This window comes from Emydura macquarii, unplaced genomic scaffold (assembly GCF_026122565.2).
Source record: "Emydura macquarii macquarii isolate MOO-44397 ecotype Brisbane River unplaced genomic scaffold, CSIRO-AGI_Emac_v2 contig_201, whole genome shotgun sequence".
Taxonomy (NCBI): Eukaryota; Metazoa; Chordata; order Testudines; family Chelidae; genus Emydura; species Emydura macquarii.
This window is the reverse complement of record NW_027130338.1, coordinates 104,430-237,144: the sequence shown is the minus strand read 5'-3', so window position 1 is coordinate 237,144 and position 132,715 is coordinate 104,430. Positions and strand designations below refer to the sequence as shown.

Genomic DNA, 132,715 nt, shown 5'->3' with positions numbered 1-132,715 from the left:
TGGGTGACCTCCCGTTGTTCTCCTGCCCTGTCACGTTCCTGCCCAAGCAGTGCGATTTCACCACTTCCACTGCCTCTCTCAGAGCTGCATGAACTCTGGCATCTATTTATCAACCTTGACGCCCCTCTTCAATCCCTTGCTGACTTTTGCAGAGAGAAGATGGGTGATCTGCTGCGACCGTCCCTCTCTGGGCTCCTCTCGACCAGGAAATCAGGTCACGTTCAAACACACTCTGCCATCTAGCTAGTTTCTTAGGTGGCCACAGCACTGTAACCGCTGAGCGTCTCATGGCCATTAACGGATTTTAGCCTCACAATAGCTCTGTCAGGCAGAGTATACTAGAGCTGATGGAAATGGGGATTTTCTCAAGTCCCAGCCAGATGTCCTGTTCGCTTGACCATCCTTCCTCTTGTAGGAAGAAGGCGTCACGTTAAGTGATAGTGTGACAGTCACGTAAGCACGATGGTTAGGGGAGGGAAAGACACAGTCACTCCACTGACTTCTCTGGGAGCAGAGGGCACTCTTGCAGGTTTGGGTGTACATGGGTGAGCTGTGGAAAAACCCCAGCTGCTGAGGTTGAGTTCGGTGCTCCCTGCCGTCCTGCTCCATAGCCAGCCCTCCTGAAGCCACTGGGATTGGCTGGAGGAACTGGGCCTAGTGTTTGTACACTGGCTGCGAAGTTGCTAGCAGCCCCACCCCTGAATCCAGACTCAATTCCAGCTCCAGGGGGCCCAAACCTCTCCTGTGATACTAGTTTAAATTCCAGCTGCTTTGATAATCCATCTGATTCTGTTGTTGAGATTTCACTGTCTCTTGCTTCTCGTTCTCCTGTGAGGACGAATACTGTGCCAGCCCTGACTCACTCTGTCTTACCACAGCCGTTTGGATTTAGAGCTGACCCCGCTGCCTTGAGAAATTGTTCAACGCTTGAGAAATGCTTTTCAGCTGTTGAGAGTCTTGAGGTGATAAAACCTAGAAAAACTGTCTTAAAATGGGGCCTGCGCTTCAAAAGTGCCTGCGCCACCTGCAGGGCCTGAACGCCTGCCATTCCCATCTGGCCACCTGCGGACTTGGTGTCGTCGGGTTCAGCGCAGCATTGCTGAGTCATGAGTCACCCGCCGCATCAGCTGGAACCACACGGGCGAAAGTGCAGAGCTGGAAAATTCCACGAGCTTTCTCCAGATCAAAAGCTGAGCTTCCCCCTCCTCCAGCTTCAAGCGGCTGAAACTCGAGAAGGCACTTGCACACGGAGCCCGGGACAGAGAGCTGGGGTGGGTGGAGAGAGTAAGGCAGCTGGGCTCAGAGGAGACATGCCTTTGGGGGTAGGGGCGGCGGAGAGCTGGCGAAAGAAGTGAGCCTGACCGCCCCAGAGACTGGAGTTCTGGCAGTCTGGGTAGTTAGGACTGGGCTCGGCAGAGGTTGGCCTCCCTACGCTATCATACTTGGTTGACTAGGTCTCCACCACAAGCTCCTTGGGCGGGGCCCATCATGCAAATACTTGTCCATAAATTGCCTAGCAAACCATTGGTGCTGAACAAATAACAGCGTGTCTCCATCTCGCCTAACAGTATCCAGGGTACAGGGACCCTGGAGGATACAGGGACGGAGGATGCAGGGTACAGGGATGGAGGAGAGTGTGAAGCATCTTTATTTAGCAACGTTTGTCTCAAATTGTCACATGAATCACAGTTTAATTTTTAAAATTGCTGGCCCTGGCTATGGAAGAGACTCCACTGTCCTTACCCACCTGGCTGCCTTGGAGGAGGTTTTAAGATCCTTTCCCTCAAACCAGTGACTCACTAAAGCTAAGCCCACTGCACCCTCCTAGGGCTGGAAAGAAGAGGCCAATTTCATGGCTAATCCTGTCCTTTCAGCAGCATATGTCCAGTGTGGGTCTGCAAAAGGAGTTTTGGAAGATCCATTTTTCCCCCTTGGTGAGTGGGCTGCAGTCCTGCAGCCCAGCTGATCACAGGCGATAAGAGTTGTTACAGGACACAGTGGTAGAGACTTGGCTTTTTCGCTCCAGCAGTAGCACCTCATGCGTTTCGCTCTGGAAGGCCGTGGTTCAATCCTTGGTGTGTTGGCCAAGATGGGGCTGTTGCATGCTCAGGCCCCCAGAAGAGACCGGATGACCTGCCTGAGATGGCTGCCTGCCACTAGAAAACTTTCACGCCAAACCTTCAAGGCTGGAGTCCAGCAAGGGCTCTAGACGGCGAATTTGGCCTGAGCGGGAGGCGGTGCGTAATCTAAGCACAGTGCACGCGTGCAAGGGCTATGGGCAGAGCGCCGTAAGCGCTTTCTGCAGCGCAGCTTTGTGCTGCCAGCTGAGCAAACCTAGGAACATGTACGTTGAAACGAATCCTGCTGCTGCTCTGAACTCTGGTGCTGCTCCACGCCGATGGTTTTACCTTCTGGCCAAGGACCCTGCTTATCAGCTTGAGTCGTCCGTTCTATGACGCCCAAGGGGTTAGCCCCTTTATCGGGTGCGATCCAGTGGGCGTCGGAGCAGCTTTCATGGAACTTTTCCTGGCCTGCTTCAAGCTTTCAGTCTCTCCCCTTTTCAAGCCCACTCTGTTTTCTTTGGGATTCGCTAGCCCTTTTAAAATCATCCGCTAGTTGCTGTTTCCTTGCGTAAATTAAATTGATTGGCTCGACCCTTCCCCCTTTACATTAGTTAGAGCTTTTAATCAAGTGATTTATGTCTGGCTCACAACACTAGATTAAACCGTACAGTTCCAAGAGCTGCAGGGGACGGGGCAGAGGGGCGGGGATGTGCATAAATCATCATTCTCCATGGGAGCTGCTAGGCCGGGCGATTTGGAGATGTAACTCGTGTTTACATCATCACAACCTGCTGCTAGCACAATCTTCTGATCATTCACCAGAGGTTACCAAGAGGGCAATTAAATATGTTAATACAGGACTGACTTCAGCAGCGCCGCTCGCTAAAAGCTCACCGGGGGGAATAACCACCTCATTACAGGCGCTGGATAGCTTCTTCGATCCCTGCCCCATAAATCGGAGAGGGCTGAAAAATGGTGTTTTCGCTACGAACTCAGCTTTAGCAAATATCAATATAAAGGGAGAGCAGCACGGACCCCTCCCTTTGTCTGGCAGGTGCCACTTCCCCGGTAGGCTAAGGACTAGGAGCTCAGGCACAGCGGTGACTTGCCCGAGGTCACCCAAGAAGCTGGGCGGCTCAGGTCTCTGCCTTACCCCCCAGACCATCCTGCCCCTCTTTGCCAAAGGGTCCCTGTTCTAGACCCCGTCAGCTCCAGCGGCACCACTGAGCCCCTGTGGGAGAAAGGGGACGAGGCCCCACATGTCTAACCTTGAGGCAGGGGTGCTGTGCCCTGCTCCCGTGAACAGCGTAACCCTTGTAGGGGCCAGAGAGTTTCCTCAGGGAGCCAGAGACCCATCTTCGCCTGTATTTACACAATTAACAGTGTCTGTCCCGCTCAGTGTATCCCCAGGCTGTACCTAATGCAGCCTGCTTCTGAATGCAGGAACCTTACCCGCACGGCCCCCATGTTTCTCCAAACCCAAGGGGCCTTTAATGGCTGCAGACAACCTTCCGCGCCTCCTGGCAGGCTTCAGCACCCGCTTTGGCTCGCTGGCACCCTCAGTTCTGAGCAATGGGTGCTCCCTGCAAAACGCTGGGCCTGCGAACAGAGGATGGGGTGGGCAGCAACTGGGATTCATCAGCTCAGCTGGAAGGAGCCAGCTGTGCCTCCGGGAACTCCTCGCCCCAGGACAGGATTGTCCCTCCAGCCTGTTCTCCAGGTCTTTGTCCTATCTAGTTTTAAATGTCTCTGGCACCAGGGGTGCAGAACCCCAGAGAGCTGCTGCCTGGGGTACCCTGCTGCTCCTGCGGCTCTGAGCAGGGAGAGAAACTTATGCTAGATGCCCAGGGACTGGCTAGTAGCAGTTTGCCATGCCATGGCTGACAATGGGCTCACTTTTGTCCTGCCCTCCCTTAGTTTCAGGCGAGGTCCTTTCAGCCCATCCTTCTCCCCTCAGCATTGCTAACTGGAAGCCAGTGTGGCTGACCTGCCTTTATCATTGCAATTGAGTTTAGTCATTGAGTTTGGTCATATATAATTGACTTTAAAAATGACTGCAGCAAAAGATCACAGTGAATTGGAGTTGCTGTCTGTGGATTATCCCAAGTGGGTGGCAGGACGTGCTTTTCACTGGGGGGAGAGGGGTTTCTTTGCCCAGGACTGTACGTTCTGCTTTCCTAGCATCCCTGGTTTCCTTCTTTCATTCTCACGCAAGTTTTCTCTCTCTCTCTCTCTCTCCTTTTAAAGCCCTCTGTCTGCACTGTCCCCAGACAATCTCTTGGCCCAGGCCCAGGGTCTTGCTGGTTTCTGCAGCACTGACTTGCACGTTGTCTCACTGCCAATTACGTTAGAAAACCTTGCTTGTAATTTTACCTTGACACCGAGGATCCAGAATCTAATTCTGGGAGAACAATTTAACTGGCGAGACAGGAGCAAAGCCCTTGCTATTCATCCCTTGAGGCTTTCCAAACCTGTGCACCCCCGCAGCCCACTAGAGAACTGAACTCTTGTCACTCTGCCTTTTGTGTGATGCTGTTAAAGCCAGCTAAATCATTTAAGCTTCCCATCCCAGCCGTCTGAGCTAGGGTAGTCTAACTAGATCAGAAGGCAAGGGAGCCGGGCCCAGATGGCAATCCATCTCCACAGCAGCCCCGGCCACCCACACTCCAGTTTGTTTAGGTAACCCTACAGTTTGCAGTAACTCAAACAAATAGAGAGCTTGCTCTTAGCAGCTCTTCTGGTGGCCATGCTGGGAGTGGGGAAGTGACTAGGAATTGTTTGGTATCTCTGACCGCTCCAAGGCCCTGTATTAGAGCTCAGGATTTAGGCCAGGTCACCAACTACATGCGCTGCTCATAAAAGCGGCGGTTTGGCTTTGCAACCGAGAGGGGGCAGTCCAGGTATTTGTGAGAGCCTCCGAGACCCTCACCACCCGAACCCACCCAGGGACGCGTGCCCTGGTCTGGCTACGGGCCCACACTGGCACTCCGCATGCACCCCGAGCACTCATCCCCGGCAGTGCGGGGTGGGCCCATGCGTACTGGGTCTGTGCACAGGCAGTTTTTGGCGTATTTCAGCCCCTCCTCCAGCCGGCATTAGTGGCACCCAGCACTGATCCAGCCCGAGATGAAGTAAACTCTGCTACCAAGGTGCACTTCTCCCTGTAGACTGACCCCCGCGGGCCTGGCCAACCACTTTGCTCAGTCTGTTAGGGCATGCGCCAGCCTCCCTGTGCTCCCCCTTAGTCACACACAGCAACTCTCAGGGTGGGGAATGTCGATGTGTCCGGGAAGAGGCTATTCCCCGTCAAGTTGGAGGGGCCAGGCGTGTTAATCCGAGATCAGGGTGGGGTTGCTTCCCAGAGACCAGGCTGGAGGGGGTTAAACCAGATAATCTGGGAGCCGTGTTTGATTAGGAGAATCTGCCTCCAGGGTCTGGGAATTGCAGCAAGTGTGGGATGGGAAGCCTTTTCCTGTGTTAGCGGAGACACCCCAGAAACCACGTGGGTAAGGATGGCTCCCCCGACAGAAGAGTCTGGGACTGATCCTTGACCGGGGCACTGGGGAGCGACTGCGTTGTGTTAACAGACAGTGAATGCCAGGTGTGTTCAGATAAACGTCTGCCTTTCACAACAGGGCCTAAGACTTCTCTGGGGATTATAAGGGAAGAGCTGCCACAGGGCCAGCGTGGGAGTTGTGACCACAACTCGGGTGTGTTTCTCTAAGTCAGTGAAACGTGTGCGTGATTGCGGGCTCGCTCCTCTCAGTAGAGCCCTCACGACAACCCCCAGCCTTGGGCCATCTCCTGCCACTGCACCTCTGCCTCCCAGCAGCCCTGATGCCCCCGTGGAAAACGCTCCAGGGCTCCTGCACCCGGGTCTGGAGTGAGATCACAGAGGCCGAGCCAGGGCAACGTTCCAGCCCTAAATTACTTCCTCGGAGGAAATCATTCTGCCACCGGAGAGCCCGGGGGCTGCTGATACGGATAATGCAGGAAGCTGGGCCAGAGTGCGGCTGCTGCTCCAGTCCAGTGCTAACGGATGGCAGTCAGCCCATAGGAGCTGAGAGCTGCCTGCACTGGACAGGGAAGACTTTACCAACAAGCCTCCAGGGTGAAACTGACCCTAGGCTGGTGCATAATGAAAGGGGAGAGATTAGATTCCTGCTTAGGGTGGTGCAAGCTCCTTTATTGTGGCCTTCACCTTCTGCAACTGGCATTGCTAAAGATTATAACCTGGGCAAAGTGTGCACTCTGTGTGTGTGTGTGTGTGTGTGTGTGCTAGTGCATCTGTATTCAGTGCATGTTAGTGTGCCAGCATGTCCCCAGTGTACGATGCCTGTTAGTGTGCACCAGCGTGCGCAGTGCACATGTAGGCAATGCATGTGTGCCCCTGCATGTACATGTGCCTGTGTATGCAGTCTTTGTCTCAGTGCATGCACAGCGCAGGACAGCGTGACTTGCTGGAGAGGTGTTGCCATGCATGTGACGGCAGTGCCAGTGGAACCAGCCCAGCTGCTGCAGGACCCCTGGCCGGGCGGACCAGCGTGTGGACTCCTTGGTTCTACACCCAATTCAAAGAGCAATCAAGGCCTTTTGAAGCAGGAGCTTGTCAGAGCCAGGGCTGCAATTGTTATTCATGAGGCTTTCCCACTGTACATCACTCACACTGACAGCTCCAGCACCAGACTCCATCAGATGCAAACTATCAGCTCAATTTCATCCAGACAAAACATCAGCTATGAAACATGACAGCTGCAGGTAATTCCAGCTCCTGCCAAAGCCCAGCTGCTTCCCAGACTGATCCGAACGGAGCCTGAGCCTCTGCTGGGTACGCTGCACTTGGGCAGCCCCATCACACACGCTGGCATGAGGCTTGCGCAGGTAAGAATATATCACCCAAAAGCGAATCGAGCCCTGGAAAGCTAAATGAGGGCAAGCAGGGCCATGCTGCTCACACAGGGGTCTGAGTTCGAGTGCAGACTTTGCTCTCTGGGATGAGAGAGGGGAGTTCAGTCTCATGGTCCATGCAGTCCTTAGCCTCTATGCTCAGGACACCCAACAGCTGTCTGCGGGCCCTAGCCTCCTTCTCAGGCCCCCCGGATATCAGAGCTTTGCAGTGAATGCAGAACTTGCAATGGGCGGTGTTTATTGTCCCAGGCCTGTGTGCTGCTCTCCAGGACCCCAAACTCTGATGCTAGCCAGTCCTCAGCAATGCTATTTTAACCCACATCCCTTCCCCCTTCGCGAAGCGCCCCTGTGCCACTCGCGTTAGGACCTCAGCCTGAATTGCAGCTGCGGAACAGTCACAGCCCAAGGCTCCTGGCACCGAGGACGCCAATGATGGAAAGCTTTCGGAAATTCCTAGCACCACCTCATCAGAAGCCACGGGCGCTTAGCAGCTCCAGGGTGCATTTGAGCTCTGGGCATGGCCCTAGACAGCGGCAGACACTCCGCCTGCCATGTGCAATTGCTGCTCTGCGCCCTGGAATGCCAGGTTGTTTAGCAATGCATGCATTGATACAAAAGCTGCTAACAATGTCTTAAAGGTGCTGGGATAACGGATCAGACTCCAATACGTGTTGATATTTCTAATAATTGCCCACGGGGTGCTCTGCCCCCCCCAGAGCTGTGCTCTTAAAGCATTTTCACTAGCCAGTAATTAGCCAGTCACTTGGTAAATGAAGGCGATTGTGGATGCCATGTGCCCTTGCACAGGCTCTTGCCCTGACCTTCAGACAACTGGCACTGCTCCCTGGACCCATTCCCAGGAGCCTGGAGTGCTGCGCAGATGGCTACGAAAGGCTGTGAGCCAAGAGCCTTTCCGGACACAAGGAGTGAACTGGGGGGAGAGAATTGCAAGGCCCAGAACGTCCAAGCCCCTGACTCCAAGGCCTGTGCTCTGACCATTAGGTGAGGCTGTCTGCCACACCTGCCACTGCCTCTCTTGTGAGGTTTCCCCCCCACATCTTTTGCAAAGCCAGAGGGATTCAAGGGTTCTTTTTATGTCCCCTCTCTCTGGTTCTGCCCCAGGAGAACAACAGGCTACCACTCCCTTGACAGTGCTGTGCATATGGCTGTGATAGCACAGGCTGGAGGCACAGAAGGACTTAGGTGTTTTTTTCTTGATTGCAGTTTCCTCAGGCTCAGAGACAACTTGCTGTGTGCTGGGATTCCCAAGGACTCTGGTCAACTCCAGACTCATCGCTCAGGTGATATTTTATGGCATACAATCACACTGCACTTGAGTTGATCAGGCTCAAGTGTACGGGGTGGGTCCAGGGTTATACCCCAAATCTAAAGAATATGAGTATCAGTTACTTAATATACGTAATTAACTGTATCCTGGTGCATGCATCTTTCCATTCTACATTGTGTCTCACACGCTGTGATTGCTAAGGCTATTTTCAGAAACAGTCTCTGTACATATCAGACTTCGTTCTCATGCTACTTATATGCAACATACTTTGCTCATTTCTTCCCTGTCTGCCTATTGTCTTTCGACACATCTTTGATTGTTACGACTGCAACACTTTAGTTATTTTTACAGCTTATTTTCACCCTTGTCTTTAGTAACCGAGGCCTACTTTACGCTGTGTTCCCGACAAAGGTCTGGGAGACTAGCATGTGGCAGATAACGAAGTGCTTTCCTGACGTCCCTATGACAGGGACAGATTGGGGGCCTGAGCAGCTCATTCGTTTTGGAGAAAATTGCTTGGTCACTTCTCACTGGCAGCACACACATGCTGGGTGCCTGCCAGAGGTGATTAGGGGGCTAGAGGCCTTTCCCTCTGGCTTCTATTGCCTATTCTGGTGAGGTAACAAGGATGATTGCTGCTGGTACCTACCAGCCTGTGATTTGGGTAAGTCCCACTTACAAACAGCGAGCAGCAGCACCCAAACTCCTGGGGAAGAGGCCGAAAAGGCGTGAGCTGAGGCTAGTCTGGGTGCCAGCCTGTAGCTAGAAATGTCTGTCTGTCAGAGCTCTTGGGAAGGGCTGGGCTGTTGTTAGAAGCCATCCTGTGTCTGAATGAATGGAGAGATGGGGCTCCTGGATGAGTATTTTGAGTATTGGGATGACAAATGGCCTATGCTGACTCTTAACAGTTTCTTCTGTCTCTAACCTGAGCCCAAAATCTTCTGTCTAGTCCAAAGGGCACAGACTAGCCCCCCGTCTTTCTGTGCAACGGGCTTAAACCCGGAGCCAGACTGTGACCTCATTTGTATCCATGGCTACGCACTATGTCATGCTGAGGAAGAGAGTGAAGTCAGCTGGGGAAATGAGTAATAAAGGATCCTGGTTGCCATGGAAATCTCCCCATCATACAGTGTTGGGGGGGAAAGGCAGCCAGGGCAGGATGACAGATCCCTCCCCAGAGGGATCAGCAGCACTTCAAGAAACAAATGGCTATTCAGATAAAGTCTCCCCCCAATTCAGGGGTTCAGCAGGGCCGTGGATCATGCCCTTTGGTAGTGCTGCCAGCTGACCGAGTCTGCTCACCAAGCACGTCTCATCTAAGACCGCTGCTGTCAATCCAAGGGGGTTTGGGTGCCAGGCGGTGCCAGGGAGCTGCCCTGGAGCACAGCGGAGCCTGTTAGTCAGGATTCCCCTACCCAGCAGAGCAGGGAACTTGACACCATGACAAGTCGGGGAGGAAACATTTTGGAATGTATGGCTCTGGCATTTTTAAGGACGCCGCAGCCAAACGCTTGCCTGCCTATGATGCTTGCTGCTCATCCTCCTCCCCGGGGAGCTGGTGACGCAAAATTGCCCCTTCCCGGGTCCTTGCCAGAGAGTCTAACGGCTCATGTAGCGCTAAGGGAGAAGAACCGGCAGCCCTCTCGTGGCCTGGGGCCCGGTGGCCAGACAGCATAGAATCCTGGTGAGTGCAATCTCAGGGATGATGAAGAGCCACCTACACCACCTGAGAAACTCTGGGGAAAGTTTTATTTAAAGCCCTTCTGCTGCTATTCAGCCTCCCACCGATTGCTCTCCCTGGAGGATGGAGCTAAAGGTTGAGCGGGGACCTTGGGATCCTAATGGGGAGTTCCCCCACATTTGAGAGGCGGTCACAGGTCAGGCCCAGCTCACCTAGGGATATTTGCCTGGAAACGAGATTGGTTCAGAGCTCCACAGCTAATACCACTCCCTCTCCACCCCACCCACCTCGGAGGCCATGTTTGTGGCCTTGCAACTGCTCACTGAAGAATGTGTTGTTCTCACTCATGCCCGTAGATGGCTGGCTCTTGAGGACAAAGATTTGTTTGGCACAGATCACCCAGTATGCTGGGCTGAGCACACACGGCGCCGTATGAAAATCCCTCAGGCTCCAATCCAGAAGGTACAGAACGAAATGCTTAACGTCAAGCATGTGTGCCGTCCCATTGAAAACACTGGGTCTACCACTGCATGCGCCAAAGTGCTCTGCTGCGCCAGGGCCACAGAGAGGAACAACAAATAGCGACTTACCAGAAGGTGCACATGGCTTTTGGTGAGTGCCGGAGCTACATTTGGCTCTATGACATCCGCTCCTTTCCTCGGTTGGGAAGAGAATATTCCACCGAATGTTTCATAGCTTTCCGTAGAAAGCTAAGCAAATTCTCTTGTGTTTCCCCCCGTTCCTCACTCTGGGATTCTTTTGCTCTGAACTTTTTGGCTACAGAGCCTCGTTCTGAATTTATTTAAAGCTGCTGTAAACCCCAGACCCTCTTTCATCATGTCATTATGAATTCATAACAGAAACAAAAGCCTGCTAGGAACGTACTGCTTTATTAATACAAAGAGCTATAAATCCCAGCCTCGGCTGCCTTGTGTGAGCTCGCTAACTCAATTCCTTTCTCTCAGAATGCTAATCAATTACAAAAATGCTGATCCAGGGAAGGCAAGGAGCAAGTACGGGTGATGGATAAAACACATTTTCCTACATTGCCAAGGGTCTAGAAAACTGGCAGAAACTCCAATGCAGATACTCGCAGATCTAATAGTCGAGGTGATCACTCCCTTGTAACACATCCCGTGTGCTGTCATGAGGAAAGAATGGAGAATACCAGCTTAGGAAAGATGGATAGGAAGAGACAAACCTCTCCGTTGTATGGGGTGGAGCTTGAGCGCCAAGGCACTAGTGATATAAAATGCAAAAGGCTAGAAACCAGCTCAAGGGACAGTATGGGCAGGGCTCCTTGGTAGGTCGATACCTGTGCAATTCACTCTCCCCACGACAGGCCCCAGGCATCTGCCAGAGTGTGTATCCATCCCCCTCAGGCCACTCTGTTGCTTATAAAACATGTCGAACATCACCCACCTTTAAAACATCTAGAGCTCGGACATCCCCCAAAACTGGCACTGCAGGCAAAGGGCCCACGTCTGATCCCTACCAGGGATGCAACCCCATGCTCAGGGTGTCCCTAGCCTCTGACTGCCAGATGATGGGAGTGGATAATGGGGGATGGATCACTCGATGATGACCTGTTCTGTTCATTCCCTCTGAAGCACCTGGCATTGGTCATTGTCGGAAGACAGGGCACTGGGCTAGATGGACCATTGGTCTGACCAGCATGGCCATTCTTATGTTCTTATGGCCCTAAACAAACGTCCCCTTCTCAGCCTCCCTGACCCCCAAACTAGAAGTTGGGCTTACGAATTGATCTGACCGGAGCTTGCCAGCTGAGCAGCCAGCCACACATCCCCGATGCTGATGTTTGCATTGGCAGCACCAGCCCATTGTCCCCTCCCTCTGTTCTGCCTGCTGCTTCCACGGCTGTGAGTAGGCAGGGGCTGTGCGACGTCACAACCCCCATTCTCCAGGGATAGGTGCAGTGCACTCATGGGCGCGTGGGAGCTGAAGCACAGCTGGCAGCCTGGTACAGTACAAGCGGATGCACAGTGCATGCACCCTGCATACTCCCCTGGCACAGACGCAAGTTGAGGCCCTCATGGGCCATATGCACCACCTCTCAGGGGAGTGCCAAGGAGCCTGTGTGAGCTGATGCCAGCGGGAAGCTGCTCTGACATGGCCACTACCTAATAATAATTAATGAACACACTGGGAATTATGATGAAGTCGCTAAGAGACTGAGTTAATCATGTGCAACCTTGTAGCAAGAACATCGATAAAATCAATCTTCTCCCCGGCCCGCCCAGCAGCCAGAACGGGCGGGCTAGGGCCATTGACACAGGCAAGTCGTGGCTTTATAAAGAGCTGCCAAAGCAGGGTTTGCACCTGCAAAGTGGCCAGCCATAAATAACTCCCGTGCATGACACTGACCATCCAGGAGGGGACGGATTCTTGAGGCAAACTGCTGGGGCTGCCTGATTGAGAGTGACTTTTACTGGCTAACAAACAGGCATTGCATCATTGCTGGTAATGGCTAGCGGCATCATAGAGCAGCCCTGTCGCTGGGGATGCAACTGAGCAAAAGCAGGGCTGCCGTGGTGGATTTGCTACCTTGAGGGAGGCAGTCCTCTAAGGATGAGGCCTGTGCATGCAGATAGGCAATTGCCTGAGTCTCTCTAGCTAGTGAGAGCAAGCAAACTACCTGGGGCGGGAGGTCCCCCAAGGGCTTGCAGACATACAAAGCCACCCAAACTTCCCACGTTGATGTTTGAATTTGGGAACAGCGAAGGGCCGGCTTGGCTGCCGGGGGGACAGAACAGCGATGGCACAGGTAGCAGCAGCAGCTTCATTAATAGACGCTGCTTCCATTGCTAGAGCCGATGGGGGAGCTCAGTCTCCCAGCATGGTCAGTGCTTTGCCATCCTCTGCAGAGCCTGTGGAGGTCAGGGAACAGGACTGAGACCCAGCCAAGGGGCCGACCAGGCACCAGCAGGTAACTCCCTCTGGTCACTGAACTCGGGTGGGTTGTAACCAGTGGCCAAGAAGGAGCACTCCATTGCCATCTCCTTGGAGCAGCCCCTTGTCTGAGTCCCCTCTTCTCCCGGGGCTGGCGTTTCAGTCGCTGCCATTTCTCCTGCCCAAAACATCTCCTTCCTTACAGGCATACCCCAGACAGGATCACTTGCTGGTTACCTCTTCTGTTCACTCCCTCGGAAGCACCTGGCATTGGCCCCTGTGGGAAGACAGGTTACTGGGCTAGACGGACCATCGGTCTCACCCCGTATGGCCGTTCTTATGTTCTTCAGAGCAGGATTCTGCCTGCCTTCTCCCATCCCCGCCTCTCCCTGGCAGCTCATACTTTCTCCACACAGCTACCCAGCAAGCAGGGAGGAAGGAGATGAGGGGGGGAGAAGGCAAAGCAGCTACTGCCAGAACACTGGGGCTCTCTGCGCATGCATCTGCCATTACAGTGGCGCCTTGTCTCCGGCCGGTGTTGAGAAGAGGCCACGTTTAAGCACTTTGGGGCCAGCTTCTGCTCTTGGTTGCACTGATGTAAAGCTAGGTAACTCCTCTGACTGCTATGGAGTCACTCCAGATTTACACTGAGGCTTTATCTTGACTAGGAAAAAGCTGAGTAACAATAGAGATTGGTCCATAATGGTTTCCCTCTGCCTTCCAAAGAAGAGGTCAGTAAATTTGTTCAAGTTCCTGTAGAAACCAGCTTGGCTTCCCTGCCTGCAGCTTGGATTGAAGGACAGGTTTGCAGGGAATATCACACTGAGCCCCACCTGCTGCCAGTTCTGATTCCTCCTCCCTCCCCAGGTCCCCCCATGCACTGAAAAGCAAAGGCGAACCAAACGAGAACTGATTACCTGAGGGATACCCTTAGAGAAGGATAACCCTGAAAGGAGCAGGATCTCTGAAAATAAGAGCAGGCAGGAAGGTGTTTGGCACCCGCGTGACTGGAAAAGTTATCTTGAAGCCAAAGCACACACTGGCTTGGTGCTCTGAACAGTTTAATTTGCCGTTACTGCAGAACGAAATCTTATAATTTATGGGGCTCCGTTGAACTAGTCTTTCTCGCCAGAATGCTGACACTCTCTTTTCTTGTGTCTGTCCAATAACGGGATCCCATCAAGCTGCTTAAACTCAACTTGGGCATGAGCCAAGGGAGAAGCCGGGACTGGCAGAACCAGGAAGTTCTGGGCCCAGCACTGAACTTCATGATCACATCACACACATGCCTGAATACCTCGCACCTCAGATTGCTAACATCATGCTGGCTGCTCAGCCTCTACTCGAAGGTCTTAGAACAGGGGTGGCCCACAGCTAGGACGTGCTCTGCAAAAGGGAAACAAGGGCTTGTGCTCTACTTTGTAACAAGTAAATAAACCCAGAAAAGACTTTGCCCCTCCAAAGGAAGAGGAGGGCCTCATGTGTTGTCACATTAGAAAGCCAGCTCTTGTCTAGCCTGGAAAACACTGTGGTGTCTAGAGAACTAGTGAGATTATGACATCACAAGAGTCCAAGATAAGCAATCATAAGGGAATGGATTTCCAGCCAGAAAATGTAGAAGTCCCTAGACAGTTACACTGTGTAAGACTCTGTTTTGTTCTTGTGAACCCCTGTTTTACCTCAGTGCCCGATGACCTCTTGGGAGAAAGGAATTCTTTGCTAATGATTCAGCATTTGCCCGCCCCATCAGCTAAGCTGTCAGGGCTTGCAATACACATCCCTGTGACCTCCCAGAACGGGAAAGAGTGCTTTGACTCTGACCTGGATGAGCAGGAGGTGGAAGCAAGACTCTGCCTCTGAGTCCCTGAGCAAACTGGAAGGTCTGGGAACTTCCAGCAGGACCAGCCTGAGAGTTATTTTCCCAACAATCTAGCAACTGTGTGCCACGGTGACTCAAGAGCCCATGTGGCAGGCGAGGAGTTAAAAGGGCTGGCCAAGGGCCAGTGGCTGGAGGGGGAAACAGTCGCCTCTGCAAGAAACTGCAAGAAAACTGAGAAGCGCCTGGCAGCCACAAATGGGGATTTTGGAACCGTCTCCTCAGGAGCATGAATGTAACTGAAGAGCCATGATTTTCTCCTGTTGACTGAGGATAAGGGAGATCATGAGAATGAATCCCGGTCTTTCCACAGGCAGCAGCAAAGTGGGAAGGAAAGGATGTGGGGGAGAGGGAGGACCAAAGCGGTGGGGTCCTTAGCAGCAATGGGAGGGATGCGGAGCTGTTCACCCCCAGTTACAGAGGTGCTGCGTCATGCCACGTGCCACCGGTACTCAGCAAAAGGAAAGGAAATTTACGCATAGGCAGCAACGCTGGGAAGTGCTGGGCCCTCAATAAATGGTGCCCTCTCCTAGCTGAAGGTTTTTGGCGCAGTCTCTTCCTCAGTGAATGAGAGACACTTTAAAGGCTGTGTCCCCCTGTTACAGAGGAACTGAGAGCTATCTGTAAAACATGGGTCTTGATAGTGACCTCCTTTGTACAGCGCTTTGAGCTCTGCTGATGACAAGCGCTAGGCATTATTCTTATTCAACAAACAAACCTGTTCGAATCTATGTGTGTTTCCTTAATGGGGCGGGGTCTTAAAGGATCACTGGCAGATGAAAACTGATCTCCTTTAAAAGCAGGTTTCCTTGCTTGTGTGGCTAACAACTGAATATTAAAACTGACTGGCTGCCTCAAACCTGGCATTTCTTTTTCACCCTTCCCACTCTGTTTACTCTCTACCTTTCAGACTGGACAGTGGGAATAGCTTGGCAGATCACTTCTCGTCTGCAGCCTTGCACCAGCTTCTCTTTCTGGTCACGCAGAAGTTGCCTGGATGCTGCCGTGGCTGGGTGGCAAGCCCAGCAGGGGAATGTTATTTCTTTCTTTAATTCCCATGGCAACATTTCTCTTGGTGTTGGGTTTCTACGAAAACCTTAATTCTGGGCTTATAATGTCAGTAGTTATTAACTAATGCATTCTGCAACTACAGCTGTCTGCTGCTGTCCCATCTTTTATCCAGGACCACACTATGCTCCTGCTTGGCTTTTTTGCCCCTCTCTGTTCTTGTCTCTTCTCAGTTTCTGTGGGATCCCTCTTCCCATACGTCCTCCACCCAAAACAAGACTCACCCAAAAGCTCCTGGAAGGGTTCACCCACAGCTTTTGTCTTTGATGGGAACTGATGCTTACAATTATGTTAATTGAAGGGTGAGTTCACACCTATCAACCCAGTGGGGTTTTAACTCAACCCATAACAAGGTTGGCTCATAATAATACCTTATCCGTTCACTATTAACGTATATTCAGATGTGCAACACTCTCATAACATGCTCAATGACTCTGAAAAAACAGGCCCCTTAAGTGCAGTCTGAAGAGTGATTCTATCAGAATGATATGTGGGAGTCCGAGGTTATTGGACCTCCATGTCCAGAACAAATCTGCTCAATTTAAAAGTAAGCAAAAATCTTTTCTCCTAACTGCCAGCCTTGCAAGCTCCCCCAGGGATCTGAGAGTCAAGCTGGGTACTTTTCTCACGTCTCACGCTAGAGGCTCCTCGGGCAATGGGAAGCAGAGTTAACCCCAGTTTTTGGAAGTTAGCTAGCAATTCTGCTGCTGATACACAAGCCAGAATAGAACCCAGCTCCCTCTCCCATAGCTGTGTTGGTTCTGCAAGGCTGACAGGAACAAAGTCTTGTTTTGGTCTCTAGTCCCTAGATAGCGCTCAGAGGTATCGATTAAATAGCTTCCATCACTGTTCACCGTATCTTCAGCTAAGAAGTAGCACATTTTAGCACAATAAAAATAGGAAATTATTTTACAACTGCCTTCCAAACCAGTAGAATTTTCTGGGGCTTTTTGGACTCTCTGTCTCCACAGTGAATTGTCCAATCCGTGCCGCATAGCCAGGAACAAGGAAGACGTTATTCTGACAGGCCGTAATATTTTAAGAATGTTGAAGAGCGTGGAGTTCAGTTTCAGATGGATGGGTGCTTTTCTAGTTTCACTGCAAGAAGTAGGCAGAAAATTACTCAGATAATACCCTTAATTTCCTGCAAATGGATAATGTTCCCTTGAAAGCTGTTTTCTCTGATAGTCTTTAAATGTGTTTTAAGAGAATATCTTATACAATCTAATATTGGATAATGGGAGAAGGCAGGTTCCCCAGACTAGTATTCAAGATCTGTGTCTGCTCCAGCTTCTGAACTCAATTCTTTGCTAAGTGCACTTAGTGATTGGCTACGAAAGTTTAAGGTAATTTGACCAGATAATTGCCCTTTCAGCACTCTCTTTGCAGGCTTAGGTTGACTGATTTAAACAAGCGGCAGATCTGGCCAGAAAGGTCTAACAGCAGTAGGAACACACCAAGCCCTGTTTCTCTTTAGATAAAGTGCTGCCCAAATAAGTGTCTGGTGGATTTTTATTTAAGGAAGAAAATTAAAGACTTTTACTAACTACGCATGTCAGTGTGGCAAAAGGACTCCCAGGCCATGGTCTGCTGAAGTCAAACTGTATCAGATTCTGATCTCAGTCACATACGTCTTAATCCAGAGCCATTACCTCCACTGGCTTGCACCAGAGTAGCTGAGATGAGGATCTGTCCCAGATGATGAGGATAATAACTGAGCAGCCATCATGCAAAAGGCCAGCCCTCCACCCGCAGCTGTGTGCAGAGCTCGCGACCCCTCGAACTGCATGCTGAAATGTTCTGGTGTTTTTGAAACATGGGGTCGGCTGGCTGAGCAGGGCGCTGGGATCCATCTAGGTGGATGTTGCATATCTGCCAGTTTGTTTGCCACTCACGTTTTCCTAAAGAAGGGGCCTGAGCAGAATATAGTTCTTCTCTCCACAGAACATGTCAGTCAGGTCTAGCCTGCTTCTCCCCCCGCTGCTGTGCTGCAGGCCGGGGGGATGTACTGCAGATGGACAGTAATACCTTCTGAAGAGTGTTCAGTTCCATTAGTTTCAGCGGCTTTATTGGGTATTGTCACAAGAGCCATAAGTAACCTGCCGTCTGTGCAGAGCATATGTCTGCAGGATGCTTTGCTGTAGAGGAGCCGCTTGCCTCGTCCTGCTCATTGAGGGGATTTCTTGGACATACATGCCCAAAATAAGGCATTCCTGCTTCGACCCTGGCAGTGGCGTTTGCTAGTTGGGGCAGGACGTCCTGCCTTACTGTATGGAGCTGGCTGTGGCCATGGGCCTGGTTCATCCCTCCTGCCACTCCAGTGGAGGAAGGGAGACACTCCAAGGATTCCTCTGGCCCGCTGTTAAGGAAATCAGCCTCAATGACAGGCAGCCCCCGGGCCAATCTGGCAGCAGCTCTGGAGAGAGCTTTAGGGGCAGGTGTTGGCTAACCAGGCTTGGGGGCTGTAAGCTGAGAAGCTGCCTCTTTTGCTCTGGCTCCTTCTGCGTTCGGGGGCAGGGGACTCGGTGCATTCCTTGTAAATGAACTAGACTGCACCAAAGAAAACACCGAGCTCCTTCAATCTCTACTTCCTACTAGCTGCCCAGGGCAATGGTACCAACATTCGGAGCTCAGGAGCTCAGCTTAGTTCCTTGGTTCCATAGGACCAGCAAAATTTGGCAGTGGTGTGCATGGCAAGTAGCTTCCTGGGTGCAGCTCTTAACAGCATCGCTAGAGTGGCGAGTGGCCAGCGGTGCAACAGAGCCCCAGGACTAATGCGGGTTGGTCAGGAGTGCACAGAGAGCTGGCTATCTGGCTGCTGGAACAGAGCATCTAGGAAACCAGGGGAGATGGCCAAGCCCCACACTTAGTTTGCTTACTCTGTTTTCACATTTTAAATGATTACTTCTCAGTCGTTTCTCTTGTCTCCGCTCCTAGATCTGTCCAGTCTCTCTGGGGAAGGGGCTCCCTGCACTTCTAGATCAGCCGTCTTATTGCATTACGTCATTTGTTAATTGCTCTCTTATAGGAACGTCTTCCCCAGCATGCCTTTCTGGGGACTGTCCCTTTACATTTGGCACAGACAAGCAGCTGTCGCCCTAACATGGCTGTTTTACGAACAGCTGCTTCTTGCTGTATCTGCTGATCTTCCAGCTGGTGAGTCTATCTTTGCGTCATTGCTTATTCCATGGGAGATGGCCCTTTCTCCTACACAATGCTCCTCTTCTACCCCACTAAATGCCTGGCCTAAAACTTACAGCGTCCCTTTTCACGGGCTAAGCAATGCCTGCTCTGTTTGGCTCCTGTAACTCCTGTGCATGCCGAAGGAATTTGGCTGTTGTGTGCGGCGGTTTTCCCCAGTCTACCTGGCTGCAGCCAGGGAAAGGATGGAAATATTCTGGGCTAACAGCTAGCCAGTGCTGATCTCAGCCCCTCTTCTGAAGTGTTGGAAAATACTCCCTCTCCTACCTTGGAAACAAACCCTGGAGCAGGAACCAGAGGCAGCGTACATGAGCAGGGTCCCTTCTCCCGCAGTATTCACGGAAGGTTTCTTTAAAGCCCCTTCTCCTGGAGTCATGCTATCACGTGAACCTCTCAGCTTTAGTTTTTTTGGTAAAGTAACTTTCTAGCTTCTCTGTGGGCATGGCGGAAAGCCTGACAAAGTGAGCCCTCAGGTTCAAAACCCAGAAGACAAATACGAAGACATTTATTACATGACATTTATTATTTCTGTAAACTCTCATTGATTTTTAAGCCAATCACGGCTCAGCTGGACGGCACTCAGATGGGATTGCAAAATGGGGGTTTGAAAGGAGCCAGCCGCAGAGTTCGGAAGTTCAAGTAATTTTGTTGTTCATTTCTACTTGGCTGGAACCGGTCTGGATGCAGCACCAGGGTCTGGGCTTTGAAGCTTCAGCTGCTGCTTCTGGCATGGAGCAAACAGAACCCTTTGAAGTCTTGTTGGTGCAGACAACTCTTCATTATGACACACACTAATGATCGGCTGATTCTGTGAATTTGAATTTCTTAGGGCAGCTCTTTAAACAGGACGGCTGCCTTCAAAAGAGCCCTGTCAAGAGAATGTTCATTTCTGAGTAACATTCCCTCTTGTTGGCTTTTAATTACCCCTGGAAAATTATTTCTCAACCAAACTCTTCCCCTTCCTGGCACACAAACATGGGTTTGTTATTGTAGGGTTGCTTGCAAGGGCCAAGCTGTTTGTGTGCTGGGTTGTAGGGCGGCTGCCAGCTCTTAAAATGAGAAAAGTCCTGCAGTTCTAGTGTGCATGTGGCTTTCCTCTCTGAGGAGAGGTGCAGCTGGACCCCTACAAATGCTCAGAAGAATAGCATGGACTGTGACTTTTCTCCCCTCCATCTGTCTCTTTTTCTGCAAATTGCTCTTGAACAGTGTCTTTGCTTTTCAGCTAGCAACTCCCTGTGACCAGTCAGGTGACCAGAGATGGGAAAAAGTCCGGACAACCTCTTCAGCACTTTGCCCACCCCCAGGGCAGTCCCAGAGGCAAACCTATGCCACAGGGGTGCCATAGTATAGATACTTCTTGTATCTTATATCAGCAGAAGGGGTTTTTCTGTCAACATAGCTAATCCACCCCCCAGAGCAGTGGTACTAGAGCAACAGAGAATTGTTCTAGGTGTGTCTACACCAGGGATTAGCACTCAGGGACTGAATTTTTCACACCCCATAGCAACCTAGCTAGATTGAGCTACATTTTCTGTGCAGACCAGGCCTCAGTAAAGCCCCTAAGCCATGAAAGTTCTAGTTTGTGTCTTTCTGTAGCCACCCCCATGTTCACACTAATGGCCCCCACCCTTTACACAACGTGCGCATGCTTCTACCATCCGTCTTGGAACCATCCTCTGCAGCAGACGGAGTGAGCTTCCCCAAGCAGATGTTAACGATGATCATTGCACTGCTTCTCTAGCGCCATAAATGTGCCTCGTGCAAGGTCCCTGCCCTGAGGAGCTCACAGCCAAACTTCAATCAGGCAGCTGGTTCCCATTGCAAATGTCCTGCTATTCAGAAACCCCCCTAAAAGTGATCGTTTTGGGGTTCTGAAGGGAGACAGCAAACCAGGCTGTAGTGGTGGGGTGGGAGAGAACTGGCTATGTAGTAATGGGGTGCAGCAATGTCCCTGCACAACCAGCTGCCTTATAGCTACACCCAGTAAACCACCCCCACACCATGCAATTCTAGTGAACCAGAAAACACCCTCCTCCGCTCCACCCATATTCCTGCTGCCCAGGAACTTTTGCAAATGTCCAGGGCAGCTCCCATAGCCTGAGCACAGACATGTTTAGGGATTTGAGTCATTTTTAACATTTACTAGAGATTGGCCCGAAACAACCTGGCCCCAGCTTCAAATGGGGGGAGAACCAAAAATCAAAACCCGGCTCTTGATCTGGCTCCCAATTTCTCACTTGGGGGCTGGGACAATTTATCACGGTCTGTGCTGCACCTCATACAGACCCTCGCACATTTCTGGGAGAGGAGGAGGGTAAAACTCATAGCCGACTTTTGTGCCCTGAGCCCAGCTATAATATTTAGGCTCCTTTCACACTCACGCTGGAATTGCATTGCACATGCAAACTGCACACGCCCAGGCACACCCAGGACCTGTGGAGTGCTACAGGCACTCTGCAACCTTGGGCCAGTTAGTAGGCTGAGATCTTCAATGGTATTGGAGCGGGGGGTCCCACCATACCTGAAAATCACCTTGGGATCCAGACCTTAGCCTGTCTGCCGCATTGTGAGGGCACTGGCTACTAGGGCTGCAGGGGGCTCGTAAGTGCGCTAGAGAGATGGGCCTTCCAAAAACAAACCAGGGGCTGAATGTAAGAAACCAGCTGGGGGTGGGGGCTGGAGGGAGCAGGGAAGCCAGTTGTACAAAAGTTGTGTTTTGCTGCTCCCTGATGGAGGAAAGTGGTAGAGGCTGTGAAACACCATCCGTCCGTCCAGCTGGCACCTTGCATTGCTGCAGAGAATGTGGGATCTTGCTCATAATGCAGAATGTCCCTTGTAGTCTCCCTCTGGTGAATAACTGGGGCCTTATTTTTACTCTCAGAAAAGATACTACCAAAGACTTGCTAGCGCAGTCGGCATTATCATATCACAGGGTGGTTTGTCTGTCACAGAGAGAGCTCCCCGCTCACAATAATTAAACCACCCCCAAGGAACTCATCTCACTTGGCGGTGTGCTTTTTTTCCCCCCCACACCCTTGAGCGACATGTTATACTGACTAAAGTGGGCATGTAGATGTAGCCTAATTAGTCTCTACTGCCCAAACTCTACTTTGCACCTTCGTTCGGTATGTCTCTGCTGCTGGGAAATGAACCTTGTTCTCACCCCACCTCCTTCCTTCTCTTTAGCTGGAACTTCCACCTTTGCTCCCCTCCCAGGAAATGTTTGTTCTGACAAGTGCAAGCCCCATGTGGATTGCATAGTACCTTTGTACCTTGAGCCTTTGTATAGTGAGTTATTAAGCAGCAAGAAACAGGTTTGCAGGTCTTGTTAATGAAGAATTCCTCCCATTTATATACTTAACCCCACAGGCTCAAGTCTTGTTTTGGGTTGAAGAGGGATGGTCTATTAAAGATTAAAATAAAACAAAGACTTCTAAGGGGAAGCATATTCCCCTTTAATTAATTAGGAAGTTAATTAGCATGGTGCTCAATTTGGTTAGATGTCTGGAATAGTTTCCAACCCTGAGACTTTGCAGAAACATTGATCAAGATTGCTTTGTATGACTTATGTATGGCCTAATTGCTACATGGCCCCTCAGCATCATGCTAGAGGACATGTCCCTTGGTAATAGTAATAGAAGCTACTGATAGTGGGCAGAGCAGAGCTGGAAGAGATCATCAATAGCAATAGAATTGTGTTGTGTATTCACATGGAGTGCAGCTCACTGAAATCATAGTAGCTACACTACACAGCTCCCGCAGTTCACGATTGGACTGCTGCTACTGCAAAATGCCATTTGTGAGCAAAACCAAGATCTGTAACTTGAGCTGAGCTCGAGTGAACCTTTGGTAATGTCATCTACCTCCCCCTCCATCGTCCCACCTTGTGATTGCACCCTCCGGTAACAGCGAGCAGTCATGCAAGTCAGGTATCTCCATGTTCTCTCATCTGTGAAAAGCAGCTTCTCTGAGAAAACTGAGTTCCACCAAAACAAGTGTTATATATTAAATTCAGTCTTTACCGTCCAACACCTAGAGTGCATTGCCGTGCACAGGTCACGCAGCATTAACTTGCTAGAGCAGGGTCTCACACAAATGCTTGAGCTATCAAAGACACAAAAGCTGCAAAGTGAACAAGCAAGCAGCTAAAGGTTCCTCTGCCCTCATCTAGCAAAGTGTAATGATGACTATCGGCCAGATAGCCTCACTAAAATAACCAAAGGAGAGTGTGATGCTGGAGCAGCAGGGCATTTATTGGAATCACACTGGTCTTCTATTAACCACTAGCAAGACACCACAGCTGTTCATCTTCATACAATACTTGCATTAGCAAAGCAGAGATTTGTATCTCCAGGTACATGGTGTTTACTAACTAAGAATACAGTACAAGCAAAACATCCCTGCCGCCTGAGCCGGTTCTGCTGTACAAACAAGAGCCTGGTGTAACAAATTGAAATAATGCCCAAACAGACTGCTCTAGCCAGGGGTGGTTCTGGTGATTCAGTCTGACTTACATTCTACTACAGTCATCAGAAACATCCAGTTCACTATGTCCATAAAATGAGCAAGTTTGAACACTTACAGGCACAGGCGGCCAAAATGAGTAAGTGATAGAACCCACACATTTTTTGGTCTCTTCCGATACAATCTACCAGAGAGAGCGTTACCACTGAAAAAGAAAACATTGTTTTAAAACAGTATTAAAAGAGTACTCATTGCTGGGTAGTTTTAAGAATACAATGATTAGATTTAAAGAGGCAAGTCTGATCTCACTTTATTTTAAAACAAGCAGGCAGTTTAATTTGAAAGCCCCGGTCACTGCCATTCAGCAAGCTGTTGCCATAGAAAAGGCCTACTGCAAGTTTGTACTAGAACGGTATTTGGGACCCTGGCATACTCCATATCGCAGCCAACTGTGGGCAGGAAGCAGATGCAACATGCAACGGAGGATGCCCTCTTTAAACTGGGAAAACACGAGTAGAGTAGCAAAGCCTTTCTAAATCCTTATGGTCTTGATCTCTCCACTAAAGATACTGCAGGCCCTTCCTCTGTCTCTTCCAGCGCACTGTTCGTTCTCCTCAGTGAAAACTTGATAGCCACTGACGTGAACTGCTAGATTAACACAGAATAATAGCTAACAAATGGAGGTTTCCGTAATAATCAAGGGCTTGTGGCCTATATCAATTGCTTCAGCAGTCCAGTCAAGCCCTGACTGGGTGGCAAAGATCTCGCACAGGAGTCCCACAATGTGGATGAGGGATATTTGTACTGAAGCACCAAACGCAGCCCACTTCTGCTCTCCAACTCTTCATACAAATCAAATGCTGCCTTACAAAAGTTTAAGAGCACAAATCCTAACGCAGCCATCAGGCAAGTTACAGCTAAGAGCAGTTTAATAGAAGTATTTACATATTTACAATATAACTTAATTGATAGGGGGTATTTTAAATGACAGGTTGGCACTGAATGGGATGTGTCCTTTGTGTGGCCTAGCGGCTAGTAAAACAATCTACAATTGATTGAGGAGGTCCCCTGGACAGCTGAAAGCCTTGGTGTGGGAGGGAGCCTGCCAACACACTGCTAATCCAGTTGTTTGGTTCAATGAGGTACAGAGGTGTGGAGTCTTCCTCCTCCGGTGCCCTTGATCCATGGTCCTGGCTGGCGCAGGGCTAGACTCCATTGGCACTGGCCTTGCTGCTCTGAGATGCTTCCATTTTGGTCTAGGGGGAAGAGAAAGTTGTAGACTTAAAAAAAAAAAAAAAAAAAAAAAAAGCAGGCTCAGTCCAAATGTGTTTATTAAAATTCAATAAATACTGAGACTTTTAAATCAATGTAGGGTGTTGAGATACATCTTCCATTAAATGAACTAATGTCCATTAGTAATTATTAGTGTGGGAAAGAGTGGTTTTGGCAGACAGACAGCTTGTGTTTACCTATTAAAATACCAAGTGTTTGTAAACCAGACCAGCAGATTTCTCCAGTTAAGGTAAAGAACATGATTTTCCATTAATGAAACAACTCAGACCAAAATTGCCAAACTTGGGTGCCTCAAGTGAGGCTCCTAATCCCACATCCAGCCAACTAAATAGATTTCCCATTACAGAAAGAATGGGCAGGAAAAAGAGCAAGCTCTTTGCTGGTTTTCAGCTCTTTTAAATGGCTCAGTTTAGAACGTCCCTTGTTAACGAACACCACAAAACAACCCACAAAACCTGCCCAGGTGCTTACCTCTCCTGGAGGAGGCTTGACTGATACTTCAGGGACTGGTAACTTTTCCGATGGCTGTGATAGAAATTCTTCCCCCTTCAAGAGAAAAATATTTTAAAAAGCATTTTAACAATCGGGGAACTCTATGAGAACATAGACGAGATCTACCTGGGCCCCAGACACGCCACTTCCCTGCTAGAGCACAGGAACTCCCCATGATGCACTTCTAATTTTCATGTTAGATGCTTGGGCTGTCATCGCTTCGCTTGGGAGACTATTCCACAGTCAGTATCTATTAAGAAATCTTTCTAGCTGAATTTAAAGCTTTCCTTTTCTGAACTTCAACTATTACCGTTCATTTGACCCCGGTGGCTCACACTAACTCACCCCATCTTTGGTGATCTGGCTTTTCTGGCTGCATGCAGTGTGTCACATGCTAATCTACCCCCAACTCCTCCAATGCTTGTAGCTAACTCCCTCAGGAAAGTCATCTGGGGAGGAGCGTGGAATGTGTTCAGAATGTAAACACTCTCTTTCAGCTGAGATGTGAACAGAAGAAAGTAGCACGTGACTCTCTAGTTTAAGGAAAATTGGTTTGAATAACTAAGGATCTCACAAGTGCTCTCCTGTCGGACCTTGGTGGTGACATTGTTTTGAACAGTCAGCAGCATTTCCAGCACTAGTGAAGGAAGTGATGCCACTGCCGCTTCCTCTACCTTTTCAACATCCCCTCTTTCCTTGGCAAAGGCAGTGCTGCTGCAAGAGTCTGACAGACAGAGAAACTTGCCGGACCCAATGATTTCTGTTCCTTCCAGTGCTCTATTCAAAGATACTAGCTAAGGACGCCAGACCAAAAGGTCATCTCCTTCCAAATTCAGATAAGGTATGCTCATTCATACTTCCCAAACCTGTAGCATTTCATACCAATCTAACTGATGACTCTTTGCAAATGAATCATTTTCTAACCTTCCTTCCTTGCACAATGGGTGCGGAATCCACCAAAGTTTCTTTAGCTTCAAGAACTGAGGTTTCTGCAGAAGCCTCACTAACCCGAACCTAAGGAAAAAAAGAAAAAAAGAGCTCAATATGGCTGCTTGTATTTTATGCAGACTAGGAGGAGACTCCAGGTTAAGAAACACGTAGGCAAAGTTTAGTTTTTTAGCACAATGTTTCTTGCACTGTTCAGGTTCAGTCTCGATCCCAGTCTGCTTTTCAGAAACAATTAGAACATTAGGAAGAAAAATGCAAGCAAAAAAGCACTGAATTAGGCATTTGTCACATCTGTCTGGGCAGAAGTCTGAAGCATATATCCATTATGGAAATTGGACAGACAGTTATTTATCCTGCAGGAGCGTAAACCATGCCAGGGACTGTATGGATATGGGAAGACCAAGTCCCTAGAATTACATGCTAAGGGATAGCTTTTTCAGGGATGCTAAGCACCCTTCAACTCCACCTGAAGTCAACTGAAACTGAGTGTGCTCAGTACCTCTGCAAATCAGGCCCCAAATCATTTATTTAGATATTTCCAGTACACCATGCAGGTATTGTCATCTCAACCATCAACACTCGAGTTTGGCAGCTGTTTTACCACAACCAGAATTTGTTAATCTGTTAGCTTCTAGCACAGTGACTAGTTTAAGACGAACAAAAATTCAGATAAACAATATGAAACCCCGTCCATTACTACCTCTCTAAGAGGCCAAGTGGGATGTTTCCCAGCTGTCTGAGGACGCCAAGTCGGCACAGGTCCCTACGGACCAACTAGTCATTATGGTGCACACACCGTTTTAGAGCAGGTGTCTAGTGGACTATACAGCAGGACATGTGCTGTGTGACTGAGGCTTGGTTTGTAACTAAAGCCTTCATTTGTGATCCTTCTGAAAGTTCTTGTTTTGTTAAATGGGACCCAGGCCACAGGCTAACTACTCTTCAGCCCACTCACCTCATTCTGTGACACCTGAATAGGTTTCGGCTTCACATCTATCAAGTACAAAGCACGAGAAAGCAGCAGCAGAGAAGGAGGAACGTTTTCCTTCAGATGTAGATCTAGCCACTACAGAACATGGGGGGAGAGAGGAGGGAAAGAGGGTTATTTAGAATTGATTCAGGAGTCAGCTGTTTAAACACCAGTTCACTGAGGAGAATACTGGAGCATTGCACAGCACCTTTCATCGTGAAGGACTCCAGAGCATGTGACCAATTAAGCTAATAGAGGTTCAAGTTGCCTACCTCCCAAGGTGGAAGGCAACAGCTATTTACCAGCTCACAGTAGCACTAAAGAGTTTCAGAGGGGAGTGAAGAATATTGCATCCAGCTGAAGCTGGAGAGGAAGTATAGGAAGGTAGATTACTTCCTTACATAGAAGTTGACTGCAAGACTGGAGTTAACATTCCTACTCTTGAAAGATTACCATTGGAGAATTAAGTGTTCGAGCTTCCACTCTACGTTTTATCCAAAAATAGAGCACCTGTGGCAATGGTGGCCCTAACCCCAGGCGGAATAAAGCCCCAATACAGAGGCCAAGGGCAGTGCCACCTGTGAATAACTGCCACCATCACCGGTGATTTTTAAATCAAGCTCAGATATTTTCTAAAAAAAAAAAAGAGATATGCTCTAGGAATTATTTTGAGGACATTCTATGGCCTTGTGTTCTGCAGGAGGTCAGACTAGATGATCTCAAAAGGTCCCTTCTGACCTTGGAATCTACGAATCACTATACAGACAAGTTACAATGTCTTATCTGCCCCACTCCAGCACTGCCCACTTTTCATTATGCAAGGCCTTTGTTGCTCTCGTGGTTTAAGTAATCCCCTGGGTACTATGTCCTGTTCCTGATAGGCACATGCACTTGGTGCTCATGAGTCGCTATCCCTTTAAATTAAACCTTAATGGAAGTTGTATGTTTCGTGCTTTACAGTTCAGCTATGCAAATGCGGATCAACAACAAAACAGTGCTATGAATCTTCAGGACAAGGTCAACCATTAAAGCCAGGGAATTTGAAGGCTGAACATCTGACAAGGTCCCGTTAAGTAAAAGACAAACTCTCTGTGCAAAGTTCCAAGACTTGTGTAGCAGGCAAGACCTTACTTGCCTGTCTGAGTTGTTCTTTCAGCTGTTCCTCTGTGAGCCCCAGTGATCGCATTCCTCTGGCTCTGCATGCACTCTGCAGTTCGGACACACTTAGCCCATTAACACCTTCCTTAGCAATCATCTGAAAGGAAAAGGAACATTCACATTCAGGCCTATTGAAGTCCAGCCCCTAGCTTATTCACTAAGCCTGGTACTGAATTGATACCTGCATGTACTGAGGGGAATAAAGAACAAACAAAGCAATAACCAGTAATATGAAGAGGTAAATCACAAAACAGGGATTCAGCAGACATCGCATTCCTGACTGCCTAACTGCACGCTGAACACAGCTAAAGGTGACAGGCCTGAGCCTCTGAAGACTTACACATGAGTAACTCCACTCTTGTGTGGGGTCCTACTGAATCACTCTAATGCAACCACTCACAGGGTAAAGTTACTCACATGCACAAGGATTTCCAGGATTGGGCCTTTATTTGTATAAATGAACCTATAGTCATACACTTAAGTCAGAGGTGGCTAAGAGCCACTTAGTTAAACAACAGCATAATTTCTAACAAAAGGCCTCCAGATTCTTCATTCAAGTCTCATGGTAGTGCCAGGTTTCCTCATTTGTCATGCTCCCATGTTTGGACAGCCACAGGAATGAGCCTGGCATAAGTACACTCTGAATACAGATTGCTAGTTACACAATAGAAACAGCGCAAAGTTTCTGCAGAACGGCATATGATAAAACTGAAGTATAAGAGAGGGGCTCTGCAATCCTTCACTGCTGCAGGCTACTGAAATCCTAGGAGGCCACCTTCTTTAATTCTTACCCCTTGGTAGAGCGGATAGAAGGCACTGGAGGTCTGAACTGCCACTTCTCTAGAATCTCTCATGGGACAATCCCACTCTTACAAATAGTAACCATTCTCCCCTCTTAATATGGGGAGCAACCTACCTATAATATCACATGGGCAAAATGTAGCTCAGAGAGGGGAAGTGACTTGCAGAATCAGAACTAGAACCCAGGTCTCCTGTACTAAGAGCGGATCACATTGCATCCATGCTATTTGTTTTAGACTCTTACTTCATCATCTGCTTTTATAGACCTCAGCTGCATCAAAAGCTGGAAGCGGAGCAAGTTATTCGTGCCAATGGGCTGCAGTTCGAGCAGTTTGCAGAGGGCTACCAGCTGGGGCCGTTCTAAGTGTTCAAGGGTCAGCTCGTCCTCAAAGAGCTTGGAGAAGCGCACGATCTCCTTGGTGCTGGGCTGGTGGCCAGTATGACGAACCTGCACAACAAAGCAAAGGCAGCAGATATGAATGCATCCCAAGAGCCAGTGGCAGAGCTGGAAACAGAAACTAGGAGTCCTGAATCCAGTCCTCACTCTAACACTCCCCCCCAAAATCATTTCATTTTAGCATTTGTTTGCTTCTTGCTGGTGGCTACTAAACTGATATTGTGTAGGTTCAGAGGCCCAGGGTCTGAAAATAGAAAAAGGTTTCTAATTTGCTCTTAGAGTGGCCACTTGAAGAACTTCTTTACGTAAAGAGCTTTTCTGCTGGTTAAGATTAGAGTTAAGATCAGATAAGTGTTTCTATCCTGACACAGTCTCCCCAGATAGCTGGGCTCACAAGGCTTCCCCAAGGCAGTGGCCACCAAAGGGCACTCCGTTTACCAATAACCCTTAGCATTTATACATGCCTGACAGCAAGGCTCTGCCAGCTTTCAAGTTTCAACAGTGAGCACAACAGCGGCAGCTTTCTGGTCAATAGATGGACAGGAACAACTTTCTTCCTCCATTTAGCATTTGTTTTAAAACAACAGACCATCACCACCCACTGAAACCTGGAATCAAGGAATTGCAACTTCTCTAATCCAGGGTTTGTCAGAGAAGATTGCCAGTGCAGTTACAGGTCACAGAATGGTTCAACAATATTGTGATAGTTTCTGTACAGGTTATGAACCAGCACTTCATTTATGCAAGAAGGTGGGCAAGAATTTACTCTATTCATCTAATCTGCAATGTTGCTTTACAGATTTTCTTCCGATTTTTGTTTCCTAAAAATCCCATACTTCCTTATCCCCAGGCACAAGAGCATTTCAAAGGTCTTTGTATCTACCGGCATTGCAGTCCTGCTGCACAGGATTTCCTCGCCCCTCCAGCCTATTTTACTACTTGCTGTACCTGTTGCACATAGGAAGAGAACTGCTTGGTGGCCTCTCCCGTATCTGCTTTGTTCCTTCTGGCCATCTCTGCAATAGTCTCTTGTAGGAATTTCGCAAGCTCTAACTTTGCGCTTAGTTTCTTTTTCTGTTTTTCTTCCTTAATTTAGGAAACAAAAATTAGTTAAAGGCTCATCATGAACTCCAGGAGAGAGAAAGTTGTGATAAGTTCCCTTCCTTTTGTTAATCACCCTTGAATCTCTGAAAACCTAAATGTACTTTTCATCATTGCTGCTGACTATTCTTGGCATGTTGGCTTGGACAAGTGAAGTATCAGTTTCAAGCCCACTTACTAGACAGGTGCTGTAAATGTAAGTGTTTTACTGAGGGAGGATTCTTCACATGAATATAAGTTGTATTATATTGTGTGTGAAAACTAGACTAAGCCTAGGCTTTGAGCCAGGATGACCTGATAATGACCTCCAATGTCCTTATGGTTAATATTAATAAACCCAGCTAGAATAGAGGTTGTGTCATTGGTAATGTAACTATTTTTTGCATCCAAACAGTGCTTTAAATCCACGGGGTTTGAGGTTAAGAATGGTGCATCTACTAGGCCATTAAAGTATCTTTAATACTGGCTTGCTCATAGTTGTAGAAGGCACACAACACTGGACCACAAGGGCAGGGGACAATATGCATATAAACCAGCAGTGCCGAGATTTCAGCAAAATCTGATAACGTGAATCTTATTCTACCAGTCACTCTGCCTCACTGACTGTATCAAAATCAATTCTCTAGCAGAGAAACCAAACACGGAGCAGTGAGAGAAAGACAAAAAGGTAAAATATATAGAAGGTTTGTATCCCTCATTTAAAGTCTGCCTTGCTCTGGTTGGAGCCAAGTAGAAAGGAGTGAACAAGGTTACTCTGCATGCCATGTATGGACTGATCAATAGGAGGGCAGTCTTCAGACTCTGCTATAACGCTGCATACGTGAATCCACTTTGTGCAACTGGGTCAAACACTCTTACTCAGCGAGTCAAGGCTGAACTAATTTACAGTTATGGGTGCTAATCAACAGTTGCCCATGTAGTAACAGACATTTTGAATAGTTAGTATCAAGCACTGCAGCAAGAATTAAGTGACCCAGATTTCAACTATTCTCTGCCCACTACTTGCTCACTCCTTTTGCAGCTGACAATAGCCCAATTGTAGGATACTGAGGAGGGCTGAGAAGTTGATAGGCCCAATGTGTCACATAGAACTAGCCTTCATGGTTTCAGGTGGCTTTGGTTGGAGGGTAAAGGGGAAATCCTGCCCTTGGAAGTGTGGGAAATCGCCATCAGAGTCTAGGGAAACTGTCCACATGTGTGACGCTAGGATTTTGGCCCAAGTTAGATCCTTGAGAAAGGAGGAAGCTATCAACATTTTAGTGAAGTGAAAACCTAACAGTATTTAACTCGTGCCATCACACTCTCTGCATGTTATGTTTGATCTACTGGCTCTGCCTCTACTGAGTGATAAGGGGCACCTGATTAAAATGAGCCTACCTACCAAACATAGCTAAGGTGTCTATATCAGGGTCAATCATTTAATCTGAAACATTATTCTGAACTGGAAGGGGAAGAAAACCTCTCTCAATAGTTTAGAGTTTTGGGGAAGAAGGAGAAATTGGGGCGGGGAAAGGGCGAGGAGATAAGGAGAGAGAAAGACAGCCCACTCTGGGCAGGATACTTGTAAAACCCTTCAGTTCTCTTGTACTACTCCGGTCTTTAATCAGTTATCAAATAACCTTGATGCAGACCTCTCCTATCTAAGTACTGGTCTGACCCCAATCACTATAGTATCTGAGTACCTCACAGTCGTTCATGGATTTAATCCTCACAGTATTATCGCCTTCAAAAAAAATAGACACAGGCAGATTAAGTGACTTGGCCACAGTCATAGAAGAAATCTGAGCCAGAAATAGAACCCAGATCTCCTGAGTGCCATTCCACTGCTCTCTCCACTAGATCAACCTTCCTACACTTGCTTAAACTCGCTATTCTTTGATGAGTACTGGAGAACAATTCATCTTGGCATGATGGCTAGTCAGCTTCTAGCAGTATGGCTTAGGTTAGCTGCTATCCTAACATCCTTCTAGCGAGTTAGCACCCACTCTCCTAGTTAATGGCGACTCAATTACTGAAGCAGTCTGCTTTGTCAACAGCCTGATACACAAACCTTTTTTGATTCCGTCTCAAAAGTTGAGGGCAACATTTCAGGAAAGAGTTTCAGAAATACAGGTAACAGGAACTCCATGAAGGGCACAATGATGAACACCAAGAAGGGAACCAGTCGGAAGAGATCAGCACAAGTTCTCAGCAGCTGCAGAGAGAAGTGCATAGCAGGAGTTATTTTAATTTTGACAGAGTTAAAAGAAAATCTATTTTGGATCCTATTAATGAAGTCTTTCTAAAGGTAATCTTAGTGCAAGCATTACCAGTCACTTGGATAACCCAGAGGAATATCAGCATGGTATCTAAATTTAGGACTTATCACATGGCCTTCCTTTGACAAAGGAATTAATAGTGCTTTTAAGACTGCATCTATGTACTTAGAACAACTACTCTGGCCACTTCTAAAGTACCCTAGCAATTGTCCTATTTTTTCAAAGTCTTGTAGAAACTAATGGAGGACAGAAACTGAATGCTCCTCTCATTTCAGAGGGGTTCTCTCCAGAATAGGGATAAAGGTTCTTGGCAGAACCCAGGGGACCTGCATTGCCACTTGTTTGTGCTGTACTATTTGTGGAGAATGTACTATTTATGGAGACTGCACAGAGGATTTCAGTTTTCTGGACTGTTGAGCTGTTACCCTTTTACAAGCACTAAATTCACATGGAAGTTTTAAACAGATGTCCACATTTGACCTCTATTCAAAGAATGTTTGGAAACAGAACAGATTATTTTAAGATTATCTTGGATATTTTAAGATTCTCGACACATCAGTTTAGCAAATTATCGCCAGTGTGTCTGTGTAGGGTAGTTCATACTCACCCTTCGCCTTTCTCTCCTAGTGAGAATCTGCCCATGTAGCAGCCTCCATACCATCCTGGCAGCAACCTTTGTATCAATCCAAAGCAAGTGGAAACCACTGTAATAATGTTTCAGTTCATCCACTATCCTTTGGCGTAAAGATTTCTTCCCCAAACCAGTCTCTGTACTTTGGTCTGACAGAGTTTTAGCATGCTCAGTGTCCTGGTTTATTGCACTTTGGGGCGGCTGAGGTTTATCGTGGAACTCTTGATGCCTGTAAGTAGATGTATGCAGTGTTCGCACTGCTTTAGTTCGTAGTTGAGGTAGTCCAGGGGCCAGCAGTGTGCAGTGTAGTAACTGTTGGTTTTCAGAGTCTTTCATATACATTCGGTTTAAATGAGAATCCACTAGCTGGACAAATGCAACTGATGGGGAATATGGAGAACAGCTGGAGTGCACTAGAAGATGAGGGCCTCTGAAACGGAAGAGAAGCTAGTTACTTTAAGCATGTAATTCTCTGCCGTAGTTAATTATCAAAGTTGAGCATTGAATTAGTGTTCTTCACTCCAAATTCATCACACAGAATCTTCCTATAGGCCTCCTAAAAAGGATGTGGGAGCAGATTTTAACTGGCAGATGAAGCATTTAAAGGTTTTGCATTGTTCTAGCTGGTGAGCAGTCCTCTCAAAGGAGCAACTCAGTATTTCAGTCTAGTTCTAAGAAGCCGCCATTCTACTAATGGTTATGACAGAAGATCATCAGCCCAAGAGAGAGAAAGAACAAACAAGCAAGCAAGCAAACAAGCAAAAAAAATCCCAAACAAATAAACAAACCAAAAAAACAAAAAAAAAAAAAAACCCAAACAAACCCCTTATCCCTATCATGTCACCACAGCCAGGCTACTTCCTGGAACATCCCTCATATTCTCTTATTTTATCTATAGCACCAATGGAATGTCACTGGTATCACAAAAAGGCACAGCATGTTAGAAACACCAAGGAAGGAGGTTTTACATTATGATTTTTAATCTTATCTTGTGTAATAGGAATAAGACTTATCACATTAGTATGTACTACGACAACTACCATACCCTTTCTAATAAATACCTCCATTTCATTCTGACATTTAACCAACCACAAAATCGATTTCAGTGCTTGGAAAATAAAGAGACTGAACTCTCTCAAACGAAGGTTAAACATTTTGTTTTACCTCACGTAGCCTCATTTACAACAGCAGCAAGCCTATTTTGAATGAAAAGTTAATTGCTGCATACACTTCTTACAATGCCTCAGAACTAAAACAAAGCATCAGTCACTTGAAGAAATTAACCATCACTATAGCAACAGTTTTATCAGGCAGTTATCAGATAAAGCTTTATTCAGATGTTTTACATACAAGTGGCTACTATTTAAATATATTTAAGACAACTAAAGATGCAAAAAGTACTGGAACAAATCAAGAATTCTAAATAGCAAAATAAGATTAAAATAAGTCTTAGTAAATTTCTTACCTTGACCTGGCTATTGCAAGGAGTATGTTACAACTGTAGAACGCCATGTTGCCCTGGAATTATCTGCTGGATGTTCTGATACAAAAGGAAAGAGTTAGTTTAACTTTAGATTCACTCAATTAGGTTAAGTCTACACTAAAGAGCTTACAGGAGCACAGCTGTACCGCTGCTGCTGTAAGGTCTCCTGTCAGCATAGAGCGGTTACACGGGAGATCTCTCCCGTCAGCATAATTAAACCATCCCCAACCAGTGGCAGTAGCTATGTTGGTGGGAGAGCAGCTCCTGCCGACGTAGCTGTCTACACCGGTGTGTCTGTCATGAAATTTATGTTGGCCAAGGGGGTGTTCCCCCCACCACCACCAACAAAGGTTTGACCGACAGAAGTGCTAGGGTAGACATAGCTTTAGCAAGGTGTTAAGACTCATTACAATTGCCTTCTGTTCCTGACAGACATACCCATAACCTCCCACGACTCCAAAGGTCTCCAAAATAATACCCGCGCTCTCTACAATCTTCAGCTGGCCCCAGACAAGCCATAGCAGATCAGAGTTAGGCAGACAGCTCCATCTCCTGCTGTCACCACCAGGTGAAGTGCGGAAGCAGCACCTGAACGAATGCACACTGCTGGTCCTGGGCAGCTCGCTGACTGCTGTCCCAGAAGTACAGGAGCGGGGCTTCCCCTGGCAGCAGAGGCACGGTCGGGCGGGCAGGCGGGCGGCCTGCCCAGCAGTCTGCACGAGCCCTCGGCCTGCTGCCAGGGTTTCCACAGGACAGGACAGGACAGGACAGGACAGGGAGGGGAGAAGGGTACCGGCTGCACCTTGTCCCGGCAGGACGGCGGCGTTCATCAGCCCGCGCTGTGCTGGGAGCGTTCACACGCCGGAGCGTTAGCGCCCTGCCCACCGCCCCTGCCAGCGGGGCGGGGACCCGGAGCGCCGGGCACGGCCGGGCCGAGTGGCGGCCCCACCGGATACCCCCGGAAGCGGGGTCCAGCCGCCTCCTTGACAGACCTAGGGAAACGAACCCAGGCGTCCTGCTCCCGCCCTTCCCCCGTCCCTCGCTCTAACCGCACCGCCCCGCCAGGCCCGGCCCCTCTCCCAGGAGTCCGACCCCCCGGAACGTACCGACGGGCTGGCTCCCCCGAGCGCCGGGCCCAGGCCTGTGACGGGCTGGGAGATGGCCGGGGCGAGCCAGGGATGGCCGGGCAGGCGCGGGCCGGGCCGAGCCGAGCCCCTTGCCGGCCGTAGCTACCGGGCCCACTCACCTGCTTCTCGCCGGGCCTCCGCTCCGCTCCCCCGCTGCTAGCTCCTTCCCATCGCCCCCCGCGATCGGAAACAGAGGGACGCTCTACCGCTTGGCTCTATGCCTCCGTCCCTCTCGGCCCATGGCGGCGGGACTCCGCCCCCTTCGGAGGTAGCCAATGGGAGCACAGGACTCAGAAGGACGGTGGGGGAGGGGGGGAAGGACGGGGCCTGTTGTGAGCCAGCCAATGAGAGCTCACAACCCGGAGGGGGCGGGGCGGGGCGGGGCCTGACCGGATATCCGCCGTTGACGCTGCTGGGGCTGTTGCGCCGGCTGGTAGGCTCCGGCTTCTCTGTGGGGAGGGCGCTGTGTGTGACGTCAGCGTGACGCTATCGCTTGTTACCGTGGAGACAGGTGTGACGTGCGGCGCTGGGCTATGGCTGAGGGCACGTTCTTGGCTACGCTGCCCCCCAAGACCCGCTTGCTGTGACTCTCTGGGCCGGCCCGGCAGTCCACGCCTCCGGCCCCGGCCCCCACCCAGAGCTGCTTCCCGCCCTGCGGCTTCTGGGTCTTGCCCACAGGCTCCGGGCCAAGTGAGGCCCTAGCGGGGTCGGGAAGGGCTTTTCCCTCGGCCCAGCCCGGCCCGGCCCTTCCTCTGCAGCCTGGGGCAAGGCTCACAGGCCGGCCTGACCTAGAGGAAAGGGGGGGGGGGGCTCTGTCACTTGGAGTCTTTGACTCAAGACTCAGGGCGGTCAGTGACTCAGCCCGAGGCAATGGGCGGCTGCAGGGAGTGGGGGGGAGGGGGGGTGTCTGTTTTGTTTTAACTCAGCCACTCCTCCCGATACTCTGTTCCGCTCCCTGAGCCCGCTGCATGTCCCTAGGCCACAAAATGAGCGCGCGTCCCCACCTTTGCTGTGAACTAGGACACAGCCAGCTTCTCCCCCATGAAAGATAAATGAGTCAGAAAGACCTTTCTTCTCTTTCTGCTCCCAAAAGAAAAAAGCCCCACATCCTACACATTTGCAAAAGCCCTCAAGAGATGTGCCTAGGCACGATCTCCCTGCTCTCAATGTTTGTATGTGCAAGTTTCCATTTGTGTGTTCATGACAACTCCACAGGCTGAATGTAATAATCGTGGTTAGCATAGGCATGGAAGTTTCCTTCAAAACAAAATTTGTGTGAAAAACAGGAAAAATGAATGTTGAATGTTTGTTTTCTGCTCTGCCTTGTGATTTATTAATTATTATTATTGTTTTAGACCATTATCTCTTCAAGGTGCCTTACAAACATTAACTCATTAATTCAGGAGCTTCCTTTGAAAAATTATCTCCCTCTACCGAACAAGCATTAAAACAAAGGAATTCCTGCATGTGCATCTCTTTACCTATTGTTATTTTACTTATTTATTTACATAGCGCACGTGTGTGAGAGAGGAGCTTTACAGACATGTATGAAGACAAGGTACTGGCTGGAAGTGACTTTTCTGTTCTATGCTGTCTGTTGCTGGATCCTACATAGTCTTGGCTTAAAGTTTGCAAAATCATTGCTTTAAAGGAAAGAAAAAGCATGTTAATCAAATCAATGCTGACATTTCAAATGTTTAATTCGGCTAAATGTTAAATTCAGTACAAAATGTTTTTCATTTATATGACCTGGTCCATTTGCAGGATTTTCAGAAGTGAAAAGGTAATGGTGACCCATGATTCATTTCTTAGTATTGACCAATACACCAAAAGCATCATACAGTTTTCTTTAATTTTATAAAGCAATGTGTTGCCTATATTTGAAGGATCTATGTTTAAATTATTCCACTTGATATCTCTCTCTATATAGTACATTATAAATTATATTGGGGAGGATGTGAGAAGAAAAAATAGACATAAAAATAGACATTATTTTAGGTTTTGCCTTCCCAAAATGGGTTTGTGTGGCATCAGGAATCAAAGCGAGTCTCAAGACAAATGTTAAGGGCTCCCCAAATTCTTGAAATCAAGGAGGAGAAAATCTCCTCCTTAGCAGATGACAGAACTAGAGAGGTTACTCTGAATCTATTCTGCATTTATAAGAATGATGTGGTAAAGATTAGAACATAATCTGAAATGCAAACTGCTATTAATCCAGTAGGCAGATTTACCAGCTAGTGTCCAAGCAGATGAATTGTATTTAAAAAATAAATAGAGGTTGGAAGAAAGTACCTTAATTTAGCCACTAGAGATCTCTTTATGTCTGTGTTTATTCTTTCAACCAGTAAAGACATGCCAATGAAGGCCTGTTCTTCAGACATCTTAGATTAAGAAATATTATTGATCCATGTCTTCTTTCTTTCCCCACAAAAATTCTTGAAGTATTATGTTAGTATAGGCCTTTTAATATTAAAGCTTTACAGCAAAACCTTCTATAGTAGAACAAATCTTGATGGAATAAAGAAGGAAGCGACTAAGCATACTTCCTGTTTCATAGAGGAGGACGTTTTTGCTGGGAGAGATTCTCATTTGCAATGATGTACAATAACAGTATGACACTGAGACTGTTTGCGCAGCCAAACACAAAGAACCCTGCTCTCTGAAGTGATCAAGCAGGCATCCCTTGTTCACTATACTAGAATAGAGGATTTTAATCTGCTACACTAGCTGTGAAGCTTCAGAGGATTGAAAACACCCAGCATACCTCTCTTTGTGCAAGGTTTTTAATATGGAGTTGTGGGTGGATATGTGCATGAATTCCTTCCTGATTTCACTACTCCTTTCTAGGGACAGTCTGTCGTCAGATGTGCCTGTGTAGCTGAAATCAGTGGAAGCTGAGCATACACATTTGAGAGCCTGAACCAAAGCCCGTACAAGTCAATGTGAGTTTTCCATTTGCAAATATTACTAGTAACAATTATCTGGTCATTTTAAAAATCCAAATACAGCATTTGATTACAAGAGCACTTTTGTCTTCACAAACGCAGCAATATGGCTCTGCTTGCTTGGTCACCCAGCAGCTGGGCTGCAATGTATAGATCCTTGCCGTGCCTCATAGGATTGACTGGAAGGAAAGCCCCTTTTAGTCTAATCTATGGAGCCACCACAAGAACAGAAGAGAATCAGCAACAGTTGGGTTGATTGTGCCCATTGAAGGACTGACTAGTCCACCAGTGTTCTAAGTTTCCAACCTGTTGTTCAGAGTCCCCATACCACTGAAACATTTACAGCCCTGGCAGTATCATTCCTTCCTGTAAGAACTGCACCAGACACAGACGTGTTCTTCCATTGATACAGACTTCAGTTCTAAACTCCTCTTGCCAGCATTGTGTATGCAGCACAATCTGGAACAAAGCCGCTAGCAAAAAGTGACCCCCAAAGATTTTTTGGGTTTGCTGCTGAAGTAGCCCCAGATCTCCCCTGGGCTGTACTTCTTGTGGCACCTCTTATAAACAAGAATTGCATGGTTTTTATGTTGTTAGGGAATTGTGTGTTTTTAAGAAAGGGAGTGTGACAGAGCCCCACCTCTCCTTGGGTGCCTGGGAAGGTTTCACTCATTCAGGGAGCTGGTCCAGAGCCTCAGAAACACATAGGCCGCATTGGGAGTTAAGTATCTCTGATCATTTGGACCTTGGTGTCGAAGTGGTGTCATGTACAGATATGCATAGCAATGAGGGCTTGTTGGAAGTGGCATCAGAGAATCCTGGTGAAGACCCTTAATTGCCAGTGATTGTATCTCCTGTTCCTAGTGCCTAGCTATAAGAATACAGCCATATCATACTTGCAGTCCCTGTACCTGACTTTTATATATGTGCACCAAATGCCCGGGGAGTCCAAGTAAACCACTGTCACTAAACTCTTAAAAGGTAACAAGAATCCCATGTGGGACAAGGACTGTCACTTGCTATAAATTTGTACAATGGGGCATCGAGTTCGATGCCTCTAGGCACTACTGTATAAATATTAGTCCTTACAATCCACTGTACCTCTGAAGAATAAAGATGTGATGCTTAGCACCGTCATCAGTGGAGTTCAAGTATGTTACAATGTTAAGTCTCACAATTCCCCTATGAGTTAGCTCAATATTATCTGCATTTGATAGAGAGGCAGAGTGGTTTGCCCAAGAACCAGTAGGAAAGAACCACTGGCAAAGACAGTTACTGAAACTGGGAATCTTGCCTGCTAGTTGGTTGCTCTAACCACTAGACAATACTGCCTCACAACACAAATGACTCAGTAGACAATCTTGCCTGCGAAGAAAAACAGGTAAGTTCCTGTCATTATGCTTACCTGGTCTGGATTCTTAGTGCCTACAGTTCCTTGCTTTGTGAGCATTGTCCTGACCAACAAATGGTGTTAAAGACCTATGCTGGATTAGTGCAAGCATATCAACAACAATGAAAGATGAATGGGGAAAGAAAACACTATAGAGGAGATACATGGAGGAAAACCAGATTTCCTGTAAGTGTGCTGGTTAGTTGCCTAAAGAGCACCTAGTACCAAATCAAAAAGAATGTAAATTCCCCTCCTTTTCACTGACTAATTCAGATGTGAGTCCACCAATTTAGTGCTGCAGAATTTACAGAAGGGAAGGGGAGGGAGGAAGTATTTTCTAGGTCAACTCCATTTTTGATGGCTTATTGTATTTAGGTAGGAGGAGGAGCACTTTTAAATGTACCTTATTACAGTGTATTTTTTTTCCAAGAACCTAGACATGAGAAATGTCTCATTCTTGTGAGGTGCAGCCTGCAGCCTTTGGACAATGGGAAATGCAGTACATTTTGAGACCATTACTCAGCTTTTGTTCAGTGACTCGTAAAACCCACATTTCTTCAGTTTCCTCTTTCATGTTAGATCATGTCTCTCTTTTTCCAGCTAATTCATCTTGCTTCACTATCTGATCTTTCTGGTAACAGGCATTGCATTCTCTTTCCATCTTGTTTCTTTCTCATTCTCTCATATATTTTTGTTGCTTTCCATTCCCTCCCCCCTTTTTTTTTGCTTGTGAGGTATAAATTAATTGTTTTTGTTGCAGGAGATTTATTATGCATAGTTAATATTTGAATTATCTTTGCATAGGAACCACTTTGAATTTGTGGAGGTGGGGAATTAATTACAAGCATTTCGATGGATATATTTTCAGCCAAAATCAGATTAGAAACTACTGAATATGACAGCATTCTCGCTCTCACCCAGATGCCAAAACTCAGTCGCTAAAACTAGAATCCAAGGCAGAGACCCTGTAATCTCGCCAGCAGAATTTTCTTTTTCCCAGGCCTTATGCAATACATCAGTAATTAAATGCATCCAGCACATCTCAGCTGATGCTACACTGGTTTCATAACAAACATGCAAATGAATTGCACAGCTTGGCCAATCTCAGCACCTAACAGTTGCCCTCCTGCTCCAGCAGAATTGCATGTTCAAGGTTGGCAACAAGATGCATCAGTACATATCAGTGTTTGCATGTATGCTTTATGCATTGCATTTAAAAATGTCATTGTATTAAGTACTTAACAATGGGAGCTATGATAAATATGTAACCAGCATACATTTCTGCTGCTGGGTAAATACAAAACTAATCTGGACCGTTAGTACTCCATTGTTTCCATAGTTTCAGGCCTGATGCATTGTATTTAAATCTTTTTGTGTTAAAAATGCACCCAACACATCTCACTCGACATCTGTTTAATTAGCTCTTTATACTAGACTGAAAACAAGAGTATCAGAGCACCTCATGTTCCCAGACCTATGAATCAAATGTGAATTCCTCCAACACGCAAAACATTTAATGCCAATTGGATTAAATGTGTTAGCACATCTTAGCATTTCCATGTCACAAGACCATCTGCATTTAATTTAAAGCCATCTTTGTATTTTAGGCATTTCTGTAGTGCCCATTATTGTAGCATGGAAATGCTCACTGTAGATGCATGCTTTGATGCACAGATTAATCATGCATCCACCACCTCATTGTCTGTGTGTCATCAGACTTTGGGATTGCATCTACAATCTTTTACATCAAATATGTATTCAGCACCTTGCAGTGTTTTTTGCATGTTCCAAGATCCTGTGAATTCCACTTCAATCCCTGTCTCCAATACGTGTGACATTTAAAATCCTATTAGTAAGTGTTCAGTGAAAACCATATGCATCCAGTACATCTCAGGATTTATATGTTCCTCAGACTCAGAAAGATAGGCAGTGCCGAGTTAGGCATTTTCATCGCTAGAGCATGCAAACATTGTGCTATTAAAATGCTGGTCAAACATGTCCAGCCTCCTGGGTGCAGGCCTTCTGCCCTGTATATAAAGCCTAGTGCGTTAGAATTGGATCCCAGCCCCTCTGAGCTCCTGCATGTTCCTAGGCCTTGGGCAGTGTATTTAAAACCCTGCTTCTAGCATGCCTGGCCAGCAAAGCCCTGTGCATTTAAACGTGCCCCAGCCACAGCTCTGGGAAGCGGCTCCCTCGAGGCCCGCTCCGGGTCCGTGCAGGACTACAGTTCCCAGCACGCCTCGCGGCTGGCGCAGCGCCGGCAGCCAATGGGAGCGCGTCTCTTTCGGCGGTGGCTGCCGCCGCGGCCTGTGGTGTGGACGGGAGCGTTTTGTGTGCGTGGGGAGGGAGGGAGCGGGAGAGCGAGCGGGGCCGGCCCGAGAGCGGGACACAGCGACCCAGCGCCCCCCTCCCCCGCCGCCAGCCGCCGCTCTGCCCTCACCGCCCCCCCTCCCCCGGGGCCTCTCCCTGGCCTCCCCGCGGCGCTGCGGCTCCCCCACCGCCCGGGGTGCGGGCGGCTGCTGGGGCGGAGCCTGTGGAACTGGGGGCCGCTGGCGCGGAAATCGAGGCCGGGGATCCACGGCGGCCTGCTGCGGGGGTCCTGTCCCCCCCCCCTCCCCTCCGCTCCCCCGGCCCCGGCTCCAGCCCTTTGTGTCTCCGCTGGGCTCGGTCGGACACGGCGGGGGGAGTTAGAATGGAACAGACTGACGGTGAGCGGGGCCCGCGGGTGGGGGTGAGCGGGGGTGGGGTTAGCAGGGGCTGGCGGGGGTGCGGGGTAGCGGCACGGCACGGCCGGGCGAGCGGCGAGGCAGGCGGGCTGGCGCGGGGTGGTCTTTCTGCCGGGTGAGCGCTGGGATGGGGCGCGGCACGGTACCGGCGCGGGGCCCGGGCTGCGGGCGGCTCTCCGGGCTGGGCACGCCGCACGAGCCGTGGGAGGGTTTGGGGCTGGGGCGAGGGGAGCCCATTGTGTCTCCAGCAGCGGGCTGGGTGGCGTGCGCTCGGCGCGGAGGCTGGCCGGGCCAGCGGCGTTCCCCGCTTGTCGGCGGGCGAGGCTGGCGTTACTGGTGCGGGGGGGAAGCGGGGCCGGTACCGAGAGCCATGGCTAGGGTGTGATGTTTCGGTGGTGCTCGAGAGAGGCGTTTCGCTTGGATTTAAAGGGGCAGAGGCAGCCATGTTTGCTGCTAGATACTGCAGCGTAAATACATTCCTCCTCCAAAATCCTGCTTTGAATCCCCTACCTGGGGGCTCAGCTGCCCCTTTCCTGGCTTTATACTCATTTCCTTTCCTCTTCTCTCCTTATCTTTCTGGAATCTACCCTAGGCAGCGAAGTGGGGAAAGCGACATTTTCCTTCCCTCCTCCTCCGGCTTGCAAACAGTACATGCTGGGGGACTGCGGTGCAGAAATTAACCCTTTTCAACTCAAATCTGCAGAGAGATTACACTGTCTGACATTTCCGCTAATGTTCTAGAAGAATGAAACACAGAAATATGCAGAAAGTTGTATTTATCTTATAAACCGCAGGTGTAACCGAAATATCTTTTGCAATTTCTTGAAGTAAACAAGGAAATTGCATTGGCCATTTTATTTGATCTGGGGCTGTTGGCAGAAGGCATTGTGGAATGCATTTAAAGGTATTTGATACTGTATCCATTGACTACATTTTAAATCTAGCCAATAGGGAGTATTTTTTTGCTAGTGTTTCTAAAAAATGTGGCTTGCAAGAGTGTTTTCTTAGACAAGTAACTAGGCCTCCCCGTTTTTATGCACTTAAAAATGTAGCTATTTAGCTTTTATGTATAGTAGACAACTCATGAGGTTATTTACAGTTTTGAGCCCAGCGATCAAATGAGTGTGAAGCAGGCATGTTTTATATTTGTAATCTTATCAAAGCACCTTTTTTCAGTGAGAAAAGGTCACTGTATTGTAATTAGAGGCTGTATCGCACTAATCTCAATTTACATAATCCTATTTTTATCCTTTTTTAAAAAAAAAAATGTAGTTTGATCCCCACTCTTGACAATTTAGTTTAGCCATGAGTTTCTAGGTATTGCACATTAAGAAATAGTTAGCCATTTTATGTAGAATTATATATATCTTTCAAAGTAACACATTGCAGTGTGCCTCTTCTCTCATTCTGTAGCTGGCTGTGGATTCAGTGAAACTTTAATCTCTTTACTGATGTTTTTGTCAACACATTTGACTGGTGGACAGGCTTAGGATCTTAATTTATGTTGATTGTATTATTGCTAGATTTTAAGAGAGAATCATTCTAATGGACTAAAACTCTCACATCTTGCATATTGGACCGAACAATGACACAGTAAGTAATGTCACTTCCTAGTGTATCTTGAAGTGGCTTAAAGTACAGGTGTTGTACAGTACAGCAATAAATGTTTTGACAATTACATTTGGTGTCCTTTGATCCAATTAAAAAGGTGATTCTGGTTCTCAAGGAGATCAGATGCAAAATGGAAAATATGGACTGAGAAGAGGGGTGGTTCTTTTCATTAACACAGTATGGAATCATTTTGGAATTCTTTGTATGTGGAGTTAATTTTGAGCTCTGCTGCAGTATGAACTTTTAAAGTTCAGAGCAGTACCTTGTATTATTTGTATGCATTAATGTAATCCAAGCATGCCAACTCTTGCAGACCTATTGTGAGTCTTACGATATTTGGTGTTTTCTTAAAGCCTTGGCTCCTGGATTCATGTCGTTTAAGTAAAAATCACACTTTTTAAAAATGAAAGCCAAGATTTTTACCTTTATGATTTCATACAAAAGCTTAAAAATATGACCCAGCTGAACCTTAAAGGCTCTAAAACTAGAAAGCAAATGAAGATCACTCCATATTTATTTTTTTAAACAAATCTCTTGATTTTTAAATCACTGTCTTGATTTTTGGGGCCTTGTTCATGAGTTTTGAATGCTTGGGACTTTCAATACTGTTATACTAGAGATTACTTTCTATATCAGTGGGAAACATCTTCCCCCCTCGACAAAACAAAAAACAAACCTCAACAGACCTTGAAAATGTGTACAGGGAGAGTAATCAAACTCACTAGTATTTTAAAAGGATGAAAAGGAATCAATTTGCTAAGGCCCCATCCTGCATCATCTTACTATCACAGACCCTTGCGTTTATGCATAGTCCCACTGAAGTTTGTGGGAGTCCATGCAGGTACAGAGGTCTACTGGTGTATCCCAGTGTAGGATTGGAGACTGTTTTATCATTTCATTTACCAAGTGTACCTTTGTTTTGTTTTGATGACTTTGTTTGCAATGGCTAGTTTTGCAGAGAGTCAAAATAACTTGCTTTATATCCTTTTAAAAGATGTTTTGTTATGGACGCTGGCTTTATTCTTCCTTTCAAAATGTTAAATTTGTGTTGAAAATTTGTTGAAGTTTAATTTTTTTTAGATAAAATTAATTACATGTGGTATAGATACTTCTGTGAAAACTAAATATATCAGTATTTTTATATAATGAAAATTGTAGACTATAGAGGTATGTCAGGAACCAGTTGAAAAAATTGTTTTAGGGAATTTATTATTGTCTTGTGGAGTTGAGGCTATATGCAGTTCAGATATACAAACCATAGTTAATTTCAGTATTATATTTTAAACACTCTGCTTTATATTGTCCTGTTCTGGACATCCTAGCAAGCTTTGTATAAACATTAATTATTATTACGTAATTATTTACTTAATTTATTGTCTTGGCCAGTTACTATCAAATTGTTTTACATTAATACTGGCGTAGCAAACCTAAGAGTCTCTACACATCTATAAAAAGTGCCTGCGGTATAAATACAAAATCTGTTCTGCTATGGTGAGAAGTTTCTTTGCGGTTCGAGGACTATTACATTAATTTCCTATTCACAAAGTTAGTAGTTGTACGTTTTAAAACAACAGTAAATTGTTTGTTTGGGTGCTTTAATTTCTTTGTGTTGCAACAAATTAACAAAATAGCCTGCCTCAGCAACACAATTTTCTTTGTTTATAAGAAACATACAACAAACAAGAATTGAGCTTAGCTGCTTCATGGGTTAATCTTTTTTATATGTCCAGTACTGCATAAATAAAGTGTCATCATATATAAGGAAAAACCAGATTGTTCCATGTTTTAGAAACAAATATGCACAAAGGATAAAAGTAAGTAATGAAGTCTTTGTGCATAACTGACAGTTTTTTTCAGGGTTTAGAAAATGAGCAGAACCTTGAATTTTTGTGGGTTGGCTCTGAAACGCCTGCTTGTGTTACTGGCACATTAGCTAGGCAGGTCCCATTGTTATTTTGAGGATATGTCCCAGAATTTTGGTTTTCCAGGCAATTGCTATAATTGCAAAGTCTAAGTCAACCTTACCACGCAGTGGCACTGTTCACTGAACCGAATGTTCAGCTGTAATTAAAATAAAAATTTGATTCCTATTAGTTGCTCTTTTTACCTTTGCTGATGAGCCACTAGTATGATGTCAGTTCTTAAAGTAGATCCTTTCATCTCTGCGAAATTCCCTACATTCTACAGTATGTGAACCTCCACAAACTTTCTAACATACAATTTTAGATAGTTCTACAATGTGTCATAACAGTGGACAGTAAAAATTAAAGGTCAATCAAATGCATTATGGAAATTAATTTTAAACTTTCTGCTACTAACACCTACAACAAAAGGGGTGGTTTACTCAACTCAGGCACTGCGTGGTGATAAAATGTCAGGTGCAAATTAATGGGCTTCTGCTTCATTCTGAGTCAGGAGCTCCTCTTGCATGTCATTATTGCCATGGAAATGCATTGAACCTGTGGGTCTCAGTCCTTCTTGTTAATCTTCTGAATTTGTATCTGAACAAATATTAGGTGTAACACTTCTGTTGTGAATGTTGTTGTGTTGGCTTCTGCAGTTTGCTTGTGGGTAGGTAAACCCAATTTACTCATAATACCTGGAGCTGGGGAATGCTGGTTTCAGCATATCATGCTGATGGCCTTTCGTGCTGAGATTATGGGGACTTTACCCTGTGCTCTTGTGATTCAGTAAATGTGTAATGGGTGAGAGAAAGAGGAGGGGCACTGTTGTCATTGGGAGATCTCATCTAGAAAATGAGACCTTGTCTTCCCCAATGCTGTTGAGCCTTTCCTGGCTGAATGATAGCTGCAGTCTTCCTAAGTCGTTCTTGGAGAGCTATGAATACTTGTTTCTATTTGTATATTTTTTATAAATATTTGTTGGCATATTTCTCTATTCCATGCTCCTATCTAGAGAAGTCAATCCAGTTGTAATGCAGCATTCCTGACTTGGTTGTGATTTCACTATACTCTGTTTTTTGTCTTGCTTAGTATTGTCAGAAATCCAGATTGCATTTCAAACAATATGGTTTACAATTATACACACTCAGATTAAAATTTTGTAAACATAGTTTCTTGGTATTAATGTCACTGCAATGTACTAAAAGTAACATTTAAAAAAATCTGATTTACCTTTAATTAGTTGTTAACCATGTATTTACCTTGTGCATTTCACTTTGTAGTCCAGTTTCTAAACTATTTCATTTTTGGCTGTCTTATCTCAGCAGGATGCTGCAATTATTTGGCTTGATGGGGAATGTTGTTGCTTTTTTTCCTTAAAGCAAGTTTGAACATTTAAAGTTGGAAGTTGAACATTAGAAAGTTTGAACATTTAAACCTACATGTTGGCTTATATTGTTAATTTTCAGCCCTTTGACACTAGGTCACCTATTCAAATTCATTCTGTATCAGTAATGTTCAAAAGTGAAAGATTAAATATAACAATGAAAGTCTCTCCACTTCAGGTAATCTGTATTTTATGGTCAGCTAACAACGATATGGTTAATGATTTCTGGTATAGGGGAAGTAAGAATAGAATTTAACTTTACATGGTGGTGCTCAGATTCAGTGATTGGCGTCTTCATACATTTCTGTAATAAATAATGCTGCTCTTTCTCAAGATATTTCAAAGCATGTTAGAATGTAATAAGTTATCCTTACTAATCTGGTGAATTCCTAGCTGGACGTTATTTTGAGACTAGCTAATATCCGTGCTTTTAGTGAGGCTACATGGGGCATTAGTAAATTATACAGCCCAAGGCTGACATTCTCAAAGAAGCCAACAAGGCTCTCCATTTTAAAAGTCTTTCAGTAATTATCAAAGACAGGAAATTGGATCAGCAACATCCGCTACAGAGTCTAGTTATATCTCTGTGGAGATCTTAGCAATACAATAATTATTTAGCTTATTATACCGCATGTCAATAGTATCTGAGCACCAAAGTAGTATGTTGTAGTTTTAGACTGGTGATGTGGATCCTAAAAATACATTAAATAAATGTAATAGTGATTCAGTGAGAACAGCTTTCTCCAAAAAGATTCCAGAGCACTTTATAAATGTATCTACGTGTGAGTCACTTCACCCATCATTGAAATTACAGCCACTTGCAGCCACAGCATATTATATAAAAGTTTAGTGGAGGAAGTGAAGCATATTTGCCATTAAATTAGGGTAACATTTCTTGTAAAATCTACTAGGCTAATCCACTTTAGATTATACTGTTTTCCTAGTACATAATTTTCATTTTCCAAGGGGGGAAAACTGATTAAGTTTTTTTAAATACTGTTTCTCTTTGGACATTATTGTAGCTTGAGAATTTTGTCTCTAGTTTCAGTGTTACTGACAAGTTCTTTTGACATAGCCTTAGGCCCCAGAAAGGGAATGTAGGGAAAAGACAGGTGCACAATGTAGTGCATCATTCTGGAAAATAATCTTTTTCTTTCTTTGTAGGCATTCAAAAATTATTCCTGTTGCAGTTTTGCAGATGTCACAATCTTTGTTCAAACTATTTTTCAATAGCGCCAAAAAGTCTTCCCTGCTAAGAAGCCTTAAATAATTTAGCAACATTCTTCTTGATCCTTTGGCTGAGATCCAGTGTAGTATCAGTTTATTACATCCTCTATCTGGATATTGAATCCTGTACTTGCAGGAGGTGGACTCCATGATGTAATACAACAGCAGCAGTTAGAGATGCATGAGAGCTATTTTGCATAAAATAAATACTTCTAAGCTTCGCTGAGACTGCTTGAACATCGTTTCCAGCTGTTTTAGAAACTGTTCTTCTACTTGAGTGAGTTAGATCCTATCTCTTTTTTAGCCCATCATACCACTTCTGTGGCAGCCAGAGAGCTGCTGCAGAGAAATAAGGTACTCTTTGTATCAGGAGTTGAAGGTAGGATTATTCTTGAGAGACTATTTTAGGGTTAAATTTTGAGATGGAGTCCTCAATTTATGGTATCATATTATTCTAGTGATTGACTAGCCCCAAGGGCTATTCTTTCAGTGTAATATAATCCAGATGCTGCTTTATATTACTATATTCATTTTCAAAACGCCCACTAAAGTTTTGCAGAGGAAAGGGGATAGGAAAGTGTGTGGGTATTGACTATTTTGATGATGAATTCAAAGACTCTGGAGGATGGAACTACTGATGTAAACTCTGTGGGAGGAGAACAATTGCTGGGCGTAGAAGACCATTGTGTGTAATCTTTCTGTTAAGTAAGAGTCCCTGCTGCTGCATTCTGTACTGGAAGGTAATATACCAGATGAACAAGTTGTCCTGAATAGCCAGAGTGCATAATAACATTAAGGTCTATTTCTTTTAGATGAACCCACAAAAAGGGACTATTTGAAAACTTTGGAAAAACTAAAAGCTTCTACTAATAATTTCTAAATCAGTAGATGTAATTATAAGTTAATGTATCCAAACAAAAAACTCCACATCCTGTTATGCTGTCTTTAAAAAAACACTTTTTTATGGCAACTTGATTGTGAAATCTGCTCAGTTGGCAGCTCTGAATCCCATTTAACCATGGAGCTGGTACAGTAAACCAAATAGCAATGCAAGGTTCCCCCGACCATATGTATGAGCTCTGACCTGGGGGCACCATGTGTAAGGGTTCAGTATCTGTTGTCCATACTGTTCTTGGATTCTGCTCAGAATGGTAACAGGAATCTAATTAGTGCCAACTACTCACTAACTGATGTAATTTAAATCACTGAACAGCCATTAGTTTGTAATTTATAAAAGATGCTGATACTTGTATAGGATGGATTAGAATCTGTGGCTTCATGGTCAAAGGATCTGTTGTGCAACCTATATGGACCATTGGCCTAATGAAATGAGTTTTTATCAGCTGGATACAATCTGATTAGCATAATCTTGCAGTGTTCCCATAGATCAAATATTCCTTGCTTTCTTTGCTTTGTAGAAGATTATATTGCCAAAATACTATGCATAATAGACACTTTTAAATCCCAATTTCTAAAAGTCAAATGTTCTTGTGAGAGAGATGAAAAATGGCCTGCCTCAGGTTCTGTATTCATACAGGTATGTTGCAGTCTGTAGTGTAACCTCTCTCCAGTGTCTTATATGCCTGTTTCTGCTCTGATTTCCTAGATGTGAAAGTTAGTACAATGCTTTTTAAGGGAGAAAAGACCTCTTATTCATGTTAGTGTAGAACTTAGTGACTCCTGACCTGAGTGAGTTGACTGGTTGTAAATTATGTATAGTTGTTTACTGATATGTTTTATACACTTGTCAAGCTGATGTTGTAGCTTAATTTTTCTGAGATCCTTAGGTAGGATTTAATTGTGGCCAAAACGTCAGAGTGAGGCTCAAAAATCCTATTGGATGCTCCAGAGCAGGTATTTTCTTAGATCACTGCCTAGAGAATACTATGGCTAGCCAATAACATAATTTATAAGGCATAGTGGCATCCATGAGAGATTTCAATCTCTCTTCCTGACTGAACTTTTTATCCAAAAATTCTTGGTCTTTTTTACTATTAGAGGTAACTGAAGAAAAGTCTTTAAAAAGTCCTTTGCTTCACCCAGAGGAAAGTTAAAATATGAACAGAAGCAAGGTGATCTTCTTCTAAATATAATTCACCTTTAATGTGGCCACTGCTGATTTAAAGAGTACAGTTATTCTTTGAAGGCTATAAATCAAAATTTGGTAGTATTAACTGGATAAGTATTCATTGGTCTGGTAGCAGTGATATACGTTTTGTTTCTTCCCTTGCAGTGTAAGGCACTTGCTTGTTATAGACATTGTTCAATATGGTGAAGAAAATGAGTAGCTAGCTTCCTTGCTTGATAGTGTAAAGCATAAGGTTTATTAGCTGTTGGGATGGAGTCAGCAATGCATGGCTTAACTTTTTTTCTTTGGCATAGAAATGTAAAAGAATAATTTGCACCTTTATGCCTTCAAGCTAAAGATCTCAAAACATTTTATGAACATCAGCGAATGACTGCAAATCTAGCAGCCATCCACTTTAAAGATGGAGAAACTGAGGAACAGACGTTAAATGACGTGCCAAAGGTCACTGAAGCCTTTAAAGAGCAGTTGGTGCCTCATAGAAAAATGTGGTAAGCGTTTTGTAAATTTCCATTGTGGTAATGCCTAAGGACCCCCAATCAGGGCTCAAGGTACCATTGTTCTAGGCACTGTATAAACAAATAAATTATTTTGACGTTAGTTTTGGTGAGGAAGCTGGTAACTTCAAACAAATATTCTTTTTTAAAAGTCAATCATTATCTTCCTCACCCAAAGTCACACAGCTGTTGGGACATAATAATTTCCACAGAAACCACTTGTGACATAACAGAAGGGGAATCTAGGGATCCAGATACCTATTAGCTGGTGTATTTACATCTTTAGGGCAAAATCTATGGAGGCTTGCTCCATTTGTGGAGGATGGTAGGTTGATGGTTGCTAAAGGTTTGTTACTGAATTTAATTATGATATCACCCACTCTTAAACCAATTTCAGAAGTCAACACAAGGAGGCTGCACAATTTAGAAATAGGTTTAGTTAAATCAGTGCAATTTCTTTGTATGGTCTGGGTCTTAAATGCCACTACCACTGTTAGCAGTTTCTGCCTATGATTAAATGAGCATGTCAGCTTGACTCCTTTAGCAGTAAAATTCAAAAAGAAAAATAAGCATATTTTAATTTAGCCATCCACAAATTTTTCATAGTGTACATATAACACTTTTGAATACAGTATTTTATGAATCAGTTTTCCTTCCTAATCAGTCATGTAATATCTCTGGGAGAACTTCAGCAATTGCTTACATGGAAAAGTAATATTAGGAAATCATTTAATGTGGTGTTAGTTGACTTTTAATGCCATTTAGCTCTTGGAAGTGAGTAGCCAGCACCTGCTTTAGTTGCTTGCTGCAGCAAGACCACACAGTCACTAAGAGGAAGCTGGTGAATCAGTAACTGAAAAATATTGAGTATGTTTTTAGCAGGTAGTTAATCTTCCTAGAACCCTATTTGGAAGCTACCCCACAAAATAACTTTTGTGGGAGTGGGTGTGAACATAGACATGAATGTGGTTTCAGATATGTTAGGGACACAGGAATTATCACAAGTCTGAGCTAGTCTAGGAAAACAGAAATTCCTTAGTGGACAATTAAAGAATAACCTGTCCAGAGGTAAAGTTGCTTCCTAATCTTCATCAGTTAGTGATTGGCTTTTGCTTTCAACAATAAGGGTGTATTGTCTCTTATCTGTTATAACTGCAACCCTTGCTAATTAAGATTATGCATGTGTACAAACTTCACAGGATAAACTAGCAACTCTCTCCACTCATTACTAGAATATCTTCACTAATCCTAGTGCTGGAACCTTTGACTTAACTTTTGATACTTGTAGTTGGATCCCATTGGGTTTGGGTTGGGTTTCGGGGCTCTGTCTCAGGCCTCTGGGTGTCTTGTTAACACAGATGAGCTGCAGCATGAAAAGGTTTGGGAACTACTGCACTAGAGCATCTCTTTTAGAAAGATTGCCAAATATGATGTATAAATGAATATATCCTTTTGCTAATCCTATCTTGGGGAATAGTTGATTAAAGGTTCTTTAAATAAATGAACAACTCCCACCCCTATCCCACCCGTCGCAAGAAAATTCTCTAAATTTTGCCATTATGAGTTTTGGTTTGCGGTAGGTAATGCAAATCTACTGGAATGGTGACTAAGAACTAGAAACTCCGTCCCAATTTGTAAAGAGGAAAACAATGGTTACCTTCCTAATCTTTCAGTGGGGAAGTAAAGAGCAAATCTTGGGTTTCTTAATCACAAATTGTTTACGTATCAGTAATGTCAGTCTGTTTGGCTGGACTTTTCATTGGTGATAGTCAAATTCACTTTTTATTTTTGTTTTTATAATTGCACATTTCTCCCCATAGGTTTCAAAAGTGGCTCAAAAATTCACCTTAGACTGAACCTGAAAAGAAAAGAAACAACCTAACTTTCAGTGTTTTAGTAATTTGATATGCATATATTTTGCTGTTTAAATTGAGATGGCTTCAGTTAAAAAACAAAACTGAAACAATGTATATATAAAGTGATACAAACAGTTCTTTTTGTGTTTCTAGCTCCTACTGATGTTTGTAATCTTGTTTTGTTAGAATGACCTTGATACACAATACTGTTTAGTGTGTGTGTGTGTGTGTGTGTGTGTGTGATCTCTCACAATCAAATCAACACTGTACAATTTTTGTGCTCAGTCTTGTAGCTGATGTGCAGTTTACTTGTCCCAAGGAATAACGGTTATAACTGTTGTAGGATCTTAATTATCAGAAAAGAGTTAATCTTGCTGCATAGCATTTTGATATTAAGTTGCTCCACTAAATTGTATAATTACAGTGATAACTTTACTTGAAACATGACTGATATCACCATGAAGTAAAACTGAGCATGGGAAAAGTCCATATATAATCTGTGAATGTCTAGTTAACTAGCATGTTTTTGCTATGTAATTAAAGAAATTACTTTTTCCTCTAACGGCTTTGTCTTTACATCTCTCTGCTAGTTCCTGAGGAGGAAGGGTTTGGTTGGTTGGTTGGTTTTTTGTTTTTTTTTTCTTTTGGAAGTCTGTGATGGAAAATATTTAATAAAATATCTGGATATGTTGCTTTGGAGGATGAAAATGAAACCTGATCAAGGAAATGAGCAGATCCTTACTGTGTAATGTAATTGCGGACCAGAAAAAATCTTGGCTGGAAAGGGCATTCTGTGTCTCGGTGCTCACAACACACACATGCACATAGTGTGGTACTCCATGTATTTATCTAGAAAGGACTCAAATGGTCTTACTGGGTAGCAAACCAATATTTCAAACATGAGGTTTAACCCATTAAGCCATTCCCTCCAACTAAGCATTAAAATGGTTTAAGTGTAAACTTCTTTTCTTGACTAGGAAAGAAGATTAATCTGAGAGCGTGTAGTATTTCGTTCAGCTTTTTTCCATCTGTGTTTGAAGTGGCTGTAAAACTGTCTCAAATCTTATGAGATTTTTTTTATCTACACCTAAAGATTGCCTGTAAAAATAATTTCCCAGGACCTCAAATACTATGAAGGTAAAGGTAGTGCAATTACTACCATATGACAAACCTGGACAGGTCAATTTAGGTACTCTAAATAAAGGAAGCCGAGGGTTGGCTTGTTCTTTTTGAATTTGGCTGAGGGGGTTGCAGAATTTTCTTTCTGTATCTTCAAGGAGGAACTTCTTCTGGGGCGTGGTCCAAAGGACTTAAAGGGCAGGAGGCACCTGGGAGAGGAATGTGGCCTATTTTGTGTGTGCCAAGGTAAACATTTTAATAGCAAGATAGTAAATAAGTCATCTTTGTTTAACCACCTCAGCTCTGGAATCCATTGCTACCATACTTTCTTTAGAGTCAAAGGGCATAGAAAAATGCTCCTTCCATTGGGTAGAGCTTTGTCTAGGTGTTTCCTCTACTTAAATAGCCTCTGAAAGATCATAAATTATATTCTTCTTGCTGAACTATTCTGAAAGAATTAATTCCTCTCCAGTCATTTAATATCAGAGGTATTCTATAATTTGTCCTTCTGATTACTAAGCAAAATACTGTATTGGCAGAAATCAGCTTTTAGGTGATGGTGGAGAGTATTTCACTATTGGATTCTGAGTGAGAAGAACTCACTGGGCTGTCTGATATTAACAAAACAAACGTTTCTGGATCCATGCCAGAAGAAAATTCTAGGGTTAGTTTCCAACGCCAAATGAAATGCATCAGTGTGTGATTTCCTTCCTCACCCCACCTTTAAAAAAGCAGCTCAGGTCAATCAACCATGCAATTTATAAATTAGAAGACTAAGCTGAAAGATGATCTCAAAGTGACAATTTGAGAATAAAGTTCAGAATGTATCTTGTTTCATACCAGTGTATTTTGGTATGAGATGGAAATTTGGAAGTGTGGATTCAGTTTCACAAGTGGAATATAATCCTCAGAACAATTGCATGTTTTAAAGATCTTTCCCAATCGTGGTTGTTTGCCCATGTGTTTGTCACACCACCGTGAACTAGCGTTTCTGGAAATGTTGTTTTAATCACACTCAGTGTTGGAGGAGTAGCTGAATGGAAAGGGTAATATTTTGAACTCCACATTTTTAATATTAAATAGGAAAAGGTGGGGAAATGAGAACTGAGCATCCCTTCCCCACTTAACTTTTTCAGAGTCCACAAGTGCAAGCCCACTTTACTTAGCTGTGCTGTTCTAGAAAGATTGCATCCGAGTTTGTTGAATTTGTTTGCTCTGTGGCATCCTGTTATCAGGACTGGTTTTCTCACCAGCTGGAGTGGAATAATTAGCATCTATTTGCTATAATTGTGCCACTGTTTTTAAAAAAGCCAGTAGCTTGGGGTCTGGTGACTTGCAGGGCATATATCAGTGCTCATCTATTTTCCCAAGCTTTTCTGGGGAGAGGGAAAGTTTGAATAAGATTTTTAAGGAGAAGGAAGAGAAGAAACTCAGGTTGGTGGATTTGAGAGGTCTTTCTATGGCCTTTCTGGTCTCTTGAGTCTATAGTGTTTGTCTGGTATGTGGAGCCCTGGATAGGCATTTCTGCACAGTTGAATAAGCATCATCGTTTACTGATGTGTTAGCTCTTCTGATCTGATATTTAGAACCATTATTCAAACACAGTTTGACCTATGTTTAAAACTCTTGGAGCTGAGAATGTCCCGTTTCAAATATCTTGAAAAACGACCCTTACTGAGAAATACATGCAACTCTTGGAAAAAATTAGTCATCCCCCTCTGCTGGCTGAAAAGAAGCAGTTTGTCAAAAAGCCTGTGCACAGAAATGTGTGGACTGTGTCATTGAAGCTGGTATACAAAAGACTGTTCTTTTTAAGTTCAGTACAAATGTGTGGTGAGAGAGAATTTCCATTTTCAGACTTTTAGGTGGATATTACAAATAACGGAACTAAATTATTTAGCTATTGTGTTACTGAAAATAGGTGTCTGAGGCTTGTTTGCAAAGTAGCTTTTCATCTTTGGAACCCCTATCTGGGTATTCTATGTTATTGATCACCCTGGTATCTGTGTGCATGAGTTCTGAACTTGATTACAATTTGAGTGTAAATAAATTGGGCAAGTCCATACAAATCCTTAGTAGATTATTGTTAACATTAGAAAACTACCATATCGTTTGGCACACTTTAGTCTTGATTTTCCCATGCAGAGAACTGAACTGTGGGCGTGGTCCAAAGTTTTTACACAGCTGGTGAAGACTTAGGTGCATTGGGAGTACTTTGTGTGCAGGGTAATATTGATTGTATGAGAGAGTGGCAAATGAAATTGGAGGGATGGACGTTCTTCTTGTTAGCTCTATTTCTTCTTAACTGTTTCACTTACTTAATTCTCTTCTTACGATTTACACTGAATATTTACTTTTTCTCCCTTTCCTTTAGGCCCTATGAGAGAAAGGGAAAGCTAAGGATGCTGGAGCAGAACAATGGATTTCTCTTTCTCTTTCATGCAAGGGATCATGGGAAACACAATTCAGCAACCACCTCAGCTCATTGACTCAGCCAACATCCGCCAGGAGGATGCCTTTGATGCCAGCAGTGACATCGCTGAAGATGGTGGTCAGACACCATATGAAACTGCCCTGCAGCAAGGCTTTCAGTACCCTACCCCAACGACGGAGGATCTTCCACCGATCACTAATGGCTATCCACCCACAATTAACATGTATGAACCTCAAGCCAAATACCAGACATACAGTCAGTATCCCAATGGTTCAGCCAATGGCTTTGGTGCAGTTAGAAACTTTAGTCCCCCAGAGTATTACCAAATGGAAAACTCTAATGTGAGGCCACATGAAGTTCTGGAAAAACCTTCCCCTCCACAACCACCCCCCCCACCACCTCCTTCAGTACCACAAATGGTGATTCCAAAGAAGACTGGTTCACCAGAAATCAAATTAAAAATAACCAAAACTATCCAGAATGGCAGGGAATTGTTCGAGTCCTCTTTGTGTGGGGATCTTTTGAATGAAGTACAGGCAAGTGAGTATGCTAAGATGAAACATGAAGGGAGAAAGGAGAAAAGGAAAAAAAGTAGCAAGCATGACTCTTCCCGATCAGAAGAGCGCAAGTCACACAAAATTCCAAAACTAGAACCAGAGGAACAAAATGTAAGTGGAATAAGTTTCATTTTTTTTAATTCAATAAGGAATTGCTTTTTTTCAGCTTTGTATTATATTAGTTGTTTGTTACTTTGTACTTTAAAAAGCATTGTGAGACTGCAGTTAACTGTCAAACACTGTGTGCAGTGATCAGAACTGTTTAGCAATTGTCCACCACAGCTCAAATGCAAAGCTTATGTATGAGAGAGAGAAATAATGGAAAGAATTGCAAGTATTATTATTTAGTTTGCAGTAGTGCTCAAAATTGGGTACTTTCCAAACACAGAGGAAGACACAGTGCCTGCCAACAAAAGTGTACCCTCCGAAGATTCTTGAATTCTCATTTTTCAAAATGTGATTTACTTGGGTTTTGTGGCATTTGAAGTATTCGTCATTAGTGCTCTTAGAAACTTAGAGGAAATGTTACTTATTTCTAAGAGGCACCTAAAATATGTTATCGCTATCTAAGTATACTGCTTTCTATACAACAGCTAAACATGCTTAAAGCACATGCTTTTGATAGTTGCCATTGAAATCAATTTTAATAAGTATGGTGAATTGTGAGATATTAAATAAGTGAAGAGGTGGCTGTATCTTATGTGCACATGCCAGCAAAAAAATAGGGTACTAGTGTGGCATGCAAATTAGAAATGTCAGTTCACTCAGTCAGCCCACACCGATTGAGAATTCTGTATCCATCAGTGCCAGGTGCAGGAGATGCCAAGATTGCATTTTGCAATATGTATGTACACACTGCACAGAAATAATAATAGCGTTGTAAGTTAACCTTTAGTGCTCTGGTTTTCAGTGCCTGCAGACTTTCTCTGCCCCCATGCTCAATAAAATGAGCCTCCCCATGAACATTTGGCCTTCTCCCCCGTCCCCTCCCACTCCACACACACACAACCTCAAGAGCACACAGTGTGCAGTGCAGCCTGACCACTTTACAGCTAATTGTTCCTGCTGGCCATGTGCTACTTTTGTCCTTTTCATATTGTTTCCTAGTTTGAGAGGGACTGTCCGAAAGAGAGATGGGACATGTCAGGAATATGAGAATTGCCATACCAGATAAGACTAATTGTGTAGAACAGGTTATTCTGTAGTGGTCCACCGCAGGGTCATGCACCTTTTTTGCACCTTATGAAGCATCTAATAGTGGCAGTTGTTGAAGACAGGATTTTATGCTATATGGTCAATGGTCTGATATGGTATGATAATTTCCATGTCCTTGACATGTTCCCACCTCTCTTTCCTTCATCGAAAGCAGGCTGGTTTGGCCCCATCGTTTCACATTTGTTTCTATTTTATAATAGTTTTTATAGCTGCAGATTACAGTGAAGAAGTGGAGTCAGAGGCAGTCAGGGCCCCAGTCAAGAGTCGCACCTAATGCTGCCTCCCAGCAGTCAGAAAGCCTTTCCTTTCAAGACAGTCCCTCACAAGATTCCAGTAACTCCTGTTTCTAGTCCAAAGGGCATTGTTCTAACACTTGGTTGTGTTTCAGTAGTGCATTTGGCAGTGACTATTTCCTTTCTGCAGCAGAAAAGATGGCTTCAGACACTTTGCCCAAATACAGATCTCCCTCTTCCTGCTTCTAATGTAGTAATCTAGTGCAACCCAAACTCTTCATGGAAATGGTTACGTTTAAAATAAAATTAATTTGGAATTAAAACTCTATCAAAATTAAAACAGTGAACTTTATGCTTTGTTGAATTTTTGTTAAAAACAAAAATTTTGAATCTAAACTCAAACAACTGGTTAGAATTTGCTTCTAGGAAGCTAAATTAGAAGTATGCAATCTTTTGTTCAGACTCTCTTGTGTGATTAGCTCAATTGTTCTGACAGAAATAAAATTTCTGTTAGCTCATTGTAACAGAAACATAGGCAGAAGTTGTGGGTATATTTGCCATTAACAGGTTGGTGTAGCAAGGAAGAATTTGTAGACTGTGGCTATTAATTTGGATGAGGTTAGAGTACCTGTAGAGAGTAACTCTTGTGTGCTACTTTAAAACTATGTACTAACATTTCTGTGTATTGAAAGTAACATATGATGAGAGCTTTAATTGGGTGTACTAGACCGTGTGTTTTAAGTGAGCATTTTTAGATGTTTCAGTGTGAAGCATGCATTTATGATTATCATGGGGGCTAATGTGTAATTTCATGGGAAAAGATCTTCATTTAAAGTGGACTAATTATAATCTAGCTTGAATGGTATATTAGAGTTTCTGACTGAATGCTCTGTCATGTACACGCTTTCTATATACATCCACTGCCTTTCCCTTTGGGTCTCTCCATTGACTACCTCTTTTCCACCATGTTAAACGTGAGCTTCTGGTCCTTACATTTAAGGCCCTTCACAACGTACCTGCTATTTACTTACTTGTTATACATATGCCTCATCGTATCTACTCCTCCAGCAATACTAGTTCCTATTGAATCTTTATCTACTTCTCCCACAAGTACGTAATGCTTTCCTCTATGGTATTCCTTAAGCATGGAGTGCCTGCCTTCCTCAAACTAATCTGCAAAGCCATTACCCTGTTCTCTTTCAGATTTTTCCTCCAAACCTGCCTATGCTATAACATCTACAGTGAACTGACAACTGTCATTCATGTTTTGGGTTTTTTTATAAAACAGTAATAAACTCTGATGCTGCAATCTATTCATATTTGCAGTGTGTAACTGTATGTTGCTCTGTTTCCTTTGTCCTCCCTTCCCTACTCCCTCTGAGTTGTATCTCAGTTTAGATTGTAGGCTCTGTGGGACAATGACTCTTCCATTGTATATTGTACAGCACCTAGCACAGCGAGACGCTGATCTGATTGAGTGCTACTGTAATGAAAATATATTAAGTATTGTGGAAGAGATCAGTATTTCAAAACTGAACAGCATCACGAATGTAGATCAGTCATAAGGAATTCATCATGTTTTTCTGATTTGGTGGTGGTTTTTTCTCTTTGGTAATTATTTTCTCCTGTCCCTATTCTTTGTTCCCTGTGTTCTTCTGATTTACCATCCCCTTGTCCTGTTTACTTTTATTTTCTTGTTCTCTCCTTATTGTTGCCTTTTTTTAGAGACCAAATGAGAGGCTTAGTGTGCTATCAGAAAGGCCAAGAGAAGATATACTGTTGGAGGAAACCCCGGTTAGTACTTGTATAAATTAACACATCTTGGACTCTTAGTATTCTAGAAATTGTCATGCTAGTTCATCACAGTATGAACATTTTATAGCTTATTATCAAATAAATCAATCACTGTTCTTAGAAATGCCTATATAATTGTTATTGTGGCCAGTGCTCACTGTATTCTATGCAGTGACAGAATAAAGCAACACTAAAATCATGTTTCTAATTGGTTTACCGAGTATAAACTTTCTATAGCGTATCTCCCCTCTAGAATGTATTGATTCAGTCATTGCTTGTCCTCAGTGAACCATGCAATTGGATTCTGAGTGTCCCCTGTTGTCATGGTTGCATTTGACCACTAGTGCCAGCTGAAAAAAGAGAGGAAAAACGAAATTGATGAAGAAAAAAATTAAAATAAAAAACCCCTCTTATGAATCACTGCATTAGTGACAGGTATTAAATTGTTTTCTTCTATAATGATATGATTGTTACCTTCTTTATAGGTCCAGCAGTTCTCACATTCTCTTCCAACACAAGTTACAACTGATGTCAAGTTTCAGGTTGGCGATCTAGTCTGGTCCAAAGTGGGAACTTATCCTTGGTGGCCTTGCATGGTTTCAAGTGATCCACAGCTTGAGGTTCATACCAAAATTAACACAAGAGGTAAAGAAGGAGAACCATTGAGTGGACATGTGATACTGTATCAGTAATTGCTCCTTAACTAAAAACATTGCTGTAAAATACAACTGACGACTTATGCCAACTGGGAGAGGGCTCCCAGTGTGACGTTAGCAATGATGAGCCCAAAAAATAACTTTATTTAACTCTTGCAAGGTGACAAACAAATTCTCTCCTGTTGTTCACTTATTGAAATTAAACAATGCAGAATTTTCTTGATTTTTGTTTGAATATATTCAATTGTTCATTTAAAAACAGGAATGTACACAACTGAGTAAATTATTAATTTTAATTTTTCTGATATTTGTTTTTAGAATAAATGTACTTGGGCTCATATAAAAACAATAACTAATGATATTTTGGAGTGAATTTAGAGAAAAAAAGTTGTCCACTAAGTGGTATTTTTTGGGGGGGTACCTGGATATTTTGAAAATGAAAATTTTGAATGATTAAAAAAAACAACAGTGCCATAGTTAACTTCATTGATCTGGCTTCCTCTGGTCCTTTCTGGCATATCTGGCTTTATGGACTCCCAAATGGGCATATGCATTCAGCCTGTTGAATAGAGAAACTTCATTCTCTCATAACATTGCATAACTCTTAGGTTAGCTGTATGAATAAACAAATGCACCTATGTTATGACCTTAATTTAGAGAGAGATTCTGCCACTTTTACTTTTGTTGAGTTCGTATCCTTACAGGTAGTTCTATTGATATCAGTGATACTGCTCAATGTGTAGATCAGGTGCTGCTACCCTGAGATTGTAATCTGAAGGCAGGGACAATGCTGCTTCATTTTCTAAAGTGCTGTGCAAAGTTGTTACAATACAGAAATGTGCAATTCAATTTCTCATAGAAAATTAGTTTTGTTAAAACTTTCTATTTAATATAGAAGAGTTTAAAGCAAACTCAAAAAATAGATGGCTAAGATGACAGAGTAGAATCATAGAATATTAGAGTTGGAAGGGACCTCTGGAGGTCATCTAGTCCAACCCCCTGTGAGTAGGCCTCTCACAAATTGACTTAGTACCCCTTGTTATTTAGCTTCTGGTCTGACTGCATAATCTTGTTGTCTTTTATAAAACCATATCAGATGTATAAGAAAAGGAGCTGCATGCATTTTAGTGTCTAGCTTCTGTAGTGCTAAGGAGAACTTCTGTCTGCAAAAATTGAGTGATTAGAGTGGAGTGAAAATGTTCAGGCTAATATATCCAAGTAAATACATGAACTGACTTCTGTTGGTGTAATACTGCTTACTAGAGTGTGTTTTAATTTCAGGTGCCCGTGAATACCATGTTCAGTTTTTTAGCAACCAGCCTGAGAGGGCATGGGTGCATGAGAAGCGGGTTCGAGAGTACAAAGGACATAAACAGTATGAGCAATTATTGGCTGAGGCGACCAAGCAAGCCAGCAATCACTCAGAGAAACAGAAGGTAGGTTCTGAAACCTGCTGTAGAGTGGTCTATATTTGAATGTTGGAAAAATGAAGTGTTGTGTGCATTGCATCTGTGACTAAGTGATCATTCTTCACAAAGATAGTTAAATGTTTTCACATGCTCTTTTATGTCCACTTTATGGATAAGCTGTTATCTGAACTTGTTTTATTCCCAGTGTAAAACTGAGATGCAGATATCTGTGCCCCCCACTTCTCTCATGAAATTTTCATGACTGTAGCCCTTTTCTGGAGACTTAGTTTGTGTGTGTGTGTGTGTGTGTGACTTCAGTATAAATATTAGATCACAAATTTTCAGTGTTTTCATTATTATATTCCCTAGTAAGCAGTGCATGTTTTAAATAGCGGTGTTTATGATCCCATCAGTATCCCCCACATTTCTGATATTATGTAGATTCTGCTTATTAGCAGTCCCTCAGTTGCCAGCAAAAAGTTGCTGTTATCCAGTACTTGATAATAAGTGGAAGACAGCAGCTGGGGAAGGAGGTGCTGGGAAGTGACTTCCCTGGCAGCACCCTGCAGACCTGCCTGCGGGGAAGATCGCAGCAGCAAGGGGGCTGCATCCCTGATGCTGGGGCTTTCCTCAGAGAGCGGGTGTGTTGGAGTCCCCGGAGCTGCACAGTACCTCTCCCTGTGCTCTCTGTGGGTTGGGTCTCAGAATGTCCCAGTGCAAACCCCTGGCATGGTACAGCCTGGAGCAGGCAAGCAGAGATACTGTGCAGCTCTGGCATCTGGGCTGCAGTCCTGTCCCGGCTATTGCTCTGCACACAACCTCTCCTCTCAGCCCCCTGCCCCTTACCTCTTGTGTGGTCCCTGTGTCTATTCAGTTTTGTCAGGCTACAGCCCCAGAAGGAAGCGCTGGTACGTGCTGAGCACTGGCCGCAGGCAGGTTTGTAAGGCTGCAGCCGGAGCAGGCATGTGCCAGCACTTTCTGTTCTGGCTGCAGCCTGGCTGATGTGCCTGCAGAGGGTGTTGGGCACAAGATTCCCCAGGCTTCCTTGTAGGGCGTGGCCTGGCAAACATGCCTGGAACTGGTTCCTTTCTTCTAAAAAAAAGTTCCTAATAAGCGGCATGCTGTTGCTAATATCCAAATCCTATCACCATTGATGTTAGTGGGATGGGATTGGTTCCCAACAATATGTTGCCATTAACTAGAAGTTGCTGATACCAGAATTGCTATTAAGCAAAATTTACTGGTATTTAATTGAGATGGGAACTATCAGCCAGACCACCAGGCTTATCACTTACTTAAATATCCCACCAAAATACAGTAGGTATTTAAGTGAATTAAAAGAAGTAATGAGTGGGGAAAGGGAGGTTCAGAGGAAGAACTGGGATTAAAATAAGTGGATAGATTGGATTATCCTCTGGTTCACGTATCTACAGAATTGTGGATTAAACTCTGCCTATCTCTGTCTTCCTGGGGTTACTTACAGCAGAATCTCAACTTTCTTTGGTGATGGCAGTAAGAATCCAGTTTGACTTATCAGATTCCAGTCTGAGTTTGCAGACTGGCAGTGGTCCCCGGAAATATCTTGTAAACTGAACATTCATCTACAGTTTGAGATACGCCAGGGACCTTGGAATGGCTTATGTAGGGTCACTTTGCAGAGCAGAACAACATTTTAAACTAGTTTGTTTTAACTAAACATTTATTTTAATGTAGCCAGGAAGCTAAATAAATACTTGTAATAGAGTTCTCTTTTTGTCTTTGTTTTAAAGATTCGTAAGCCCCGGCCACAAAGAGAGCGTGCTCAGTGGGATATTGGTATTGCCCATGCCGAGAAGGCATTGAAAATGTCTCGGGAAGAAAGGATAGAACAGTACACCTTCATTTATATAGACAAGGAGCCAGAGGAGGCGTTGTCCAAAGCTAAAAAGACTGCTGCCCCTAAATCAGAGGCTAAAAAAAATCGGCGACCTAAACCAGCATTAAACACACAGCCAGAACAGACCAATGCGGTACCGGCATCACCCTCATTATCAAATACTGAGGTGCGAAGGCAGAGTCAAAGGAGGCAGTCAAGTGTGGAAGAAGAGGAGCCACCGCCTGTGAAAATAGCATGGAAAACAGCTGCAGCTAGAAAATCCTTACCAGCTTCAATAACCATGCATAAGGGGAACTTGGATCTTCAGAAATGTAACATGTCTCCAGTTGTTAAAATTGAACAAGTTTTTGCCCTACAGAATGCTGCTGGTGATGGAAAATTCATCGATCAGTTTGTTTACTCTACCAAGGTACATGCTTATTTGTGTAGTAACAATAACACGCATCCACGGTACTTAGTACGGGGCTCAAACTTAAGTGTTCACCAACTTTCAAAATGTGATGGTGCATGGAGGCTGCTTGTATTGGATACTACATTAAATCTATCAGGCCCTGCTTTTTATTAGCATTCCCTATAAATAGAAATTTCTTAACACTTTTTAGTAAGGCCTAGTCTACACTAGAAAGGTAAGTTGACTTACATTAGGTCGACTTCTAGCCACCTCAGTTATTACTGCAGTGGTGCATGTCCACACTATCCTCCTTGGGGCGATGGTGTCTCTCCTATCAGGATCTCTTCCACCAACCTAAGAAGGGTAGTGTAGGAGCTGAGAGACTAGGCTGCCCCGACTCTCCCCTCCCCACCCTACCACACACCCTCCCTGTTCCTTGTCAGAGGTCGGGGAAGCCGCCCGTGGCTTCTGGTCTACAGGGAGCAGGGTCCGGCTACCCCAACTTCCCACTTCCTGTCGGGAGCCAGCTCAGCCATTAAATTGACAAGGCTGCCCCAACTCCTGGTAGGGAGTGGGTGGAGTAGCAGCTGGGGGCTGCTCCCCTCCCCACTCCCAACTGGGAGCCAGGTCCAGCTGTTACTCTGGAGCCCTGAAATTGACAAGAATGACAGCCAACAGCCACATAAGGAATGCAGCCTCTACACTGACACTACATTGCCCTGTCTATGCCAGCATAAGCTCTGCACCTCGTGGTTTTATTATGTTGGCATAGCAAGGGAGTTACATCAGTGGGAGGAGCATTTGAATGTATACACCTCCACTGTTTTGTCGACAAAACTCTCTAGTGTAGACCAGACCTAACTATAAGGGCTAGTACAACCAATGGTCTCAGATTTTTAAAAAAAAGGGGGGGAGGAAGTTACTCTTTGGTTTTAGTGACAGAAGTTTCTATAAAGCCATCAAGCTATTGCTGAGAACTTTTGAAGTCAATAGCTACAGCAAGCCACTTGGTTAATTCTAGTTTCCCACTTTAAATCTGAATTGAGCTGCTCAGCTGTATTGGGTTAAATTGGATCTGCCACTTTGGTGCCTGTTTGCAACAGGTGGGATTACAAGATAGTGCATAAGTAGAGAGTTAAAAGGAGAAAAAAAAAGGAGAAACCAATCCTGTGTGGTAAAAACTTTTTAAAAATAGCTTTCACCTCTTAGTCTTATGAAGGTTATCAGCACCCCCTCAGTCAGTGTAAGGAACAGGATTGGAGCTAATTGGCTGCCTTACTCTTCTGCCCTGTCCTCCTTGAGGACATTTATTTACTTCTAAATGTATATAATGGAGCCCTTCCAGGGATAAGCACATTGGGAATATGTAAAACAACAACAAAACTAGTGCTGTTCAATGAGAGACTGGTGCAGGCAGTATATTTATTTGAGGGGGGGAAATTGGAGATTGTTTTAAGGGCTTTCCTTCACTGCTTCCAAATTTCTCTCCCTCATGGTAATGACCAACATTGTGGCATGTGTACTTGAATTCCGCATTGTAAGTGATTTCATTGTAGACTTTGTGGTTATTGAATTAATTAGTCTGATTAGGTAATCACTAACTTTATTTGTGTTCTTTGAAAGGGAGTTGGTAACAAAACTGAAATAAGTGTCAAAGGACAAGACAAGCTTATTTCTACATCAAACCAGAAAAATGAGAGAACCACTGCGCAAAATTTATCATCTCCTGAAACAACTTCTGGGTCAACAGGTAGGCAAAGGTTGGGACTCCTTGACTAAATCTTAACAAATGAACATTTAAACAGGGTGCAAAAGTCAGGGTTCCCTCAGGAATTAGAAAATCATCATGAACATATTTATCTTTACATAATGATTGCAGCAGGTGTCGCACATGTCACCCACTGTGGGTGCAGTTACTGGGGAGGGGGTGATCTTTATGGCGGTAAGAGTTTACGTGATGGGCGAACTGCCCTAATCTAAGCCGGTTAGAATCTTGACTGTGAGGAAAGGGTGCTAGGCCAGTCTGAAACAAGTCACTGTGTCTGTAGCATGGCTGTGATGGGGGAGAAAGGATGAGAATGCTGGGTAGTGTAATAGTTCACTGAGCTGGGAGGCAGTAAAATGGTTCTGTGTTAGCAAACCATTACAGTGGCTTTTGGCATCAAATTTCAAAAGTAGCAATTAGGACCAAAGCAAATGAGGTCAGAATCAGCATAGTCCTGTAGTTAGAGTGAGGCTTTATGAGTCAGGAGTAAATTCTATTCCCAGCTTTACTGCCGGCTTCTTGTGTGACCTTGTACAGAATAATTAGTCTCTCAGTGCTACAGTTAATCCCCTTGGTAAAGCGGGATAATGTTTACCTTTCTGAAGCACTTTGAGGGCCTCTCTATTAGGCACTGTGTAAGTGTAAAGTATTGTGTCTTTAAGAGAGAAGAACCTGTGAAGCAAGCAAGAGTATCCAGGCTTAGAATAGGAAAGAGACGGTCTAAGGCACATTCTCTGAAGAAACTGAACTAGTAATGTGCTGGAAGAGAAGAGTGAGCATTTAAATGGAGTACCTTTTATCTTGGAGTAGAAAAGCAATGATTATTGATGCTGTGATTTAGGAAATGGCTAGGGGTTTGGCTCATCTTCCAGTGGGAATGGACTGATCCCAGCAGAAAGTCTCTCTGGGAGCAAATTGATAAGACATACTTTAGAAAGAAATAGGGTGGGGAAGATGATGGGGAGAGAAAACACAACTTCAGTCATTCTAAACAACTCTACTTCAAGTACTTCCTCCTCCTCCTCTAGTGGTTTTAGTATTTCAGCCAAACAGTCTTTATCCTTGATGTGTAAAATACGGCAGAGATATGTGTTTGGACATATGTTTGTAATCATATCATAGATATTATAGACTTTTTGGAGAACCTCTATTTTAATAATGAATATGTAAAAAGTAAGTTTGGGGTGGGATCAAAGCGCATTCATTTTATACTCAACAGCAGGATGAACAGTTGTGTCTAACCTGGAACCAAAAAAGTGGGATCCTGGATGCAGCTTAGGTGCCATAAAACTGACTATTCTTCCTGATGGAGATTTTTTTAATCTTGTAACATTATTCAGTGTCACCTTGTTTTAGTTATGTAGCTGTGCAAAGGACCTGGTCCTAGTGTAGTTAGCTCTTTTTTTTTTCCCCTTCCCAAAACAAAAAATAAAACTAAACAAAAGACACTAAAACAAAAAATCTCACACCATTCTGCATATTTTGGAACACTTTCCCTAGTCCATACAGTTCAGCTCCTCGGCATCTGTAATTCTTGTGATGTAGTGTTACTTTAAATCTGCTATCCCCTGGCTTTTCACAGCAGACTGTGCCTGAGGATTGTCAAATGCAAGTTGACCACTCTGGATTTTTTTTTTTTTTTTTTTTTTTTTGACCTGGTGTGAGCAAGATGGGGTTTCATCTGCTGTTGACAACAGAGTAGTTGTCTCTCCATCTTATGATTACTGTAGTTCTTTCAGCTTTTTCCAAGCTATTGCTACTTTGTTAATTGACCAACAACAGAGGAGGTGCTCCCAGTTTTGTTTCCCTCCCCTGGAAACCAAGGGCATCACCTCCACAATTCGCAGTGGCTCTTAGGGCATAGGGAGGGTGAGAATTCTGAGCCTCTTTTTTTTCATTTTCTCAGGTTTTTTGGATACGTAAAACATCACCTGATAACACCCCATACAGTGCATGAGCATTACTTCAGTATACACTCCAAACAGTCACTTTCAAAGCCATTTCCAAAGTCCAGACAATTATTGGTCCCCTCTCATGGAACATAACTGGAAGTCCTTTTTTCAAATTTAAGGTCACCGGAACTTCAGAATACCTTTACGGTAAAGTATTTTACAGAATGACTCTGGGAGCCCTGATGCATAACCCACAGTGAGATGTACAGAATTCCATAATACTGGGGAAAAGCTATTTCTGTAACCTGGAATCTGATTAAAAGAACTACCTTGAGAATTCTGTTTAAAGGGGAGACTGGAGGTATAAATGGAAACGGAACTGGCCCAATGACTTGGTATCTAGTGAGGTGTACTGCTGGTTATAAACCAGCCTGAACGTAGCTCTTGTTCATAAATTGCACAGAAGTGGGATAGGAGTATTGTGGAGGTGATGCACTGAATCTTTGGGGAATGGGGAAAAAGGAGTGCATACCACTAGCATCCCATACAAAGTGGTATTGGTCTCCAAGGGCACTATCTTCTATGATACAGGTCTTGCATCGCAACATAACTCCTCCTACTGTGTTGAGCATAGAGGAAAAAAGAGGAACACTGATTAGCTGAACCTTACTACTCAAACTTGTCCAAAATTAGTGAACCCTTCCCATGGGTAGTACAAGGCATGCCTGCTGAACACAGAGGGGACAGAGGGGCCTGCAAATCAAGTACCTAGGGCCACTCAGGGCAACTTTAATACACAGTAAAATTTGAGATATACTCTTGCCTTCTAAATCCCAGTATGGGAACAGCCTTTAGGACCCAAAAGTTACGTTAATCCAAACATGAAGGGTACTAAGATTCTCCACCAGAACATGTAACGTTCTAAAATGTGTCCCTTTTAAAAATAAAATCTTTTAAGACCATTTGTATTTGCCACAAAATACAGTTCTTGTCAACTTCCATTGCAACAATGTAGATGCACAATTTTCTAAATAGCAAGAAAGCAAGATTAACTACAGATAATACTGAGTAATTGCACATCGCGTGTAAACTCACTAAATAAATATTAATCAAAGTATATAAGGGAAAAGTGAAATTCCATGCTTCTAGAGTCCTCTGGAGCAATTTCCAGCCTTTGGTTACAGCCTACCTCTTTTTCTAGATATATACTATAATATCAATGGAAGCAACACAGACACATATATGGCCTCCAATAATGACTCCTCCTAATGGAATAAAAAAAAATTCCAGATCCACGTTTTTTTATTCTTCTGAATAATTTTCAAAAATTACAAAAAATAGTTAATTCCTGTCTTGTTAGGTCAAAAACACCTGATGCTGAAGAACAAGACTGTAACTCATGACAAAATAGAGTTTTTGAATTTTGGGCTTTTCTGTCAGTTTTATACCTTTAGTTGTGTGTTTTGTTCCAAGAATTGCACATTGCACTAGTGCTGTGTAGATGTTCCTCAACAAGGAGCAGTGTTGTAACACAGAGTATTCCTTTGGCCTTGCCAAATCTTTTTTTAAAAGTAGTCTGTGTTCTGGTATCTTCAAGTACCCATATCACCCTTATTAATCTGAGCTTGCTTTCTAGGGCATAAATTTAAGAAATTTAGTTTTTGTCTGCTAGAATAGCATCCTGTCCATTGACCACCATTTGTTTTCATTTTTCCTCATCAGCATCCTGAAATGTTTAACTAAAGCTGTCAACATTTTCATTCATTGCAACTACGGTAGCCTAGCTTTTAGACTAAGCTCGTACTAATATCTAGAGTTCTGATATTTGATAAATCAGTTTATCCACCTGACCATGAAGTCAAAGGTCCTGAGAACCATGTTTTGGAGAGTGAAAGCTTGGAATCTAACTTCTGAATCTTTAGAATACCAAGACATTTTAAGTAATGAAGGTTTTTAGTTATGGGTATCTTCTAAAAAACGCCAAAGGCAAACTAGTTAATTAGGAAATGATCAACCCAGAGGCTCTGAAAGTGACATGCCATAACAAACTGTCTGTCCCCTTATTCCAAATATGTGTATTCCAGCCTCTCCCATCACCCTTTTATTGGTATCTTTTCTGAACCCAGGCTTCTCTCCATGACATTGAGATGTGTTGTCTGCAATCAGGGCTTCAGCTGGCCAAAAAAACCTTTGAACTGACTGGTTTTTTTAAAAAAAGTGTGAGTTAAATATCAAAAGAGCAAAGGAAAAAAAAAGTCTTGTTTTCATTACTACATCCATTGACTTGGTACTGAACATATCACCCTAAGCTAAAATAGAAGGAATCACGTAATAGAATCCTTTCCTTCCTCAGGTTCTGTAGAAAAGAAGCAACAGAGAAGATCGATTCGAACCCGCTCAGAGTCTGAGAAATCCACTGAAGTTGTGCCAAAGAAGAAGATCAAAAAGGAGCAGGTTGGCTTCCTCCATGTAGAGAGTTAAAATATATTTTGTATTCATAAATGTTGTGGCTTATATTGGTGCCTTTTTATTTTTCTCCATTTTGCCCATCGAGTTTCCTTTTGGACTATCCTTCATGAAATCCCCCTGTCAGTACCATTATTGCTGTGACTCTGCTACTGGCATCTTCACAGTATCAGTTCAGGCTTTGGATAATGGGAACTCAATGCAAGACTCCTAATGAACCTTACATGTTAACTCTGAGATTTCTGTTGTGAGCAAAATGATTTTATGTTTCAATAATATCTATTTGATGGAATTACCATCAGGTTCCTTCCTCTTCTTACTCTTGGTTTTAGCTGCTGGTTTGTATTGAGGTTTTGTTTTTCAAAGTTACTGATTTATTTGATCACTTTTGAAAATGGACTCTAAGAATGATCTATCTTAAAGATGAATAATCTGACTTTTATGTTGGCAGACATAAAAAAAAATAGATCTTAGATTTTTTTTTCTCCCCCTTAAGTAGAACTAACATGTACAGGGAACTCCTTTAATCTGAATGCCAGACAGACAAATGTTGTTGCTTTATTTAAAAAACATTCTGAATGGAGATGAATAGACAAGTTGAGTGGGTGACTTACTTTAATATTTAACTCAGTACACTTTAACATGTTTGTCAGAGTTGTTGGTTCTTTTCCTTGCTATCAATTTTTCCCTATTTAAACCATAAGGGTTTGAAGGGTTGAAACCTGAGACTTTTGTATAACAAATGTTTCTTAATACAGTTTTTTCCAATGGGGTTTTTAAAAAAGGGACAGCCAGGTTAAATTTTTTTAAATAAAAATTCATAGAATAAAATGGATATTAAAAAAAACCCTAATTTATTCTTTGACCATTACGCTTTATTTTATTTTATTGCACTTAACTCCTTTTAAAGGCTGAAAATAGGCTTCATCTATTCTTTTTTTAAGTTTCATATTTTGGTTCTGATGCACTAGTATGACACTTCTGTGTTTGGTTGCCAAAACGACAGAGGAAATTTTAACTCTAAAAAAGTTTGTCACTGAAACTTTTTTTGAAAAAAAGGCAACCTAAATGTTGGGTATAAAATACCTGACACACAGGCCCTTTAAACTTCTTGACATGAGGTATTGTGATTTCCCTATTTTTAAATAAATCCTTTTGCATTTAAAAATTCTTCTTAATTTAACAAAGGTATAAGAACCAACAATAGGAACACTGCGGTTCCAGGTTAACTTTGCTTTCTTATACTATGTAGCTAATTAAGGCAACATAGTACATTAAATTGCTTTTCTGAAGCAAAGTATGTGACTAAAACATCATAAAATAATCAGAGATGCACTGTAATGCACATAATTTTGAATGTATTAAATTATGTTCAAAATAAATCTTACTAACTTCTTACAATTATGCAACAATATTTGTTACCCAAAGTCAAGTTTTCTTGCAACTGATTACCAAATTCAATCTGCGACCACTTGGTTTAAAATTATAACTGGAATGAATACAAATAATGGGAAAAACAAAATGTTAATGCTACTGTTACAGTGAGAAGTAGAGAAATACAAGTGATTGTTTAGATTTTATATTTGTATTACAAACTGTATCCTATACAAATCCTTCTATTGTATGTTTTTACCTATTGTACAACAAAATAAAATATTTTTTAAAAAAGTATAGAATAATCCTTAAATATTTACTAAATGTGTTTCTATATGCTTTGTTAACCACATTGCAAAGAAATAAAAGCTTGCAATTCTTAGCCTAAAACCAGGAACTTAGGAAACAACTTTTTCCTTTTAATTATGCTTTTTATCACCAAATTCACATGTATTACATGTACATTGGCAGAAAAAAATTAATGTCATCCTTCTGATGTAAGACCAAGAACATGAAGTGCTTTTGGGAGATCACAAACTGGTCTACTTAAGTTTGTACTGACATGAGTTTCCAGCTGTGTAGAGCTCTGCAATGCTCTCTATGGAGTCCTCATTCCCATCTTTATGGGCCTTGCAGCACTCTATACAGAGAGAAGGTCCATATCCCCAGAAGCTCAAGAGTGCATGCTTGATGGAAGTGCCTTAAACTGGCAATACATTAAGTGTCTCACTAACCTGAGTGTCATACCTGTATAAGTACAAGTTTACCTTAACAGGTGTGGGGTTTTACAACATCAGGGTTGTCTACAGAAATGAGCCCCTCTTCTGCCTGCTGGACATGGAGAAAGTTTTCCTGTTGTCTTCAAGCACAAAGGGAGTGATTGGAAAGGACTTGCTATTGAACATATGGCTACCTTGTCACCTGGTATTCAGCCTAGGCAGCTAGGATTAAATCCTAGCAGGACAGAAGGCTCACACCGAGAAGGGGACTGACAGACTACATCTGAGTTCAGATATGCTAATCACTTAAACTTAGATGTTTTTCCTTTTTTATACTAGGGGAAAAAATTCCTCTGTTAACTATGGATTTTCCTGTCCAAACAGGTAGAAATGGTTCCACAGACAGCAGTGAAGACTGGATTACAGAAAGGTGAGTTTGGCTGAATAAAAACAAACTTTAATGATTAGTACCCCATCTACAGGTCATTCAGTCTATATGAACTGAAAGTAATTAACTCCTAGATGTTTGTTAGTGATTCCATTGCATTGATCTACCTTAGTTCCTCTGAATTATAGTCCTCTTTTTGTAATGATAGTTGGGAGAATAGAGTGTATTCTTGGTCTGCTTCAAAGTTTTCACTGTGTGATTCTTATAAAAAACATGAGACTGTCTGAAGAATATAGGCATATTTAGAAGATAAATCATGTGGTGTTACCTGTTGGAGTTTTATTCCTAACTCAATGGAGGTAGTTCAGTAGCTTGCTTCAATACATGAGCTATCCAGCAGTTTGACAAAAACTTTTGTTTTTGTTTTGTGTTGAATGGCATTTGAATGCCATTGACTGAATTACTTTTTGCCCTGGAGCACTGAAATATTTAGTGGTATAGTTGTGAACTTGAAACTCTTAGAGCAAGTGAGATGCTTGTAAAGTCCAGCCTCGTGGCTTCATCTTTTCATATCTGTCATTTTTCCCCATGTGATTTAAATAGAAAAAATGAAAACAATATTTTAGGATTAATTTCAGTATGTTATGTTAAGGTGCCAGCGAGATTTCAGATTCTTGTAAACCTCTAAAGAAAAGGAGTCGTGCCTCAACTGATGTAGAACTGACTAGCTCAGCATACAGAGACACATCTGACTCTGATTCAAGAGGACTTAATGATCTGCAGGTAAATGTGTGGTATTTGCACACAGATATACATTTCAGAATGTTTAACAAAAAATGGCATTGTTGAGGGGTGCAAGTTTTGAACAAGCAAGTAACTCAGTAATCACATTCAGATAACTGAATGGTTTTGCTCTTTAAAAAGTCTGATAGACTTTGTCGGAAGGGTGAGGTAAGTATATAAGTGGCAGGTTGTGGGGGGTCATAGGCATTTTGGGGTATATTTTCCCATGGGGTATATTTTCCCAGTGCTGAAAAAAGATGCCTATTAAATGGGCACTATATTGTTCCTCACTTTAGTGAGGTCCACAAGTTTTCAGATAACTTTCAAATTGTTTGTGTATATTAACTGCATTTTCCTGTTCATCAGTGCTGATTTAATATTTTTCCATGCCAGAGTTAGCTTTTAGAAGTAGCTTATTTAAAAATGGTTGTGGATTGATTTCTTTATAGGGTAGCTTTGGAAAGCATTCAGACAGCCCATCAGCTACTGCAGATGCCGATGCTTCTGATGTACAGTCAGTAGACTCTAGCTTATCAAGAAGAGGTACTGGAACAAATAAGAAGGACAGTGTGTGTCAGGTAGGTGGAAAGTGCTTAGTATTATTGTAAACAGCTGTAGGCTAAAGATGTGCTGTCTGCTTCTGATTTTAATCTGATCTGGTAGGAAACTTTTAAAAAAATGATATTAATGTATTTTGACCAGATCTCATCATCTGACATTGAACATCCTAAAAATAATGGAATGACCAAGGCCTTGTAGGTTTAATGCTCTAGAGGTGATTTTTTACCCCCACTACCAAAAAATGGAAATAGCATTCTGCAGGTTAATAAGCCTGAGTCCATAGAAAATACAATACAACCTGTACTGGCTAATGTCACCAAGCAAGCAAGTTGCTGTGTTCTGCCTTATTTGAAGATTCCAGATGGTCTTTCAGAGTAAGACAAAACGAGAGTATTACAGTATGCTTGTCTACGTAAGACATAGGCATAGCTAACTGGCAATGTCTGCAGCAGAGGGAGAATGTTGCAATTGTCTGGCCAATTGTTTGAGACTATGTATGGTTGGGAGGGGAAGTATGTTAGGCAGCCACTGCTGCATGCATGTGCAGAAGAGGCGTCTAAAAGCACCACAAATTAACCCTGCTAAGCTGATGCAAAAAGAATGGGTGCACCTTATTAGATGGAACACATTTAACGCCTGCTGGAGGCTTCCAGTCACTGTTGCCAGTTCTGTCAATTGGCTTCAGCCAACTCTCTGGTCTTGTTCAGAAACCAGGAAGCTGTAGTGTCATAGTGTGAAGAGATTTCAGCCACTTAATTTCCCTTGCTTTGGTTCTGTTAGTTACTAGAATTTAAATATCTGTCAGCTGCTTTGTTCTCTGACTAGCTGTTTGGCTGTTTAAGATCTGTGAAAGCTCTGGTGAGTCTCTGGTGTCCTGCGAAGGAGAGTGCTGTAGAGTCTTCCATATGGAATGCCTGGGACTGAAATCGGTACCTGACGGGAAGTTCATCTGCATGGAGTGTAAAAATGGTAAATGTATTACTGTGTTTGAGCAATGGAGAAAGATCTTGGTTTAGGAGCCTGATGGATTACACTTATTGGAGGAAGCTTCAGTAATCATGTTCTGGGCTGAAGGAGCTGAGGCACAGGTGTTCTACAGTAAATAAAGTCCAATGCTAACTACTTCCTGTTTCCACTTAGCAAGTACTTTTAAAATGAAAATTAGTAAGCTGTTCAGTGCTGGGGCTAGGTCCTCTTATTTGTTTGTACTGCACCCAGCGCAATGGGACCCTGATCCTGATTGGGTCCTAAATAAATGTGCAGTAGTAGTAATCTGTTATTTTATAGCGAGGGGGCATGTCCTGCTTACATTGGTGCAACTGAATTAACTTCAGACTGTTTTCCCCTCTGCCAAATTTGCAAACTTGCCTTGCAGAAAATAACTGATAGCATTCATGCTGAGGTTTGTTTTATTCCTTTTCTTAAAAGGACAACACACATGCTTTTCCTGCAAGCTTCCTGGTAAAGAGGTGAAGCGCTGTTCTGTCAATGCTTGCGGTAAATTTTATCATGAAGCCTGTGTTCGGAAGTTTGCCACTGCTGTCTTTGAGTCACGAGGATTCCGTTGCCCACAGCATTGCTGTACTGCCTGCTCCATGGATAAGGATATCCACAAAGCAAGTAAAGGTGAGAGCACAACTGGATTTGGATAGTAGCAGGAAACTGTAAAATACCTGACAGTGAGACACGTAGCAGAAAATGAAGATGAATGTGATACTTTACACTCATAATGTGATGCAATATGGAGGGCTGGGACATGAATTTATTATGAAGGGATTCATTATCAGTTTGGTCATTAATACAGTGGGTTCGCTGTGAAACACATCAGTCTTGGTGGGGCAATGTAAAACAACGGCTTGAGAAGTAGTGCTAAGGACACCTGGAATAGCTTCTGTGGCATTTGGACAAGTCAATGGTCAGATGTACAAAGCTAAAATACTCTTAGACAGCTAGATAGCAATGGACTGTAGAACAGCAGTTCTGTTCTTCAGAAGAGGTCCTTTCCTTTAGAAGTGAACTAAAATGGTCAAGCGAACAAAGCAGTTTTGAGAGTGGTTACAGCCAAATGGTATTGTCTTAACTTGGAAGTTATGCATCCAAACCATTAGAGTTAACAAGAATGAAACAGCTTGTTGCGTTTTTTGAAGAGGTTAATGTCTAATACCCTGGTTAGAATAAAACCTAACTTGTATTGTAGTCTGTGATGTCTTCTACCCTATCCTAATTCCACTGTGACATAGCGTGTTTTTCTGCATTTATATTAAACAGGACGCATGGTGAGATGTTTGAGATGTCCCATTGCCTATCACTCAGGAGATGGCTGTATTGCTGCAGGAAGCTTGTTTGTGTCATCCCACATTCTCATCTGTAGCAACCATTCCAAAAGGAATCACTCTTCATCAGCTGTAAATGTAGGCTTTTGTTTCGTTTGTGCAAGAGGTGAGCACTACTTTCCCGCCCTCCCTTTATATGTCTGGTGTGGTCATTACTACAGTTACATGATAAAGCTGGAATATTTTACAAAACTATTTTTTTTCTTGGGGCTCTCCGTTGGCTTCTAAGCTTCCTCATTGAATCCTGGGATAGCACACACGATATTCATTTATTTCTCATGCTAGATTTTTTGCATACAATTTTGTTCCATGTGTTTGGTATTCAGACACAGTTTTGAAGCGCTGAGAAGGCATACTATTGCCATTTGGGAAGAAAGTGCATGTGTAGTCCCCAATTCCAGCAGTTGCAGGATGACTCAATAAACATTGATTCTCTGTCTCTTCAGCAAGAGGGATTGCTTTCATCCTCTGTAAATTGAAAATAATGGAGCATCTTTTAGGTGGGTGGATGTGGTTTGCTTATAAGCTAGAAAATGTCCTTTTTGACATCCGGCTCCCATTTGAGAAATATTTTTTTTAGAAAAATATTACAGGAATTACCACCTAAATCATTTAAAATGTAATAAAATATAGTTTTCCATATGCTGCAGCTGTTATTTTTTTCCTGTTGTTTTGAAGCCCTGGCAGTCTTGTCAGTCACTTTACTTATTTTAACTTCTGCCAGAAGGTAGGACTAAATGTTCCAGTTGCTTTATTTTACTTTGGTCAGAAAGCCCTGTGCAAAAATATTTCTACTATGTTCTTTGTGGGGTCTGAAATTTAGATATCTAGAATTTGTGTGTCATTTTTATATATTAAAAAAAACCCACATATGTAATACACAGTACTTCAAAAAGTTCACACTGAATGCATCAGATCTTTCAACAGTTTGACAGTCAGTGGTAAAGGAGTAGAAATACATGATGAATCCTGAATCCACTTGCTTGGATTCAGTTTATGCAATTGGAAGCCTAGTTTGTGTGGTAAAGATGGATTTGTATGAGCAAGAGCAGATTACTAGGTACAGGATCTAGAGAAAAGGAAAGAAAGAGGGATTCCAGAGTTGGATTTTTTTCTCTGGTTTTAATTACAGTACAGGAAATGGAGCTGTCATATAGGATCCAAGGTAAAACAGTTCTTGCCTTTTTAAATACATCTAATTTTTTCCAGAGAAATGGCGTCCGGAGATTCAGAGGGAAACAGTAAGTCTTAGAATGCTGAGCCTGGGAGGGGCTCTTGAAGCGTGTGAAACAGTGTTTGCAACATGATTCAGTGCTTTTCCTTTAATGAGCCTGTTTCAGTGCTTTGGGGCATTTCTAAACAGGAAATATGCAAAGTGAGTCATGCTGGTGTTGCATAAGCGTACACACATGCAGACAAACTTATGATGTTGCATGTACTTTATTCTTTTATTACTGAGTTGTAGATTTCTGTGTAGGTTTTTTGTCCTACTTTGTTTTATTTTGATTGTGACTTCATTAGCCATGTGTACAAGTGCACAATCTAAAACCAAAAATCCTATTTTCAGCTCTCACGATCATAACTAGAAAAACCCTTTGTATATGTGAACAGAATGACTCACGTGGATACACTCTTAGGTGTTCAAACTAGTGTTAAAACAATGTCAAACAAATCTCACTCATTTCATATTAATATTCTAATCAACAATTATGTCCAGGTGCCTGGGGAAATATTGCTTGTCTTCTCTATCTTTCAACATAGAATTGGTAAAGCTCTTGAATTAATTCCTACTGTAAGCAGAGCAGAGAGATGTAAAACTAAACTGTCCAGAGCTTCAGGATTTATGCTAGTTGTGTGGAAATAGTCTGGTGGTCTCGGATGCAGGAGCATATGTCCTACTCATGAAGAATCAGCTGAGAATTAGGGACTGAATCTTTGTTGGTTGATGAGAGATCAGATTAGAAATCCCTCTTTAAGAGGCCCAGCAGGGGCCTCAGCCTGACACTATAAAGACTTACATGAAGGATCTGATACGGGGACACGGCCTCTTCACCTACCTTTGTTGCTTTGTCCATGAAAGGGTAGGTCATAGGGTTATATCCATTGCTTGGAACTAGGTTACTTACATGAGTGAGTTTAGATATTGACAGTCTCTGTTTATGAAAGGCTGTGCTTATAATGAGATCTGAGTCTAATTCCAGGAGAGGCTTCCAGAATAGAGGAACTCTAACAATTTCTAGAACAGCTGTAATTTGTTGTAATATTATAATATATCAAACAGCATTTTTAAGCTAAAATGCCAGGATACTTAGCTATCCAGTATTATGCGGTATTGGTTTCTGTGAAGGAGAATTGTATTAGTTCCTATAACCAACCGCAGCATACATGGAACTGGCTCCTGAAAGCTGAGTATCTCACTGCTCCTGTGTTCTGCAAACAAACACACTCCAAAAACCTTTATAAAGCTGTAAAATGTGTCAGAACTGTATTCATCTCTGTTTATGAAAATGAAACTCTTGGGGATTATTTTTCCTGCGTGTATTTGGCATCCATCAAAAGTCAGTGGGAAACATGCACAACTGAAAGCGGAATTTGGTGGTAGGCTTCCAAAACTAAATATTGGTTGCCTAGTCGTATGGAAAAGGGTTTCTTCTTTCTTTTATTGTGATTGCACCAGAGAATGGAGTTGCAGATCTGGCATTTCTCCCACTTTCTAAAGTATAAATGTGAGTTATAGAAGAACTAGTTTTGCTTTCACCAATTTGTTTTGACAGTTATATGATTTATATATGTTTCACATCTAGCTTATGTATCTGAGTTGAACTACTTAGAAGCCCTGTGGCTGGAATCTGGGGCACCTCTTAATAGTAATAGAAGGAAACTTTCAGCACCATTGAGATGGAAATTAAAATACATTGGCACTCCTGTGTACTCACTATGTCTATTGAAAGTTTAAAAATAGTACAAAATAACTGGCCACTAAATGAAACCTCCTTGTATTATGGTAGGGATATAGCAACACTCAGATAATATTCAATATAGATTTGTTTTTGTCCAGGACAGCTGAGATTGGGAGGCAGTGTCCCCTGCCAATGGAAAGATTGAGGTGCAAGGTGCACCTTCATCAGCTTATTCAGCAGTATTGGTAGGCTCAGAGGAATTCGTTCCAATCGCCTTTGATCAGGATGGTGGCATGGAGTGAGGAATTGGTGAAATTCTCGGTGTGGTGGCAGGAGCACTGAGAGAATCCCTTGTGGGGAAAGAATCAGGAATTAAATGTCCTACAAATGTGCTGTTACTTTTTGCATGTGCAAACTGACAACTATTACTTAACATGCTAAATAGTGTTGGGAGGAGAGAGTTGTGTATTTAACCCAATGCAGCCTTAGAAAGTGGGAAAATGTAGGTATCGAAACACTATTCTTTAACAATATTTTAAAAACTTACATAGTTAGCTACGTGTGGCCAGGGCCTGGCGTACTCCTTAACAATGGGACCAAATTATATAGTTGTATTAGTCTATTTTATTACCATGCAAATAGCCTTCATCCCAATCTCTTCTGCCCCACACAAGAACTTCAGTGGCTCATAGTGGAAATATCATTTAACTTAAAATGTGTTGATTATTTTTGAGAATGAGGGTTTTTTTGCTATGCTGTCCCAATGGGGTGGCTCAATTCCCCTTGTGTCAACTTCTGCAATGTTGTCTAGGCAGCCCAATTCAGAATTTCAATGTTGCCGGGGCAGAGAAGAACTTGTAGCTGACTTCAGCACTTCATCCTCCTAGGGCCTTAACTGCTGTGCTTTTGGAGAGCAGGATGCAAATGCAGGGAGACAGAAAACAAAATGTCAAGTGTCCGACAGTGGCAAAATACGAAATTCCACAGGCATAGAAATGCAGAGTCCATGGAGCTTTGCTTTAAAATAAGTAGGGCAAGTCGCATCTCACAGCTATTGTTTCAGGTGCTGTGCAGACTCACTGTGTTGGCTTGTTTGGTACGCGTCTTTTGAGATTTACTCTGCAACTGTAAGGGCAAGAAACACAATGTACATTTTAAAAAAAAATTAAAGCTGAGATCCTGGAGCACAACTCTGTGGCAAGGGGTGAGTCCATGGCTGTGGAATCACTGAACATGTGGGGACCAGCATATGCCATCTGTATTTCTCCAAGCTGCCAGTACTGTTTCTGATGCAGTCACCCTATTTTGTAATTTGGCTGGCTGTTTTCTTTCGGGGGCAGGATGGCTCATAGGGAACTAGCAGCAGGTACTTTTCTGGTGCTTTTTTTTTTTTTTTTTTAAGTGTGCAAGTTAAACTACTGCACAAATAAAATTCCATTTAGAAATGTTTTTTATTTACTCTTCAGTTTTCCTCCACTTATGCTCAGATTCATCTGTCTGACACACAATCTCTTCCTTTAGCAGATATAGAAACCTTTTCTGTCAGACTTTTCTTTTTCTTCATATTATCTTTCCTTTCAAACTTATAACATATATATGCATAATAGGGGTTGGTTTGATTTATTTTATTTACTCCTTTATGGAATCATGGGTAGTTTCATTGCAACTCATCTCTTTCTGTTTGTTTCACATAGGGCTGGTAGTGCAGGATCATTCAGACCCCCTGTTCAGTTCATATGCCTATAAGTCCCACTACCTACTGAATGAATCAAATCGTGCTGAGTTGATGAAATTACCTATGATTCCTCCTCCTTCGTCAGCTTCCAAAAAGAAATGTGAGAAAGGTAACCAAATAGTTTCTTTCTCTTCAGTTTACTTTCGCTTTTCCTGTTTTTTCTTTTCTCTTTTTTAAATCAAATAAAAAATGTTTGCTTGTCAAGCACCACCTGTTGCTTGTAGTAAATTTCACTCATTGATTATTGTGAGTGTGTGTTCATGTTGTTGGCAAAATATTTACTATAATAAAAGGGCTTAAAATAATTAATATCACTAAATTCTCCCTCTCTACAAAAGGTTAAATCATGTTTCTGCCAGTAGGTTACCCCAATTTTTTGGAGGCGATCTATGTAATTATAACGTTAAGGGGAGGTGAGTGGAGTTTAGTATTGTTGCAGTTCAGTGCCAGCTCAGTGACTTTTGAAACGTCTTAAATTGCCTTTATCTGAGGAAGTCCATTATGTAGTCTGCTTAGAACCCGCAACAGTAAGAATAGGGAATGTATCAGTTTGAATGTTTACTGGTATGTTGGCATTCCAGAGGAAGACCGAAGACTTAGGAAGGCTTTTTGCCTGTGTGTTTCTGTTACAATCGAAAGGCCTTGTATTTCATTTCTGTTAGTGCAGGCTGACTAACTGTTTCTACTTTCTCTCCTCATGTGACTGATTGCTCACTTCCTGGAGCAATGCTTCTTATTGGAGTGGCAGAAGGTGCTGCACCTTGACCAAACAGGGAATCTACCCTGTCAAGAAAGGCAGGCAGGTGGGCAATTATAGTAGCATTAGGAAAGGAGCTTTGTCAGGAATAAAAATGGATTGCTTTACGCTGGTAATGCTATTGCTTTCAAAGGAATTTATGGAAGGAGATCCACCTGTGTGTGTCTGTAAGATTCAGAAGTCATAGTCTATTCCCACAAAAATGTAACTTCCCAAAGGGTGTTCAGAAATGGTGCCTTAGTCAGTCACTTTAAAATTAGATCATTTCAGATGTTGCTAGATGTAGACAGCTTTCGTTATTTTGTGTAACTTCTGACCACAACAATTATTTTGAGCCCTCTGTTTGCTTAGCTTGAGCAATATCTTACTAATGCATCCCAAGAGCAAAGTTTTCTTGCTTAGCTCTGAGAGTTTTGTTTTTGATTTTTGTTTGGTTTTCGCATCTCTTGGCATTTTACCATGTTGGATATTGTTTCAGTAATTTATGCTGGGTCTGTATTTCCTCTGAAACAACACTTACAAAAATTCTTTAAAAAAATCAACACTTGATCATGGGGTGGGGGAGCTCAGGAAAGTCCAAATGCTTGGGTTTTACTACATTTTTAGCAGAGGAAATATAGTAAGTGATTTTGTCACTGATTGTGTAAGGAATGCTTTTTGTAATATTTTACAATCAATTAATTCAATGACAGTTTTGAAAGTCTATAGGTGGACAAAATTTTCTGATGAACATTTGAAAGTAAAAATTCAAACTTTAGATGCTATGATACAAATTGCTTAAAATGCTGTTTTAAATCTCTCCCAGTCTTTTTACTCTGGGATTAAAAAGCTCATTAATTTTTTATCGAGATTGTAGCAAATGTGTTCATTGTATGAGCTTCTTTGTGTATTGACAATGGTTTAGGTGTTCTGTGGGTGCCCACAATAAACACATCTGCTAGAAAACAAAACAACCAAAAAAGAACCTTTTTGTCTAAATTTTTTTAAAGTGATGTTTACCACGTGAGATCAGATTCCCTTTGTGTTCAAAGGGAACTCTGGGGGAGGGGGAAATCTTTCTGTAATACCTCATTCTGTTTTATATGATTAAATTTATAGTGCTCACACTGGTCAACCTTCGTTTTGAAGATTAAGCACAGACTTATAATTACAATTCTAATGTTTTTTTCCCTCTTGTTAACTGTGGAAGCAGAAAAACATTGATCAACCTATAGGCTGATTTTTGTGCACACTAACTGATTGCTAAGGGATTCAGTCATGACAATGTTGGTTTAAAAAGTATTCCAAAAAATGCATAATTTGTCTAATTGTCAAGAAAAGGTGTTGGCCACTGCCAGACTGTCTGGATTTAAAAAAATGCTCTGCAGTTTTCAAGACTGTTTCTCTCAGGAAGATCTGATATAATGCCAACTTGCCTGGTTCAACCTACATTTTAGGAATTCATTGGCTTGCTTGTCCCAATTCATGATGCAGTCAGGAATTACAATTTCACATATTCGAGAAGAGACGTATAAAGTCCAAAAAAGATTTTATTTTTAATCCAGCAATGTAATTTTGACTTGATCCCTTCGTTTTGCCATGTGTTTGGTGTAAGGCAAATCCAAGTTTAATGCATTGAATTACATAATGTTACAAAAGCCCCAAGCCCCTATTTCTGTAAAATGAGTGAGTTTGTTTGTTTCAAGGTGGGAAGTTGTTGTGCTGCGAGTCCTGTCCAGCTTCCTTCCACCCTGAATGTCTCAACCTAGAGATGCCAGAGGGATGCTGGAATTGCAATGACTGTAAAGCTGGCAAGAAACTACGTTACAAACAGATTGTTTGGGTCAAGCTTGGAAATTACAGGCAAGTTCACTGAATACAACTGGAAACTATTGTAGGTTTTTTGTTTTAGATTACATTTTTACTATATCCTGCAGGTGAACAACCAGAGCAGCCCCGTGTTAGTTAACAAGAGCCAGAAGTACATTCTGTATCTAACATGGTGTCAGATGTTGCATGGCTTTTTAATTCCACTCTTGCATTTTTAGGCATTGAGGTGAATACTTACTCACACATTATTTGTGTTTTCCCTAAGAGTTTTCATGATAGTGGGGAAGATCAGGAGATGCCTAGGGCATCAAAACTTCCTTGTTTGTGTTTATTTTTAGAAATCATTCATAAAAGGCCTCTGCAGGAATGCAGGAGGTCATTGATCAGTGCCCACCTGTGTCTCTGAATAGATGTGATCAATAAAATGCTGCCAGTTTAACAGACATTGGGGGTGGTAAAAAGTCCTCTATTTCCCAAGACCAGGAAGGCAAGGGGGTTGCTAGGCGTTAACTCTCAAATACACCTTTTGCTGCCTCCGTGGCTTTCCGCACCTTATGTAGATTGAACTATATAACACCTCGAAAGAACAGGTACATTGGACAACATTTGGCACCAAAGTTTCAAGTTTGTCTATGGAGGAGTCTCTTAGAATTCCATTTTTTATTGTAAGGGACAATCTTTCTTGTAATTTTTATTTCCATACTTTCACAAATACAACAGAACTTCCAGGGAATTGTTTCAAATCAGTGAAATACATTCAAGACTTACTATTCTACAGTCAATTAAAGGACTGTCTCTTGCTACAGTTGCTCAGAGCATAAGGTTATCTTTCCAATAACAGTCGAATTTACAAACTCCCTTCTTTATCGGAGATCTTGTAGACATATTGTCATACTCACCATTTGAATCTTCAGATCTCCAATTCTGGCTCTCCCTAGAATCAACCCAAAAGCAGTCCAAGTTCCTCACAGGTTGAAAATGTTGGAATATCTGCATCAGATTGCTGAAGTACACATTAAATATCTGGATATAATAATTTATTAATAATGTGGACTCTTATTTTTCCTAGTTACTAATGTGTTGAACTTAGAGGCATTTTAGCCTAGGTTAACTATACATGTTCAGCAGGATAAACCTAAAACTAGAAATGCATCCATGTCACTGGTTATTTAAATAGGATTTTGTGTTTAAACCTTGGCTTCAGTGGACAAATGGATCATAAGAAAATGAAACTAAAAGTAGTTTTTGTTTTTAAAGTGTTCCAGGTTGAATTGCTCTGTGAAAATATTCAGAATTGGTCCCACTATTGGCCCATAGCGTCATCTTTGGTTTCTAATTCCATTTATTGAAATGGCCAAATCACATTACAAATGGTATTAGTTAATCGTTGCCTAGGTGGTTCAGTGAATGTAGCCAGACACAACTATGGTTTTATTTAGTTCATTTGGTGTACATACAAAATGTTGGGGTCTAAATTAGCTGTTACCACTCAGGAAAGAGATCTTGGAGTCATTATGGATAGTTATCTGAAAACAACTGCTCAGTGTGCAGCAGCAGTCAAAAAATCTAAAAACATTAGGAACCAGTAGGACAGGGGTAGATAACACAGAAAATATCATAATGCCACTATATCCATCCATTGTATGTCTACACATTGAATACTTTGTGCAGCTCTGAGCACTCCATCTCAGAAAATATTTGTTAGAATTGAAAAAAGTACAGAGAACAATGACAAAAGTGATTAGGGGCATGGAACAGCTTCTGTATGAGGAGAGATTAAAAATACTAGGACTGTTCAGCTTAGAAAAGTGATGACTAAGGGGGCATATGATGGAGGTCTATAAAATCATCAGTAGTGTGGAGAAAGTAAATAAGGAAGTGTTATTTACCCCTTCGCGTAACACAATAACAAGGGATCACGGAATTACATTAATAGGCAGCAGGTTAAAAACAAACATAAAGAAGTACTACTTCACCCAATGCAGTCAACCTGTGGAACTCATTGCCAGGGGATGTTGTGAAGGCCAAAAGTATAACTTGGTTCAAAAAAGAATTAGATAAGTTCATGGAGGATAGGCTGTTAGCCTAAGTGGTCAGGGATGCAAACACATGCTCTGGGTGTCCCTAAACCTCTGACTGCCAGAAGTTCTGTTAAAGATTCTCTCTCCAGATAGCTAGTCCCAAAATTCACATACTACACAGGGCCCAGTGCCATACCCTGGACTGGGAGCATGAAAACTTTAAAGATGTAAATTTATTTGTGGAGCTTCCTAAGTAAAATCAAAGGGAGTTCTGCTTTTGTAAGGAGAATGGGATAGGACCCACTGCAGTCATATTTCTTAGGAGCTTCTGCTACTAGCTGAAATTCCCAGACCCACAAGCCAAGCAATCTGCTTTTGTTTCATAGAGTTTGAGTTTTTATTATTTCCTTATTTTCAGATGGTGGCCAGCTGAGATCTGCAATCCCAGGTCTGTGCCTCTCAACATACAGGGCCTCAAACATGATATCGGGGACTTCCCAGTATTTTTCTTTGGTTCACATGACTACTATTGGGTACACCAGGGCAGAGTTTTCCCTTATGTTGAAGGAGATAAAAGCTTTGCTGAGGGGCAAACTAGTATTAACAAGACCTTCAAGAAAGGTAAAATTAAACAAAGTTTATAGTGGTTTATAACAAAAGTTCCATGTGTTTGTTTCTCCATCACCACTTAACTTGCATGGGAATTATATGCCTAGTGTTCTGTGTCTGTGTTTAAACTACAAACTCTGTATAGTGCCCTTGAATAGACGTTAAAAGATTCTTATCATCTAACTCCCCTTCACTCTGTGCTGTTTGTAGGCAGCCCCAATTCTTCCCCACTTAACTTGGAAAGAAGTTATGATGTGAACCTGGGCTCTGATGCAGAGGGCCACCCCATAGTGTTTAAATACCTAATGAAAATGACTTGGTTTAAAATTCATTCATGTCATAGTGTAACACTTCATTTTTAGCTTGTTCTAATTCCTAGCTTTTCAAAAATGTCTCTCAGCAGCAGCAGCCAATACTAATTCCTCCCCATTTTGGACTCCTTTGCACAGCACTTGAAGAAGCTGCAAAACGCTTCCAGGAACTGAAAGCACAAAGAGAAAGCAAAGAAGCACTAGAGATCGAAAGGAATTCAAGAAAACCCCCACCCTACAAACATATTAAAGTGAGTCCTCCTCTTCGTGTGAATGAGCTATAGATTTAAACAGGGCAGCAAACTGTGGTTTAGAAGAAAATTCAGATAATCAGTCTGTCATTCTTCAAAGATGTCTTCTGGCCTGTCTTGCTTAGTGCCATAAGTCCTTTCATTGTTATAAGGGAGTTGTAAGAATCAATAAAAGGGACTTTGAGTTTAAGGCCAGTCTTATTTAAGATAAAGGACTTTGATCATTGCAAATGGGTCTCGCTCACCTCAAATGAATCTTGGGTCTTTCTTACCATTAAGAAATTGTATTAGCATTGAATACCATCTAAAAAAGAGCAAACTTAGTGTGAGAACTTAATCCCCAAATCTGGACACTGAAAAGATGGTCTCGATTTTTTTGCCAGCACCCTGGCAGGCCTAGTACTCCCGATTGTGCACTTATCTATTTCATTGTACTTTTATAATATTTTACATCCGTGGGACTGCAGTACATTTTTATATGCCTCAAAAGAGTTGTAATACTAATACATGTACTATACAGTCTGAAACAGTTTTGGCCCACTTTCTGTGCTACACCGCTCATTGCTGGTTTCTCTGAACACCTGGGATGACTGATTAAGTTAGTGGTGGAGCAGTACTAGATGCAACCTGTGAAAGTCCTAGATTGCAAAGAAGTATTTTTGCCTTGTTGCCTTTTCTTAGTTGATGCACTTCCCTTTTGAAAGGAATAGAAAAAATACAACTGCCTGTGATGTTAGTAGCTGAGTGTGTAATAGCTTTGATATTTTTGCCTGCCTTTTGAAATACTTTGACTGTGGTGGGCCTTGAATTAAGTGGTTCTGATCTAAATTCTATGTGTATGGCCATAAATCCAAATGTATGCCTTCTGTCTTCTTTTTGTTCCACAGTCCAACAAGGTAATAGGGAAAGTTCAGATTCAAGTTGCTGATTTGTCCGAAATCCCTCGCTGTAACTGCAAGCCATCTGATGAGAAGCCCTGTGGCCTAGAGTCAGAGTGTCTGAACAGGATGCTACAGTATGAGTGTCACCCCCAAGTGTGCCCAGCAGGAGAGCGCTGTCAGAACCAGTGCTTCACCAAAAGACTCTATCCAGATGCTGAAATCATAAAAACTGATCGCCGTGGCTGGGGTCTCAGGACAAAAAGGAACATTAAAAAGGTAGAATTCAGGACGAATGCTGAGCTAGCCATTACAGTTGAGAGAGTATTTGAGGAGAGTACTGCCACTGTTATTGTTTGAACCTTGAAAGAGTGTATATTTAAAAAGTTCATACTTTCAAGTACAACGTCCTACCCACAATCGTTTCTTTACATTTACAAGTTATGAAACTTCCTCAAGTGGAGGAAATGATGATAAATCCAATTTCCTGGAATATGACACATCTGGCAGAGAGGTTTTTCCGCAGTTATACAATGCTTTCTTATAGAGTAAGAGTCAACTTCAACTGATGATAAATTTCATTGATGGTGGGCTGGAGATGAGGACTATCCGTACTTCTTCTAGGAGGAAGTGATGTACATAAGTTCTCATATTGACTTCCGGGCATGGAGGGAGAGGGAAAAAGTAGCTTTTAGGTGTTTCAGATGCTCTTTTGACCAAGCCTGGCCATTGAAGATGCTAAAGTCTTTTAGAGGGATGGGAATAAAAATAAAACACACCTCCATTATTTTCTCTTTCCCTCAACCCCAGAGTTAACACAACAAATGAAATTAATCACACACGATGATATGAAATAACTCAAAGGATGGGAGATGGGGCAACCTAAGGTGGTGAGCCTCTTTCCAGGGGGTTCCGTCAAGGTAGTTTTCTGTACTTTCTTTTGCATTTTCTTTTAAGCTCTGACATGGTAACACGGTCACTCTACAGTTCCCAATAACAGATTGTCTGGATTGGGAGTGGGAGGGGATGCAACATTGCTCATACAAACGTCTGGTCACCAGGGAGCTGTCATAGCCTCCTTGACATTCAACTCTTCAGACTGGATTTATTTCAGAAGAACTCGGAGGGGATTAATAAAAAGCTTGAGGTGATCAGGCTACATTGGACAACACACTTAAGGTCTTGTTTAAAGTTCAAGAAGGCAGAGAAGAATAATGAAGATACAGAGATTTCTGTTGATGGACATGGTGCAGTTGTTATAACTGAAAGCACCAAGAACTGATTAGCTTCAGGAAATATTGAGGACTTAACATAAATGTTAGAATGTTTGGAGTCCTTAGAGGATGGTATTGGGTGGGGTAGAGGTGATGTGGGGAGTGGGGAGTGGAAGTACTTTTCCTGATTCTGATAAAGATACTGGAAATGGATCATTTTGGTTTTCCTTTACACTGTATCGCTTGCACACTGTATTCCTGGGGGCACCAGTCTGGGATTATCCACTGGGATTCAGGTGGGATGTGCAACAGTTGATATGGAAAAACAAAATCTTACACTGGATTGCAGTCTTGCTCTACTTCGATGCAAGCATGAGGAGGATGGGCCTGGATTTCACGGCTGCTTTAACTTGCCAGGCAGAGGATTGGATTTGATGGACAGATGTATGTTTTGCTCTTACTCATGCAGGCTTCGTTGATTCTGAACAAGGAGGAGGCTGAGCACACCTGAAGAGTGGAAAATCCAGCTATGGCTGCAGATGGAATGGACAATTAAGACATCAGGACAAGTTGTTTTTTTTATCATTTGACCTGGATCCTCAGAGTCCACTCTTGAGCACTCTTTTGCTCTCAGTTGGTTTCATATTTTCTTCACTTTGAATTTGCACACATCTTGCTAAAGAAGGTATCCTGGAAAGTCTCATGGTGAAGACACATTCCATAGTTCTGGGGGACTTAAACTTGATGTAAGCTCTTCGCTGCGATTCTCTATTAAATGAAGCTGACTGCTGTCCAGAATGGGAATTCGGATGTGACATTTTGGATTGTAGCTGGAAGTGATTTGTGCACTGTTGAATGATGTTGTGTGTAACTCAAAAATGTAATCTCAACAGTTAGACAAAAGCAAAGAGATTTTGAATTGTATTTCATCCTTACGTTGTGTTACTTAAATATTACACACAGGTAGTATTGGATTATCTACTAGTCTGAAGCGATCCTGCAGTACCCAGGCAAACTGGCTTGGGCAAAGATATAGTAGCAACTTTTAACTATGAACTCTTTGCTTTTGTCCGTTCTAATTAGGGTATCTACCTTGTTTTTGTTTAGTAACTTAGTTTACTGTATATAGAAATTTGGTGTAGAGAAATGTTGTGTGGGGCCTAAATGGATGACACAAGTATTCACTTGCCTGTAGCAACATCAGAGGTGTTTGAACGGACTAGTTTCAACTAGGTTTCTGTGTTGGTAACCACTGCTTCAATTGAAACTAGAGACCTTTGATGGGACTTGGGACAATTCTGTTGATGAATTCTTAAATACTTTCTAACAAGTAAGTAGAGGAAACCCTAGTAAATTGACAGAGAATACATTTTAATGCTCTTCGGTTTCTTTCTGCACCAAACACGTGGTAAATGTTTATAGCATTTTTATGGTGAATTTTCTGTGAATTTTCTTCACATGCTAAGTATAAAACAATGTATTTGTGTCGTAGAGGAGCTCTACTAAAAATTCTGTCAACAGCTCCATTAGAAAAACCCTTTTGGGGGCTTGATTAAACTATTTGTTCCAAAACACACAGGCTAAAATAGAAGCAATTTGGTGAGGAAAAGAGAGAGAGGAACTTCTGGAAATTTCATACCAGAGCTGACAGATTTGCCCAAGTAACTTAGGAGCCTAAATCCCATTTCCAAGAGTGACTTTAAGTGCTTTTGAAAACATTATCCTGATGACCTTTTTCTCTAATACAGCCTTTTCCCCTTCAAAGCTCCAAGATGTGGTAGCCATGATTCTGGTCTCTCTGAAGCCATTCCCATGACCAGCTACCAGAACTCTTACTTTTTGTAGACTTTTGTCAGACTGTTAATACCACATAGTCTGTAACATGTTGGTACTATTTTATTTAACAAACAAAACAACAAAAAAACCTTGCAACTGCTCAGTCATTTGTTTGACACATTTGAGCATATCAAAGAGCTACTTTTGGAAATGTTTTTTAAGCATTAGAACTGTTGAGACTGTTACAAGAAAATGACCCTCAATGTGCTGAGTATTAACTCCCTTGTATCAAGGTATCATAATTTCCTGGCCATTTCAAAGTCTATCATGTTAAAGCTGGGAATACACAGTCAGCCTGAAGGCTCACTTTTAACTCGTGGTTTTTAGTGGTTTAATTCTTTAAGCCAGTTTTGTAATATTTGTTCTACATTAAAACCTTGTTATCACAAACCTTTGTTTGTTATTGACTGTTAAAAGTCCCAATAAAAATGAGTTGTTGGAATACTCTGCTGTGAAAATGTTTAGCAGGACAGTAGATTGTGTTGTCTGTGAGGTTGGTATTCTGTGGGCATCTGTATGTTAGCCTTGACATTTTTTAAAAAGGAAAACGTGATTTAAAATACTGCCAGTGAATCTCCAAATAATGTAGACTCTTGTAGTTGTGCTGCTGTAACTAGGACCAGTGAATGGAGAAGCAGTCTTAACTCAGGCTTTGTCTTTTACTTAATAGTACACATGGCTAGGTGGTGTTTTTTTGTGGCTGTTTGAATATATTGTTATAAAAAAACTTGCTCATTTTCTATAGACTGATCACATGGACCTTTTTTTAAAAAAAGGACAAGAACAAGCAGCGCCTTGGACAGGCAATACATAATTGCCTAAGAAAGACATTAAAGTTAATTAATCAAATGTGCCCTTGAGAACAGCATAACCATTTTATTTGCTGCTTCATTAAAAGTTCTAGGTGTGATGCTTCCATGTTGAAGCACAGTTCTTCTGTAACTTAATCTAAACTTGAGTGCATGTGTTTTTTTTTTATACTGATCACTGTTATGTAATACTTTGTTTTAACCTGTTCTCACTAATTTGATTATACTAAGGAGCCACCCTACTTAGGCCTTGCAATGGACAAAATGATCTCTAAGGGCTTCCCATCTCATTTTTCTGTGCTTCGTCCCTCTTTTTAACTGTACAGATAGCAAGCAATAAGCATGGGTCTCTTTGGTTGACTTTGCAGGGTGAATTTGTAAACGAATATGTTGGCGAATTAATTGATGAAGAAGAATGCAGATTGCGGATCAAACGTGCCCATGAGAACAGCATAACGAATTTTTATATGTTAACGGTTACAAAGGTAAAGCACCAAGTCTCTCTACAACATAAAATATACTGCTACTTATGGGACTAGGCCTGAAGACCTGGGATAGCAAGATCAATGTCCATGTTTAAAGCACAAGAATGACATTTTCTTTCACTTCTAGCGAACATGTAATTCATTTAGTGCAGGTGAAGGTCCCAGATAGTGAAGTCCTCTTTTCATACAGCAGGTACTTCATGGACCATTGTGCCTCATCGTGGATTTAGTAGGGCTTCTGTGGGGAAAATAATTCCCATGGCCTGTCTGCTGATGCTGCCAACAAGACTGTCAGTCGTTGTGGAATGTGGGCACCTGTCGGATAGAATTGTACTGCAATACCAACACATTTCTGATCAGTCACCAAACAGTTGTTTGGAGGGTAACTCTTTTAGGTCTCTATTGACCAGGATTGGGGTTGAACCAGAGATGCAAGGCTCCAGGGCTCATTAGCAATTCTGTGAGCCATTCATTTCTCCCTGTATGAGCACTACAGAGCGCTAGGTAAAAGTTACTTACAGGAAAAGCCAAAATAAGTTATAACTCATTTACCAAGTACCTGCCTACATATGTTATCTGCATTCGTAATTACTTGACTTGTCAAAGGAAGACTTCTGTTTCGTCTGATCCTAAATCTGTGTTTTTGTCTTTTTATTGAAGGACCGGATAATAGACGCTGGTCCAAAGGGGAATTATTCTCGTTTTATGAACCACAGTTGTAATCCGAACTGTGAAACCCAGAAATGGACAGTGAATGGGGATGTTAGAGTTGGACTGTTTGCTCTTTGTGATATTCCTGCAGGTAAAAAGGAGCCTCCATCCTGCATGTGCCCTCCTCTCCTAAAATGGGAATCTGTTGCCAGCTCACCCAGGTTTTCCCTTCTGAAGTTACTTGGTCACATTGACATTTACAATGACTTGAAGTTATCCATTGGGACAAAGACAATGTACAATCAAGAAGTTAGAGCTTTCAGTATGAATAGCCTCATTAGACGCAATTTAAGATGAAATGCAGAATATTCATGAAGGAAGTTGCTTTATCACCCATTAAAAATGTCAAGGGCTTTCCCTAAAGCTTGAAAACACAGGAAATTCAATGTTAACTCTTTTTGGCATGTCTGCATAGATCTTTTCAACTAGCATAAACCCCCAATTTCAGATCCTTTCCCTGACGTCTGATCTGGAACAGCCTGCAGATGCTAAACATTTTTAACTAATCTACCACTTTCAACTGAGATTAAGATGTTAAAATAGCCATTGTTTTCCTATGATCTGTACAAAAACCATGTGTAGAGCTTCTGTTTGGCCCAAAGCTGTGCTGGCACTACACAAACAAAACAGGGGAAGGAAGATCCCTTTTCAGGAAAGCTAAAAAGAATCGTAATCAGGGTTTATCCAAATGGGAAAATATTTTGAGAGTGTATGCTACCTAGAATTTAAAAAGAAATTATTTCAATGCTAGATCTGTAACAAGACTCAAGACTTACAGTTCCACAACCACAGAATTCTTGGTTGTTGCCGTTTGGTTTGAAAACAGAATAAAACTGAGTTGTCCTCAGAATATGGGTTCTGGATAATTTGTTCTGCCTTGCTTTTTACAACTTCTCTAGCTGTTGCTTCATGAGTGTTTCATCTCAATATTTTTGAAATAGTTATAAATATTGTGATCTTGTAACTGCCCTTTTAAAAACAGTGGTGTTAATGTGAAGGTCAAAATGCTAAAGCTGAATTGCCACTCTTGTGTATCTCTCCCATGTCTTGTGTGTGAATAGTCTCTCTTTAAATTTCAGGGATGGAGTTAACATTTAATTATAATTTGGACTGTCTGGGCAATGGTAGGACTGAATGCCATTGTGGAGCAGAAAACTGCAGTGGCTTCCTAGGAGTACGGCCAAAGGTTAGTTGTACAGGAATAAAAATTGAGCTCACGCACTTGTATTGAAAGCTCTTTTTGTGGGAGGAGAGTGAATGGAGGTTTGTTTCGTTTAACGTAATATCTTATATATCTGTTTAGTATCCTGAAGGTTCCCCAAAGGCTTTACAAGTTTGTACTACTGTAAATAGACCCACCTCTAGGATGGAAGGGAGCAGCCAACCAGTATGCTACCCAGACATGTAATGTAACAGTCCCATCATGTTTAGAGTGCCTGATTTAAAAAAAAAATCTTGTCGCTTGTCTTACTTCTATTTTTGACCTTCCGATGTGGAATGCATTGTGAAATTCCCCTGTGTGTTTGAGGATTTGGAAACTTGTCTTGCCGTTGTGCTTTGTCCTGGCTCCAGCCCAGAGTGCTGACCTTAATCAGCTTTTTGTGAAGTATCCTCTCTGCTGGGGTAGAGAAGTGATTGGAGTCTCTGCTCACGTAGCTATTATGCATAAGATCTCTGTGGAGGGGACTGGTCTCTCTGTGTGAGGACAAATCCTACTGCAATAGGGACCAATCCTCCTTGTGCCTTTGGATATTACCATAGTATTACAGCTCACTAATAGTAATCTGGCAACACTCTTCCTGTTGTCTCAAACCTGTGTGTGGCATGGGAAATGGAGATGGGAATCACTGGGTAGACTAGACTTCATTGAGCATGGTTTGCTGAAATAATAACCCACAATTGACTACTTGGGGGCCATATGGATTTTTAAAATGACTATTACTTATTGACTAAAATGGTTAATGCTGTGACCTTTCCCTCTAATTGCCAGACGGCGTTTGCAACAGCAAATGAAGAGAAGGCAAAGAACGCCAAGCTAAAACAGAAGAAACGGAAAATAAAAACAGAGCAGAAGCAGATGCATGAGGACAACTGTTTCCAGTGTGGAGATGGAGGAGAACTAGTCATGTGTGACAAAAAGGACTGTCCCAAAGCATACCACCTCCTATGCCTTAACCTGACTCAACCACCATTTGGTAAGTGCTTTCCCATGGCCATCAGAGCCTTTTGCTTGCTTCAAGGATATAATGCTGCATATAAGGTTGTAGCTTAATCCAAACTGTGATCTCCACCTACTGTAAATGTGGCGTTTGCTTTTGCAATGCTCTTTTGTATTGAGAAATCTCCTTGGGCAGCAGTATTTCTAAAGAAGGATCTGTGCAGAGACACGGATGACCAGTGAACAGTTACAGGCTCAGGAATGAAGTCATAGCTTTTTCTCCTTTTTGAATCACAGTTCCTTGTTTTATTTTGATTGAAATAATTATCCAGTCTTGGTCTCATGTGGCTCCTAAGTTCATATCACGTGGTAGTGCTTATGACATCAACTGTGCACGAGTGCTTAAATCCATAACACTCTCTCTAAATCTCTGATCTTCTAATCACGTGGATTTTCCTTGGGTCTTTTCTTATTGATCTCTTCTTATTGTCTTTTTCCGTATTAATTAAAAAGGCAGCTTTATAACCCAGGCTCAAATTATCCAGCAATACCCAGCAATAGCAAATTGTATTTAAAAACAAAACACTTGATCCCTGTTTTTTAAACTGTCTGTTTCTAGAGGCCTTGATCAAATTAACTGGAGGCTCACATTAGTCAGTGACAGAATTAAGGGGAAGATTTTGTGATATAAGTTGAATTCAACCTTTGACGTGCCTTTTCAAGACAGCAATATGTGGAAGTACAGAAAGCTTCCCTCCAAACTTTCTTTACTAGGGACATCAATTATTACATTTGATCAACAAGAAAACATTGATGAAGAACTTCAAGACGTTAATGTGTTTTACCTGGCCTGGTGGTGGCGGACACAACCATGCTAGAGATCTGGAGTCCCGGCTTGGTGCTGTTCTTGCTGTCTGGGCTGACAGGGTCTGGGCATGCAGTGAATGAAGTGTGTTTATCCTGAAGAAGAAGAGTGCTTCCTGTTTTCTCTGCAGCAACCAAATTTATACGGATATAGCGTGATTTCAACAGGAGGGAAAGGAGAAGCTGTTAACTTTCCTTTTTGACATGCTCAGTCTAATTTTACAACCTGACCGTTGGGCATGTGGTTATGCTAATGCATGCCTGCATGGTTTTGTGGTGGTCTCTGTTTGCTTGTGCTTAAAAATGGCCTTTCCCCAACCCATTCTTGTCTGAGCGCCACCTTCTCTTTTATTACTCAGAACTCAGCCATTCTGTGTTTTTGACAATGTAGTATGGTGTGATTCTGTTCTAAAGAATGATTTTAGGATACCCATTTTTGTGAGTGTATCCAAATGATTATATATGTTCAGATCAATAAAACAGTGAATTTCACAAATGAGACATGCATAGAAGCCAACTCGCCCTCTTGCAAGGATACAGTGTGTTCTAATGCCAAGGCAGGTTGATCTGGTTATATTTGGCTCTGCAGTGCAGTAATGTTTTGCTTACAGCCAACCCGAGGCTCAAAAATGTAAAATTGTCAACGATAACTGCTTCCAGTCCAATCCTTGTGAGAGACAGATGCAGGAACTTAAATAAGAGCTGGCTTTTGGGAGTATCTGTTACAGCTAGAGTTGAATGACTCTACATGACATGGAGTGACAAAGACCAGTTCCACTATCTAGCCCAGATAAAGACTAATGTCAACTTCCTGTCTCTCTCCTTTTTTCTTCCTCCATCTTCAGGAAAGTGGGAATGTCCATGGCATCAGTGTGACATCTGTAGCAATCCTGCGATTTCGTTCTGCGAGTTTTGCCCTCATTCATTCTGTCAAGATCATGAGAAAGGAGCACTGGTGGCATCAGCATTGGATGGCCGTCTCTGCTGCTCTGAGCATAACCCCAAATCTCCTGTGGCACCAGAGTACTGGAGCAAGATAAAATGCAAATTGCAACCGCAGAATCCTGAAGAAGCAGCAAAGGAATAAATTTGTTCCCCCCAAAAAAAACAAAAGGTGGCAAATAGGTGGTGAACTTGAAGAGACTGCTATGACACATTGTCTTCTTCATCAGACCTGCCTTGTTGGAACTGGGAAAGGGACCATCTAATCTTGGCAGGCGGAAGCAGTCAGTGGTGTCTGGTTTTTTTGTTTTTTTTGTTTTTTCTGTTCTTGTCCTTTCTTTACCTTTGAATGTGCTTCAGCAGCTCTTACTGTGGAAAACAGAAATGTCTTGGCTTTCTTAAGAAAACAAAAACAAAAAAAAGCAAACCTTTTGACGTTGAAAAGAATATTGTGTTTCAAATATGTTCTTTAAGTGTAGAAAGGAAAACATAGCATATTTATTTATTTAATTTTAAAGGATGTTGAGGATTCTGGTCCTGATCAGTCAGTGTGTCTAAAAAAAATTGAGTAGCAAAACCAGTTTGGTATAATGTGTCTGTCTAGTGATTTAAAAAAGGAGAGTACCAACCCTCCCCGCTCCACAAATAGCTTTCACATACTATCATAAGGAGTGATGTGGGTGTCTGACCAGTGGACAGTGAAATGCCTCCATTCAAGTAGCATTAATCTTTAAAGGTCTTTTGAGAAGGTGGTTCTCATATCATCATGCTTAACTTATTATGAATAACATTGTAAAGATTTTCACATAGGAAATTAGAAGTGTTACCCACTTTTTTTTTTCTTGGAGTGCTTTTTATTTCACTGGATCTTTTTAACAAAAAAGGAGAGAGGAAAAAATTATGGTCCCTCATTGTTAAAATGAGTGGTGTTTGCTGACAAAGAAAGCATAGAGAGAGCTTAATTGTGCAATGGTCGCTTTTCTGCCTCACTTAATTTGGAGGGCAGTTTTGGGTGGAGAGGATTCGAGGACCGCTTAGTCATCTGAACATTGCACCACATTCATCATAGCTAAAGTCCTGATCCTGAGTCTGTTGGAGTCATTGGGAGCTTTGTCATTGATTTCAGTGGGTGTAGGCTTGAGCCCTTTTATAAATGTATTCTAAGTTTGTGCTTGTTTCATGGGGATTCTTAGAGCCTGATCCTTTACCTTCCTCCCAAATGTCCATTGGTTTCAAAGGGAGTTCTTGAGTGTTAAAGGGATACGGGATCAGCGCCATGTATGTATTGTGTGTTTTAAAAGAGTTTTGGGGAGCAGGGGTGTTTAAATTTTGGAGGGGTGGGGAGGAGAAGAGGGGATATGGTCTCCTGATTGAATTTATCTTCTTTGGTTTTTATCCAGAAGTGAAAAATCAGTTCTAAAAAGCACTTCCTGAATTAACAGGGTATATATTGGGCCTACACTGAGGCACCCTCAATCTTACAAAGCACTGTGTATATCCCAATAGAGTTAGCATAGTCATCTATAATCCTTTAATTTGTAGGCAACTGCTAGTGTACTGATATTACTAGCTAACTTTACACTAATTTTCTGCCGCTTGGTGTTCCAGAGCCACCCCCACATGGAAGGAATTAATACAAGGCATGGCAGGCACATGGCTGAGATATAACTTATTAATTCTGAAGAACATTCAACTTGTCTCTGGGGAAACTGCATAGTACATGGTGGCATGTCAGTTCAGAAAATAACTTAATAAAGGGGTGGAAAAATGTACCGGGTTTCCTTTTTTATTCTCAGATTACTTCTAATCTAAGGGGGAAGAGGGGAAATCACATGGGTACCATTTTTTCTTTCTTGTGCAATTGAAAATTAACAAAATACACTTCAGCCTTTGAAGCACCTGAAATGCCACTTAACTGACTTGGCAGCTATTCCTCTCGGAGCAGTTTGCAGATCCCTTTCCAGTAAACTGAGTTTGTTTGGGGTTTGGTTTTTGGTTGTTTTGTTACATAGTATAGCTCTCTCATGTGATCTTCCGGTCAGTTTATGCTTTAGAGTGCTGATGGAAAATGCAGATCGCTTACCATGTTATGGTCAATACTAAAGTCAATGCCTAAAACACTAATCTTGCTTGTAAGCAGTGCTATATTTGCGTATTTTTTACACACACAATATTTAAACAAAATAGGATTTTATTTTCCTTAGCTCTTTTGTTTGTGTGAGAAGTCTCTTTTTTTAAAAAAGCTCTTAAAGGAGGGGGTTTTCGCCCTTTTCTAAAATTCCAAACACAGCTCTTTCCTTGCTACAGTGTCGGTAAGACCTGATTTGTTTACATTGTATAATAAAATGTTAGGCTTACTGTTGTTCAGATGATTTTGAGGTATGGTAAGCCAGAAAGTGCTGAACTTGGCAAATACTGTATAGTGAAATGTTCCCATGTGCTTTCTTTTATAATATGTCAACACTGTCTTGTCATTGACTGGGGAGGAATGGCAAAGCAATGTTAAAATGCCGCCTTAAGCATTTGAGATGTCAATGAGCTTACTGCAGTTTCCAAATATTAATTGCCATGTGAAATGATCAAAATATATTCTATGACATATCAGTATGTTGCGTGTAATTGAGCATATGAAGGTATTCTGAAAGTTTAGCAGATCATTATAATGCTGCGAGGGTCATGGAGTCAGTTGTTACTCCTCTGCCATGTCACTTTATATCTTCTTTTATCTCAAACTACTTGCTGATTGTCCTTTTTTGTTTAATCCTTTATATAAGAAAACTGTAAGTGAAAGCAGCCAACAGCTGGGCTGAGACATGGGTGGTGTGAGGACAAGGATAGCTTTTAAATTTGTATAATTAGGAGTATAAAATTTGAATTGGTTTTCTAACTTGTTGGACAGTAGGAGAATTTCCAAAGTATCAGGAAGCTTTGAATGAAATAAGAGAATATCTGGTTGAAGTAGATTGGTGATAACTGGTGATAACTCTTTATTCTAGGTGATGTTTCGTATGCAGAACACAGATTGCTGAAATACAAATTTTAACCATGTTTTTGTAAAATGTATTTAAAATGAATGGAAAAATAACGTAACTTTTTAGTAGAGCAGTTTTTCTGTTTTTGTTTTGTCGGTTTTTGTTTTTTTTGAGGGGCTGTTGAATTCAACTTTCAGTGTCTCTGAATTGAGCTGTAGGAAAAATGCCAGAGTTTTTTTGTTTTGGAGGTTTTAATCCATAGTCCTGCAATTTGCTGCAAAGAAGAGAATTATGTGCTTTTTTTAGTTACCTTCTGACTGGAAAATAAGGCACTCTAATAAACTGTACATAATAATCTGGCAGCCCTTTCTTAAGTGAAGAAGGTGCCAGTCTCATTATTTTTTTCCCCTCATTTGGATTTTTTTGTCTATTAAATTTTAAAATAGGGTCAAACTTTCAGCAGACGCCTGATTCTAGATCTTAATCCAATGCTGGCTACACAATAATGCAACACCTGAGCTGCCCTGCACAGATGTTTCTGGTTTTCTTTACTGGAGCCCTTTTATTATGGAGTATGCATCTTAGTTCAGATCAGAGGGGCTGCAGGCCATGCCCTTATGGTGTAAGGATTAATTGCTGCAGTGTTTCGATAGTCTGTAAAATTGGCTTGTTATCTTGTCAGTAGGATGTAAGAGTAGAAGGCGTTTACAGCTCAGGACAGCTAACTGTAGGGGCAACTTTTTCTGGATGAATTACCTTCACTACATTTACCACCAGAGGCTTAGAGAATCTAACATGGAGTAAGAGGGAATGCTTGGCCTTTCCACTAAAAACTTGTTATATCTTAGTTTCCAGGTTGAACCAGAAAAGACACAATTACTAGACATAATTGAAAGTGAACATCTAGCCGTACAGTATGTGTATAATGAACTTTACAACAAAAACAAAAATGATCTGGCTGGGGTTATGGAGGTGGGGTAGGGGAATGGGGAATGTCTGCCGCTGGTACTAAGTAGTCACTTTAACATTGAAAACTCTGCCTCATTGAATTCAGGGTTTAATGTACTTGAAGCTCTGCAGTTCATTATTTTACAGCTATTTTATTTATACGTAGATAACATTTTGTTGTACGCTACATCAAAAATCTCTTTACCAAACAACTTGAATTAAACATTATTTTCTACTCCCAGTGTATAATGCTGGGGTGGCCAAACCTCCCCTCCCTGCTGGGCAGAATCCTCTAGCCCCACCGCCTTGCCACAGGGCAGAAGCTCCTGACCTCAGTCTGGTAGGTGGAGAATTGGGTGGGGGGGAGGGGGGCAACAGGGGATGCTGTGAACCGCACTTTAACTGTAAAAGAGCCACATGTGGTTCATCAGCCACGATTTCCCCATCCCGGTATAGTGTATCCAAGGCAAAATAGAGAGATTTTTCAAAGCAGATGTCTCAGATTTATGCACATTCCTAAGGAGAAGTGTATTGCATGAGACACTAGCAACATTTTGACTTTTTGATATCCTTTACTTTCAATATTACATCAACTTCCTCATCCTGCGCCACTTATTTTTGTGTAGCAAAACACATTTGCACTTATGATACACTCCTGAAATTCTGGATGTATTCAAGATGTTCAGAAAAGGGGTGGGGTGGGAGCTTGTTTCCTGTTATACTCTATTCCTGAGTGGCAAACTCAGATACCTTTTACCCTAGGGAGGTATATCTCACTGCTTGGGGGGGAGGAAGATTATAAAACTGAAGTTCTGTGCTTCATATAGGATGATGTAAAAACAAAAAGGGAAAATAGATATGAATTTGCCAAAGCCATTCATTCATTGTTTATCATGTGGTACTGATTGCATTTGTGCACAAGAGTGAGAGAGCTGCTATTTCTAATGGTGTCTCCTAGTTTGAAAAGCAGCTATGGCTATATGTTCGATCCCAAACATCTGTCACATAGCCTAGCACTGGACGTTTTAAGGAATTCTTGTTCACTTTTGATTTACAAACAGACTGAATGAAACACATTTGCTTCCTATTCATTAATATTGATCCGTATCTCATTTCTAGTGTCATATTTTTTTCATTTATAAGCAAACTAACCATGTTGCCACTGAAAACCAAGATGATATAAATAACTACAACTGGCTAGTAATACAATTGTCTTTTTTGTATAAGGGTAAGTGCATATTTGGGGTTGCTATTAAAAATGTAACCCATCTGTACCTACACAAGTGATATTGCACAACAAACACAGATACCTACAGATTCCGTTTTCATTTCCATGTAATCTTTATCTGTAACAATGACCTTTGTAGAGTCGTTATTTCTGTAGACTTTATCTGTAACAAACTTTGTAGATTCTGTGAAATGTTATTTTAACTAAATCACTTGAGTCTTTAATAGCAAAGCATCAATATTCACTAAAGTCAATATCTTAAGAGTTTCTAGTACTTGGCTAGAAGCTCTTGACACTAACAAAGTAGTGTTATTTTCCCTGGGGATGTTCCACTGGGGCATTACTGTATTATGACTTGATGTTGCTGCATAGACTTTGAGATATACAATATTTGGGGGATGGGGTGGTGTTTGGCCTATGTTCTCTTGCATAGTGTGAAACCTGTAAAGCTTGGTTAACCTGTATATAGACAGCTTATTGTCAACTAGTTATAGTGTATTTAGAATTGCCTGTAATATTTTAGCTTCTTACTGAATGTTGTGATGGTAGGAACATATAATTTTTGTACATTATATTTACTGAGATGTTGCCTTTTTTATTTTACAAATACTTTGGAATTCAGATGTGTCTTTGCTTCTGTGAGGATTAATTTGGGAAGGTTTTTAATGACATTCCACTGATTTAAAATTTTGCTTGAAATTGACTTCAATAAATTGTTCTGAATGTTCCAATTAAGAATGTGATTTTTTTCATATTGTAATTTTCAGTCTATGGATAGAGAACATAATTACTTCTGAATTATCCAGCTACAACAAAAACACACAACAAACAAACTGACCAGTAAACAGATATAATGTAAAATATTTACTGACACCAATGTGTGAATTCAACTGACAATAAAAAGTTACAATTGGGAATTGGGTTTTTTGAAAATCTCTGTAGAGTGAGCCCCTGTGTATTTATAATAATCTCTTTAACATGGATGATCATAGAGCGAAGGCTTGGAATCTACAGAAAGCATTCTGCAACTCTGTTTTACAAAGCACCCCAGGAGGAACTTTGTACAACTACAAGGAACAGTTTAAATTTATATTTCAAAGCCTCTAGGGTCAACAGTGTCAGTTGCTTTGAAAAATAAAACAAGGCCTGATTGTTTGTACTTGTTCTCTGATGCTGTCATCCCTAGCAGAACTGAATCATTAATGTAGCATCTAATACTTAGACCTTTAGTGTATATTTAATATTTGTGCTTTTCCAAATGCGTATGTAATGGGGTTGTGAAAGTCATATATTGGTTGTTCTTCATAAATACGGTCAGTTGCCACCTGTACTATTAAGTGTGCATGTGCGATGACCAAAGACTAATACAGTACCAGTGGGAATTCTAGTCTTGCTCATGAGAGCAGGTGCTTTTCTGAATGTCTGAAGGAAGGACTGGTTCCGCAAAGGGTTTTTTTTTGTTTGGTCATCTTGACAATTCAAAATTTTTAACCAAGACATAGGGATAGTCTAGCACGTGGCTTAAATGTCTCCTGTTGGTCTTATTTATGTAGCACGCCAGGTAGACTGGACATTTTACAAACCCCTGCGCAGAGGCGGCTTACCCTCAGAGAGCGCACACAAGGTAACACACAGCCGCCTGGCTGCCCTTCGGAATAAGCTTCCTTGGCATAGCTCTTATTTTAAGCCCTTGGTTTACTGCTTGCAGGGGGTCCTTTCCCCTTCCCCTTCCCCCTCTGTCTAGGGTTACATCTTGCTTCCCTGGAGGGGTGTGTGTGAATTTCCTCTCCCCTATAGTTTTAAGAATTAACCCTCCCCCCCCTTTTTTTTTTAAACAAAAAGACAGGCTAAGTCTCTGGCTGCGAGGCCGGGCTCGGCTCTGCTCGGCTCTGCGGGGAAGGCAGGCAGGGATGACAGCCGGGCCGGGCTGGGCTGTGGCCCGGCGCCCACAGGACGGGCGGGGCCCGCGTGGGGCCGCCCGCCGCGCAGCAGCCGACCTGCTCCGCCCGCCACGTCGGCGGGGCCCGGCAGGGGAGGAGCCGCCGCCAGCCAGCGCCGCCGGGCCGGGCCGGGCGGGGACACTCGTCGCCGGGGGTCGCGGCCCCGCCCGCCCGCCGGGCCATGAGGGGGCCGGGGCTGGCGGGCGAAGCCTGCGTGCGGGGCCTGCTCTTCGCGGCCTGCCTGTGAGTGAGGGGCCGGGCCGCGGGTCTCCTCCTGCCCCCTCAGGCGGAGCGCTGTCCGGAGGCGGCCCCATCTTCTCCGTGGCTTGGGCCCGGGCCGGGCCCTGCCTTCGGGCTATCCGGGGCACCCCGGCCCCGCAGGGCAGCGCTTCGCTAGGCCCGGTCTCCCGCGCTGGCCTAGCCGGGCCGGGCCGGGGCGGGGGGCTGGTTTCCTTTGTCAGGCTGGAGGGAACTCGTCCTCGGGTCTGCTCCAGTCCGGCAGTCCTGTGAGACACCCCACGCTTCAGCCAGAGCCAGTGTGTCCACACCCCACGCTTCAACCAGAGCCAGTGTGTCCACACCCCTTTTTGCACTGGGTTACCTGTGTCGGTTTCAATCCACACCTTAAACCAGCGCTGCTTTCTCATCTGGACCCACCCAGAGATGCAGCCCGCCTGCTATGAAGCGGTTAGAAAGATAGGCTTGGACATAGCTGAGAATGAGTACCAGTGACCCATCTGTTTCTGCACTCGGCCTCCAACTGCAGCCTGTGACGGGTGCTTCATGGACAATCATGCAATAACCTGCTCATCGGGGAAGTTTCCTCCTCGTCCCAAGCCGACAGTGGCTGGCTCCTGTCCAGAAACATGTAGTTTTATCTCGTGTTTTTATCCTAGCTAGTGTACATGAGAATGGAGTTCATGTTAGTCACGTAAATGGCTGGCGCCTTTTTTAATTCGACCAACCTCTTGGATCCTTCGGTAATGGAATAGAATCTTTGTGCTGGCTGGGTGATTTGAGTGTTTCTAGCAGTGCCTCCTGGCAATGAGTTCCATAGGTGTGTGCAAAATGTTTGATCAGTTTCAACCTTTCAGTTTCATTAGGTGTCTCCTTGTTCTTGTATTGTGAGAGAGAGAAAGTAGGATTCACTCAACTGACCACCTCCTTAGAAGTATCCAAATCCCTCTGGCATGCATCTTTCCAAATTCTGTTGTTCTTTCTTTAGGATCATGGAACTTCTGCCTCCATTTCAACGTGTCATACAGCCCGAAGAGATGTGGCTTTATAAAAACCCATATATAGAAGCGGACCATGTACCAACTAAGCTCATGTTTGTAAGTATTCACCAGTTCCCTACATTCTCTTTAGGATTTTTCTTTCACTAATAGCTATTATTTTAAAGGAAAAACTATCATCTTAAAATTCCTGGAAACAAACACACTCTTCTTAACTCATGTTACTAATGATACTTTAGATTATTATAAGGGAATGAATGATTAAAATCCAATTTACCTGTCTTTATTGATGCTCTGAGATTATTTTTGTGTTTCAGCTTGGACACCTAACATCAGTTTCTTGTTTGTTCATAGTCAGTTTCGCTGTCAGGTTCTCAGTGCTGCAGGGTTTGCATGTCTCACACTGCCTGGGAATATGGTCCAATGCTATTTTAGACTCCCAAAGTGATAGCAAATGACTTTTGGGCCTGTCCAGTGTCAAGAGCGTTCCTTGCAGCACTGGGTATTGTGATGTAATCCGCAAAACTACATTGTTCCTGTGTGATCAGCAATACCAACTGCTCTCTCTGGACAGCTGCTCTTGTTTTTCTCCCTAGCAAACAATTTGGATGCTACAGATGATGGATTAATTAGTTAAAATTTGCAAAGCACCTAGAAAGTGAAAGATGCCCAGGGGTGTCATTGTTCTTAGGAAGCAATGTCCGAATGAACAGCAGCGAGGGAGCGTCACAGTGGAAGTGATGTGTATGAATGCAAGCTGAGGCGGCAGGCCCTATATGAGTGTGATTATCAGGGATCCTAGAAATCTGTTTGCCAGGAAAAAACGTGGAATTTGTGTTTTTACAGAGAATCTTTAGTTTTTACATTTTGTGAAAAAAACAAAAACATATATTAACTATTAAATAAATTTTACTGGAAGTACCAGTGTCGCTTATTTCAGAGGTTGTCAAACCAGGGGCCCCGCCCCTTTGGGAGGTGCAGAATTATTCTGGGGGCCCTGAGAAGCTGATGGCGGTGGTGCTCCCATCAGAGCTGGGCGCTCAGCCAGCAGCCGCTGCTCTCCGGCCGCCCAACTCTGAGGGCAGAGCAGAGAGTGGCGGCTGCTGGTCAGACACCCAGCTCTGACAGCAGCGCTGCCGCCAGCAGCAGCACAGAAGTGAGGGTGGCATGGTTATTGCAGGATGGCAGACAGCAGAGAGGAAGCTATGCTACTGGTACATAGGCTTATTCAGCGTTAGCTACCGATGTTAATAGCTGGGAGCAGCTGTTGGTCAGTAAAGCGTGAAGCGGGGGGAGCACTGTTTGGCTTAGGGGTAAAGGTCTTTGATCTCCTTTAACAGCTCGGGCGTTGATTTTTGGTTGGGACGCTGAGGGAGCTCCATGATCAGATGTGCAATGTTGTTACTATACTGTCTTGTGTCCTTGCAGTTCATTTCGTTTTTGTTTCCCCTGACATTCATCCTTCTGGCAAAATTCCTCATGAAAGTGGACTGCAGAGACACGCAGGAGGCCTGCTTGGGTGAGCTGCCCCCAGTCCTGACAGTCACTGTCATTGCAGCTTGCACTGCCAACACTACACTGACCTGGGGACGTCCTTGGGCAAACAAGCCCTTCGTCCTAGCAGCAGTAATGCCCAGTGGCTCGTGGTCAGGCTATATCAGCACCTGTGGCGCATCAGCGGGCTCACACGGTGGTTCTTTACTGATGTAGCTAATGTCAGAGCATCTCCTTGTTACAGCTCAGACACCTCAGTGTGCCTGAGCGTGGCCTGAGGGGAGGAGGAGTCTCCTGAATCCACTGCTGGTCATTACAGCTTGGTGGCCAGGGTGCATTCGGGAGCTTGGGGCCCATTCGCTGGGCTTTGAGACCAGCCTGTCTCCCACCGCACTGCACCTGTGCGCCTTCCATTTACTGTGCAACGTCTTGGCTCCCCTGACGTCAGTGGCAAAACACCGGCTTCTGTGGGGCCAGGATTCCACCCATTGCTCTCAACGAAACGTCATGAGCAGGAATATGTGAGCTTACCCCCCGCCCCCCCGCCCCCTCAGACCCTCTTCCTCCCTCGTCGACCCGGAGTCCAGCCCGAACATCCACTTTGCCAGGATACAGCCAGTCCCTTCAACCCCTAGGCAAACACCTGCAGGGGATGCTCAGCGCTGCTGGGTGAGGCATGGTCTTCCTTACTGCCCGTGTAGGTGTCACATAAGGTGAAAACGCCACCTCCCTTACGTCAGCTCAGACACACACAGCAAGGCAGCAGCGGCAGCAGCTGAAGCCTCCCTCTGGGAGAGGCGACTGATCAGGTGTATAGTCAGCTCCACCTGCAGGGCCGGGCGTGGGGCTGGCTAATATTAACGTGTGGGGGGGTGTGTGAGGGAGGATGCTGACCCAGGCTCTTTGCTCTCTTCCAGCTGCCAGCCTTGCTTTTGCTCTGAATGGGGTCTTCACAAACGCTCTGAAGCTAGTTGTGGGGAGGTAAGAAAGTCCATTAATTGCCAGCCCCAGTGCCCATGGCCCCAGCCAGCCTTTTATATGGCAGTCAGCAATGCGCTGCCTGTATTTTCCCAGACCCTTTTGCGGGGAAGGTGCTGGGACAGGCTGGGGGCACTCACTCCGAACCACAGCGCAGGGGCCATTTTAAACACCCACCCTCAGTGACTTTAGGGTGGGGACAAGGCAGGCCTGACGGCCCCGGAGAATGGCAGTCTGTCGCCACAAAGCAACAGTGCTAAGGGGGGCTTTCCCGGCATGCTCTCCCCAGCGCACTAGGCTATGCTGAGGGAGGTGCCTGCCAGGCTCAGAGGGGAACATTGACTCCACACTGCCGCTGGGGGGTGGCTACCTGTCAATCCACAGGGCCTGGGACCGGGACCCCAGACAGGCTGCTGAGCAGCTGTTGAATGGCGATGACTTTGTTCTAGTCAGGCTCTCTCGTTTGCAGAGCCACCAGCCACGGGTGGTGAAGGAATCCATGTCCTGTTCTCTGCCCCTCAGCCCCTCCTTCCCCCAATATCCTTTTCAGAACCAGCTCAGCTGGGTCCCTGGAGTGGGCCCGCAGGTTTGGGTGCTGTGTGGCTCTTTTGAAGGTTCCTAGAAGTGTCTCCTCCCGCGCATGGTCACAGGCTTTGCTTCTCTTCCCGCTAGGCCACGGCCTGATTTTTTCTACCGCTGCTTTCCGGACGGACAGGCAAACTCCAAGCTGGTGTGCACAGGAGACCCGGATGTGGTGACCGAGGGACGCAAGAGCTTCCCGAGTGGGCATTCCTCTTGTAAGAGTTTTTCCTCTTTGTAATGAAGAACCAAACAATGGGGAGCCGGTGCATGGGAGGGGGGATCAACGTCGCCACTGCCTTGCCATAGGGCCTGGGGCATGTTCATTGACTTCTTGCCAGGCCACACTTTTCCCTCTGTAAAATGGAGGTGCACGAAGCTCCCTGCTGTTTGCAGAGCTCCTCAGAGGATGGGTGCTAGAGTGCCGGCTGTCAGCACTACCGCACTGGCCCAGACTCACTGTTCCTGCCTTTCAGGCCTCACAGCCTGAGCGGGGTCCTTTATACTGTCAAATCACTCCTGGCAATAGATGGTCCTTGGCGTGGACCCCCTGAGCTGGCTCTTGGAGCACGACTTCCTAAGTGATATGAATTTCCTCCTTTTGTCTAGTTGCCTTTGCCGGTCTTGCCTTCTCCTCCTTCTACCTGGCAGGAAAGCTGCGCTGCTTTGCCCCGGGCGGGCGTGGAAAGTCCTGGCGGCTCTGTGCCTCCTTATCACCCCTGCTCTGTGCGCTCTTCATTGCGCTGTCCCGCACCTGTGACTACAAGCACCACTGGCAAGGTGAGCTGTGCCGGTTTGCTTGACTCGTGTTTGCCAGCTGCGGGGGGGCAATTGGACAGACATTTGTTGGGAGCTGGGGCAGAGGACAGCAGGGGTTGTGTCCTGTGGTAACTGTTATGTAGTTGGGGCATGCCCAGTGACCGTGGTGATAGGCACTATCGAAGCCCCTAGATGGGTAGCAGAGGACACTGATGTCCAGGGCTCCAGCTGGGAGCAGGGAATGTTTGTGAAGGAAAGTCATTTCCAGGGTCCTGATCTCCAAACATACTCCAGGTCGTAAGTACCGACGGCAGAGGGCTTGCTGTGACGGGTGTGTTCAGCTCAGCTCAGCTCTATAGCTGACCAGTCAGCGGCAGAGCTGATGTGAGCTGGCTTGAGGATGGCAGGCGGTAGTACTTGCCGGGACATTTGGTTCAGCTGTGTAGTGCTGTAGCTGTGCCGTGGGACAGGTACCTAAAGTGCCTAGTGTATCTGGGGCTCACGGACCTGGAAGTGACCTTGGCGTGGCCCCACTTAGAGCTCTGAACATCAGTGGATTTGCCCGGGCCCCCTCTTGCCTGTCACCATGGTAGCTGAGCACAGCATCCTAGATTCAGTGACACAGTGCTCCGGTCTGGGGGTGAATAACCCATGTTTGTTTCCACTCCACAGATGTGCTGGTTGGCTCAGCGATTGGTTTCACATTTGCATATCTGTGCTACAGGCAGCATTACCCTTCCCTGACTGACTCAGAGTGCCATAAACCATTTCCATGTAAAGCCAAACGACTGCCAGCACAGGAGCAAAAGCTGGCCAGCTCCAGCTTCCACCTCGAAGTATAATGATGGGATGCACTTAGCTGATCCCAGGGTGGGGAAGGGGCACTGTTTTTGGGACCATAGCTCACCGCCTACCCGTCAAAGTAACGGAGTAACTCAAGGGAGGATGCTGCTGAGAGCTGAATAGGAATGGCTCCCACTGCAAATGAGATAGGTGGTCCTCCTCAGCAGGCCTGGGCTGCGTCTCATTCTTGTTTGAGAGTAACACCACCCCCCCCTTTCAGGCCAGCCCTGGAGGAGGCTGTGTAAGTGAATATACTCCAGCCTGTGTGCATTGAGAGATCAAAGCCTGCGTGGCCTACCCTGTAGCATAGAGCACCCTAGGTATGGTTTTGTTGAGGAAGCTTCGTCCCACAAAGGGTCCAACCATGCAGGAGCTGGGCCGCCTTCGGAATCTCTCCCTGCCCTGTTGGTTTTTGGACACTGCACAAAGCTCTCCCCCTCCTTTGTAAAGACATTTGCTTCCGGCATCCTCCCCAAATCACCCATGAAGCTAGCTGGTCTGTATCCTCCTCACCCTGGTCGCTTTTATTCAGTTCCTGTGTTCCTTCACCCTCCCAAGGAAATGCCAAGATGAGCAGCGTAGTGGCAGGGAGCTGTCTGATAGGTATGACTGCCTAATGCCACCAGGGCCTGTCACTCATAGGCCCAGTGTTAAGAATTATGACTAGCTGTGGGCGGGCTGCAGTGTGTTATATTAAATTCCAAGCTCAAAGGAGGCTGGGGGTGAGAAGGTTTCTCTATTGGTAGAGCACCATCCCGGGGCTTGTTACTTTGTAGGGTGGATGTGTAGCTCCATTTGTAATTGTTAAAGGTGAAAGGATGCAGCATCTTTCCTAATCTGATGCTTCCCTGTGGACCAGCTGAGCAAGCTGCATTCTTTTTGTGTCATAGGAAATACGTTAATTTCAAATGCACTTTACACCTGTAGTGAGAAAAAAGTGAAGTGCTGGAACTGTTGACTATACCAAGCTGAGGCATGTGAAGTAGATCCTGTTAATGACAGCTAAAATAGTTCAGAGCACTCAAGTGCAGGGTTTCAGGGTTGTTGAGGGTTTTTTTTGTGGGAGTAGTAGTGTAGTAACTGAATCACATGGTTATTTACTGGGTTTTTAATGTCAAATAAAAAGCTGATTTTAATTCTGTGAAATGAGTTGTATTATTTTTTGGCACTAAAGAACATCATTGGGGATATCATCAGTCTTTTGGTAGCTGGCTCATTTTATATAAAGCCAGACATTTTTGTCTGTTCTTTATTAGCTATTCTAGGCAAGGTTTGCTTCATCCCTCCCACCTTTCTTGCAGCCTCAGTGTACAGCAGTACCCATGAGAGGTGACAATCAGTAGCAAATGCCATTTGTGTCTTCACAACTGTGGGAAAGGTGACCCTGGGTTTGGTTTGTTCAACCCTTGAGGGTTACATCTCTCTGAAATCAATCCATAAAAGAAAGCAGCAGTTATTCTTTAAGATAACCTTCAAAAGCACAAGATGTGGGCTGGCTGGAGGTGAGCAGGTAGGGTTGAGATTAATGTTGTGGTGGTTTTATACATAGCTGAAAGACAGTAGCAAGGTGAGCTATGCCACTTCTAGAATTGGGCATCACTTTTATGTCATGTTCTCCCTCCCAAGGACAGGAGTGAGATGAGAACAACAGATTGAATCGTGAGCTTTGCTGAAACTCTTATCCCTACAGAAAATGCACTCATTTCATAAGCAGCTATTCCTGCACATGAACAATAACGTGCTTCTCGTTTGTGCTACTTTTTAGTCCTGTTTCCTCCTGTAACGCCTGTCCACTACAGTGGCCTTTTGTAAAATGCCACAGGCTCCTCTTGGGAATTCACGGCAACAGCTTAATTTTGCCATGAAGTTAGATCCCAAAATAAGAAGTTTTTAAGCCCCCCAAAACACACAACCACTGCAACCATAGATGTACTCTTGTATTGACTGGAAAAAGACATTAACCATTTTAAATGTATTTAAATTTACACAAAGTGCATAACTTGAAGAGCTGGTCATGACTGCGTGTTCTGTTAAAGACAGTTCTTTCTTACATACCTCCAGGAGATGCTATAGCAATCAGGAATCCAGGAGCTTAGCTGTGCAGAACGTCAGTATACACAGTCAGGTATGAGAACAGCTTCTGTTAGTTCTTTTGGATGGGGCAGGGTTGGGGAATACAAAATGCATTTAAATAGTGCAAATAATACACGGAAGGAAACACCGTACAGCACAAAGTCAGGAGAAGGGGAAAGGGTACATGGGTGTGGCCGTTTCCAGATCCTAGCCCAGTGACACCATTACACACGCACACAACATTTGCTTTCTCTTGCTCAAGGGAATCCACATAGACCAAGGGGTTGGCTTAGTCATTTGTTCACCCTGTACATCTTTGGTTACAAGGGATTGATCATTTTAGTATCTCTGCCCCATGAGTTACCCTTACAGTGCATTTAACAGTAGTCATTTAGCAGCCACTGATTAATGTAGCATAAGCCATTGCTCTGGACAAAAGGCGGCTACAGTTTCACCAGCACATTATGTTCACTTCGATTTGATGCCACACAACCTGTTAATAGAGTGGAGCTTAGCCCTCAGTTGTACCACTGCAGCCACTTTGAACTTGCGGGTCTGGAAGGGGGGTGGTGAAGGAGAGTGTTTGGCTCCTGTCTAGCACTGAAAGCATCTACCTCCACAGCTACTCCCTGCTCGAGTGCCGCTCTCTTTTCTCCTAATCAGGCCCTGGCTGAATCCAGATTTAATGCTTTGCTAAGAAACTGAACATGCAGTTGGTCTGGATTCAGGCCCTGCAGGCAGTTACTGCACGGCTTCTCATACTACAGCGACAGAGGGCTCAAGGCAGTGGGTGGACACCAGTGGGAAGGAGGCTGTTTTGGCCACCCATTGCACTGTAATTCCACATGCCTGATTCAGCTAGGGTGTCTTCTGGGAGTTGGTCAAGAGGCTGTCACACTATTACTAACATGGCCTCTTGTTAAAGAAACAGACCAGGCAGGTAAGTATACCTCCTCCAGTCTGCTCAACATGCTACCCCACCCTCTTGCTTTTTGATGCAAGATACTGCCTACCACACCCTGTGCGTGCAGAATAGCGACAGTTATGATAGAAGGTGTGTAAGAAAACCAAACACTTAACTAGTGTCTGCACGTCTCATGCTCAGAATCCATTGCGTTGGACTGCTGTACCTCGCTAGTGCTCATGGTATCTCAGAAGGACAAGAGACAGCACGTCTCATTTCCCTCCTTGCTCACTCAGCCCAGCTGCTGTGCTTCTGTTTCCGTAGCATGGCATGGGCCCAGGGCATTTAAGGTTTTTCCTTCATAAGCAACATGTTTCCTCGCTAACCAGGAGTCAGTACCAAGACCAGATCCCAACCACCTCTCTTCTGTGTTTATGCTGGGAACAGCTCGTATTGTAACTTACACGATGGGCAGACTAGTCAGATCAATGGTGGTGGAGTGAACAATCCCACAGGGAGTCACCATGGGCAGAGGGGCCAAGTCCACAGTGGGTATTTTAGTAGAAGAGTGTCCTGCCTTGATTTTTTTCCTCCCAAATGAGAAAAATCTTCCAGTGCTCCAGGCAGCAGCAGGTACTTGGGAAGCAGCATGCAGGATACAATAGCAGCAGCAGCTAGGAAGGCAGAGAGGAAAATCCGGGCTTTCCAGGTGAGCAGTCATTTGGTGTGCATCTAGAGAAGCAACAGGAAAGGGCACACAGCTTACAAAGAAGCAGGGTTTATGCAGCAGTAAAGCGTGAAAGCAGGAGGGTCTTAACGTAAAACAAGGGATTTCCCAGCTAGATGAGACCAATCCCACATAAGCCATTAGCATTTGGCAGATCTCAGGCAGTTTGCTAATGCAGAGGAATCCACATGGCAAAGCTGTGCCACTCTTTGGCAGTCTAGTGGGGGTTCTAACACAAGAGGCATAGGAGCAGGGGACTGCTCGTTTCATCGTAACACGGAGGATTTCTGTCTCCAGTAGTGTTCATCCAGTACTAAGGTCACTTAACTTGATATACCTCCTTGAGTAAATAATGTAGTTGAACAGGCTGGAGAGAGATTGGGCAGAGAAAGAGCCACGTTCATTCTCTAACACCTCAGGGTCTATTCCTAGGGTGACATTTTCTCTATGCACTGGTGAGCCCATTACTGGATACTGGTTCTAGGTGGGGTGTGCACACTAAAAAATTGGGAGTCTTCAGAGAAGAGCTATACGAGTGATTCAATGTAGTTTACTCAAAGAAGAGATTAAGAGGTAGACTGTGATCAAGTCACAAGCAAGCACCTACCTGGGGATATGACAGTGGATACTAGGGGGCTCTTGAAGCTAGCAGACTAAAACATAACATGATCCACTGGCTAGGAGTAAAAGCTAGACAAATTCAAAACAAGGTCCAGTTGTTATTTTTTTAAACGGAGGGGTCACTGGCTGGAACAGCTTCTCAAAGGAGGTGATAGAGCCTCCATCACTTTTGAGTCTTTAAAGCAAGATCATATCTTTTTATAAAGACATCCTCTAGCTCAACCACAAGTTAGGGGCCTTGATGCAGGAATCACCAAATGCTCTGGCCTGTACTGGGGAGGAGGTCTGCCTATATGATCATACTGGTCCCTTCTGGCTTTAACCTACGGAATTGACAACGACCAGATCCAGTGGCATTGAACGTGTGGAAGAATCCCTGGACCTTTCAGTTGAAGGACTCCATTAAACCACAAGTTATTCAGCCTTCTCATGGCCATGCTGAGCGAAGCGCACGATTGTTAAGGAGTTAGATTTTAAAAGTTCCATCAGTTTTCGTTACAGCTCTTGGAAACATTCATAACCTGACAGACTTTAGCATTGGACGTGTCTGTACAATGGGATGGCCGTATGTGAGACAGCTATATCCTTAACAACCATTCCCAACTGAAGCAAGAAGTTATTTCTAGTACGTGTGTCAATGGCATCAGTCTGACCGTGGGATGTCTCAGAAAGACAAGTAACTTACCTCAAGTTGCCAAAATAGTGAAGCTGGTCATTCGACTTCATTGTAGAGGCTGATCTAACGTAATGCCCTGTGTTTGGTAAATCTCTTTCAGAATCAAGAGAACGGTATCTTCTGACTCCCTGGAGGAGAGGAGTGTTAGAATTAGACAGACACCCACACGTTATTTAACATTCTTACAGAGAGCACGTGGCAACCCCTTTATTGCTGAGACATGAACTGCTATAGGCAAGAATCCTACCATTTGCCTCTTAAGTGACTGGAATCTACTTGCTACATTTTTACCATACCAGCTTTAAGGGTGCACATTACGAGTATGGTGGGGCCAGGGACCAGATGGAGAGTTTGAAAATAGTAAGCTAGGAAGATCCTCACCAGTAGCAGAGATGGCCTTGTAGTGCAAATAAATATTCATTAAAACTCTCTATAGGCTTCTCTTGCAGCACGTAGTCAATCCGGTGGCCTCCGTTCAGCATTCCCACATTAACAGGGGAGGTGTCTTCCTTCCCTGGAGCAGGAGGCTCTTCTGGCTTCGCATCTGAAGGGACTTAACAAAACAACACAGTTCAGCAACAGCGCAGCCTCATCAGCAAGACCAGGCCAAGACTGTCTAATACTAGCAGCAGGAATGGAACTCACAAAGCCAGGGCCTCCGTTCTACCTTAAGAAGGGTGGTAAGGGGCTTGGGTTTAAGGCAGTTGCTGTGAGAAGCAGACAAGTCTGAAGCAAACTGTACAGTGGCACGTGCTTGGGTTAGCATGGACTGTGCGTCGTCTCTCTCCCTGGCAAGCATAACCCAAGCAACAGGTTGCAAAATGACGCAATGGTGGAAGAGATGGTTGGCACAGAGATGCAGATTCCTCCCATATTGGTATTCTGTACCCCAAACACCAGGCCTCTCCTACCCAGGCAGTAAAGAAAGGAGTGCAAGCTCCTTGGGTGGAGGTCCTCTGTCTGTCTCCTCATCAGGCACAGTGATGAGAATGGGAAGACCATGGCAGTAAGGAGAACCCAGGAGTAGGGGTCCAGCTTGCTCTGGGACAATTCATTTGTCTCCTGGTTTCCTCCCCACACCGGGAACACTAGCAGCGCTGAGCTATGCCTTGTTCTCCGCTGTGAGGCAGAAACCAATTCTTTCCTTCTCTTTTTTTCCACCAACCTGTCTGTTTCTTCAGACTAGTTTCAGATTCACTTTCAGCATCTGCTGTGGCTGCGGCCTCCAAAGCTGGCAGTGGGGATCTGGTGAAAGACTGCCAGGCTATCCTCAGTGACCCCAGGAGGTTGTTTTTGAGATCCATACCCATGCGGGTCAGGCCCTCTTTCAGTTCTGAAACACACAAGTGCCTGAGGTGAGGTGAGGGGTTTGAGCAAACATCATGCAGTGCACAGAGGCACAGTGACAGGCCTGCAGCGTGACCTTCGAGGAAGGCCTGCTCTCTGCTTTACCTAAATGCATTCTCTTCCTGCCCTTGTGATGAGGGAGCAACATGGGCTCGAACTCCAGGTCTGGAACTATCATGGGCTCAATCCTGTATGCCACCGGGTCAAACTGCAGAGAAGGGAACAAAACCACTGATTTTGGCCCTACACGCATATAACCCGTCCAACGTGGGAAACTAACTGGCAATACCCCGAGACATATTCCACTACGGTTGCCCCCCAATGAAGCAGAAATTGAAGATACACTAGTAGTGCAGATGAGTCTAATGCAGAATGGAGGAGCTTTCGTTTCCTAAGCATTGTACTGAGCGCTAAGGGGTCTTTAGTTGCTACTCCACGGCACAAGATACTAAAGGGAACAGGGACCTGCTGTGAGAGTTGGTCCGAGTGCATAGGTTTAATAGCTTGCTATCTACAGAAGATCTCCCATGCGAGCACTAGAGAGTTACATGTGTATTGATCATACATACAGGATGGAAGATATTGAAGAAGCCTTTGCAGGTAGGAAGGCTGTAGTTTGGATCGATCCTTTTCACACCTCGTACAGTGAGAAACATCCCAATGGGAGACCCAAAAGCAAAGAAGATATTGGGCTTGTAGATTAGCTGAGGGTAATTTGCTGAGACCTAGCAGAGTTAAGACACAACAGAAGTGTTTAGAAGGGACTCCATGCTGACATTCATGGCACCGTCAGACAATACCAAAGCTATCCATGTGGGAAGTATCCCCAGAGGAGATTGGATCAAAGGAGCACCTAGGGGTTCCCCCAGAGAGTGGGGCCCCACTGTGTTGTCCACACCCTGAAGAGTCAGGAGCAGCAGGCCCATGTCAGAGCCAGGTACAGAACCCAGCTCTCTGGAGTCCCGTTTGCTGCACTGAAGGCACATATCCTGGTCAGCGTTACTCCATCCTTCCCCAGCAAAGGGGTTAAACACACAACACTGCTCTTGTGAGACTGGAATGAGCTCAGTGGTCTCAGCTGCATCTTTTGGGCAAACACAGAGAGAAGCATGACTGGCAGGATTCTGCACGGGGGCCAGGAGAGATCTGCACCTTAGGAGGTGCCCACTCCATGCAGAGGCCAGCGCCAGGCCTATGAGCCACTTAAACAGGACTTCAGCGGCATTGTGGACGGGCACCTGGCATGGGTGCATCTCACCCTCTGTTTTCAGCATTGAGCTACTTACCAGAGTCTCCAGCTGAGATCGTACACAGGCAGCTGAAACCAGTGCATTAGCTAGGAGACTGGGGAGAGAAGGGGACAGTGGACTGGGACCTGACAATAGTTCCTCCCTCAGATTTAGAGACTGGCAGAAGCATGGTGGAGCGACCTCAATTAGCAGAACCTCCCTCTACCCCCCGCGCTGCGTTGGTATTAAGTCCGTCCCCATTAGTTTCTGTTGTGCGTATTCCACATTGGCCGAGTCTATCAGGCCACAGCACCAAGCCGAGTAGTTACCTGTCCTAGCCCGACATCCAAATACTGACGCCTCCCCCCACCATCCATGCTGCTGCTGGAGCCCGGCTGTGGGGATGACCCTGACTCAACTGTGGGAGCATCTTCGCTTTTGTCGTCATTCCCAGCAGGGACACAGGCCGGCTGCTGAACATCCTGCACCAAGAGAAAGGAGAGACTGCAGCGGTTGTCCCCATCCACACCCCAACTCCGGGCGTTACCCAGCTGAGCAGCAGTGGAGGCCTCATTCTGCAACCCAGCCAGCACCTGGGAACAAGCGTGAGAGAGTGCACTGACTGGATGCCCAGTTCCCACTGCTGACCATTGCCTGGGAATGGCTCTGGTCACACAGCACAAGAGGGCTGGGAGATTCTGGACATGCCCACTCCACCCAAGGCACAGCACTTACAAATCACCGACTAAACTGCAAAGCCTCTGGCCAGCCGCTCCCCCTAGCAGAAACACCCTCCAGAGAGGCCAGAGCAGGTCCAGCTGCAGGCGAGCCCTGCTCCTGCCAGGGCAGGGGTACAGCAGACCCCTTCGCATAAGCCAGATGCCAAGCAGCTCCCCTTTCCCGGTGTTAGAGGGCGCGTCTACATGGCAAGCAGGACCCCACAGCAGCAAGTCTCAGAGCCCAGGTCTACGGACTTGGGCACTCATGATGGCACTGAAGACAGCTGTGCAGATGTTGGGGCTCAGGCTAGAACTCAGGCTCTGAAGCTGAGGGAGGAGGGTGTGCTTCAGAGCCTGAGTGTCTACACAGCTATTTTTAGTGCTGTCGCGCAAGCCCCACAAGACCAAGTCTGTAGACCTGGCGCTGAGTCACTGCCACAGGTTTCTGCATGCCATGTAGACGCACCCAAAGGCCACCATACAGCTGATGCTGCACTGGTGTTTAGAAAATGCTAGTGTTCCCTTAGGTATGGCCCCACAATGGCCAGAGCAACAACGCATACAGTTGCATCCACCATGCCTTGTGCCAGTGCAACGTACCTAAGAAGCTGCTCTGGCACCTGGTTCCCACTGACACCAAACAAGCAGCCGCTTGGGAATGGAACACTCACCCCTGCAGAAAACATACCTGTGTTTCCTCTTTGGTTCTTACGTAATGAAGGATCTTCATTCTTGGTCCCAAGGGAATTCCCATTTCTTTAAGATCCTTCTCTGTACACAGAGCCTGGACAATAAGTTACACACCTGTTACTAGGACAGTGCAGGAGAACGTGCACTCAAAGGGAGAGACCATTCTCAGCATTAAAGAGGCCAGGGACCCTGGGATCTAACTGCTTCTGGTTCAGCGTGCCTCTCTCGAAGGGAGGGAACATGAATTCCCTAGACTCCTGTTCTTGAGAGGCAGCAATTTCTGAATTCAGCCTCAAGAGCAGAAATGCCTCCCACAAACACACACCTGCTTCTCTTTTTCAATCTCAAGTGTACTGGTCAGCATTCCACCAGCCCCACACTGGAAACCAGGCTGCTTCTAGCATGGGCAAAGTCAAAACCTGCAGAGGTATTACTCACTCCCCCTTACCATCAAAAACACATTTGAAGAATCCATGGTATATTAGGCCAGGTGGACTTTACTCCAACCAGGGGACATGGCATATGCAAGAAATACCTACATGAAAGTGCCCCAATACCATAGTGATGGGCGCACAGAAGAAAAATGTGAACTCTAATAGATCTGCAGGTAAGTGGTGAACCACACAAGAACAGGAACCACTCTGCCGGGAGAGCTGTTTTACCAGTGCTTGCGTGTCCACTCTCTCCTTCTCAAAGACACTGTAGTACTCAGACAGCTCAAGCTTCTTCAGGATTTCTTTCACTCCCCCAATATCTCCCTGTTCATAGGCACCCATCTGGGACTCCTGCAAATCCAGACACGTGTGTCATGTTTACAGAGCTGGTCTCCTTCTTCCTTTATGTTCTGGCTACAATATTGCTGGTAGGCGTGGGGGTTTGGTTTGGTTTTGTAGCAGATCTACACCTGGCAGGACAGCATTGAGAAGTCAAAGCTATTCTGCTCCAGAAGCAGGAGACAACAGCAGTGTTTTGCATTGCAGCAGTTGCAGATGAATTGGTCTATGGGAGTGCTGGCGTGTGGATGTAGCTCAGGGATTTCATCCCAAATCAATGAGATATTTAACACCCGCACACCATGGGGAATTTACCTCTTTCGTGCCATCTTCATCCTCTGAGGAATCTTTCTGATTTGTTAGGAGATCAAATAGTATGAGCGACCCTAAAAAAATAATCACATACACAGTCACTGAGCCGAGTGTCAAATCTTCTGCTGGAATAAATACACTTACATGGCCATATCCCTGTCTGGTAAAGGGGGGCTTCCCTCATCCCCTCCCACACTGAAGTGTCACATGGTATGGAAAAGGGACTTCAGCGTCAGTCTGAAATCCTGGGCTCTGTGCCATGTGCATAAAGACAGTCTATAGATTCACTGTTATGACATATGACACTGGGATACACAGGACTACACCCTTTACCTAAGCTGTGGCCTGCAATGGAAACACCCCCTTTAAAGTCAGGATTCCTCTGCAAGAAGAGCTGATACAGCCGGTTCATTTCTGAAGCAACGGTGTCCACTATGGTCTGGCAGTAGGTGGAGCTGTTGTAGAAGAAAACATCCAGTATGGTGTCGTTTATGAAGTGACGCAGGCGGTTGATGCTGGGCAAGGTAATTCGCTCCAAATCGCTAAAGACAGAACAGAAAGGGATTTTTACCCATGGCTCCTGTAGCTACTTCCTATTAGGTTTCCAGGGTGAAATCCAGGCTCTCTTGAAGTCCATGGAAGTTTTGCCATTGAGGATTTCACCTGAATTCCTAGTTCCTGTTAACAGAACATACTGACAGAAAGGAGCGACAAAACCCCCCTTTCTCAGAAACACCACAGAGTTCTCCAAGATGTGGATGCAAAGAACCAACCTTTCCTCCTCCAGGAGCATTTAAAATAGCTCACCACTTGTGCAGCTGACATTCTGTTCCCTTTGCATTCGCCTCCGCACCATGACATTTCAGAAGGGTCTACCTCACTAAAGGCTCTCCAACTCTCATTGACTTCCAGTGGGGCTTGGATACCGTAGTCCCCTGCTCCGTGTTCTTATCTCACCTGGAAACAGCAGCCTGGACTTCTGATTTTACATGCCAATAGATCACCTCTAGGGCAGTTTAAACTAGACAGCTGTCTTGCTTCATGAAAAGACTGGACAGCAGGGCAGGGATCCTCACACTAGGTGCTACAAACAGGTTCCAGTTCCCTTTATTATGTTCACCTGCGTGCTTCCTGATGTGAAGTATCAGCAGCACAGACCGAGGTAAAAGCTTCTCTTTCACCTTTGTAGTGTAGTACTAGGTGCAGGCGTTTTGCACTGCCCCAACATCCTGTGCGGCGAAGGTGAGACACTTTACAAAAAAGCATGTCGTTCAGTCACTGAACCAGTCACCGCAGTACATTTACCTCTGAAGTGCTAGAATTTACTTACACGTCCACCCCTGTGGAATGTAAAGGGCTGTGCCAGTTCACAGGCAAGAACTCTACCCGGCCAATTTGTTGCTGCTCCTGCGCTTTCTTGAAGTGCGCTTGCAGCATGCTCAAGGAAACGTTACGGAAATCATTCACTGGAAAGAGAATGTCAGCTCTGTATCAAGGCCTAGAAAAAACAGTTTGCTAGCAGAAGCCTATTGTGTGTGCTGTGCTGAACAAGCTGAGTTAAAGGGACACTGTCAGCTTAAGACAAGACAGTCCACCTCCGTCTGAAGTGTTTTAACCTACTATTGTTAGAATTAACACCTCAGATCACTAACAGGGATCAGACAAACACTACATCTCAGCTGAAGTTTATACTGAATTTCACCCTGTCCTCTGTAGCAAGTCAGTTTCCCCATTTGTGTGGAGCTTTCACACAGCAACTTAGGAGAGAAAGCTTTGTAAAGAGCTCTGTAACCTATTGTAAAAGCCTCACACGTTTGCAGGGAGACTTAGGGGCAGTGATTGGATTTGAAACTACTTCTCACTCATTTTTGTTCGTTAACTGATTTCATGCAGACAGTAACCTTTTAAAAAGTAGTTTAATTTGATGCATACTGGAAAACTGACTGTATAAAAACAAAAGGGACACTTTTCCCGACTTAAGAACATTTGACCCCAAAACTTGTTGAAATATTCAGAAACTTTGGTTTTTTTATATATGCGTGTGTATATATATATTTACATCATCTTAGCTTTCCGATTTATGGTATACACAGCTTATCAACAGATCCCCCCTCCAAGACTCAGGCAGTTACAATGACAATGCTATATAGGACATTAACTTGTGTTAGACTTAACTGGACAAGATTACCACCTAGCAATAGGCTGAGTAGAGGACTAATTTCACAGATTTATTCAGTTACTTGAAGAATCTGTATCTAATTTGGGAAGCTTACTATTTTAAGAATTAAGACACAGTGATCATTCTGATAAAAAGTAAAAATGATTGTCCAAATCTGTCCAACTCTATCCAGATAACAGGTTTTCACTGCTCTTGGATACGAAGTCTCGTATTCAAACTGCTCATCCTCACTGCAGTCAGCAAGTTCTGTCTTACAGTTTGCTAAGAGTACTGTCAAATTATTCAAATGTGTGATGACAGCATCTCATGTGTTTTCCCATCAGACCTGTGTTTATTTGCTTTCTGAGGGGTGATGCACATGAAACAGCATCCCCTTCTCAGCACACCTACCACATTGGACGATGGACCGGAACCGGATATCACATGCTGGCCCAATTCCATGAACTACAAAAACCAAGTGATCTATTTGCAGAGGCTCCCCTAAGAGGAAGAAAGAGGGAACAGTTCACACAATACTCCCAGCAGCTAACCGTTTATCTAACTGTCCAAATATTCCTTTGAGATCTTAACCTCTGTGGCAGATGTGTAGAACCTCTAGGGGTCAGATAAGGGATAATGCTAAGACAGTTCCAGGTGCAAGAATATTACTCCGTTTGGTCCCTGGTTTGTGTGTCTCAAGAGCAATAGTAGTGCTTGGTATAGTACTTCATTTTTGAAGTGAGTAGTGATTTGAAGGGCTCAATGCCCTGGCGATGCCTGATTTTCAGAGGGCAGGTGCTCAACACTCCCTCTTCTCCCGTTCGTGTTTGTTCAGGCTGTGAGCTCACTGGGACAGGGACTGTCACTCACTAGATCTGTGCAGCGCCCAGCGCTGTGGGGCCCTGATCTCAGTTACAGGTTGTAGACACCACTGTAATACTAGAATTAGTACATAAGGAAATTGGTTTGTCAATGAGATGATCTTGACCCAGCCATATCCTTTTAACAAGCTGCATGTTTAAGTCTCAAGCAACAAACAATTTTAAATAATTCTCTGAAGTCATATCACAACGGACAAGACAGACAGTCTAAGAAAACGAGCTGGAAAATGTTTGCCACAGTTTTGATGGATGTGAAGAAAGAATATTAACTTACCGCAGGGGATGTCAGCTGAGACATTTTCCACTCCTCTCTTAACAGTTCTTGGTCGACCTTGTTCTGTAGGGGTTGAGCCCCAGTCATCAGAGGTTGTCACTGGATGGTAGTGCACCATCAGCTTAAACACAGCAAGAGAAGCACATTAGAACTCTGTTGTGCATGTGACACATTTAAGCATCTCCCATAAAGAGGGATAAGCCACTCATAATACATCTATCAAGCACTGCTGGAGCACACCTGTAACATTGCAAGGAGCAAAGAGCAAACCTATCTAGACACTAAATTAGTGACGACACAGATGGACACTGACCGGATAGATGGAGTTCTCTGTGCTCTTTAAAATGTACTTTGTATGTTCTGCTTCTCAGCAATCTTAGCACTCGAGCTACTTTATATACAGTTCTATGCATAATTCTGCATTGCATTTTCCTTGTTATAATCAATAACATCTGGGAAAGACAGGTGTATGTATCCCACACTGAGCTTAACTTCCCTGCTTCACCACAGACTTTCTTGTACGACCTTTGGCAAGTCACTCAGATATGATGCTAGGAATCTGAGAAGGGGTGACGGGATGGATCACTTGATTACCTATTCTGTTTCATTCCCTCTGAAGTAGCTGGTATTGACCACTGTTGGAAGACAGGATACAGGGCTAGATGGACCATTGGTCTGACCCACTATGGCTGTTCTTATGCTAATGGCAGAATAGAAGTACCTAAGAAAGACTGTGATATACTTAAAGTGGCATGACCCTCTAGCATGAATGCTGTTATATCAGTAAAAAGGTGCCTTACCCCTTTTTCCTATAAATTTAGCTTTATAGGGACCTTTGTACAGGTATAACTGTATGCACACTACGAGAGTGTATTACTTAAGTGTATTGGTTTCTGAAAAACATGACTAAAGCAGTACAAAAACTGAGTTTAGACCAGCACTGAAAGCAGAACTAAAGGGGAAAAACAAATTTATCAGGCTCTGTCTGTGTTACAAACAGGAAATAATCAGGTTTTTACCTTTGGGTTATGCAATATAATGATTTCTCTAGTAGGGGACTCAAGTTTCTTTTTCCACTCGTCCAGAGTTACAGCAATCATGTAAGTTTCCTGAGGAGAAGAGAGTCCTTTGCAAGTCAAACAAACATTTCCAGGGGAACTCCACTAGTTGGGAAGTTTGCCCCACACCCCTCTTATTTTAAGGTAGCTCTTAAAAATATTGTTGCTCAAAAGGAGGTAAATCAGACACGAGTCTGGATAGGCAATGATCAGTCTTATACCCTGACTAAATATTGGCTTCTGTAGTACTTGGTAGGGAGCAGCCCTTAGACCACCAGTTTTAATAGAGGGACAGCTTCCACTTTAGACTCTATTGAAGTAACATCCAATTAAAGTGCTATGGAAAACCATCTTCCATAGGAAGAGTCACTGAGCAGGAATAGTAAGTGTTCATAGGAATCATAAATATGCATGGCACTTCTCAGGTTGACACAGATGAGTAAGTTTAGTCGCACAGGTAGTCCCATCGGCTTCAAAGGCACTATTTATTTGCATTAGTGAAGTTAGTCTCAAGTGGGAGCATTTGTGGATCAGGGTCTAGATTAGAAAAATATGAACGTCACAGCAGACAAGGAGAGGGAAAAATAAGCCTGTCTGCAGCTTGAAAATGGACTATTGCCTGTGAAAACACAGACAGGCAGAAGAGGAGCTGCAGATGGCACTGAAGCAGAGAACAGCTGTGGGAAGCAAGCCACAAGAAGTGGGCTTTAAGGAGGGACGTAAAGACAGAGATCAAGCATGCTTTATGAAGAGGGAGACGGAGGTTGCCCAGGCATGGGAGCAGCACACACAGTGACCTGATGATACGAGAGGGAGCGAGTAGCAAGGCATGGAGCTTTGGCTGAATGTAGGTCACAAGATGCAAAGTAGAGAGGCCAGGGCTGGACTGCAGGCAGAGTACTGAAAAGGAAGACAAGAACTTTAATTGTGGAGCAAGACCCAGGAAGGAGGTAGAGCTGGGATATAAGAAAGGGTAGCTTGCTTTAGCTGCAGCATGTTGGAGAGATGGACAATGGAAGAGGCTGCAGAGAAGAGAGGAGCAGTATTTATAATGGTACTACTCAAATATGAAGTGTCACCCCAATGTCTTCCTCATCTTCATGTCCTCGGACACAAATGCGGTGCCAGTATCCCTCATGGAGTTCGGGACGTTACACAAGCAGAAGCCAGAAGGGCACAAGAGCAGACTGGACATTACTGGGTGAGAAATCTTTACCTCCAACTCTTCGCTGAAGCTCTCCGAGTAGGGAATATACTTGTTGTCCTTGTCTCCCTTGTAAAACCAAGTGCAACGTCTCACTTCAGACACCTCTTCCTCCCAGTACATGGCATAGCGCAACCTCTTCTTCAAATGCACGTCATACCTTCCCCCTTCCGTTGGAACAACCAGCTGTTCAACGTCTTTCTCTGTGAAATGCAAGGACTGAGATGAGGCGTAAACAGACCAGAAGGAGGCGTTACCAAGAAGTTTTAGAGTGTGCAAATCATGGGCAAATTACTGGACAGAGATGACCAAAAAAAATGTATACATGCCGATAGCAAAGCCAATGATCTATATAAACAAACACACAGTCACCATTTAAAAAGGCCTCCTAGGAAAATCATACCTGAAAGGCAAGGTTTCCACACTGGGATGGAGCGGAGAGATCTGAAAGGCCCTAGCTTACAAACAATTGTTGGTTTATTATTAATGTCTGTATTGCAGTAGCCTCTAGAGGCTCTAACCCCACTACGCTAGGTGCTGTACAGACACAAAACAAAAGAGACAGTCCCTGTCCCAAAGAACTTACGATATCATTAAGCTGAGTGGTTTACATCTATCCCATTATGACCAAGAGCAGCAAGAACTTAAATGTTTCTATTAATCCCTCTTTCCCTCGCCCCTTTGAAACCAGAGGATCTGGTCTTCCCAATGGTGGAATTTAGCCAGTGTTGCTTCCTAACCAATTCCTACTTACCCTATATTAATGCTGTCTCATGCAAACACATTGAGCATTCTAGATATGTTTTTCAAGTGTCAGATTAACAAGGCCTGAACATTAAAGCGTTTTGGATGCAACTTTTTTTTTAAAGCAACATGAATAGGCCCCCTTCTAGGGAAGAGGTGTTTCCAAAGAAGTGTGGACAAATTTAACATTTCAGAGTGGGAGACACTTTCAAATCCCAAAGCAAAAAGTGCACAAGGTGTTTAGAACACTCCCCTTAGTCATAGCTTCTAGCTCCAAGCCATCATCACGACAGTGAATCTCAAATTCTTGACCTACTCAGTGCTCTTGCAGCAGAATTCCCTGTCTCGCCTACCCCGTGATTCACTCTTGTTAATTCACCTCACTGGCTCTCAGTAGATTTTTAGATGAGATACATGACTACATTTAAAATCAAGGGTTATTTAAACTAGAGAATTATAGATATTGCAGCTGGAACATCCCCATGAGGCCATCTAGTCCAGTGCAGGGTAGTTCAAACAGTATTTAGTCTAGAGGTGTGGGGATTCTGCCAGCTTCCTTCGAACCTACCCCACAACCTAATAGACCGAAGAAGCTTCTGACAAAAAGGCATTTTCAACTTACTTGAGTTGTGGGCCTCTTCTAACTTCTCTGAATCTTGTCCACTGAAAGGAATCCATCTCTCTCTAGAATCTATGACTTTGCAGTAGAACCAGTGCGGCGCAACTGCCTCATACTTATTTGCAGTATCTGCCTCCACTACTTCAAAAGAATTGGACGAATTGGATGATGGAGAAGGTTCTGCCTGCAGTTCCCCTGTTGACATGGCACCACCTAAATGAACACACACAGGGAGACAGAATAAACAGGAGGAGGAGAGCACTGAATTTTTATTCTTAAAATGTCTTCAGTTTATTTACTAACACTGGAACTAGAAATACACATAAGCGTGGCCTTCCTAAGAACTGCATATTTCTGTGACAAGGAGGCAGACTGAATGGTAAACTGCTACAAATGAGACTGCCAGCTGCTGAGAGAACTTACTTGTTACAAGCTTATTGCCTTAATCCAAAACGTATCCATCAGACATAGATGACAAGCCCCAGAACCAATAAGACAGATACAATTCTGGCTCAAGCCACTCCACCACCGGAAGTCTGGAAGATGAGGATTCCTCAATGGCTTTGCAGTAAAATAGCTGCAGAAACAATAAGAGAACCTGTTAGAAAATAGCAAAAGCAATGATGAGAAACAACCAGGCAGCAGACCTAGAACAACACCCAGAAGTCCTGCCCAGAGAAAGATATTTTACTATGAGCTGGAGTTAAAACTTCAGGTGCTTGTGCTGCCTGAGTTTTCTACTTTACAAACATTATGAGCTTTTCTCCACCAAACATTTCAGGATATGACAGCACGCGAAATCCTAAGGGGAGAGCTTGCCTGCTGCTATAGCAAAAGTCTCACACACCTGAAAATCCACCCATCCTTCCCAATCTTATTCTACTTGCATTTCCTATTTTTACTTCACAAAAAGTGTGACTACTAAAGTGGTGCTTGAAATGGAAAGAAATTAGTCAGCAAACTTATGTTACACTGGAGCCCAGGAAACATAAGGATATTAATAGTGATAGGAAAGGGGCCCAGAACAAATGTCTGAGTGTCCCCCGGAATTAACTGTTCTCATCTGATTGTTCATTTTCTTTACTTCCAAAGTGTATTTCCTTTAATGTTCCAGAACCTCTTCCATCTGAGAACAGCAAAGGCATTTACAAACAATTGATTTCTTCTTGCAGCATCCCAGCAGGTAGTTAAATGCTAGCCATATTTGAAAGATGAGAGAACAGAGAGACAGAGGTTACATGAGTAGTCTAAGGCTACACAGCAAGTCAGTGATAGAGCTGGGGATATGATCCAGGTCTCCTGACTCCCAGACCTGTGCTTCAAAACTATCTTTCCTTATCACAGAAAAAACCCCTATTATTCTTTTCATTTGAAAGGACAGTATGAGGTTGAGTTTGGGTCAAAATGCAGACCCCAGTCTTACAACTGGGCTCTCTCCTTGCAGAGATTCACCTTTAGCATCAGGGCAACTGGCTGCAAAAATACACTGTTATAAAAACTAAGACAATAGGGGTGTTTGTATAAAATAAAAAATTCAACAAACTTTCTTCTTTAATTCAACAAACTTTCTTCTTTCTTCCTGCATTCCCCTGCAATGCTTGCAACCCAGAGAGAGGGAAAGGGACTATAAATACAGGTGAAATTGACTACTCAGTTTGTATTGCTCTCCCTTTTGGGCAGCAAAAAGACTAAAGAAACAGCATAAATAACAAAAAGCCAAACAGATTTTTAAAATCCCCTCTCAAATCTGACCTCACATTTACATTCTAACCAAACAAACCTTTTCAAAAAGTTTCCAGTATTGTTTTTGAACATGCACACTCCCCTACAGTGTGGGAACCACAAAAGATGCTGCTGTGAAACTGACAATATGATAGAGAAATCAACTTCATGGATTTCAGTGTCCAGGCTGAAAGAGACCAGACAGGTGAACATTGAGCATCACCACTGACAGAGGAATTACACTGGCAGAAATTATTTCCCTTATATATTCTAAGCCCATGTCTACACTAGCACTTATGTCAGCAAAACTATTGTCAGTCAGGGGTGTGAAAAAACACACTGCTGAGTGACTTAAACTTTGCTGGCATAAGCGCTCATGTGCACAGCGCCATGTTGGCAGGAGATACTCTCCTACCAGTATAGCTACCGCTGCTCAGTGAGCTGGTTTTATGTCGTCGATGGGAGAGCTGTATCGGTACAGCTGTGCCACTGTAAGCTTGTAAGTGTGGACATGGCCTAAGAAGCTTTTCATGACATCTCTGTGAACAAGTGATTTTTAGGTAGGAATTCTATCATCACAACACTCCTTTAAATATAGGACGCTCTCATGGACTGTAAAGCCGTAAGAGACCATCGTGAGATCTAGTTTGACCTCCTGCACCTTGCAGGCCACAGAACCTCACTCACCCACCCCTGCAGTAGGCACATAACCTCGGGCTGAGTTACTGACGTCCTTTGAATCTTGATTTAAAGACTTCAAGTTACAGAGGATCCCCCATTTCCTCTAGTTCAAACCAGTATGTGACCCTTGCCTCAGGCTGCAGCGGAAGGCAAAAAAACCCAAAAACCTTGAGTCTCTGCCAATCCATCCAACCTCGGGGCAAATTCCTCCCCGACCGGAAATATGGGGATCAGTTAGACCCTGCACATGTGGGCAGGACCCCCAGCCAAACTCTCCAGGGGCTAATCCAACCGCCTCCCTCACCCCAGCCTCTAACATCAGAGCACAAGAAGTCCCATAGAAACCAGATTTCAACAACTCCTAACTGCCCAGCAAAAAAGAAGGCCCACGTGAAAGCTCCCTGCTTCCTTCCCCGCAGGTGCGAACACGGGATGGGGTGTGTGTAGAGGGACACGCCGCACTCCCACAGCAATCCCTACAAAGGAGGAGAGGGGCACCCCGCGCCAGCTGCGCTCCTCAGTCAGGGGGGAACGGCTGCCCCCCAACACCCCGGCTGGGTAAGTACTGCCCCTTTTCTCCATGCCCTCTGCTGCCACCATCCATGTTCACCAGACACACACCCCGGGCCCCGCTGCCCCCCATCCCCCTCCTGGGCTCCCCATCCCCTCTCTCCTCCCCCCCCGGGCCCCGCTGCCCCCCATGCCTCTCCCGGGCCCCCCATCACCCCGCTGCCCCCCCCCATTACCTCTCTCTTCCCCCCGGGCCCCGCTGCCCCCCCATCACCTCTCTCCTCCGCCCCATCATCCTGCTCCCCCCCATCACCCCTCTCCTCCCCCCATCACCCCAACCCCCTGGGCCCCGCTGCCCCCCCATCACCTCTCTCCTCCGCCCCATCACCCTGCTCCCCCCCCATCACCCCTCTCTTCCCCCCCGGGCCCCGCTGCCCCCCCATCACCCCTCCCATCGGCCCCGCTGCCCCCCGGGCGCTCCCCGCACTGACCCTTGCCCGCCGTGTCTCTCTCTCTCCGGCCGGGGTGTCAATGCGCGGCTGGCCCGGCCCGGCCCGGGCCTACGAGCCCGCAGCGCAGCGGTGCGGCGTGAGCCCGGCCCGCCTCCCAGGGCGGAGCCCGGCCCGGCCCCTCCTCCTCGGCAGCGGGCGGGGGTGGAAGAACGGCGGGCGCAGGCTCCGTCGCTGGCTCGCGGGGAGTCCGCCAAGGGGGGGGGGGGGAGACCAGGCCCGCCGGGGACGGGGGGTGTCAAGGGGGGAGACCAGGCCCGCCGGGGACGGGGGTTTTCAAGGGGGGAGACCAGGCCCCCCGGGGAGCGGGGTTTTCAAGGGGGGGGAGACCAGGCCCCCCGGGGAGGGGGTCCCCAGGTGGGGCAGGACGGGAAGCCCCGGGCAGGGGGACTGTGGGGCAGGCTTCAAAAGAGCAGAGGGTGTTTAGAAGCCCCAAGGTGGGGACGCGAGAATGGGGGTGCAGGGGGCCCCGGGCAGGGGGCTGTACTGGTGCCCAGTGCCCCCGACACAGGCCTGGGGCCTTGCAGCTCTCGCTGCTGGTCAGCCATGCTTGGGTCTGGCCCCACGGCTGCGTGTTGTCAGGGTGGGGGACAGCCAGCTCTGCCCTCTCCTCCCCTGTACATCCCTGAGCACCTTGGGGTGGGAGTGAGGGAAAGGGGACTGCTGGGGACAGGGGCTGGGATCCTAGGGGACAGGTGAGGGGAGATTAGGCAAGAGGTGGGTACAGAGTAGGGGCATGCGGGATCTGTTTGGCTGTCTGATAATTTACTGCTTTGATTGCATCAGGCTGCTGTTTACAAGAGCTCATGGAGACGGGGCCATGGCCAGCCTGAGGATGAGGGGGAGCGCTACTGGAAGATGGATCCCCCCAGGGGGATTTCATGTGAGTATCACACTTCATTAAACACAGCTGATAGAGACCTAAAGCCAGGAGGATGTGTGTGCACACCTGCCTGTCCACATGCATGTGCAAGCACACAGCACCTCGGGTTAGCCTAGGACAGCATCTGGTGTGAGGCCGGGGGGTGCACTAGGAATACCTTAGACAAAATATGTAAGTATGTAAGTATGCAGAATTTCTGGCCTGTGTATGGAAGAACATTATAATTACTGTAATATAAATATATTTCTCAGCTGTTCCATTTCATATCAGCTGGGATGAAACATATATCTCAGCTATTCAATCACTTCAACACCGTTGTGGGGAAAAAGACTTTCTTGAGGCTGGGGTAGGAGAACTTGTATATTTTCATGTTTACATACTGTAAAGCTGCCCTAAGGAAAAATATTTGGTAAGACAGAAATGCTG

General features: G+C 44.0%; 4 protein-coding genes across 19 annotated transcripts; 2 read left to right on the top strand and 2 right to left on the bottom strand.

Moving 5' to 3' along the window:
* Positions 1 to 22,343: 22,343 nt before the first annotated feature.
* Positions 22,344 to 36,379, bottom strand: LETM2 (leucine zipper and EF-hand containing transmembrane protein 2). Of its 2 annotated transcripts, none has more exons than XM_067545000.1 (11): positions 36,238 to 36,379; positions 34,974 to 35,048; positions 33,485 to 33,938; positions 32,670 to 32,813; positions 30,467 to 30,604; positions 29,366 to 29,569; positions 28,298 to 28,417; positions 27,148 to 27,258; positions 26,169 to 26,258; positions 25,224 to 25,298; positions 22,344 to 24,739 (listed from the first exon to the last, which is right to left on the bottom strand). In XM_067545000.1, the coding sequence occupies exons 2-11, from the start codon at positions 35,018 to 35,020 to the stop codon at positions 24,716 to 24,718; spliced, it is 1,407 nt and encodes a 468-aa protein (XP_067401101.1). In that variant the 5' UTR covers positions 35,021 to 35,048; positions 36,238 to 36,379; the 3' UTR covers positions 22,344 to 24,715. The 2 variants fall into 2 exon arrangements, with proteins under 2 accessions (XP_067401101.1, XP_067401093.1); XM_067544992.1 differs by having other exon boundaries at positions 22,344 to 24,715; positions 36,238 to 36,377.
* A 1,251-nt stretch (positions 36,380 to 37,630) lies between these two features.
* NSD3 (nuclear receptor binding SET domain protein 3) lies at positions 37,631 to 104,578 on the top strand. Of its 10 annotated transcripts, XM_067544931.1 has the most exons (26): positions 37,631 to 37,676; positions 38,966 to 39,060; positions 51,726 to 51,882; positions 57,238 to 57,965; positions 61,028 to 61,096; positions 61,582 to 61,741; positions 63,034 to 63,188; positions 64,931 to 65,446; positions 67,052 to 67,178; positions 71,439 to 71,539; positions 74,029 to 74,074; positions 74,685 to 74,815; positions 75,265 to 75,393; positions 76,219 to 76,345; positions 76,805 to 77,002; positions 77,645 to 77,815; positions 82,304 to 82,453; positions 84,787 to 84,943; positions 87,350 to 87,552; positions 87,990 to 88,102; positions 88,990 to 89,259; positions 93,208 to 93,324; positions 93,985 to 94,126; positions 95,115 to 95,221; positions 96,026 to 96,230; positions 97,903 to 104,578. In XM_067544931.1, the coding sequence occupies exons 4-26, from the start codon at positions 57,282 to 57,284 to the stop codon at positions 98,142 to 98,144; spliced, it is 4,320 nt and encodes a 1,439-aa protein (XP_067401032.1). In that variant the 5' UTR covers positions 37,631 to 37,676; positions 38,966 to 39,060; positions 51,726 to 51,882; positions 57,238 to 57,281; the 3' UTR covers positions 98,145 to 104,578. The 10 variants fall into 10 exon arrangements, with proteins under 10 accessions (XP_067401032.1, XP_067401023.1, XP_067401040.1 ...); XM_067544922.1 differs by lacking the exons at positions 37,631 to 37,676; positions 38,966 to 39,060 and adding an exon at positions 42,802 to 43,161; XM_067544947.1 differs by lacking the exons at positions 37,631 to 37,676; positions 38,966 to 39,060 and adding an exon at positions 49,541 to 50,842 and having other exon boundaries at positions 51,688 to 51,882.
* A 533-nt stretch (positions 104,579 to 105,111) lies between these two features.
* PLPP5 (phospholipid phosphatase 5) lies at positions 105,112 to 112,138 on the top strand. The gene is made up of 7 exons (XM_067544904.1): positions 105,112 to 105,330; positions 106,313 to 106,421; positions 107,751 to 107,841; positions 108,734 to 108,797; positions 109,467 to 109,591; positions 109,983 to 110,153; positions 110,805 to 112,138. The coding sequence occupies exons 1-7, from the start codon at positions 105,269 to 105,271 to the stop codon at positions 110,972 to 110,974; spliced, it is 792 nt and encodes a 263-aa protein (XP_067401005.1). The 5' UTR covers positions 105,112 to 105,268; the 3' UTR covers positions 110,975 to 112,138.
* Positions 112,139 to 112,899: 761 nt separating this feature from the next.
* Positions 112,900 to 131,514, bottom strand: DDHD2 (DDHD domain containing 2). Of its 6 annotated transcripts, none has more exons than XM_067544873.1 (19): positions 131,389 to 131,514; positions 128,408 to 128,561; positions 127,988 to 128,197; positions 126,634 to 126,824; positions 125,379 to 125,468; positions 124,360 to 124,480; positions 123,616 to 123,705; positions 122,377 to 122,512; positions 121,380 to 121,588; positions 121,050 to 121,120; positions 120,624 to 120,746; positions 119,960 to 120,055; positions 118,882 to 119,145; positions 117,893 to 118,048; positions 117,429 to 117,531; positions 117,142 to 117,309; positions 116,358 to 116,529; positions 115,986 to 116,104; positions 112,900 to 114,684 (listed from the first exon to the last, which is right to left on the bottom strand). In XM_067544873.1, the coding sequence occupies exons 3-18, from the start codon at positions 128,187 to 128,189 to the stop codon at positions 116,023 to 116,025; spliced, it is 2,274 nt and encodes a 757-aa protein (XP_067400974.1). In that variant the 5' UTR covers positions 128,190 to 128,197; positions 128,408 to 128,561; positions 131,389 to 131,514; the 3' UTR covers positions 112,900 to 114,684; positions 115,986 to 116,022. The 6 variants fall into 6 exon arrangements, with proteins under 6 accessions (XP_067400974.1, XP_067400977.1, XP_067400980.1 ...); XM_067544876.1 differs by having other exon boundaries at positions 112,900 to 113,124; XM_067544879.1 differs by having other exon boundaries at positions 116,358 to 116,520.
* Between the last annotated feature and the right edge of the window lie 1,201 nt (positions 131,515 to 132,715).

Bases quoted from the DNA above. Each gene is read 5' to 3' on its own strand.
- LETM2 (XM_067544992.1), bottom strand. From the start codon at position 35,020: ATGGCGTTCTACAGTTGTAACATACTCCTTGCAATAGCCAGGTCAAG. The intron at 26,259-27,147 runs GTGAGTGGGCTG...TTTTTTCCTTAG, and splicing joins TTCAGGTGTCACAGAATGAG to GTTCGGGTTAGTGAGGCTTC. The intron at 25,299-26,168 runs GTTAGAAAATGA...TTTCTCTTGAAG, and splicing joins CCATTGTGCAAGGAAGGAAG to GGGGAAGAATTTCTATCACA.
- NSD3 (XM_067544931.1), top strand. From the start codon at position 57,282: ATGGATTTCTCTTTCTCTTTCATGCAAGGGATCATGGGAAACACAATT. The intron at 82,454-84,786 runs GTAACCAAATAG...GTTTGTTTCAAG, and splicing joins CAAAAAGAAATGTGAGAAAG to GTGGGAAGTTGTTGTGCTGC. The intron at 94,127-95,114 runs GTAAAAAGGAGC...TTTAAATTTCAG, and splicing joins TCTTTGTGATATTCCTGCAG to GGATGGAGTTAACATTTAAT.
- PLPP5 (XM_067544904.1), top strand. From the start codon at position 105,269: ATGAGGGGGCCGGGGCTGGCGGGCGAAGCCTGCGTGCGGGGCCTGCTC. The intron at 105,331-106,312 runs GTGAGTGAGGGG...TTCTTTCTTTAG, and splicing joins CTGCTCTTCGCGGCCTGCCT to GATCATGGAACTTCTGCCTC. The intron at 108,798-109,466 runs GTAAGAAAGTCC...TCTTCCCGCTAG, and splicing joins CTGAAGCTAGTTGTGGGGAG to GCCACGGCCTGATTTTTTCT.
- DDHD2 (XM_067544873.1), bottom strand. From the start codon at position 128,189: ATGTCAACAGGGGAACTGCAGGCAGAACCTTCTCCATCATCCAATTCG. The intron at 125,469-126,633 runs GTAAAGATTTCT...TCTTCTCCTCAG, and splicing joins GCTTCAGCGAAGAGTTGGAG to GAAACTTACATGATTGCTGT. The intron at 120,747-121,049 runs GTAAATTCCCCA...CTGGATTTGCAG, and splicing joins ATGAAGATGGCACGAAAGAG to GAGTCCCAGATGGGTGCCTA.